The sequence below is a fragment of the Pituophis catenifer genome, unplaced genomic scaffold (assembly GCF_029215685.1).
Source record: "Pituophis catenifer annectens isolate HBS135680 unplaced genomic scaffold, rPitCat1.0.hap2 SCAF_1, whole genome shotgun sequence".
Lineage (NCBI taxonomy): Eukaryota > Metazoa > Chordata > Lepidosauria > Squamata > Colubridae > Pituophis > Pituophis catenifer.
The window spans coordinates 177,139,879-177,264,843 of record NW_027256881.1 but is presented as its reverse complement, the minus strand read 5'-3'; the positions used below and the strand labels follow the sequence as shown (position 1 = coordinate 177,264,843).

General features: G+C 39.6%; 1 protein-coding gene across 2 annotated transcripts; it reads right to left on the bottom strand.

Annotated features, from left to right (window-relative positions):
* Positions 1-12,893: 12,893 nt before the first annotated feature.
* On the bottom strand, positions 12,894-88,474 carry KLF7 (KLF transcription factor 7). Of its 2 annotated transcripts, XM_070956792.1 has the most exons (5): positions 88,449-88,474; positions 87,870-88,002; positions 51,365-51,971; positions 28,072-28,195; positions 12,894-13,036 (listed from the first exon to the last, which is right to left on the bottom strand). In XM_070956792.1, the coding sequence occupies exons 1-5, from the start codon at positions 88,463-88,465 to the stop codon at positions 12,985-12,987; spliced, it is 933 nt and encodes a 310-aa protein (XP_070812893.1). In that variant the 5' UTR covers positions 88,466-88,474; the 3' UTR covers positions 12,894-12,984. The 2 variants fall into 2 exon arrangements, with proteins under 2 accessions (XP_070812893.1, XP_070812892.1); XM_070956791.1 differs by lacking the exon at positions 88,449-88,474 and having other exon boundaries at positions 87,870-88,127.
* Positions 88,475-124,965: the final 36,491 nt, after the last annotated feature.

Sequence of the window (124,965 nt, the reverse complement as noted above, 5' to 3'; positions counted from 1 at the left end):
TTGTAGCAATTTTTTTGGCTTCTGCATGAAATGACCCCAAATAACACCAAAAACAAGAAGTAAGCAGATGTTCAGCCTATAGCACTGAGATAAAATTGTAGTAATTGCCCAAACCAAGAGGTAAACCAACAGTCACTTTGACAATTATTATTATAGCTTGAGTTGTGGAAATAGTGGTTCTGCAAATATTGTTAAATCACAACTCCTGGCATGTCTTAACATTGACTACATTGTCTTTTTCTATTTAGTGTATAGTTTTGCACCTTTAAGGATAGTTTTAATGAATAACATCCTGCTCATCATGAAATCTTCATGATGCTCATATTAACACACTGTGGGGATACACAAGCCAAAGTTGCCAGAGTTCTAAACAGCATCCCTGGCACTAGCCATTTAGTAGACATTTGACCTAATACTGGTGACTTCTGCCTCAATATCAGAACTCCAGACCCTGCCTGGGTTGCCTTTAGTCTTGGGCTACGCTGCAATATAGAGACTTACTTCACCTCTCCCCTGCTTTAATTCTATGATTTATAAGACTTATCTCTCCTGAGGATGAGACAGGTACAAATGATCATAGAAAACAATGCATACTTTAAAACCTATGATCACCTCTGCAGTACAGAGAAGAAAAACATGCAAAGGAATTCTCATTGGCAAACTGTGCATGGGCAAAAAAAAAAAAAAAAAAAAAGGCCATCATCAGCATCTTTTGTTTTCTAACTTCAAAGAGCCAATGAGGGAAACAGGATGCTCATTTGATTAATGAAGCATTGCTTTGGATAAAGCTGTTTAATTTTGTATCCCCCTTGTTCCAAAGCCAATAGCAGCTGGGGAGCAGTTTAGATTGCGAACATGACTTCTACAATCAAATAAGTAGACCTTTGAAGAAATGGCATTGGGAGGGAATGTAGCAAGATTTAATTAGAGATCCCATCACGGTTTCCTTGTCTCAAAGAGAGCAATAGTGAAAAGGTTAATAGCCATTCCAGCTGAAAATAACTTTTCAGAATGCAGCACTGTAAATAATTATTTGGTAACCAATCTCTGAGAAAAAGGAAATGGGAACATGGCAAAGGAAAATAAAAAAGACACTAAAGCTCAGAGAGGTCACTGGAGCACATGAGAGAGGGAATCACCTCATTTTCATAGGCTGTGAAAGGACTGACCTGACACATGGAGTAAATTTCCGCTGGAGTATCACTTTGGCTACTAAAACTCACTTGATCCCTTCAGGGACTGCCTGCTGCTTAAAGAAACTGTCCAAAAAGCTACCCTCTCCGTTTAATTGTAAATGAGAAACAACATAAGGAAGTCAATGCTGGGTAATTTTGGTTCCCCCCACCCTCCAAAATAAAGATATGGGCCATAGCTGCTACTGTCTCCAAAGAAATATGCTTTGGAATAAGAAGGGCACTTTGTGTTCTGGGTATGAAGGCACAGTTGGGAAAAGCTTCGTTCAAAAGGCCACCTTGTAAGTGGGAGAAAATGACTGCCACCAGAGTGTTTTAGAAAAAAGACAAATGGCATTAAAGGACCTTCTGTATACCAACATAAAATTCATCATTAGATTATAGACTTGCCTCCCTCATGAAGTGCCTGAAAGAGCTTCTCTAAGCTAAAGCTAGTTCCCATCTGCAAAAACAAAGCAAAACAGAGTAGAACTGGGCCTTTGGTTTTAAAAAAAAACACATCATTAATTGTGTGGTATGTGAGGGGGAATTCCAAACCTGAGAACATAACAATCTTTCCAATGGTACTGGATGGAAAGGAAGGAAATGAGTATACTTTTAATCACTGCCTGACTTGGTGGTGAGCTTCCTGACATCTCTTCCTGCTGGTGCTCTCCAAGAATTGCAGGAAATTAAGCATCTACTGTGGAAAGAAGAAAAAGAAACCCCACTACACTTACTGTATAAGTTGTAAACATCTCCACCCTGGAGAGGGAACACTTAGTGTTGCTGAGAAAATGACAAATGAGATTATTTTAGTAACAGTTCTCACAGCAGAAACATCTGATTCCCACACTGAAAATTCCAGTTGCTTTAGTCAAGAGAAATAAAGTAAAATAGATGTTTCAAGATGAGACAAGGTGAACATCATTGTGATGATGTATAGTGAGTAGAAACACAAGGTTCTCTTTTTTAAAATCCTATGTGAGGGATTTTGCACTAAATTACTTTTTTTTTAGCTCAGTCATTCACTTCAACCATCTACTTACATGAGAAGTGAGCCTTACTCCATGCCTATGTTCAACTACTACTACTTCTTTTTTTTTTTTGTTCAGACTATCCTATCACTTTTCAATTTTTAAAAGTCCGAAAATGCCATAATCACAATTGAGTATTTATGGAAATTGTCTAAACATCTAAAGGTGTAGAGGTATGGAGAAATCATCGAGGAAGGCTGAGGTTGACTCAGCCTTACATCATTTCTAAGGTAGGTTAAATGAGGACCCAGATTGTGGGGGCAATAAGCTGACTTTGTATAAATATACAAAAGTATGAAGGCTATTGCTTAATGCATTGTAAGCCGCCCTGAGTCTCCAGAGAAGGGCGGCATATAAATCAAATTTAAAAAAAATGTGATAGCCATTAGGAAAATATGAACTTAGTTCAGAACACAGGAAGCAGTGAGGAAGAAACCCAAGACAGGTGAGCCTGACCCTTTTTAGTGTAAGAAAAGTGGAAAGGGAAACACTGCCAGACCATCAAGATTCTCTTTATAGCATCTTATCAATAAAATTGAGCTACTATTTCTTGTTGTAGCTGTTTCTTAATCTAGTCTGTGTTGAAAGATTAGCCAAGGTTTGTGGTTCTGTAGCCCTTTAGCCACTATCTGTTTGCCCTGAGTATCTGTGAGGAGAAGGGGATCAAACAAGGTCAAGATGTCAGCTGCAACTATGTAAATCACAAGTAAGAAAAGGGGGTTAGGACATTGATTGCACAGTTATGGCTGCCGTTTTGATCCCCATTCCAGGTTTCTCTAGTTTTCCTATTCTGTCCGCTGTTTCTTGAAAATATTCTGCATAGAAAGTTGGCGCTTGTCTTTATGATTTGAAAATTAGCAAGGACCACAGAAGAGGCACGAATAATGTAAATGCCAACATCTAAATTATATAAAGTGACTATTCTAGCCAATGAAGAGGTTTAATTTAACATAGCAAGAAAAAAGGCTTCTCAAGCAACAATAACATGGAATAGAGCAAGTATTACTGTTAAGCTACACTACAGGATGAAGTGTCAGACTTGTTTTCTCTGCATTTAACTACTATTCTTTCAACAGAGTAAGCTATTTCTTTCTATGCACAACTATACTGCTCCCTGAATCATACCTCCTCCCCTCCCCCAACATTGTTAGAATAAGATTCCGCTAAGAGAAGTAGTCTAGCAGCTATAGGAGGGTGTATATTGGAAGTGCTATCATACGTGTAACTTTTCAATGGTTAATGAGCCTAGAGCTTCTCCTACAAACTATAACTCAAATTAGATGCATTAAGATGCATTCAGTTGCTAAGTTGTGTTTGGTTCTTTGCAACCCCATGGATGACAACACACCAAGCCTTCCTGTCCTCTACTGCCTCCCAGACTCTGCTCAAATTCATATCCACTGTGTCACTGACACTATCCAACCATCTCATCTCTGCCATCCCTTTCTCTTTTTGCCTTCAATCTTTCCCAACATCAGAGTCTTTTCCAATTAGTCCTCATTTGATGTCCAAACTCTTTTGAGCTTCAGCTTCAGTATCTGTCCTTCCAAAGAACAGTCAGGTTGATTCCCTTTAGGATTGATTGACTGATTTGATCTCCTTGCAGTCCAAGAGTCTCTCAAATGTCTTCTCCAACACCACAATTTGAAAGCAAGATGCATTAAGTACATTGCTGGAAAAACATTTTCCTAAAATTGGCTCTAAAACAGTAAGTGGCCTTGTAAAGCATACAGTGTGGTAGATTTTCAGGGATTAAGTGGCACAATTCATCTCTCCCACATATATAGGAACCCACTCTCCAGAACAGACCTATTACTGAAACCAAGAGTGGGATGAACCCTTGAAAATAGCAGATATCTATGTCACTGAATATATGCCACAGAAACTTTCCCCTTAAAACTGAACAGAAGAAACCCACAAGGAGCACAGGACAGGTCTGTCAGAAGGGAAGCGCTGGTTAGACAGCAAAGGCAGATCAGTCATGTTGATCAACTATTTCACTTCACCTGACAGAGGACACTGTATTGTCCAAGGTGGCTATATTTCTTGCTTTCGGGAACTCTTTGCCAAAGCTTTGTCAAGCTGTCTTGGTCTGACAAGAAACATGCCTGATTACAGAAAGGATTAAGCAAAATTCTGAAACAATTCCTTTCATATACTATACTATGTGTATATAATATGTGCCTTTGTATAGCTATAGGTGCTGTCCAAATTAAACTCCATGAATCTTCTATTCAAGAATGAGATTTTTTTTTACACCACCTGTTTTATCAATAAAATTGCTAAATTTTATTTAGAAAAGGTGTTGTACATTCATGGATACTTTCAACTAAATCAGTATCTGAAGTAAATCTGTTATGTTCCTCAAAGAAGGAATCCAAGAATTCTGAGAGAAGCTAAACATGGTTTACTGTAAACCATTAAAACTTTTCAGGAGGTTTTGGTAAATCAATCTATTTTGTGCTTGGAACTGTATTTATTTATAGGCCTATTCCCTTTCCCTCTATATTATAAGTCCATCAGTACAAAGAAGAATAGGAACTTTGCTCTAGCAGAAAACCAAATGCTATAGCATTCTATATTCTCCAATACAGATTATGGAAACTGAGCTTCCTCCTGTAATAGGAGAGTGCCTGAGCCGAAGGGGGTTTCATCACAGTATGTGCTTGAATGGAGGAGCATGTATTAATCTGATGTTCCTCTGATGTAAACAGAGGGACTTTTTACTTGTGGAGGTAACTATTGGGTGCAACCCAGAAAATTTTGCTTCCCCATTGATATGAGGTGGCACAGACATACAGCCGTTTGTCTTTATATTAGACCATTTTCCTTATGCTTCAACAAAAATAGCCAGGATGCCTTGAACCATTTTCAGGCCAAACCACATTCTACTTTTTATTACACATATTACATTCTTAAATAAAAATGCGTCACATAACTTTTTTTGCATAGATATCTTACAATATACCAATTTAAAAAAGAATTATGAAACAGACCAGTAACAAAAATAAATCTTCTTTTTCATTAATAATCTTGTAACATTAACATACCACCATCATATAATACAAATAATATTTTTAAATCTTAAGACTTTTGTACAGCCAAAAAAATGGACAAAGTAATATATTCATATATTTATATTTATATATATATTTATATATATAAAAAGCTTAAAAAAAATAAAATGCCAACCAAAAAAGGGAGAATGGAGGGCTACCATTTTGGGTACTTCTGCGATATACTAGAGCCGTGTTTTTCAACTTTAGCAGCTTTAAGATGTGTGGACTTTAACTCCCAGAATTCCCCAGACAGAAAGGAGGAATCCTGGGAGTTGAAGTCCACCCAGCTTAAAGTTAGCAAGGTTGAGAAACACCGTACTAGAAATACCTGAGAGAACGAGGCTGAAGGTTCCTCCAAATGCACTTGGCAGAAACATCTGGTGAAAGAAAAGCTGTAGTGCAAAAAGAAAGTCCTTCAAAAGTTGTTGGTGGTTACACAGGTATTGTTTTAAAAGAATGACTTGATTTTATATATATATATATATATAATTAGAATGAAAAAAAAGGATCTGGTGAATGTTACAAACACACCAATCCTTTACTTCCCTAAGCAATATTCATTGTACCCATTGTCTAAATTCTGACATGCTTTTCCCTTGATATAATTTTAGAAAGATTAAAAGGGGGTTGTTTCAAGGGAGTAATTTCTCCCACCATGCTCCTGGAACCTCGTCAAGGATTCCAGTTCTGGAGCTAATTAATGCTGCTCATATATATCATCAGTCTTTAAGTCAAGACCAGAATCACTGTAGAATCAGCTGCTTGGAGGATCTAACTGTATGATAAATGTGTGCCTCAGCAGACTGAGCACATTACATGTGAAGGAAGAAGAACCACTAATCCATGAAACCCAGTACCTCCTTATAGTATAAACTACAGCAGGAAAACTGACTGGAAATGGGGGCTCTGGATCTTTGGCCTGATGCAACAGAAGCTAATCTTGATCATGAGGCAATCTTACCAGCATTGTAACTAATATGAGGCAAAGGCAATCTTACCTGCTTTATTATTCTTTTGGATTTTTTTCTGAACTTCTTAGAATCCAAATTAATTTTGTTTGTTTGTTTGGCAGAACTGTGGAATAGGAGGGATGCGGGTTTAATGCAATGCTGCTTACTAATTCCATCCCTTCCCCAATAAAATTTAGGAAGGAGTTGGGGCTGAGAACTGCTTCTGGAAAGGATACACAAGAGACACCTAACCTCTTTATTTATTTGACTTGTATGCAACCGATCTCGCCTAGAAGGTGAGATCTTTTTAAAATGTTCTCAAATCTTATCTTTTGTTGGGATCCCAGGTTCAGTGCCTCCTAATTCAATGCATCAAGTCTGCATGTTTCCTCCCTGTCAAAAGTATATATTTCACAAGAATAACCTTGCTTTAGAAGCAGCAAATGACTTGATTGTGAAGATTGGCAATAAAGCTCAGCTTTGGTTAACCTCGAATCAGGATGAGATTCCAATTTTTCCTTCCCAATTTAAATTGATTGACTTCTGATTGTTGATTTGCAATTTTTCTCACATATCCCATAGCAGGGTGGAAAAAAGGGCGACTGCTTGACCAGCTGTTCAAGACATCTAAATATTATTGTTCACATAATCAAGTTTGTGCACAATAATTAGCAGAAGAGCTTATGTATCTTATAAGGGTCATGTGAGGAAGAGACAGACCCAGGCATGTCCATGATTCTGGATTTGGGGCAGTATTTCTCCTCACCAGGAATTAAATATTAACTTGTCCATTCTATCCCCAGAAAAGTTATTTACTTGTTATAACCATTTCATACAAGCATTTGTGCATTCAGGCTTCTAGCCTTGTCCTATTGCCCTCCAAGTGTGTGGCATCCGTGGAATTGGTAGCCATGTAAAAGGCTCCGATGCAGAATTCCTCCAGGTGCAGATGACTCCTGAAGGAACCAGACATGAGCAGAGCCCTATTATATCCCCACTGGAAGCACTACTCTAAGAGAGAAAGTGCCAAGAAAGCAACACAAGGCAAGGAAGGAGGTGGGCTGAAAACAACTCTACTGTTACCTTGTGTGATTTTTTCCCCCAAGTCTCTCTGCTCAGCCAATATTTGTGGTATTCTATCGTGTTTCAAAAAAATCCCTCAAATATTCTCTTTACACAGTGCTAATTTTGGGACAAAATACTGTTCTCAATATGATACCATTATAGTACTCTCAATTTGTTGAAGAGATCTTTACTGTGTATTTACTTACAGTGTTCATTTGCTGATGATACATGCTAGCATAACTGAAGTGCTGTTTAGTTTTTTCTTAGAACAGAGCAACTTCACACAAATTTCACTATATCTGTGTAACTAAAAAATAATAATAAATAATACAATGTCTATCAGGTAGTGAAGGATCAATAACAAATGAGTGCTTAAAAGCAGTGTTACAATTTTGGTGATCAGGGATTAGCAGATACAATGTTCAAAAATGCATAAAATACAAATAACAACGAATAACAATATACTGGATATACTGGACCAGATATATATTCTGGTCTGACCATATGGCCTTCCAGGGAACCATTTATTAGCCACAGGAATAGTAATACAATAAATGAAAATATTAAGTGACAGGCGTGTAGAAATATTACTTTCAGGAATGGCTTCCCAAATGGACCTATCAACCATGCTGATTTATTTATCCAGGTAATAATCTGTGACACAGGAATTAAAAAAAAAGATGTCCATGTATGTTATAAATTGTATGTTATATTGATAGGTGATTTTTGCACACTGCAGCCCTGATGATTGATTGATAGATAGATAGATAGATAGATAGATAGATAGATAGATAGATGGATGGATGGATGGATGGATGGATGGATGGATGGATGGATGATAGGTGCAGATAGATAGATGGATGATAGATAGATAGATAGATAGATAGATAGATAGATAGATAGATAGATAGATAGATAGATATAGATGGATAATAGATGCAGATAGATAAATAGATAGAGATAGATAGATAGATAGATAGATAGATAGATAGATAGATAGATGATAGATAGATAGATAGATGATAGATAGATGATAGATAGATAAATTTAATGTCACTTCCCTCCATGTGGCTTAAAATTCAGGGTGCTTTTGTAAACACTTTTCTTCCCCAGTTTTCATTCTGTTTTCTCATGGTATACAATAAAGATACACACAAGCAAAATTGTTCCAAATAAGCCAACATTCTTTTAAAATTCACTGTCAGTAGTAAGGGCTCTCACCAAATGAGACAGAAGTAGAGACTGTTGATTACTACATTAGGCAGAGTTGGATTTCACTTCATCTACATGGGCTTATATTTTAGATATATTCAGATATTTTAGCACATGTATAGATACACAGAACCTGGGAGTGTACACCTGCAATTCGGCGTTGTGCCCAATCAACAAATTAAAAAATAAAATAAACATAGTTCAATTTAAAAATATGAGTACACCAACTTTAACTTTCAAATCCAAGAATATTTTAGTGTGCTTTTGAAATTACAGCAGGTTAATACATTCTTGATACTTTCCCCCTATTCGAGAGCTTTTAAGAAAAATGAAGCAATTGCTGTAACCCCACTGAGAAAGAGAGATCCTTGTTGCTGAAAGGGATTTGGGGGGGGTGTCAACTCTTGCTATTTCTCTGAAGATAGCCCCTATCTTATTTTAGCAAGGAAAGGCAAAATCCTTAACACATATACATACACTCACACACATATACACACACACACACACACACACAAACACACACACACAGAGATGGCCCTCTGTTAAATGTTTAAAAGAAAACAAGTGTTTTCTTTTGAACCCAATTATCATGGGGTTTACCAGAAATGTGTAGTACAAATTAGCATGTAGAGTATGCCACACAATTAACCAATTCTAAATTTTCCAGACCATATTGTAAACTGGCATACTGAAAACAGGAGGCAGCACACTGCTGCTGCTGAAGCAACAAGAACACTGCTCAAAGGCAAGGCTGCCTGAATGCCTCATATTGCATGTTGCTTTTGCCTGTATTTTCTATCCAAGCTTCCTTATATTAAACTAGGAAATTAGTTACTCTCTCTTGCCTTGCCATTTCCTATCCTTGAGAGCATTAATAAAGACGGGTGGTAGAACCCTGTCATCATTGCTGTTATAAAATCCTTTTATAGGATGGTAAAAGCCAAGATTAGGTCTGTTAAATGATGTAATTAGATCCTTGAAATATGTACACACACTCTCCCTCAATTTTTGTTAAATTTGTAATAGAAATATAGAGCCCACTAAAAATCATTTTGGTATGGCACACAACCATCCAACACACGATTTTCTTTTGATAAGTGGTCAAAAGAAAATCCCAAGAACAAATTACCATTTGTGTTTGCATTTCCCAAGGCTCATTGTCCAGAATTGTGCCTCCTCCCCCTTCCTGCCTCCCACGCTTGTGAGACTGTCAGTATAATTAGGATTGCAGACAGATCCTATCACTGCCAGTGGATGAGATGGTTCACTGGGAAGTAAGAGGCTCCCACTGACAAGTGCTAACAGCCTTACAGACAAACATTGCAAACTAGGGGCAGAGGCAGATGGCTAAGATATGATTGATTTGCTGTACCAAGTTATAGGCTTCTGATTATTTATTATTTATTTGGTGCTGCTGGCCAGCTAACAGCCATATAATCTACAGTGGAAACATTGCAATCTTATGCATCCACTATGGATCAATCAACATATCTTGCTGGTTCATCATCTCACAGGCTGAGAGCAAATCCCTTTCACATTTACTCAGGAAGAGACTCTGTGTGATTTAGTTGGCTTCCTCCCAAGCCCCTATACTTCAAATCTACTTTGAAGAGGGAGAAAAGGAACAAGCTTTTTGCTCCCAGATTATTTCAAGTCCTGTTAACAGAAAATGTTCTGAGATTTCTAATATCAATAAGAGATAGATGAACACAGTTCCTTTTGGTTTCTCTGGCTTCCCATTCACATCTGTTCAGATTATTTAAGAAAGCAAACTTATTTTAAATTTGTCCCTAACTCTTATAGTCTCAAATTCTATTCTAGATAGAACAGAACTGAATATTTTAGGCTATGGATATTACTTAAGGACTATGTCATGACAGATACATATATATATATTTGTGTGTGCGTGCATATATACACATACACACAGATATATATACATACATACACACATCTATATACATACACACACCCACAGATACATGCATGCACATTATGTAAAACTCTACAAGAAAACAAAAAAATCTTGACAGTAGAGATTTTCCAGCTAATACGTTGTCTAGATGTTCAGTCTTCTCTCTTCTCTGATATTCTAAAACTGTCACATAATATTCCAATACCAAGTTACAGAGTTCTCAAATTCCCAGTGAACACCTCCGCAGAACAGAAAAGATGCAAACACAGTTAAAGAGAACTACAAGATTGTCAGCAAACAATGCTCCAAGATTTCTTCACCACAAATCTTTGGAATAAAACTTAGATCTTACCCTTATTCTTAAATCCTACTGTTAATTGCCTCTGTAAAGAGTATTCAGGTTTTGGTCCATATCTCATTCCATCATTAAGGGCTAGACTTTGTTATTTGCAATATGAATGGTTGCTGATAGTCACAGTATATGCAGGGATTCTGAGCCCAAGGAGGGAACTGTTTGGAACCTCAATAGCTGAATGAAATTACAGATGGAAAGAAAACCCCAAGGGATAAGTATTATGAATCAGTGTCTGTACTTACATTATATATTTGAAGATATAAAAAGTTATTTTAATGTTTCTACATCCTAAACATGAATTAGGAAATTAGTGAACAGTCAACAAGTCAAAAACAGTCCAAAGTAGGGCAGTGAGCTAGTTTAGTGAGTGGAAGAGTAGCAACCAAGAGAGTTACAGGCCATTCCGTTTCTCAGCACATCTTGCAGGGATGGTCCCAAATTAACTATACACAGCCATTCTGAATTACTATCTCTTTACCTGCATGAGAGATAGTTTGAAAAGGCAGTCTTTGGAATAGTGCCAGCTCCAACTAGCTAAAAATAAACATTATGCATATATAGAGGAAGGTGTGTGTGTGTGTGTGTCTCTCTGTGTGTGTAAGTACAGAAAAAAAATCTAATTTGACCACAACCATCAAACTATCTACAAGATCCAAGCATGAGCCTGATGCCTCCATTGTTCATTAAATAGTACAACCATTGCTTGAAGTGGACCCATGCATCTACTTTTTTTTTGTTTAAATTAGTTGTTTGGAAAGAAGTCCGTGCTTACCAAAAAGCCAATCCTTTCATTCAACTGCATTGTGTTGGACAAGTGGGAATTACACCACCTTAATAAAATGGGACAGGAGAATCTAAGTAGGCGTTTTCTTTTTTAGAAGAAAACATGTAGGAGACTAATATTAAAAGCAAGAGGTTCTCACTTTTCCACTCATAACTTACATGATTGCAAGTATTCTATGGATCTGCTTAACCCAAAATATTTCTTTTGCGGGTGCCAGACACACATATATGTTACCACGTATTTCACAAGGTAAAAGGGCTAGCAACAACAAATAACCAGAATTGCTAACCATTTTTTTGTGGGTTGCCACAAGCATGCTCCCCATGGTGCAGAAGGTAAACCTGAAGTCATGCCTGAGTGAGAGAATCCAAGACAGATATCCAGGTGTGTAAATGAGTTCTCAGAAACTTGGAGAAAAGGTTCAAAGCTTCAAATAAGCTTTCTTTCAAGTTTTCATTAGGTAATTAAATAGGAAGTCTGAACTATGGCAATATGGTGATGCCTCCAAAGATATACTGTGATCTTGCTCAGGGATTTCGTTTGTCAACCATTATGCAATCATATCATCAGTTTTCACAGTTCCTCTGTGCACGTGATGTGCAATAACCAAATACTAAAATTAAAGGAACAAAACAGTATGTCTCTCTCTCTCTCTATATATATATCTATATATCTATATCTCCTTGACAAATCCACAACAGGTGAAGCAAGAAAAGTGGTAGGTGTATCCTAGGATCGCTGCAGAGTGTACTGCCAATTAAGGCCATTGGTATTGACTTAAACAGATCTTGACAGCTCAGTTCTATGAAAAAAGAAAACGGAGCAGATCAAGAAGTTCTTGAGGAATCTTGATGAATCGTTGTATGTAAGGGTGCCTTAAAACAAAATCAGCAGAAAGGAACCAAGACAGTAATGTTTTGGCTACCAAACTGGAATTTGGTTTTTCTAGGTCATTAGTTTTCCTTCCAAAATTATCTCAAAAGAAAAGTTAGTGCTACAAATATGCAAGTCCAAAATAGGTTTCCTCCCTCCCCAGTCAAGTTGCACCAAGAAGCGAGTTACATATATGCTGCTTCTATGCTGTTCACCTGCAAGGAATCCTCTTCCATCTGCTTTGATTTCCATTGGCAATAAACAGGAGCAAAGATTTTCAAGTTCTCAAGTGCTGTAAGCAACTGTGTCTTAAAGACTTCCCCTGCATCCCTTTTCCTAATCACATGTCTTCTGCCTTTCAGATGGGCAAGGCATTGGAAACAGATTAACGTACTGCTGAGAGCATGACAGCATTTAGTGCATATTGTGTGTATAGAAGTTTACATGTGATCAAATTCTTTTCTTCTGGAAGGTAGCAAGAGACAGGCAATTGGGTTCCACCCTTCTCCCCATGACGCTATGGTCTAACTGCATCCGGGTCACACTGTATGTTCCCTATTATTTAGATGTGCCTCTTCATATGGAGAGCAAGGTGATCAGACCTTGAAAAACACCTGCAAAGTAAATACAAAAATAACATCAATATCAAAGACAATTATATCTTTTGGATTTCACTTCTCACTGTGTACAGTTTTTAGTCAACTGGAAAAGTCTCTGCTTACTCCTGCATAATAAAATTGCAGAAATTGTGAAGCACTTGATATGTACTAAACATGGTATGAGTAATAAATGAATACAAATTTAGCTGGCAATTTCAATTCTATTACATCCATTTCAGAATCTACCTTTTCAGTTCCCATGATCGTGGAAGAATCCTTAAGAAGAAAAATGGGTGAGACAATCTCATAATTTTGAAATGTATATAGATCACTGTCTCCAGTGTAATTCCTCCATGATAATTTAGTCAGTGGTTTATAACTGAAAAGGATGGCTGGAAAGAAATGCCCATCTAATCATGGTCTAGCCAGAAGAAAGCAAGATAATCATTGAGAAATAAAGACACAAACATGATCTCATATATGGAGAAGCCATTCTCAAACATTATGTAGTATTTTAAAGGACCATTGTGCGATACTGATTTACAGACAGTTCCTACTCCTCAAAAAATTGAGCTCACTGAAATATTTTAAACAATCTTCTACCAAGAGCAAAGCATTCAGAAATATGCATATGTATTCATAGTTCAAGATGTTATCACTCTTGAGAGCTTCATGTCATCAAGGATGGCCATATTTGGGCTGCAGAAATCCATATGGTCACTAAATAGAAAACAGAGATATGGAAAACTACAACTCTTTGTTGTCATTTAGCAGTCATCTGGATTTTGGTAGCTCAGCTATGGCAGCTCTATACAAAAGCACTGTGGTGATTTATGTGCTCTTCCTCACTTGCCTCTAACCACAGCACAAACTTTGCCCCAATAACTGCTTTTTTCTTTCCATGTCCTCTTGACATTAAGTCTTAACCCATATCTGAAGCAACTTAAAGTTATCCTCAGTTGTTCCAGCTTTAAATAGATTCAATAGATTTTTGCAAGTACAATCTGGCACACTTCACTGACCATTTGACTGCCGACATAGTCGGGAGCTGGGATCAATCCTGCCCCCTTTAGCCACTTTAAACTTGGATGGTCGCAGCCCTCCATTCTGGTTTCTTGGCACTGTGGTTTAACCTCAGGACAGATGGGACTTCCACCTTGTTAATACCTGGCTTGTGCTTTCCAATAGTGCTAATCAGATCTTAGGTGGACTCCTTATACAAACTTGTTTCATGCTTCTTCTGAAAAGAGCACCAAACTTACTTTTAAACACATATTTCATACTCTTCTGAAAGAGCACCAGTCCTTTATTTCACAGAAGATTGGAGAGAGTACTATGGTAGGTACTCTCAGATGCGTATTACTTCTGTCTCCATTGGGTGCATTACTGGTTTTCATTGCTTCTGCTCTCAAGAGAATTTTGTCTGATCATATTTTTTACCATTTTTTATTATCTCTGATAACTTATGCAAGAGTTCTATATCAATCCTACTAATCAGGCAAAGCTCCCAGGACCAGTCTTATGAAGCCATAGTTTCCACCACTTTTTGTCATATGACCTTTGATTTAGTGGGAATGTGATTTTCTTTACTCCATTTGGTTTTGGCAGCTCCCAGTGTCACAGTGATGGCTGCTGTTATTATCTGCATGACAAATATAGTTGAATAGATCTGCATGTCTGCTCTAAAACACTAGTTCTCCTTGGCTTTTTAGTGGCTACTTTCAGATGTTACCAAGCCAGGTCAGAACTGACTCCTTGGTCCCTTGCAGCAATAATTGGGACTTGCTATCCATCATTCCCTTTCAATTCATCCTGAAACATATCCAACCCCATTTGCCTTTTCCCTATTTTATGAAAAAAAACACCTTATACCCATGCCTTTATGATAGCGCTCATAAAGATAGTGACAGACAAGGGAGAGGCAAGAGAATTGTAAGGAATATGGAGACAGCTTCCTTATTTTCCACACTGCTTGAATGCATGCCATTTCTTTGGTTAAGTAATTTAACAGATTTACATCTACCTAAAATTTATCTCAGAGCTGCCGACATTCACCCCAAACCACTCCATTTTGAGGAGAATGAGAGGTGATTGTTTTCCTATGAGCAAGTGATGTTTGGTGGAAGTGAAGCCAAAGGAATCTACCAATCCATTTCCTTAATTCGGCTTGCCCTATGTAGATAAAGGCAGTGCCCCTCATCAATCTTGTTATTGTGGCAGAATGAAGTTTGGCAATGTGGTCAGCACATTTTTATGCTGGCATACTATTTTTGCCATCTGAAAGATGGATGGATAGTGCTTCAACACAGTTATGAGGAAAAGCTTGTCCATTATTGGTTGGCTCTCATAAAGATAGTGCATGATTGTAGAAAGGACAGGAGGCTATAACAGTCACACCAAACTGACTATACAAACAAAAAAAATTACCTTCACTTCCAGTGAATCCAAAACAAAGGAATTAGCTAGGACTTGGTTATGATACTTAGTCATGAGACAAATGATTTAGAAATGCTTATGCAAAAAAAAAAAAAAAAGGTCAAAGCATGCTGAAATGAAGAGTTAGTATGAGCAGCCAAGTATTCACTGCAGTTAAATTTAATTTTTTTCAAAAGCATCTTTAATTTTCAACAACAGTGTGTATTTACAATTTCTAAAGGAAAAACAAAACCTACTTGTGAGTTGTATACATATTTCTATTTGCTAAAATACTGTATTTCATTCAGGAGCAAGGTAGGATATAAAGTGCTCTCTCCTCCTATTTCCCACCCCTTATGAGGTAGGAGTGAGTGAGGGAATGAGCGGTTCAAAGTCATCCAAGTCAGCCAGCTCTGCAGGTTGTTCTGAGGACCAGATGGGGGAGTTCCATACTGGAGGTGGCTGCAGGATTGATGACAGACTCCACCTCCCTTCCCCTTATTTTCTGCTCTCCATCCATCTATCTTTTGTTATCAGATTGATGTATTCCCATGTTCTTTTTCACTGTTTATTTTATTGTTCTATTATTTTACTTCTGTTTGTTTACACTCCTTTCATTGCTTCCTTTTTTTATTGTTGTAAACTGCCTAGAGTAGCCCCACAGTGAGATAGGCAGCAAATAAATTTAACGAACGAACAAATAAATCCAATAATCTTTTGTGACTGACTGACCTCACTCCTAATCCAAAATGTTTAACAGTTACATTAAACTGACTTTCTATATGCTAGATATAACATACAGGTAGTCCTCAACTTACAACCACAATTGAACCCAAAATTTCTGTTGCTAAGTGAGAGAATTGTTACATGAATTTTGCTCCATTTTACGAACTTTCTCACCAGTTGTTAAGTGAATCACTGCACTTGTTCAATTAGTAACACAGTTAAGTGAATCTGGTTTCCTCATTGACTTTGTCAGAAGGTCGCAAAAGGGGATTACATGACCCCAGGACACTGCAACCGTCATAAATATGACCCAGCTGCCAAGCATTTGAATTTTGATCATGTGGCCATGGGGATGCTGCAATGGCCATTAGTGTGAAAAACCGTCATAAGTCTTTTTTTTTCAGTGCTGCTGTAATTTCGAATAGTCTTTAAATGAATTGTGTAAATTGAGAACTACCTGTAATTTTTATTGAAGAGGTGTAACTACTGCTGTAAGGACATATATCTTGCTCCTCACGCTTGAATTTTACTGGAAGAAGAAGGAAAGAAACAGGGCAAGGTACTAAGTCCTAGAATCATGGAAGAAGCACATCTCACAGTTCTGAACAAGTGGATTGTAACTCCTATTAGAAGTTCTGAATGTCCAGGCTGAGATACCATAGCATCACTTCTGTTATACAGAAAAGTTAAATGTCAGAGACACAGAAAATTACCATTACATTGAGAGTCATCCTGACACACATGGCCTATTGTTATTCCAGGGGTGAAATGCTCCCGGTTCGGACCGGCTCGGGCGAGTAGGTAACGATGGCGGCGGGCAGTTCGGAGAACCGGTAGCAAAAATCCCTCCCCGCCCCCAGCCTGCTTACCTTAGCTGCTGGTCGCAATGCCTGCCTTGCTTCGCTTGCTCTCTGCAATCCATTGCAATCCATTGCATCAGCAAACAACTGAATCCCCCTGCCTGCAATCAAGCTCATCAGTGAGCAGCTCTATCTGCCTGCTTTGCTGGCTGAGGAATTCTGGGAGTTGAAGTCCACAAGTCTTAAAGTTGCCAAGGTTGGAGACCCCTGTTCTATTGGGTAAGTTTTTTTCCCCTTTGGGAGCTTTAAAAAAATTGGGATTTTTTTTTTTTAGTTGTTCTTTTTTTAGACCTAGCCATTTAAACTTTAGGAAGTTTTAAATTTAGCTGCTTGTATATAAAAATAAAAATAAAATAAAATAAAATAATATTTGTGCAGCTTTCTGAGATTTTGTGTGTTTTTGTAGTGTTTCACTCTAACTACACAAACACACAAAATCTCACAAAGCTGTATGTGGAATTTTGTATGTGTAAAGTGTGAAAGTTGGTTTTTGGGGCTTTTTGTGGCTGTGTAAAGTTCCTGCTTATTGCAGGGGCCATTTTGGGTCTAGCACAGCTGCTTTTACATTGTGGGTGAGCCAGTTGTGTTGTGTTTTGTGTGTGTAAAGTGTGAAAGTTGGGCTTTTTCTGGCTGTGTGAGGTTCCTGCTTGTTGCAGGGCCATTTTAATTTAATTTAATTTTAATTTAATATTTAAATTTATATACCGCCATTCTCCCGAAGGACTCAGGGTGGTGAACAGCCATAGATAAAAAACATAGAATACAAAATTTAAAAACAATTTAAAAATATATTAAACAATTTGGCCCGACAGTTAAAATCCCCCATTTAAAATTCAAATTAGAATTACACCATTGGAGAGTTAGGCCAGCCCAGCTTGATGAAATAAAAAAGGTTTGAGGGCCCACAAGTTTTGGGTCTAGCACAGCTGCTTTTACATTGTGGGTGAGCCTGTTGTGTTGTGTTTTGTAGGTTAAAAGAAGGCAAAGAAGTAACATTGACTTGACCACGCCCACCCAGTCACCTTACCACCAAGCCCCACCCACTAATTAAGCCACGCCCACAGAACTAGTAGCGAAAATTTTTAGATTTCACCTCTGTGTTATTCCAATTTTAACAATCGGGATTGATTAGTGCAACTAATCAATACTTAAAGGCTTAAAGGCTAGGAGTTTTATCAGAGCATAAAAACTTCTGAAGGCAAGCTGTTCCACTGGTTCATTGTTCTCACTGTTAGGATGTTTCTCCTTAATTCCAGGTTGCTTCTCTTCTTAATTAAGTTTCCATTCATTGTTTCTTGTCTTGCCTTCTGGTGCTTTGGAAAATAAGTTGATCTTCTCTTCTTTGTGGCAGTCCATCAAATACTGGGATATTGGTACCATGTCACCCCAAACCTTTTCTCTAGACTGGCCATACCCAATTCCTGCAACAGTTCTTCACATATTTTTGTCTCCAGGTCATTAATCATCTAAGTTGCTCTTCTTTGCACTTTTTTTTCTAAAGTCTCAACATCTTTTTTGTAATGTGGTAACCAAAACTGTGTGCAGGTGTGGTCTTACTAAGGATTTATAAAGCGATACTAATCAGGGGTGAAATCTAAAATTTGTTATTACCGGTTCTGTGGGCATGGCTTGGGGGGGGGTAATGTGACTGGGTGGGCGTGGCCAACTTTTTTTTTTTAACTTTTAAAAGCATTTTTTCTACAACCTTAAGAGGCTGCAGAAAAAAATGCTTTTAGAAGCCTCTGACGATCCCAGCTGAGCCACGTGATCATCAGAGGCTTTTTTTTTTTTTTTACTTTTAAAAGCATTTTTTCAGCCGAAGAGGTTGTAGAAAAAATGCTTTTAAAAGTAAAAAACAGCCTCTGATGATCGTGCAGCTCCGCTGGGCATGGGGGAAGGGGGGCACAGGGATTTTTGCTACCGGTTCTCAGAACCACCTGCCATTGCTACCGGATCGGGCAATCCAGTCCGAACCGGGAGCATTTCACCCTTGATACTAATACTTCACATGATTTTGATTCCATGCCTCTGTTTATACAACCAAAGATTGTATTAGCTTTTATGGCTGCTGCCACACACTGCTGGCTCATATTTAAGTGATCCTCCACTAGGACTCCAAGGTCTCTCTTACAGTTACTGTTTTTGAGGTAGGTTTTGCCTAATCTGTACTTGTACCTTTGGTTTTTCCTGCCTAGATGTAAAACCTTGCTTTTCTCCACATTAAATTTCATATTGTTGGGTAGGGCCCATTGTTCAAGTCTGTCAAGATCTTTTTGGATCCTGAGCTTGTCTTCTGGGGTGTTGGCTATTCCTGCCAGCTTAGTGTCATCTGCAAATTTGATGAGTTCCCCTTCTATTCCCTCATCTAAGTCATTTGTGAAGGTATTGAAGAGTATTGGGCCTAAGATAGAACCTTGTGGTACCCCACTGCTTACTTCCCTGCATGTAGATCTAGTACCATTGAGGACTACTTGGGTACAGTTTGTCAGCCAGTTACAAATATATCTGGTGGTGATGCTGTCTATCCCACATTTTTCTAGTTTACCAAGAAATATATGACATTTTTCATGCACAAACTCCCCTCTCCCAAAGATTAAGTTTTGTATGCAAGATCTCTACCATGAAAGAAAAAGAAGCAGTCTGCTTGACTATGCTGCATTGTATATATGCAGTCATGATCATAAATTATCATCAAGCTGTTTCAGAATCCCCAGAATAAAGTGTACTAGAAGAAAACAAGAGGTTAATGAAGACTTTTTATAAACTAACTAGAAATTAAATGTATAAATAAATAAATCCCTGCAAAACAGTAGAAAATTATCCAGCAATCAACTAGTAGATCTAGATCTATCAATTGCCCATATCTGAATATGTAGCCTTCTTGGTAAGAGGAAAACCATCAAGCTTACGAGTTAGTTTACATTTATACCGAGTGCTAACTCAGATAATGGCTCAGATGTTGCAACAATACTTATAGAGCCTTCCGACTGTCCTTCGCTGATAAAATTGTACTACTGTAATTCTATTTTAATCTTATTATATTTTCTTTTTAGACTAGTAATATGTCTTTCCTCTCCTGTTTTATCCACACAGTTCCAAAAGATGGATTGGATTCAAGAAAATGTCCTAACCTTGAGTTTACCAGGTGCCTCCACTGGGGTTTGGATGGCATAAGAGATAGCAGATATGGTCAGCTGCAAAAACAGTTGTGACAGTTAACAGCAGCACTAGCAGTTGTAGTGGTAATATTTTAGATATGCTATTGACTTGACAAATATGTTGCATGTATCTAACAATAGTGTTGTGATCTAGGAAGTAATACCGCAAATAAATAAGCATATCCCTGATAAAGAGCAACTATTCTATCTGGGTACAGCACGGAAACGGCATTGGTCGCGTTGGTTGATGATCTCTGGAGGGCTCAGGACAGGGGTTGTTCCTCTGTCCTGGTCCTATTAGACCTCTCAGCGGCTTTTGATACCATCGACCATGGTATCATGCTGCACCGGCTAGAGGAGTTAGGGGTGGGGGGCACCGTCCTACGGTGGTTCTCCTCCTTTCTCTCTGACCGGTCGCCGTCTGTGTTGACAGGGGGGCAGAGGTCGACCTCGAGGCCCCTTGTATGTGGGGTGCCACAAGGGTCGGTCCTCTCGCCCCTTCTGTTCAACATTTATGTGAAGCCGCTGGGTGAGATCATCCGTGGTTTCGGGGTGAAGTACCATCAGTACGCTGATGATACTCAGCTGTACATCTCCACCCCGGACCACCCCAATGATGCCCTTGAAGTGATGTCCTGGTGCCTGGAGGCCGTGCGGATCTGGATGGGGAGAAACAGACTCAGGCTCAACCCATCCAAGACCGAGTGGCTGTGGTTTCCGACATCCCGATATAGTCAGTTGGTGCCATCACTGACTATTGGGGGCGAGTCATTGGCCCCCATGGAGAGGGTTCGCAACTTGGGTGTCCTCCTGGACTCACAGCTGTCTTTAGAAGAGCACATGACGGCCGTGGCCAGGGGGACTTTTTATCAGGTCCGCCTGATTCACCAGTTGCGTCCCTTTCTGGATCGGGACTCGTTAAATACAGTCACTCATGCTCTTGTTACTTCCCGCTTGGACTACTGCAATGGTCTCTACATGGGGCTCCCCTTGAGGAGCACCCGGAGGCTCCAGCTGGTACAGAATGCGGCTGCGCGGGTGGTTATGGAAGCGACGTGGTGCTCCCATGTGACCCCCCTCCTGCGCGAGCTGCACTGGCTCCCAATGGTCTTCCAGGGCCGATTCAAGGTGTTGGTTACCACCTTTAAAGCGCTCCATGGCTTAGGACCAGGGTATATATGAGACCGCCTTCTGCTACCAATAGCCTCTCACCGACCAGTACGCTCCCATAGAGAGGGGCTCCTCAGGGTGCCGTCGGCCAAACAGTGTCGACTGGCGGCACCCAGGGGGAGAGCCTTCTCTGTGGGGGCACCTACCATCTGGAACGACCTCCCCCCAGAGATACGGAGGATCCCGGACCTGCGCACGTTTCGCCGTGCTCTCAAAACTTTTCTATTTCAGCAAGCTGGCCTGGTCTAACTCTCCTCTTTTAAATTTTTTTAATTCGTGATTTTATAAAATGGGTGTTTTAATCTGTGTTTCGGCCAAAATATTTAATAATTTTAAGGGATTTTTAATATTTGTATTATCTGTATTTTATCTTGGCTGTTCACCGCCCTGAGTCCTTCGGGAGTAGGGCAGTATAGAAATTTGATTAATAAATAAATAAATAAATAAATAAATAAATAAATAAATAAATAAATAAATAAATAAATAAATAAATAGCAACTACAAGTTAATATATGCAGTCTGCAACAGCTGTTGCAGTTAATACAACGGCAGGGATGAAATATACCACCACAGTAAAGCAACAGCGGTTTAGAAGGCAATGGGAAACCACTGTGCCATGAAAACATGGTTGAAAACAAGTACATGAACATGAAAGGACAAAGTAGCATCGTGGTCACACACACCCATTAGGAGGCAGCATTCAAGAAGAAGAAAATAATGTGTGTCATGTTTGGATCTAGGATTCCCCAGAAAACATGTGGAACTTAATTAACATCACTATACTCCACTAAAAAAATAATGCAGGAAGATTCTGATCTAGAAAGTGAAATGAAAAAGGGAGAAAAAGATGGGATGAAGAAATCCTGAGAATAATTGCCTAGCTCATTCTAAAGCAACTGAAAAGATAGGAACACAAAGTCAACTCTCTTACCATATATTTTGGAAACTAGCCTAGTCCATTAAAAATGCAATGTATGTCAGTGGGGGAGGAAAGGATCAATCAGAATCAACTTTCTCTTATCCTCATATCAATCTGTGTATCTCTGACACTACAGTCTAAAGGGGCCACTATCCTAAGAGGAAATGTAAGAAATTTCAAATGGCAAATGTGACATACATCCATATCAAGGTGCCATGGTTTGAAATATAAATATAAATGTTTATATAAATATTCACATAGCACAAACTATTCTTCTTTAATAATACAGTTGGAATCTTCTTGGGGGTGCAGAATTAGTGTGGTTCTCCCATACTAGTTACTGTGGAATAGAGATATCAGTATTATCAACAAATCAGTTAACACTGTGATAGAAGTAATACAGCATGGATTGATTGTAGCAATGAAAAGGTTGGAATGAATTGAATTCTTGTAATGTGTGTGGATTCCTCTTAAGAATAAAGATTAACAAGAAAATTCCACTCCAAGAATACAATTTTCTGACTATTTCAAGTTATTATTATTTCCATCAACATCAATGAAATGGCAATTGTCTGAGTATTCTTCCATTGCTCCTAAACTAGAGAAAGAAAATATTTCTTTAGTTAACCAAATTAAGCAAAGCTTAATTTTTGTTAAGTTTGTTATGGGAAAACTAAGTATAGTCAAGGGTCCAGAGATAAAAAGCAAAGGAAGGCAGTGCAAGCAGATAGCAGGAGGAGGACAGTTAATTGGTAATGCAAAAGACCTCAGAAGAGAGAGGTGAAAAAAGATCAGATTTCTTTCCTGTTAAGAAACAGGAGACTTGGTTCTTTCGAATGCATCTTCTTCGTGCATGGGTTTTGGCAATCTCGTGTGCTTAGGAGGGAAATAGAGGTTTGATTGTATTATAAACATTTTCTTATTATAGCAATGGGCTTGAGGCTGTATGACAAAGGATGGGTAATTTTCTAAAATCTGCACAGAAAGCTACTTTTATAAATAGGATTTTAAAGTATGTCAAAGCCAGATGTAGCTATATTATTTGATTAGTCCCTCAATAGGACCTTGGTTTTAGACTGGGCATAGTCAGTATTTCCAATTAGGTATAGTCTATAGCTTGTTTAGCAAAGACAGACCTATTATGTTTTATTACCCAAAACTCTATTAAAGGTTTTATTTTATCAGCAATATGCCAGGATAACTAAAGTAAACAATGAAGTAAGTTTTCAATTTTAGATTTCTAAATCAGATTTCTAAAATATAAAGAACTTTAATAAGTTCTAGCATAATCTCTTACCTACATATGTGAGTTCATAAAGCTAAATAATAAGTATACAGTTGTATATTCATATAATATTAATGTGTGAGATTTACATCCTGCCTTTCATTCAGCTATTATATAGCTTTCTCACCTCTTTTTCTCTAGAAGAAATAACCCTATGAAACAGGTTGGGCTGTAAAGGAGCAACTGACCCAAAGTCACCTTGTGAGCACCTGTGCTTCACTGCTCTCATAAATAGACTAAGAGAAAGTAAGTGTGTGTGTGTTTGTGCAACATGGAGAAAAATTCATAATTATCTTCATCCCACAGGTAATGAATACAGTTTTGGGTTTTGCTTTTGTATTTTATTATTTTATTTCTTTCTAGTTTTGCTTTATACTTCATACTGGAGTTAATTGTTAAATCAGGAACATTTAACACTTTCCCTGTTATTTATTACAGCATTTCCTATTACTGCTTTGATCAAATCTGCATCTTTGTTAACTTATTCATGATATTATTTTTGTGGTTGTAGCTGTATAGTCAGCAGTTGTCATTTAGTTTTTTGAAGCTCTGCATATCCACGCTTGGTACACTGAAACAAGATTTCAGTATATGCAGAAAAGGTTCTCATTGGATCTGTGATTTTTTTACTACAATGACAGATGGACTTTAGCACATGTGTAGAATTTTTTTTTAGTTATACTATGTATGGTTTGATAATATGCAACTGCAAGGCAGAAGTGGATAATAAGGCCAACCTATAATTTGAATTCTTAACATTTCAAGATGCAGCAATTTTAAATATGGCTTTTTATTTCTTTCAGTGCCTTTCATTAAAAATACAAACCAAAACACTTGTCATTTTATGTATCTGATTTGGAGGCTGATTATTTACTTTAAGACTGGTTTGCAATTTGGCTTCATCTTTGATTAGGGATCAATTTGTTAATATGTTTTCCCCCAATTTTTCACTTTTGCAATCCTTAGCAAAAAAGTAGGCATTTTAGGGGACTAATGGACATATTTTGAAAGCACGTTATAGATGTTTCATAAGAACCTTATTAGATGAATATAAAATGGCTGACATTAGGCAGCATTCACAGAGACACACAGGGATAAAGACATCCATTTCCCAGTAACAGTATTGTGGAAGTTTGTTTTAACCACCGCCACCTCTAGTCACAGGTCACTCTCAGGAAGCTAGCATTTTGTTTTGCTATTCATGTTTTTCTTTTCAGATAATTAAGGAAATTTGAAAAGACGGCAGGGGGAGGGGGTAGAATCTGATGCAACATCCCTGGATGCGGCACTGCCTATTCTTGCTTAAATTCATTCCATCCAGTTTGCATATCCATCTATTTGTGAACATATTCAATGTTTCTATAAATACTATAAGGATTTCTCTGAATATTTTCCCTAATATCTGCATTTTTTCAATAATTGTATTTTTCCTAATAAATATCATACAAGTAGCTGTTCTTCATTAATAGATTTCCCCCCCATAAATATACATTTATATACATTCCCTATTTTATTAAATCTGCTGTATATTTGTATATCTGAGGGAAATGGGAGGTTTAGAAATAGGATAGATAGATGATAGATAGATTGGGGGGGGGCAGGGATTTTTGCTACCGGTTCTCTGAACCACCTGCCTCCATCCGAACCGGGAGCATTTCACCCGTGGTCTGTGGTGAAAAAAAAGGTTGAGAACCATTGCTATAATGCCTATAAAAAAAAGAGAGAGTGCACCAAGAAAACTAGCTATTTATTATAGCCATCCAACTCTAAGGGATTCTGGGTAGTATACAACCCCTCCCCCAATCCATAAAACAGGTAAAACATAAAACCACATAAACAGCCTAGAGTAAAATTATCCAAAAACAACACAAACCAAAAACAAAACAGTCTCCCCTGCTCAACCCAATAAACAACAATAATGCACCCATCCCAAGCTTAGGACCAAAGCTAGGTGTTAAGTGCTTCCCGCAACCCCAGGAGAAATGGCATAGTCTTTATCTCTGGGGGAATGCTGTTCCAGAGGGGTGGGGGCAATGATGGAGAGGGCATGCTTCCTTAGTTCCATAAAATGACAACATTTAATAGTGGGGACCTAGGCTCACCCATTCTGCCAAAATGTACTAGACAGGCAGAAAGGATAGGAGATAAACTGACCTTCAGGTATCCAGGCCCTATGCCATACAATGCTTTGTAGGTAATAAACAGCACCCTGAATTAGATCTGGAAGCTGAATGACAACCAATACAGTTTGTATAGCATTGGCGATCCATGGGCATGTTGACAGATGCCATTTACGCTACTGCATTTTAAACCGTGTTTCTCCAAAAAGAAGGTTGGGTCTTATTTTCTTTTGACCCCTGAAAAAACGACCAGGCCTTCTTTTTGGAGGGTTCTAATTATTGACTCACCTTGCGGCGGTGGTACAGACAGCCCCACCCAGTAGGAGCCCGCTGCTGGCCCACTTCTTCTGTGGACTGATCCGGAGCTCTGTTATTGGCTGCAGATATCTTCTGGCAGGCATCTAAAGATGAAATGGAGGCCAGAGCGATGCGTGCCCAGGGTAAGCAGCCACCAGAAGAAGCAGCCACAGAAGAAGGCGAGGCAGGTGTCGAGGTCTGCGAGGCCTGGTAAGTACCGTGTTTCCCCCAAAATAAGACAGGGTCTTATTTTCTTTTGAACCCCCAAATAAGGGCTTGGCCTTATTATCGGGGGGGGGAGGGGTGTCTTATTATTTTGGGGGTGCAGGAGGTGATGAGTGGGACTGGATGTCCCATTGCTGCCGTCGCCTCCCTTCCCCATTCTTCACGTTGGCCGCTGCCCTGATGTCTCCCGCCACCGTCACTTCCTCATAGAGCAGGACTCTGCAAGGCTTGTGCCGTTACATGCATGAACTGCAGCACTGCCACGAGCTTCATCATACTGGCACAGCTGGCGTCCTGCTGCTCGTGGCTGTGCCAGTATGTCGAACCTCGCGGCTGTGCTGCAGTTCCCGCATGCAACGGCACAAGCCTTGCAGAGTCCTGCTCTATGAGGCAGCAGCAGTGGCGTGACGAGTCTCACAAAGACTCATTTCTGGCAGGTGGGGCGGGGGAGAAGTGAGACGCGTGGAGCGAGACGTGGCTCCCCTTGCTGTCTCTTCTCCCCCACTCCCGGCCGGGCATGACAGGGCTCCTGCCCCTCACTTAGCCACCTGCCCCCACCCTCCCCCTTTAGGGTGCAATTTGGGGATGGCAGGTGGAGTGGGAGAGAAGCATCTCACTTCTCCCCCGCCCCACCTGCCACCCCTCTCAATAAAGAGACGGTGGGGAAGGGAAGCAGCCAGGCTGCTGTTGCCATTGGGCTGGGATGCGTTGGGCTGCGAGACGCGCGTCTTACCTTTCCAGCACCATCACGTTCCTCGCCTTTCTGTCCAGGGAGACACGTTGTAGAAAAAACTTTCTCACAAGTTCAAGGAGTTTGGCTGAACTTGCGAGAAAGATTTTTCTACAACGTGTCTCCCTGGACAGAACGGCAACGAACGTGATGGTGCCGGAAAGGTAAGACACGCATCTCGCGGCCCAACGCGTCCCTAGCTTATTTTTTACCTGTGTGCCTTACCCCACTTCCTGCATCCTGGGGTGGGTGGAGTCTTAATTAGAGCTAATTTTGTGGGTGGGGCTTAATTTGATCACATGCGCTCAGAGACATGATAGGGCTTCTTTTCAAGGTGGGTCATCTTTTTGGAGAAACACAGTAGCTTCCAGCTGCCTTCTTCAAAGGCAGCTCCACATATGATGTACTGCAATAACCAATTGTGAGGTGATCAGAGTATGAGTTACAGACTGAAGGAGACCACCCAACTGAAGAAAGGGTGCAACTGGTGCCCCAGATGAACCTGGGCAAAGGCCTCCTAGGCATATCTGCCACCTGCTCTTTGAGCAGTAGCTGTGAATCCAGGAGTTGCAGTATATATTATCTTTTCTTTAGAATCTGTGCAGAGAAGTGCATAAAAGTACAAACTAACTGTACATTTGAAAGAAAAAGTCAGTATGTTTTCACAAAAATAAATGCTGTATTTAAATAATAATAATGATGTCAAAAGACAGAGACAGCACATTAAAAGAAATAACCGGAGAAAGTAACAAAAAATACAAAGACCTGCGATTTAGAAGTAGAACAACTGTAGCTAAAGAAAGAGAAGATAGTACTAACGGTAAAAGGTACCTTGGGTGCAATCCCAAAACATCTGACGCACCATTTGAACATCATCAGGATTCACAAATTTACCATAAGTCAATTGCAAAAGGCAGCTTTACTTGGATCAGCTTATATCCTGCCACTTTTTAAAACACTATCAAACAACATCTGCCTTTCCGAGGTCTTTAGAAAGAACTTGATGGGTGGATAAAAATGCCAAATCCAGTCTAATCGTCTGGCTGACTGTGGGACCAATCATCATCATAATATCTTAATTGATTTGGGAGCACTTCTTGTATTAAGAAGTGGGATAAAATGTGAGAGAAAATAGTAACTGTTACCTGTCACAATGGCTGCACTTAAAGGGCTTTGCTCCCGTGTGCTTCCTGTAATGCCGTGTGAGTTCATCACTTCGTGCAAAACGCCACTCACACCCTTCCCATGAACACTTGTAAGGCTTCTCACCTGCAGAGGAGATTATAGAAGTCTTGTTAATGTTGAAAGCAAAATTTGCACAAAAGGCACACTTCTCATTCATACCAACATTCCATAACCCATTGAAAGTGGTTGTCGCATGTAATGGTTACTGTCTGAACAAGAACATCTGACATGATTCTGTCCTGAACCTGCAAATGATTATAATAATTTCCTGTGCAAAGGTAAATTGAACTTGCAATGCTATATTCTACACCAGGTATTCAGAGCACTTAATTCTCATTGTCATGGCCATCCTGTATTTGTGTTTACATATGTACTGTAGAAGTCCTTGCACACAACATTTTGTAAGCTATAATTTTTGGGACTGGAGAATTGGTAGCACCTCACACAGCAGCAAAGTCCTAAGAAAGGACTTTGAAAGTCAAATGTGTTTTGGCATTCTTCATTGTGCATTCCTAAAGCTTCTATAAGTAATATATTATTGTTTTGTTGTTGTTATTGTTGTCATCGTCATTATTATTTTCATTGATTAAATTTATTGACTACCCAACTCCAGTGGACTCATAATGCAAAGGCAGTAAACATATGCATGTACACATAATTTTCATGGCATTTTGATTATTAGACTTCTGATTTGGACAGATCAGCATCATTACTTAGAAACCTTCTAAGCATTTTTTTCTTTGCAATTTCTGCACAGTTCTGAACAAATTATTTACTATAAAGGAAACAATATTAATCCATGGGAATTGGTAAATATTCAAATAATGGTTAAAATACAAATTGTGCGATGCCCGAAAGGCACTCTTTACTTCACTTAAAACTGTGACCCTTTTACTGACCTTTTAAGCATAAACAAATAATCTACAGAATGTAGTGACTTTTAATGGAATTGGTCCAGTCAGTGACTTTGTACATTGATTACCACTCTTTTATATGTTATTTTTTCATATATTCTTTAATCAATTAATTTTTTTTAGATTCATTTTAAGCAGTTTTAAATTCACTTTTATAATTTTTAGATCTGGTTTTGGCGCCGAAACTATCCTAGTAGCCCAGAAGAATCCTTCCATTCCCCACTATCCAGTCAGAGCTGAAGAAGCTTCTTGGATGAGAAGCGAAATGTCTTCAAGGAAAAAAACCCAGAAAGTCCAGTTGCCTCTTGAAAAAGCACCTTTGGGACAACCATGATCTGGATGGCTGAGAATCTCCATAGACAATAGATGTAAACTAATCGAGGAGAAATAAAGATAAATTTCCTGCCAGTTAGAACAATTAACAATGGCTTGCCTTCAGAAGTTGTGGGTGCTCCATCACTGGAGGTTTTTAAGAAAAGATTTGACAGCCATTTGTCTGAAATGGTATAGTGCCTCCTGCTTGAGCAGGGGGTTGGACTAGAAGACCTCCAAGGTCCCTTCCAAATCTGTAATGCTGTTCTGTTCTGATTGTCTTTCTTAGGAAAGAGATACATGAAATGTACCCTGTCCATTCTCTTAGACTTCTCTGGTGCATTCAGGTATCCTTCTGAGAAAATTCTTTATATAGGTCAGGATGAACTGCTTTGTAATGGTTGACATGGCTAACTCCAAAGGTGGTCCTGGAGGATTTCTACTCAACCCATTGACATTCAAATGGGGGCGAATTCTCCAAGGTTCCCATGTTATAGAACACCCACAGGGAACAAAGGGAACAAAGGAGATCATTTGGAGATGCGGAGGAACGTGTCATCTGCACGCAGATGTTCTTACTCTTTTCTCAGGAATTCCAGGTAAGGAGGTAGAAGTGCTGAACCAGCACCTGACTGCACTGAGGGTTTGGATGAAAGCCAAGAAACTGAAGCTGAATCTAGGCAAGACAGAAGTGCTATTATTGTACTTTCATTTAGGGAGGATCAAGTTTGTAGCTTCTAATTCTATTTTTATCATTAGATACACACATCCTCTGTAGAATAATACACATTTTAGGCTGTATTGCTCTGTGTGAATAGGTCTCGTTGCAGTAATCCGTGTCCTGATAAACTTTTCTTTAGATTAATGCTACATGCTATACATATACAACTGCCCTTGAAAACAGCCTAAAATATTTCGTCCAAAAATGATGCAGCCAGAGTGCTGATTATAGTTGGATAATGAGAGTATATTTTGCAAGTTTAATAAGGTTTTTTTACCCAGTTCCAATTCAGGTTGTTGGTATTAACCTATAAAGCCAGAATAAATATGGGTTTTTTCCCCCTAGCTATTACCAACCATTCCCTAAGATCAATGTCAGCAGTCTTCCTTGGGGTGCCTTCCCTGGCTGAGATATAGGAATCAGTCACTGGAGAGGGCTATTCCAGTAGCTAACCAAATGCGATGTGAACTATCTGGCTCTTCCTTACAATTAAAGCAAACTGACTGAAGGTCTGAAAATATCTTCCTGCCAATTTACATGTTTCTTCATTCAGTGAGTGGAGTACTGCATATTCAACAAGGCTATACAAGGCATTTTAACTATATGACTTCAAGAGGATAAAAAGTTACAGGAGGGCACAAAGGAATTTATGTTTATTGATAAAGTATTTCTAAGCTGCTGTAGATCAACAGATCTCAAAGTGGAACACGCTCAATAAAACGGGGTTAAAATAAAAAATAATCTGTAATCTAATAATCAAATGAGTATGAAACTCTGCCGCTGGTGCAAAAGTTGTTAAGAATTCTAAAAGGCTTTCCCCCATGATTTACTTGGTGAGCTAGATATTTTTTATCTAGGGATGTCCTTGAAGTACATCATTCTTTGCAAACTTTATTTTGCTTTTGATATCTCTTTATATTTTTATTTCTTCTTTTAGAAAGAATCTGGGTGTGCCATATTGATGGGCCATACTTTTTGGACTAATGCTTATATTTGAATGGCATTGTCCAGTGGATAAAAATGGCATGGATCGGTCATAAAACAATCTGCTCATTCCCAGATGCTCTTACCTTCTTACTGTTTATCTGCACCCTTATTGTATTGTTTCATTCCTCCATTATTCCACTATATCCTCCTTCATTAGATGACATAATTCACAGAATCCTATAATTCTGTGTTTAGGAAACCAAAAGTAATTTATTTATTTATTTTATTTATTTTCAATTTATATACCGCCCTTCTCCCTGAGGACTCAGGGCAGTGCACAGCCAGAATTAAAAACATGAAATACAAATATTAAAAACAATTAAAATCTATATAAATTTGGCCCAAAATTTAAAAAACCACAAACCAATTAAACATTTAAAAATTTTTTAAAAAATTTCTTCCTAAGCCAGCCCGGCTTGCTAGAAAAAGTGGGTTTTAAGGGCACGGCGGAAGGCACTGAGGTCTTAGATTCTCCTTATCTCTGGGGGCAGCTGATTCCAGAGGGTAGGTGCCCCCACAGAGAAGGCTCTCCCCCTGGGGGTCACCAGCCTACATTGTTTGGCTGATGGCACCCTGAGGAGGCCCTCTCTGTGGGAGCGCACGGGTCGCTGGGAGGTCGTCGGTAGCAGCAGGCGGTCTCGAAGATAGCTAGGCCCTATGCCATGGAGCGCTTTAAAGGTGATAACCAACACCTTGAAGCGTACCCGGAAGACCACCGGGAGCCAGTGCAGCTCGCGCAGGAGAGGTGTTACATGGGAGCGCCATGCTGCTCCCATCACTACCCGCGCTGCTGCGTTCTGGACCAGCTGGAGCCTCCGGGTGCCCCTCAAGGGGAGCCCCATGTAGAGAGCATTGCAGTAGTCAAGGTGAGAGGTGACGAGGGCGTGAGTGACTGTGCACAGGGAATCCCGATCAAGAAAGGGCCGCAACTGGCGAATCAGGCGAACCTGATAAAAGGTCCCCCTGGTTACAGCTGTCAGATGTTCCTCCAAGGACAGCTGCATATCCAGGAGGACTCCCAGATTGCGAGCCCTTTCTGTGGGGGCCAAGGACTCGCCCCCAATAGTCAGTGATGGAGTCAACTGACTATATCGGGATGCCGGGAGCCACAGCCACTCAGTCTTGGAAGGATTGAGCTTGAGCCTGTTCCTCCCCATCCAGATCCGCACAGCCTCCAGGCACTGAGACATCACTTCAAGGGCATCGTTGGGGTTGCCTGGGGTGGAGATGTACAGCTGGGTGTCATCAGCGTACTGATGGTATCTCACCCCGAAGCCACGGATGATCTCGCCCAACGGCTTCACATAAATGTTGAACAGAAGGGGCGAGAGGACCGATCCCTGCGGCACTCCACAGACCAGAGGCCTCGAGGTCGACCTCTGCCCCCCTGCCAACACAAACTGCGACTGGTCGGAGAGAAAGGAGGAGAACCACCACAATACAGTGCCTCCCACTCCCAACTCTTCCAGCCGGTGCAGCATGATACCATGGTCGATGGTATCAAAAGCCGCTGAGAGGTCTAACAGGACCAGAACAGAGGAGCAACCCCTGTCCCGAGCCGTCCAGAGATCATCAACCAACGCGACCAATGCCGTTTCCGTGCTGTGCCCAGACCTGAAACCCGACTGGAACGGATCTAGATAAGATGTTTCCTCCAGAAAACAATTGTAGAGAGAATTTTATTTAATCCCCCTCCTTCATATTTTTCCCACATTCACTGTGTGTTTGATCAGCCAATGATAGTCTAATTTAATGCAACTATGCAATATACTTGTTTCTATGCCACCACAATCAACGTTCTTGGCAGCTCAAATACAGTACAAAAATGCACCCTCTACAAAAAGCACCCCCTACAAAAGCACAAAAAGCACCCCCTACAAAAGCACATAAAGCACCCCCCACAAAAATAAAAACATAGCAGCATTACAACAAGACAGATAAAAAGAAGGCAGCCACAATTCAAATCAAGGGAAAGCTTTCCAGTCTCAAAGAGCTTGCAAAAGATGCACAGAGAGGGAGCCCACAATGTTGGCACCACAATGAAAAGGCTCCTTGCTTTAGCTCCCCAAAAGTGAGATTTGTAGTAATGTCTTCCTGCAGAAAAGATTTTTTTACATGCCTTTGTGAATTCCACATAGGGCGTCTGCACTTACAAAGCCATTCCACAGCAAAGATACTGGAAAGGAGTCTCACCTGCTATGCAGCATTCCAACCCAGCAATTGAAATGACTGCAATTTCTGTCCTGGTACTGAAGTATGTCCAATCCACACAGGGAAGATTCCTGAATTGGGTAGTCAGAAATGACTACTCAAAAAGGCACAGTTGGGGGGGAGAGTTGGCTTTTCTGCACTGTGATGTTTCTTATTCGTGCATATGAGAAAGAACTATGGGACTGAAGGGCTTAAATATTAATAACTAGTGACAAACTCCATGTTGAAGTAGCTAAATACCCGGGAAGAAAGGAATTAGAAATTTCTTTTCAAAACCTACTTAAAAACAGAGCGGGAGAAATACAATGAACAAACATCTCATATTGCTGAAACTTATTAATAGTAATGTTAATACGGTAGGTGGTGGTGGTGGTGAAACAGGAGAAAGATCCAATCTGATGGACAAATGGGAAAAGAAAAAAAGACAAATATAGCAATGGCAAAAAAATAATAATAATAAGCATAGTGAAGCACCGACTCTAGTTCTGCCCCAAAAAATGTGGCTTAAAAAATACCTGACAAAATATTGTTCCAACCTATAAGGTGGGTCGATATGAGGAATACTTGCAATATATAAAACAATTCCAAAAGTCAATATGGCATAGAACCATATACAAATTTCTGTTCCAGGATAGTACCTGGAATTGGAATTAAATAACCTTTTTTTAATGGCAGATATTGTTCACACTTTTGCATAAGGTTTGACTGACAGATTCTGCCATGAATTTAGAAGCATTGACACCCGCATGCCTGACTGTATTAATTTGCTGCTTAGCAATATGAATGGCCTCATTACAAAACACATTGATGACCTCTTACTTGTCATCTGTCAGATTGCTGAAATGGGGCAAAGCTTTCACCCATAAGAAATTGCTGATATTAGTCAGACAGGGCTGGTAATTGGCTACCCTAATCCAAGTCTCCAGAAGAATTAAGCTTCTGCCCCATTGTGTTGAGTTTACAAACTGCTCTATACAGGGAGGCAAAATACTGATGGTATTTCACATAGACTGAGATACTTTCACACTGGCAGAATTAGGTTGTGGATGTCGAAACAAGGAGGAACAACCTTTGTCTTGGACTCTGTATAAATTATCAAAATGCTGTAATGTTGTATAAAAGTGGTTTCATTCAAGAGTCCCCAACCCTCTGGAAATAGAGCTGAAAGTGCAAATTTCTGAACAGGCACAGGCATAAAGGCAGGATAACACAGTAAAGACCAGTCGGTTTAATTCTAATATGAGGGAACATGCTGTAGGTAAGACTGGCTTGGTGTAGATTTAATTTTTCTCTGAAAGAGAAAACCTCTCAAATCAGATCAGCAAATGAGAGTGTTGATTATTCTGATGAAGAATCAGTTATAGGAATCTCCATCTAAAAAGTGATCTAAATGCTACGTGGGAACCATGCCCAGATCTGAAGTTTGTACTGGGCTATAAATAGTTGCCACTGCAGTGGAAATATATCAGGATACACCTGGATAGAACATCAGATTTGATGTCTAAAATGTGGGGCACATAAGATCCTGTAAAAAGCAGATAGTTGTTTTAAAGTACAGAAGACTGGTGCTATGATCACAATCTCCACATTGTCATCAAAGAATGGGAGAGTGAAGGTGAAAGTAGGATTAGTTTAGGATGGAGCTTTGTCCCACCATCTTTGCTTTTGAGACAGAGACCACTGAGTGCCTCTCTGGGAACAGACCTCAAAAGTTAGAGTTGAGAGGTTAGCAAGAGAAGGAGAAGCAACAGTTTCAAGATTGGTAGAGCAAATGAATCTTTGATACAAAGGAAGGAGACATTCAAGGGAGATTGTGTAGAAATCAACATTGTATTGGTTCCCTACCCCCTGGAATCTAACCATTGGGTGTCGATGAGCTTGAAATGGAAGCAGAAGGCTTTCAGACACACAAGATGGAAGATGCAATATCAGATGATCTGCCAGGTTCAACAGAATGGAAGACAGAAAGGAAAGCACTGGCAAATTTGGCTGTTCTTTTGAATGTTGAAAATAACGCAGTCCATTAGCTTTAGAGTGATGAGAAGATTCAGCAGGACCCAAAAAACTTGACAGTGAAAATATGATTTCACTACATGTCCTTCCCCATGACAAAATTATATAAAGAATGTCCATTTTAAGAATGCAGCTTGTTGTTATAGTTTTGACTGATACACAAAGGACCCTTAATGCCATAAACACTCTCAAAGAAAACATAAGCAACACATGCTTCAACTCTCTCTCTCTCTCTCTCTCTCTCTCTCTCTCTCCCTCTCCCTCTCCCTCCCTCTCCCCCTCCCTGGATAGCTATGTAAAACTGTATATGACAGGGTAGCTCTAGTGTATAAAGTTATTTATAATGTACATGTTTTTCAGTAGGAAACAAATGTAGAAACCAATCATTATATAAAATTCAGCTGTAAACTCATAGGCGAAGAGACTGCCCTTAGAAGGACTGAGCTAGCCATCTACATAAATGATTAAATTTATGTGTGCTCATATTGATAGACATAAAAAGCAACATTCAAAAAGCAGGTGATTTAGTTCTCAGTGCAACACTAAACACAGCACATAGTTATTATCTAAGCAGATACATTATTGGGGTAAGGATTTGTTGGAAAGAAGTCAGCGTTCCTCCTGCACTATTTTGTCTCTTTGAATTGCATCTTCACACATACCCCACATTTGATTTGAATGTAACTAGGCCAAACCTGTTTTCTAAGACACAAGTAAGTTAACTATAAATTGATTTTTTTAATGAGGATGTTCTTCCTAATTCTAGTCCAAAAGTGAAGAAACCATCCCCCTCTAGCTGTTGTTCAACCACAGTTCCCAGCAACCATTGCTTATGGTGAGAAATGCCCTCCCCACCTCACAGCCCTGCAGCTATAGATCTTCTGTGAGAGAAAATTCTTTGTTCCCTACAGCAACTTGAGTTTTTAACACTGTAGGTAAGTGATGGAGAAATTTTGCATTCTGGTTGTCATGGTAGTAATACATTCCCTTGATGCCCAATTCAAGTTAAAATCTAGCCAATAAATTCAATAACTTGAATGAACTAATTAGAAGGATTTCAATTTTGCTAACCCCAAAAAATGTATCACCCATGATTTGATATGCTGCATGGTAACCAACCATAAACACATTTTCTTTTCTCAGTTTCTGGTATACCTTTAACATCTATGATATCTGAGCTCCAGGGGCAAAATGACTTTGCCAAGCATAGAGACTAGTTTCCTGTTCAGTCCTTTTCTTTGTTAACATGAGCTGCTAGCTGCCAAATGTCAGAAAATGTCTCTGTGTTCCGGGCTCTGCAGGCTTGCTTACAGGATATTGTAGAGAGACAAAAATGTAAAGACAAAGGAAAATGTGTCCTTTAAAAGGCATTTAAAGCAATCCTTAACCCACAGATTTCAGCAAAGGCTAATTTACCCCCATCAGAGCGGTCATAACAACAAAACAAAATAAAGAGATAGAATATCTCAAAAGAAAAGGGGAGATGAGTATTTAGAGCACTACTGAGAGACAATTTGGTGTAGTGATTAAAGTACTACTGGTGGTGAGTTTCAGTCCCACCTTAGGCATGAAAGCCAGCTAGGTGACTTTGGGCCAACTCATCTCATTGGATTGTTGTTATGAGGAAATAGGAGGAGGAGGGAATATTATGTTCATTGCCTTGAGTTACTTATGAAATAAAGGCAGGATAAAAGAAATCTAATAAATAATGCATTATCTTTCTTTGATGTGTTTAAATGATTCCATTCCTACCAACTCTCTAGCCTCGTGGCCATGCCAACTGGGTGTTATGAAATTGTAATTTGATGTATCTAGAGGGCATCAGTTTGGAAGAACTACTATAATGGGTTCAAGTCATTCCAAGGAAAAGGAAAGAGGAGAAAAGAATCCAGATATAAGACTAAATATGGGGAATACTAAGGAGGATTGGTATTCTACACAGTGCATTATTCCTATTAGGTATATCTCTATCCTTATAGAGTGCTGATTTAGAAAGAATACATTTTCCCCCTTATCAGAACAAAAACCTCCACTCCTGTTTAATATCTACTACATGAAGTCACTGGGTGATATCATTCATCGCCATGGGGTGAGGTATCATCAGTATGCTGATGATATCCAGTTGTATCTCTCTTCCTGATGAGCTAACTGATACTGCCGATGTCCTTTTTCAGTGATTGGAGGCTGTGGGGGTCTGGATGAGATGGATGGCATAAAAATTTAATAAAAAAGTAAAAAAGATTAAAAACAACAAGCTTCAACAAAACATGGAAAGACTGATTATCTTTGGGCTTTAGAGCCTTCTGAATCTGGGCTTTAGCAACTGGTGCTGGATGGGGTCACCCTGCCCCAAACAGACCCAGGGCACAATCTGGGGTGGAGGTGGGGGCTTCTTGTGGAGTCATGATTCCTGCTTGAAGAGCAGGTGACAATTGTAGCCATAAGGACCTTTGCACAGCTTCATGTTGTGTGCCAGTTGTGCCCATTCTATTCTGTCACTCATGTCTAGTCGCTTCCTGGATGGACTTCTTAATATGCCATGTACATTGGACTTCCCTTGAAAAGTATCCAGAAGCTTCAGCTAATCCAAAATGCAGCAGCATGGGCTGTTGTGTATGCTTCAAAAGCTGCACACATCACACCTCTACTTTGCCAACTGCTTTTCTGCTCTAGCCCCACCCTGCAGAACATCACTCCTCCTGAGGTAAGATGGGTCCAACCCTGTTGGCCTTTCAGAAGGCCCTCAAAGCATGGTTTTAATAGTGAACTTGGGGATCTTGTGTTAAAGCAGAGCCCATTAGATAGTTGTATGATGGTTAACTAATGCACTCTCTAAATGCTTTGTGCCATTTTGTAGTTTTATTTTGTTTTTGTTTTAATTTAAGTGGTAGCCTGTATTCTATTTTATTATATATATTGGCCAGAATCACAATGGCTGGATGGCTATACCAAACTAATAGGTGACAGATGATTGTAGATAGGTAGGTAGGTAGGTAGATGATGACAGACAGACATTTCACATTATGGATTTTTAGGCCATGTTTGACAGGGAAGAAGCAGAAGCCTTAAGCATTAAGCAACAAGGAACAAATCAAAAATAATTTGTAAAATTGCTTTAATAAATTATTTTTATATAGTGATGGGATTTTTTTTTTAAAGTTAATTAGCCATATATATTTATAGAGTCACTCATCTTGTAGCACCTTACTCTGGGAAGCGAGTAGTAGTGATAAAACACAAACAAGGAAACCAAGAAAAGAAAAGAAAAAAAAGAAAAGAGGAAAAGAAAAGAAAAGAAAAGAAAAGAAAAGAAAAGAAAAGAAAAGAAAAGAAAAGAAAAGAAAAGAAAAGAAAAGAAAAGAAAAGCCTGCCACCATTGAAAGCAGTACGTTCTGAAAGTGGTGGTCGCTTTCAGGCAAAACTAAGTTTGAATGTCGCAGGATCTCTTGTGGAAATGGAATGGAATATTTTCTATTTTTTATTATTTATTTATTTATTTATTTATTTATTATTTATTATATTTCTATACCGCCTTTCTCCCGTAGGACTCAAGGCGGTGTACAGTCAAGAAAAATATAGACACACAAACATCATAAAATTGCTAATTAAAATTATTACTTAGTTTGGTCAATTAAATAAAACCCAGAATTAGATAACATTTAAAAAATCATTCACATGTTCGTATGTTTAGCCCCGCCTGTTGGAACATCAGGGTCTTGAGGGCACGGCGGAAAGCACGGAGATCAGGGATATTCTGTATCTCCGGGGGCAGTTCATTCCAAAGGGTTGGAGCCCCCACAGAGAAGGCCCTCCCCCTGGGAGTCGCCAGTCGACATAATTTGACTGACGGTACCCTGAGTAGTCCCTCCCTGTGAGAACGAACTGGTCGGTGGGAGGCTATTGGTGGCAAAAGACGGTCTCGTAGGTACCCAGGTCCTAAGCCATGGAGTGCTTTAAAGGTGATAACTAACACCTTGAATCGCACCCGGAAGACCACCGGGAGCCAGTGCAGCTCGCGTAGGAGAGGTGTTACATGGGCGTAATGAGCTGCGCCCATAATCACCCGCACGGCTACGTTCTGGACCAGTTGGAGCCTCCGGGTGCTTTTCAAGGGGAGCCCCATGTAGAGAGCATTACAGTAGTCCATACGGGAGGTAACTAGGGCATGAGTGACCGTGAGCAAGGCGTCCCAATCCAGAAAGGGACACAACTGGCGGATCAGGCAAACCTGATAAAAGGCACCCCCGGCCACGGCCGTCAAATGATCTTCTAAAGATAACCGTGAATCCAGGAGGACACCCAAGTTGCGGGCCCTCTCTGTGGGGAGCAAGATCTCATCCCCTATTGTCAGTGATGGTACTAGCTGACTATACCGGGACGCCGGAAGCCACAGCCACTCGGTCTTGGAGGGGTTGAGTCTGAGCTTGTTTCTCCCCATCCAGATCCGCACGGCCTCCAGGCAACGGGACATCACAGCAAGGGCATCATTGGGGTGGTCTGGGGTGGAGATGTATAGCTGTGTGTCATCCGCATACTGATGAACACTCACCCCAAAACCACGGATGATCTCACCTAGCGGTTTTACATAAATGTTGAATAGAAGGGGTGAGAGGACTGACCCTTGCGGCACCCCACAAATAAGGTGCCTCGAGGTCGACCTCTGCCCCCCTGCCAATACAAACTGCGAATGGTCAGAGAGGAAGGAGGAGAACCACTGAAGCACGGTGCCCCCTATTCCTAACCCCTCCAGCCGGTGCAGTAAGATACCATGGTTGATGGTATCAAAAGCCACTGAGAGATCTAATAGGACCAGGATAGAGGAGCAACCTCTGTCCCGAGCCCTCCAGAGATCATCCACCAATGCGACCAATGCCGTTTCTGTGCTATATCATGACCTGAAGCCCGACTGGAACGGATCCAGATAGACAACTTCATCCAGGTATCGGGGTAGTTGTCGTGCCACCACACTCTCAACAACCTTCGCAACAAAGCGAAGATTGGAGACTGAATGATAATTTGATAATATAGCCGGGTCCAGGGAAGGCTTCTTGAGGAGGGGCTTCACAACTGCCTCTTTCAAGGCGGCGGGAAAGACACCCTCACTCAGAGAAGCATTTATAATCCCCTGGAGCCAGCCTTGTGTAACCTCCCAGGAGGCCAGTACCAACCAGGAGGGACACGGGTCCAATAAACATGTGGCAGCGTTAAGCTTGCCCAGAATCCTGTCCACGTCCTCAGGAGCCACAGAGTCAAACTCTTCCCAGATAACGCTCTCAAGACCTGCCCCCATCTCCTCCCCTGGATCTACCCAATCGGAGTCCAGGCCTTCCCGAATCTGAGCGACTTTATCATGCAGGAATTGTACAAAATCCTCAGCTCGACCCTTTAAGGGAACTTCCCATACCCCACCTGAAGTAGGGAGCGGGTCACCCTAAACAGCGCAGCTGGGCGGTTCTCTGCAGATGCAATAAGAGCGGAGAAGTAGCTAGACTTCGCTGCTCTTATCGCCACTAGGTAGGTCTTAATATAAGATCTCACCTGTGTTCGGTCAGATTCAGATCGGCTTGTCCTCCAATCGCTCTCCAGGCATCTTTTCCGACGTTTCATCTCTCTCAGCTCCTTGGAAAACCAAGGAGCTAGACGAGATCGGCATTGAGTCAGAGGCCGCAAAGGCACAACGCGGTCCAAGGCCCCAGTAGCTGCCCTGTCCCAGGCGACCACCAGGTCCTCAGTCAAGTTGTGAGCCAGAGTCTCAGAAAATGGCCCAAGCTCCATCAGGAACCTTTCGGGGTCCATCAGGCGCCTGGGACGGAACCATTTGGTTGGTTCCGTCTCCCTGCGGTGGGTGGAAGTGACTTGAAAGTCCATGTGAAGGAGAGAATGATCAGACCATGACAAGGGCTTGATGTCTATATCCCCTATTCTTAGATCATTCAGCCACTGATCAGAGACAAAAATCAAGTCCAGAGTGTGATTCCCCAAGTGGGTGAGGCCTTGAACTACCTGGGTCAGGTCCATGGCCGTCATGGAAGCCATGAACTCCCGAGCCATCTCCGACATCTCACCAGCAGATGGCAGGTTAAAATCCCCCATAACAATAAGTCTGGGGGTTTCCACCACCACCCCGGCTATAATGTCGAGCAGCTCAGGCAGGACCGCTGTTACGTGGCAGGGAGCCAGGTACGCAATCAGTAGGCCCATCTGAATCCCCCGACCCCACTTCACAAGGAGGGACTCACATCCGGCTATCTGAGGAACAGTGGCCTCCCTCGGGCAAAGACTTTCTCTAATGATTGCTGCCACTCCCCCACCCCTTCCCTGAGTCCTTGGCTGATGGAATGCACAGAAACCTGACGGGCACATTTCCACAAGGGGAACTCCTCCCTCCTGGCCTAACCAGGTCTCCGTAATCCCTGCCAGGTCAGCAGGGATTATTTACCTTGTTTCTTTGCACATCTATTTTTCTAAGACTGTACCAGGTTGTTGCAAAGTTTACTAGCTCATACTACAAAATTAGTAAGCTTGAAAAAAACAAGCCACCTTCAAAATCATTTTGCATAAAAATATTGTTTATAATTTATGAATGCTTTCATTTGAAGGAGTGCTTGTGACATTGACACCTCAAGAATTTTTTAAGGGACATCCACCATTAATTCCATCCTACCCAGTACAGGTGAGCCCAACATTTCCGTTGACAGTTTTTAAGTGAGTTTGGCCCCATTTTATGACCTTTCTTGCCATAGTTGTTAACTGAATCACTGCAGTTGTTAAACTAGCAACATGGTTGTTCAGTGACTTTGTTTGTCAGAAGGCCACAAAAACTGATCACGTGACCACGAGAATGCTGCAAGAGTTGTAAGGGTGAAAAGGGGTCATAAGTCACTTTTTTCATTGTAACTTCTAATGGATACTAAACAAATGATTGTAAATCAAGGACTACCTCTATGTAAATCCAACTCATACTCTGCACACCTATTGATTCCTGCAAAGGAACAGTCACATGGATGTAGGGGGAGAGAGAGGAAAGGCATAACTGATGAATACATTTCACACTTAAAAATCAAAAACAGAGCCTCAGCATGGGAAAATATGATTATTGAACCAATTATATAGAAATTAATTTTAAAAAATCTATTTCAGTTTTCTTTTAAGATCCTTTCATTTTTATATGTGCCTCCAATTCATTTCAATTTTAAAAAAATCCTGGGATGTCTTAATAAAATAACAGATGCAAAGTAATGAGTTATTGTACAACTCTTATTTTCTAACTGCAAGAGAATTTTAGCGTTATTGCTTGAAACAGTTTACTATTTTAAAAAAAGAATTGTTCTTTATTGATACAAAAAAAGAATTCATTTTCTTTATTTTCTATTGTCTTTTATATTTTTGTTCCAAGCCAAAAAAAAAAAAATGTAATCATTGGTCATAGGCACCTAAGTAAGAAAATAATTCAGAATCGGACACTCAAATGTTAAAATAAATTTAAGGCAGTTTCTTTTGTCCTTTGAAAGCTTTTGAGGAGTAGGCAAGCAGAATTTACACAAGGAGATGACTGACTTCAATACATATGTCAATCTTCACCCAGCCTCAAGCTCTAATTTGCATGTTGTAAACAAGCAATTAAAAGTCAGACAGATTTTTTTCTATCACATTATGCTACCTCAAATGCAGTGTCACTGGAGTTTGAGTGCACATTTAGTTGTTCACATCAAAAGATATACCTCTTTCCATTTGGGATGACTGACAAATTACTTTTTTTAAAAAAATCTGATGAGTTACAGTAACAATATCCTCCTTTGCTACCTAATCAGAACAACATTTCAACAGTACCAGTAGAATGTCTGATTGCAATGGCTTGAACTGCCGTTAATCCAATGGTCACATCTCACAACTATTATGATACTCTTCTATTTTGAACATTGACAATATAAGGAACAATGTAGGAATATACATTCTGAGGAAAAGCATTGTCAAGACGACCTTGGTTTGCTTTTCATCTGCGCATGTATCTTGTTTTTCTTTTTCAGCCTGTCTTAATAGTCCAATTAGTTGTACTTTCAATAGTTTTTCACAGAGCTGTATTTTAAAACATTATTTTCTCCCTCATCCCTGCCAAGTAGGCATGCAGAAAGCAATGAATAGCAACATGAAGACAAGTGACAAAAAGTGTCCTGAGAAAAGGGATATTATCTTTCAATTGTCCCTGCAAGTCCTCATTTAAAGGAACAAAGGTTTCTCAATTCCAATATATTTTTTAAAAATATGTCCTTATGGGCTTAGCAAAAACTGAAGCTGGAGGCACCTGATGTATGCTCAGAACAGAAGGATTTTTGAGGGTGGAGAGAGATTAGGGGACACAGGTGCCAGCCTTCTGTAGAATGTGCACTTCTGCTCCATTAATTGCTGACATATCCTCTACCACCCCCCACTTCCATCTCCGACCCCTAGGGAGAACAGCAGAGCGGCAGGCCCAGACTGGTACCCAGCAGCAACACCAGCAGCAAAAGTAGACAATTAGGTGCCAGAAGCAAAGGGAGGGAGGGAAAGAGGGGGTAGAGGATGTAGTTGCTTAGCAACCAGGCAGCAGAAACAGCTGTGTAGCAGGCCCGGGCTGGTACCCAGGCCCTGCAAGCTAGCCAATTAGCACACTGTATTTAATGCTGATGTTTCCTAGCAACAGGATACACAAGTCTGCCTGCCATACACTCTCTCTTCACATTCCTCCCCCACCAGCATTCAAACCATTACTTGTTCCCCTTTTGACTCAATGACTCTATTTTTTTGTCCCAGGAGAGATCAGGAAACTTAAAAATCTGTAGAGCATTTAGCTTCCAGTTCACTTAGCATTAAGAACTCCATATGTATGACATGATAACAACTGCAAAACCCACTGAGGAGTATGAGAATACCACAATTTGAATTCAGTAAGATTTTCTTAGATTACAGGAAAATTGTTGCATTTCATTTGTGTATGTAGAAAGGGTTATTTTTCTAATTCTAAGTGCTAGGCATAAAATAAAACATCAACATTTTGTGCATTTGCATCTAAAAAAGATATTACCCATTCTTGCACATCAAAACTAAAGCCATATTAATATTTCTCTGGATAACAAAAAAACCCACCTAACTATTGCTAAATTGAAAGCATTAGCAGCATGGAAAACCTAGCTCTACAGTATGTTCTTACAATAGAAGGTGATATTTGTACACATCGTATCCATGCATTAGATTGGGCATGTCCATGTGGTACCATAAGATCATAATCTTTTAACATTATTACATGATTTATATACATTATATTATATATTTTATATGTGGCCCAAGACAATTCCTCTTCACTCAAGGCAGCCCAGGCAAGCCAAAATGTCGGACACGCATGTGTTAGATGGTTCACCATTGAGCCTCTTGATGGTAATGCTATATATTCTTAACACAGACTGCCACTTGTCATGGATTGATTACAGTCACATGAATGCTTTAAATCAGATCCAAAATTCTTGTTTATTTACCTAATATTCTTGATGAGATTATGTTCCACCTAGTTTGACACTGTTTACTTCAGCAGTGGTACAGTAGCGCTCATGACTGAAACCAATGCATAACATTCCCACATGTTAAGGGGACAGATAACATGGTCCTGGCATTGAAACATACATTATGTACTAGCATAAAACTCCTTATTTTTTAACTTATTATAAAAACAATTGTACCTCATCATCACTTAGCTACACTTTAAAGTGCAAAGACCTTGCATCAATGCTTGGTTTGTTTAGAATTCAAAACCATGTTTACAGCTTTAATGGAAAATATGGGTTTCAGGCAGTGGTGGGTTGCCCTTGGTTCGCACCGGTTCTATAGAACCGGTAGTAAAACTGGTTGGAGGCTCCACCCACCGATCCCGACATTGTAACATTTCTGCGCATGCGCGCTGCCATGTTGCAAACCGATAGTAAAGGTAAGTAGAACCCACCCCTGGTTTCAGGGAATAATTCAGCACTAGATCGGATACACTGGAACCCTTACTTTGATACTACTGTAGTCAATTAGATTTTTCTCACCTCATTAATGCTCTTAGGAAGTAGAGTTGAGAAGAAATAAAATATACCTTCTTCTTTTCATGAGGCAACATGGCATTTTATTCTGTGTGAATAACACTGAAAGAGAACTACTCTTAACATTAGAAAATGTGCTTCAGAAACATGCTTTTTATTTAGATAGTAAAAAGCCAAGTTAAAACTGTGGAATAGATCCACATGTTATCACTTAATGCAATTTCCTTCCATTCCCATCTTCAGTTGAAGAGTTTTAGAACATTATCTTGTTAGAGATCCCAAGCCTATCATTTTGTGAATAGCCACATATTTACTGGATAAATTCTGTAGGATTTCCCATAGTTGTTTGACTGCTTTCTTTGCTATCCTCCATCTTCCCTCTGAAATGACCAGCACTCCTTCCAGATGGTCAGAGGGAGAGCCCACTACTTCTATCTATTAATAGAATAACAGAATAACCCCTCTCCCTTAGGCAGGAAACCCTGTATCATTTAAGACAATTTATCTTAGTTATTATATCAGTCTCTTCAATTTCCTACTACATTCTGAATACATTCTGATTCTGAATAAGAGAAGCCTACGCCCTAATCTGGATTTCTTTTCTATCAAATTCTGCAATAAAAAAATTTGCTCCCTACAAGTTTTTGCTTAATGATTACATTAAGACTGGAGTCAGACTAATACTTCCACAGAAAAGTCAGATTTAATTTCTAATATAATTTTTTTTCCTTTAAAGCATCTGCTTCCAATCTTGGATAATGACAAATTTATACACTTCCTCCTCCCGTTGTTCAATCTAAATTAATTCTCCTTCTGTCACTTAACTCACTGGCATTTGCTGAGATAGGTCTGGAAAAAAAAATCCCGTTTCCCTTTCCAGAAGTGAAAGTGTCATCCCTTCAGAAATATTTGCCATGCAAATGTGTTAAGGCTGAGTTTATTTTCTCACATCATTAAGTATATATTTTATAACAGATCCTTCACATAATTTATGAAATAGGTAATCTTTTTCCCAACTGCACATCTTACCTTTTTATAGTGCTCTCTTTCACACATATCTTTCCACATACCAAGTGACTTCTCCATTTTACTTTAGGCCAAAATCTGAATCTATCTTTTTACACATTTGTTTTTAGCAGTAGGACTTTGGTGCAACATCAATTAGCACCAGTTCATTAAAAATCTTTCAGCTTATGAAGAAGAAAACTAGCTTCTTGTTATTTCTGATTTAAATTCCTTTCTGTACCAAGGGGTTCACTCTACCAGACAAATTTCAGTTTTTTATATGATAAAAATCACATTAGCCACGGTGGTGCAGTGTTTAGAATGCAGTACTGCAGGCTACTTATGCTGACTGCATGCTGCCTGCAATTTGGCAGTTCAAACCTCACCAGGCTCAAGGTTGACTCAGCCTTCCATCCTTCCAAGGTGAGTAAACTGAGCATACAAATTACTGAGGGCAATATGCTGACTCTGTAAACCGCATAGAGAGGGCTGTAAAGCATTGTAAAGCAGTATATAAGCCTAAGTGCTATTGCTATTAATCATGGGAAGCTATTGGAATACATCTACAAAGAAGTGCCCCAAATGAGTTTCAAAGAGGAGTCTTCCTCAACCATAAATGGAGATGTGTTCTGGGTTAAGGCTGCCACTTTCTACATGCAAAACACGTACTCTTTAGCATAGATGTCTCTGTCTCCCAAATAGTCTATGCATCCTTTTACTTTATGCCATTCCAGAGATTCCCAAATCATTGTGTCTTCTTTCAATTTTGCCTATGAAGTTCTGTGGCTTTTTCCTTGAGATTTTTCCACAGACTTTTTCCAGCACTTTTTCCACAGGCTATCGTGCATGGAAATACAAGTGTTGGCAAAACAGGACTAGTCCTGGTATTACTAGTGGTCAACCCATGATTTTGTTAAATCTAATCGAGTTTCGCTACCTTGTCACCTCACGTTTGAATTACTGCATCTAGCTCTACAAGCTACAAGCAGCTAATGGGAAAAATTAAATATCAGAAACTTTTTAGACCTTCAGCTCAGCAGTCAAGAGTGCCAAATGGCTGGTAGCCATTAGCATTGTGAAGCTTGTTCACAATTGATGGTGTCTTACAGGGACAGTTCCAAGAAACCAGGCCTATGTTCAAAGACAAAAGATCCAACAAAATGACTGCTTCATGCCTATAATCTTGGCCTTGGGACTCTTACAATACACACCAAAACTTCCAAATCCCACCCCTTTAGTATTTTTCCTTTTGGGGTTTTGGAGCCAGTTCAAATGTCTGCTTGCATAAATAAAGCAACATTATTATTTAGAGAGATAAGGCAGCATGAACTGAAAGAAGCAAGCTATGTAAACATAAGCGCAGCTGTTTGGGTTAAGAATCTGAATCCACCCAACTCAGTATCTAGTCTCCAACAGTGATCAGTTTTAACTGCAGAAGGAAATAATAGCTCATTTGGAGATACCAAGTATATTCTAATGGGTAGTATAGTTTTATGCGAAAAGACTCAATGTGTCTCCATTTAGAAGTATCTCTGGTTCCAGATGTTGGTCATAAGCTCCTAGCAAAAAACAAAGTAGATATTTATGCCCAGCATTCTATTGTCAATTGATCATTGGTAGTCTAGATTTGATCTGAACTAGGTTTGAATTAGAGAGCCAATACTGACACCAAATGCAAACATTTTAAGACTCCTTCATAGTTCAATCTATTCAGAGAGTAATTCAGACCAAAGATACCTCAATTTCAGAACTGCATCACATGAAAGTATTGGTAGATGAACCCTCCCTTGAAATCCATTATGAATAAATGTAAGAACACCTATTTAATTTATTAATATTTTCCTGATATAAATAACTATTTTTAAAAAGACAAACAGGATAATTATCAAATAAATAAGAAACCTTAAAAAGTTGTGAAATTTGGGCAATTTAAACGTTTTGTTTACAATTCTATGGTTTACTAGGCCTAATTGGTGACTCCTATGTTATACTATATATATTCAGTAATCCTTCCAGTTATCTTTTAATATTTGAAATAATAAAATACTTTGCAACAGTTTAGCCAAACAAAAATCAGAAACCATGACTTCAACTTTTGCAAAGTACAGTATAATTTGATGTCTAAACTGACAAGTCATATTTTTGATTTTGATATTCTTCTTATTTAGTTATTTCTTATTACTATTTGGTTTTGTTTCTATTTGATATTGTATACTTCCAAGACTCTTTGGAGGTTGGGTTTAAGTACTACAAAACACATTCATTCATATACTTACCTGCAAGAAAGATACTTTTGAATTTAAGATGATACCCTTCTTCTCAGAGGAATAGTAGATGATTCCCCCAAATCACAAAAACTGCCCCACCACCCCAAAAATGTGTCCATGTGATGTATGTGCCTTTGTGCAAAAAAAAGTTGCCCACAAAGAAGTATATTCACTGAAATGGAAAAAGAGTAGAAAAGGAAAGATGAGAAAACAAAACTGAGTAGAGAAAAGACAACTGGAGAGGTAAGGAAAATAAAGAGAAGGCCAATCAACAGTTATCGAAAGTTCATAACCCTAAAGTTTACCAACCTCGGCCCCAAACTATCTTCTCTTAAATAGGCTATGACCCCTGTAACCATTTTTAGTTCCATCTACTTCAATAATGAATTCTTCTGCAACAGTTTCCTAAGCACATCCTGCCAATTCATTATTTTTGAGTAAAGAAATATGATGGCAAAATTGGGAAACTGACTCAGCAGTTTTAATGGAAGTAAAAAATAGCATAGCATTCAGGAAGCCATATCATCCGAGCGAGAAGTTGACTAGATAGCCCATGCGCCATTAGGTCATTGTTTCGGAGATATTTCATACCTAAAGAGGGAAACAGATAACCACTGCCAGAAAACATGCATCAAGTTCCTTCTTCCCTTGTTCCTTCTATTTCCTTGTTCCTCCTTCCCTTCTCTACCAGTAGGTAGGTAAGTATCTGTATTGGCTTTGAGAAGGGAAGAAGATATTGCAAGATTGCCTAGGAAACTATCACAGAATACTGAAAATGAAGATCACATAAGTGTAGTAGCAGCCCAGCAGTATCCAGTAGCACTGAAAAAGCCATAACTTCCCCAAATTTCATTCCCTCAAGAGTCATGCTCCTGGATTTTGAATATATTTTTTGTAAATTAACCCATTTGAGATACCTCTATTCTAAAACTGTTGCCCTGTGATTTAATGTTTCACCCAGGCCATAACAAGAGTTTTAGCATAGGTATTAGCTAATTACTAATAATTTTTCAGAAAGAAGTATTTCACAGCATAGCTCTATATATCCAGTCAAGAATATAGGTTTTTTTACCAGGTTTTTGATTCTGATTATAAATGAAGGAATGGTTAATTAATTTTGGTTCACTGATGTTAACCAGAATTAATCAAACTTTCTTCTATCAAAATACACAGCTATCACCATGTTAAGCATATAGAAAGATTCTGAATTTCTAGATATGTCTATATAGGAAGATATTTCAAACAGGCAGCCCCTTTGTGCTTACTAAGGATTTCTTGAGGATCTTACATGTTTATGTGGACATCAGAAATTGGTTCAAATGTGATACATATATAATGTAAAGGGAATACAGTGGAAAGAACACTCAGTTTTGACTAGAATACCTAGTTTCAAAAATCTGTTCAGCTGAGGTAACTTTAATCAAAACATTCTTTCTCTGTGATATATGAAAATAGCAAGAACAGTGATTTATCCTACAAAGCTGTCTCTAAATAAAACTGATTGAAGTTGAATATGTTTCACACATATTAGATTTATTTATTTTGATTTGTTATGGCCACCCACTCAATTTGACTGTCAGTGGAATAAAATGAAACTGACAGCGTAGAACAAAAACAATAAAGCTGTAACAATAACAATAAAATGGGACAGAGCCCCCACAAACATATTAACTCTAGGGCTGGGAACAGAGCCAGGATTTAAAAGGGCCTTCCAGAACCCCGGGAGTATAAGCATCTGGGAACTATTCCAGAGGGCAGGAGCTGCAATGGAGAAGGCGTGCTTCCTCGGTCCCACAAGATGATATTCAATTGAGGTGATCGGGTGGCAGAAAAAAATAGGCTGACCCTAACATAACCAGGTCCTAAGTCATGATCAGTAATAATCAGTAAAATCAGTAATAGTAATGTAAAATTAACAGTAATAGTTTACCTTTTGGTATGAATAAATATAAATGAAGGATTTTTTTTCCACAAGTAGGGAGAACTGAAATACTTATGTGCTAAAATTATGACCCATTTGAAGGCCAGAAGCAGACTCTCATGAATGTGGCTTGATCTACAGTGAATCATAATTCTTTGAACAGGCTGCTGGGTAGCAATCAACAAAACTAATAAAAATCTGGTCTTCATTTCTAAACATAATTGCATCCTGCAAAATAACCAATAGAATTATAAAGCAGCTGTGACATAAAGACCATCACCCCTCATTGATAGGATGTCTAGGAGCGTTAATCTTAATCTGTATAAAAGGAGAGAATTATACTAGAGGTGCTTCTATGCCCAAGGAATGTAATTTAACTTCCTCAAATAGCCAGACACAATCCCCCTAATGAAAACTTTCCATGTCAAGTATTATTACTATTATTATTATTAAATTTATTTGCCGCCTATCTCGCTATGGGGTTACTTTAAGCAGCTCATAGCCATAAAAAAACCATAAAAAAAGAAACAAAAAGGAAGTTTAAACAAAATTAAAATAATAGAACAATAAAACAAAGTATGCTGTATGATTAATTGTATTCTCAGTAATCTGCAAAATTCTGAGAAAAATGTTACTAATATAGGAATTATAGAGCCATATGATTAGCATTTTCATTCTGCAATAGCGAATTCTCAAACTCCTTGACATAATATGGAACACAATGTTCCAACCCAACTTTTTATACCAAGCCTGTAACTCTTATCCTCTAAAGCTTCATTTCTGAACAAGACAAATATTAAATAAAAGGCATAAATTTGGTTAAAGACAGCCAAGCATCTAACACAAGTACCTGTGTGAGTCCTCTGGTGCGCTTTTAAGTGTGAGCTCTTTGTATATACTTTACGGCACCCATTAAACTGACAACGATGAACCCTCTTCTTGTTTTCCGGGGATGTGTCAGCCCCTAACCCTCCTTGTTCACTGTCACTGAGTGCACACTTTGTTGTGTTAGCTGGTGCTATTACACCAACCTTTACTGAGCTGAGGGTGGATTTCTTTGTCACTAATTTCAGTGTAACTGTGCCATCAACTGCAGAGATAGTTTGTGAGGTTTTTCCAAGATGGCGACTGAGTTCAGGAGAGGAAGGAGGTGTTAGTGAGGTCACTGCGTTGAGTTGGGCCTGGTTAACAGCAGCATAGCCCTCTGTAGAGGAGCTGGTAGGTTGCAGGCTGAGACAAGTCTCAGACAATAGTTTGTCCCTTGAGAGAATAATGTCCATGTTGGCATTTTTGTCACAGGTACTCATATCTACAGGTAATAAGAGTGGATCCAATGGCTGAATGCTATCTTCTGTGCCTTGAGCAGAAGCATGAAGAAAACAGTCCAGGTCCTCCACAAAGCTTTCTGAGTTCTTCCTGGGCTCTGTCTGAAGGTAGCGTTCCAGCTCAAGGCATGTCTGTAGAAACAAAAGGAGAAAGAAGCCATCATTGGACAGTCAAACCCAATTGCAACCACTGCCAAGAAGAAAAGAGTATCTGAATATAGCAAGCTGCCACAGTCGGAGATAATAGAAAAGCAAATCAAAGAAGCCATAAGACAAAAGAGGAAGAAAGTGTCTGCAAAAATGAATTCTTCCATAGAATAAGAATACAATGGCTATTCAGCTCTGGTCTGTAGAATCTAGAAATCCAGGTACAAATCTATTATCCAAAAATACTCAAATTGCAAAAAAGGAAAACAACTGAAAGCACAGGTTGCTAGTTGCCTAGCAACTATAAGAACAATCAATTGCAAATCAAGTGATTCACAAATGTTACACAAGCACTACTTGACCAGTTCTGAAGAAATTCTCAACTCTATTTTGTTAACTACTTTGGGTATTCATACTAGACAGAAATGTTATAGATATTTCAAATGAATCAATAAATATAAACTGAGAAACAAATATATAATAAAATTTCTACACTTTCTTTACAGATTAATTCAGACTACAACGCAAAACTGAAACATGACCATGGCACTGATAAAATCTGTTCCTAGACCTCTAAGGAATTAATTTATGATTGAGTCTATACATACAAAACATGACATGTAATTCAATGACCTTGTATCAGCCATTTAAATCCAGGGCAGTGTAAAAGTTTACAATAGGATGTAATTCACTCATTTCCTTTTCTCTTCCCAAAGTTGTCCTCCTGAGCTTATCTTCTATACACAAGGAAAATGATACAGCAATGACTTAACATATACATGAAATGAACTGCATTTAAACAAATGACTCAAATACTTCTGCATGAATATGACATTGCAAACAAAAGTCCCACTTGCTAAATCATCAACAATCAATCTAGCTTTTAGACAGACAGACAGACAGACAGACAGACAGAATATATAAAATTTCATACCAAAGTAGAAGATTAAAAAAACCTTTTACATAACTAGTCATGTGTGTTGCAGGCAAAAATAAAATGGAAAAACTTCCAAATGTACCAAAGAACAGTATTGTTGATTTTCTCACACATACCATAGATCATCTATGCAACTATATCACTGAGAAATATAGGCTGCTTGCAATTCTTTCAAATGGATAGAATCAGAAGACAATGAAATGCAGTGATATTTGAGGTGCTGGCTAAAGGGCTGCAAATGTTAAGATTAGCGCAGGCAAGTAGGAGATTTAAAACCTTGTAACTATCCATTTACATAGATTAGTTTTTCACACATATTTAGTAAACCAAATTATATATAATAGAAAATTCAGTCAAATCATAGGATTTGTCATCTCCTAAACAGCCAGTGAATAAATAATAAGCATAATGTTATTGTTTTCTCCAAGCTTAAGAATACTTTCACAGAATTTCTCCTTGTCACAATAGAAATAACAATCACTCTGTATCTTGATTTAGGCTCCTTAGAAGAGAAACTGTGAGGCTCACACTCTAAATACAAAGCCCATGGTTAGCAAGAGTTAGATGGAAAAAAGATTTTCAAAGAACACTAAAACCAGCACAGGCCTTGTGAAGTGTCCAGATGATACAAGTCTGTGCTGGGTCAGCTAATATCCTGTGGAGAAGACAGGAGGGAGCTGTCCCTGTAAGGCATTACTCCTTCTCTGATGACCACAGTGATCCTGACAGGCTTTAAGCCTTGTCATTAATTTTCCATAAAGAACCATTTCCGCAAGCCCCCTTTTGGGCAAGGCCCGATGCTTTGAGAAACATGCAATTATTCTTGGATCCCACCCCCTGCAGTCTTTGCACCTGTGTCAGTTCAAGATACCAGCTGGTCAAGGCCTGCCTTCTGCCTCAGAAATAGAAAGGCACCTCATCAAACTCACCTCCTCTTAGAAGGGAAAGGGAAGGGAAAGGCGGCCCCAATCATGAAAAAGTGTAAGTAAGTAAGCAAGCTTCCAACAGAGAAAAACTTCCTTCCCTGCCCCCCATCCCCCGCTGCCCAATCCCAAACTAGCAAGATTTCAATCTGAACAACAGGGGTGATGATGTCTAGCTTGAACAAACCACAAATTGCTCCCACTAGCCTCTTGGCTACTGGCAGGATACAAAGAATGCTAGGTTTTTTTTTTAAAGAAATAATAAATTAAAAGTTACATATGTTCAAATATGAGACACCAGAATGCTAATTAAGAGAAAAGAAAATATCAATGTCTTTTTAATCTTATAATTTCAAAGTCTAAATTTCAGGTTGCTAACAAAAATTTATTACCGGGTAATAAACACTCTTGGACATCCTTAGCATACAGGAATATATTGTAAGTAGGAAGCTATCAAGTTCTTAAAAATCATGTTAGTAATACAAAAATATGCAATTATGTTTTTTTCTGCACAACACTTTGAATTTTATATTTCCCCATCTTGACAGAGAGGAATCCAAACAAAATATCTGTAATGCAGAAAAAGTATCAGAGACGTTTAAGATGTCTTAAATTGACCATCTTTAGGATAATAAAGCAGGATTCTTTCCAAACTGATCATAACCAAAGTCTTTGAAGAATTACTCTTGAAGTCCATAGAAAACAGTGGAACATTGTGTGGATTACCCATTCTAGTCAATTGGGAGATAAAACAATTCTGAATTAGTTGAATCCAGCTGTCTTCCATATCACTGAGCTGACTGGCACATTCTGAAATTGACTCTAGGTAGTTACAATGAGAACATCTAAAGAAAACCAAACTGAAATGAAGAGTGGAAGGATATGTGTGTGAGAGAGTTTCACATTTCTAAAGTCACCCAATTTCTCAATAATTCTGGGCAAAATATAAACTGAAAACTTAGGGAAGAAACTACCGAAGATAGGCCGTTATTCAGATAACAAGGCCCTATGTCAAGGACCCTAACCAGCACTTTGAATTGTACCTGGAAACCTACTGGTAATTGGGCAGTTTACAAAGCAGAAATATTTTGCAGACATACCACAGCATGCCCATAATTTCTTGTGCCCCTGAATTCTGGATCAGTTGACATTTCTGAATGGTCTTCAAGGGTAACCCCAAATAGAGCACACAATAGTACACATGCAGAGTAATCATATGTAATGGATCTTCCTCTTTGTGTTAAATCAGTGCGACGAACTATGATACAACTTTTATAAAGTATCATCTAACCTTTTTTTATACTGCAGAGTTCCAATGTGCCTATTCAAAATCTCAGCTGGTCAATAAGAAATGTTGCTGATCTATTTACCGCAGCTGATAGATCTAGTTGCTCGATTTAGCTTCCTTCAGATGTTAATAGCCTACATTTTCTAACATACTTCACTAGGCCAACTGAAGCTATTGGGAGTAGCAATTTAACAATATCCGAGGTGCAATGCCTAAATTATTCTTGTATTAAATTATGGTTGCAGTGTGATGGAAAATTGCCTCTGTATCCATACAGAGACTAAAATGTTAATTATTACACTAGTTCATTCAAAGTGAACTGGTGGTTATCTGTTACTTTTTCCAGATAATCTCTACTGTCTTCAATCTTATCTTTACTTGGTTTATAGCAGCATCAAACATCATTAATATGCTTCTGTTTTTGAGAATTGGTTTTATGCCGTCAGATACTCAGTTTAGTGGTTCAGTGCTTTAGACCCAACCTTATTAAATCAAAGTTGATTCTTAAAGAGTAGGGGGAGAGAAGTTCATATTAAATGCTATTGTATTCTCACAACAAAGGCACATATCACAGCAGGAAACAGACACATACAAACCTAAGGAGAAGGAAAAGAAGAGCTGTTATTAATACGAAAGCCAGTACTGAACAAAAGATCCCTTAAGATAAATAATGCAGCACAGCTGCTACAGTATAAAGAGAAATTGATAAATGTTATTCATTGCCAGTCACTATTTGAAGAGATGGAGAAGCTGGTCCAATAAACAGAAATGATAATTGGGCTTCTTAATTTCCTAGTTTTTTAAAAAAAGGTTCTTAGCTATTCTGAAGTATATTACAAATCTCTCCAATTCATCTTCTCCATCAGGGATGCAGTATTGGAAGGATAATCTATTCCCACTCTCGGCTGAAGTAGGAAATCCACTTTTACTGTATTCAGTAGGTAAGCTATACAACCTCTACTTAAAAACAGTTAATGAGGGGAAATCCACCACCTTCCAGAACATTGTATTCCTCTATTTAAAAAAATGTGTACCATCAGAAAATTCTTGGTTCCAATTCTTTTTACTGTAATTTGAATCTTTCAACTGAGATTTTTCTTCCTTTTAGATTACAAAAAAAAAAAAATCAACACAAATTTATTCTCTATGCAGAAGCCTTTCAAATATTTTAAAGTAGTGCTTATTTCATCTCTTAATCATCTCTCCTCCAAGCTCTTTCAAGAAAGCTCTTCTAAAGCTTTCTTGATTATATTAGAGCATCAGGCTTTCACATATTTGTAACTCTCCCCTAGACGAATATGTTGTATTATGCTAGAACTAGACACAATACTCCAGCTGAGCAGATACCTAAAGCTGAGTAGTATAACAGCTTCTCAACACCATACTACTTGATGTAGCCTAGGATACTTTAGTCTTTTTAGCTGCTGGATCAGCCATTAATTCATATTTAGTTCTTAAAACCTCTGGGTCAGATTTGTATACACCGCTGTCAAGTCATCTTGTATTTGCACATTGATTTTTCCTAGATCAATCTAGACCTGAATTATCTCTGTGAAATTTGTTTTGCAAATTTTGCCCAATTCTCAGTATCAAGATAATCTTGAATCTCACTTTCCCCCCCACAAAGGTAACCTTCTTTTCAATTTGGTTCACCAGGGTATTTAATGACAGTTTTCTTCTTTCTTAAGAAACCCAATCCACGGTTGCTCTTTGTAATTATTCTCTGACCCTGACTGGCATTGAACTGTAGAGGCTGGAGTCATTAAAAGATGGTAGCTGATGGATCAAAGCCTGAAGCCTAATATATCATATAATGTGTTAAAAGTACAGGTAGTCTTCATCTGATGACTGCCTCATACAGTAGCTGTTTGTATTTAGAGTAGTGATGGAAAAAATAACTTTGGACCAATCCTTGCATTTATGACCTTTGCTAGTCTGTAAAGCAAAGGACAGCTGGTCAGATTGTAGGTATAGTCATGGTTTCACTTATCAAGTTGCCAGACCTAATTGTGGTCACTAAATGAGGTCTACCTGTACCTGAAAAGGGAAAAGAATGACAATATGCCCAATTAAGGGAAGAATCTTTCTGAGATGTTCTTAAGATAAAGCTCAAGCTTCAGGATGGAGGAAAAGCAGATGACAAAATTAACATTGAACAGAATATACTCAGATTTTACAACATTTACAGAAACTAATAATATCTATTAAGATTATCCATTGCATCTATAATAAACATTAAAGACAACAGCAGAAAGAAAAACAATGCAGCAGAAATCAGTACTAAAAAAAGAAAGAGTACAAATTCATCTCTCATCTCCTCCATGAATCACGGCGGGGAGGGGGGGGTGACTAGATCCACAAGTGGGAAGAAGTAAATGGCATTGGTCATCTTTCTCGTAAGTAGCCATATATTCTTCCTCAACACATGTTCAACTTTTGCCAGTGTGACTGGGAAACAGATGCAGAAAACTGAAAAAAATCTAAGGCTCTTTTGCTCTCATATCCAGCAGGAGGGTGCAGACCGTAAGCACTTTGGACAGCTACAAATCTATAGTCTTAATTTTATATTGTGTCCTTACCTTTGGGGTGACCAACAGGTGTCATGGTTTCAAATGCTTAAAGATTTTCACATGGAGAAAATAGATTGCAGATATCTAACTACTGCAAACAAATTTAAAAACTGCCAATGACCTGGAATTCTCAGCTTGTCAAGAATTTTATGTATCTCAAGACTGTTCCCACACCCTCATTTCTGCACCCCTGAAAATTCCATCTAAAAAGTTATGGAAAAGTTTATTGTTTCTAAAGGACTTGTGGAGTATGGTGTTATCCCTAAAACTCTGTAAGAGCAGAGAATGGAGGATTAACCATTCCTTTTTAACATACAAAAGTGCAAACGGGACAACAATTGTTCCAGAAAATAAACAAAATCCTTGGATTTTCTCAATTTTTAAAAGTTCATTGCAAATGTAACATGTTGGAATGAACTCCTTTCTAAAGTTGATCCAAATATATTTCTCTTTCTAAAACCAAAATGGAAGTCAAAATTCCTTCAAATAAATCTAAGGCTTTCTGATTTGAGGCTTATGTTGTTGATGATGTCTACATCACCAAAAAAAGGGGTATCTAGTTATTTGGGTGGGGTGTGTGGAATTAAACCAACCAGCCAACCAATTCCCCCATAAAAGCAGTTTTCTGTAATTATGTGGCTTTGCTTTAACATAACCACCCAAATGGCTTTTGGGGTAATAAAATATTCAGCAATCTTCCTTCTCTTTATTTAAACACCATTACCATAATGTAGAAACCCAAATATGTCTTCATGGAGACAAGCAAAAGACAAAATACATCAACAAGCATTCTCAACAACTGTCTTACCCATTTACCCAACTACTCCCATTTTTCTGTTTTACATTTCAGAGCCTAATAGTCCATTTAAGGCAATAGCTTTTGTCAATTAATAATGGCATAAACATTTGTTCTTATGAGAAATGCTACAGAACACATTAATTATGCAGGTAGAATATATGGAATCTCTATCTGCAAATTCTCAGATCCTCTGCACAGGAATATGACAAAAACCTGCTTTAATTTCTAATGAATTGAATACAGCTGTTGTTGCATGTGATCCACATCCCCAGGCTTGTTTATCCAACCCATGGTAGCAATTATTACAGCTTACCACAGCAACCTTGGGGCTGGTAGCCATACTTACCTTTTTTTGGTGAATGAAGCCTACAACTAGTGGATGAAGCCAAGGCATTCAAATGGGTATGGTAGAGATTTCCAAAATGTTTTCTCCTTTGATTTTAGGAGAAGCTGAGGTTTGTTTGTTTTTTAAAAAAATCCAAGCAATCTCACTTTGGAGTTTACACTAAAGTAAATTTTGGTTACTACACTGTTGAAATATGAGTGACAGTTCTGGAGGCATTAAAAGGAGCAGTGGGGTCTCATGCAAATCTGAAGTCCTAATGCACTCCAGTCTTAAACTGTTGTAGGAAGCGGGCCTGAATTATAACTAAACTAGCTTCAAAATTGGTTTAAATATAACAAATCTGCAAAAGGAACAGTATAGCATTAAAAGATTTGCCCATAATCTTTTTTTCCTTCAATCTTGCAGATAAAGTGATCTGCTAAACAAGGTTATGCTCAACAGATTTAAAATAAAAGTATACTGTACATTCTCTTTCCCAGTTTTGCTACTGTTTTTCTTGTCTTTATAAGAAGCCCAGTATGTCCTCTGCAAGGCTATATTGGTTCATATTCTGGGATCAGAAAGCACCTTCATGAGAAACTGCCTTCATGAGAAACTTCATAAGAATGCAAATCATCTTATAAATTTTAGAAGATAAACACCAATGAAATAGAGACAGTTAGGAGTCTTTGTTCTACAGTTCTTCCATCCAGATCCTCAAGTTCCTCTCCACTGGCATAAGCAAACAGCTCGGTCTATTAGTATTATAAAAATACAGATAATGTATAATATGATATTTAAGCAAAACAAATCTAGCAACAGTTGTATAAATGGAACATTAAAGTTATTACAATGTAGGAAACAATAAAAAGCAATGACAATATAACAAAAAGCAAACTAAAATTAAGCCTTAAAAGTCTGGGCAACATAAGACACCATGTTGCCTGCCAGGCACCAACAGGACATCTGATCGGGTTCCAGAAAGACTACCCCAGGAAACTTTCTCCAATTGGGATGTGTCCATATTAAACATCCCCTCCTTTTCTCCTGCCTTGTCTCTCTCATATGATGGAATTTATCTGCAGAAGACCATCTACTGAAGATATGAAGCTATTGGATATGCTGAGAAACAGGTGGTCCCCCATTCCTTACATCATAAATGGCACTTAAGGTCACAAACAGTACTTCAATTGAACTTGGAGCCAGTCCACTGGAACCCAACTGAATGTGATGGGAATGTTTAGTTCCAGCTAGCAATCTATGGTAGCAACTACACTCTAAATTAATTGCATTCCAAGCTATTGATTAGGTACTATTTTATTTTGTAGAAAAAAGAAGGATTCAGATGTAATTGCGCTGCGAGATGCCCCCCTCTCGCGGCGATGGCCTTCCACCCTATCGAAGGCCTACCTTAAGGACGGGCTTTGGAGTCCCGAGAGGTGGCATGTTTTAAAGCGGGGATTGAGGGTTTTTTTAATTAGGGTTTTTAATGATTTTTTAAGGGGAACCGGGAGGAAGATCAATGGGGTTGAGGGGGGTAACCCACTAAGGTCGGAGCCGAGCCCGGCACAGGGGAATGGTTTGGAGGGTGCAGGTCGAGGGATTGGGGAAGGGTTGGTGGGCTATCCGAAGGAGGAATTTACCATCAGCACGGTGAATGGGAGGAGCAGATATGGCGGGAGTAGGAGGCCACATCATGTGCTGGGGGCACGCACTCACTGTTTGAGAGCAATTGCGCGCCCCGGTCCCCAAGACTCCACTCAGATACTAGGTGGCTTAGATACTCAGGACCTGGGCCTCTGGCTGATGTTATGCAATGCCAGGTCCGTGGTTAATAAGGCCCCCCTCATCTATGATCTTATACAGGAGGGGGGAGCGGACCTGGCAGCTATTAGTGAGACTTGGTTGGGCCCGGAGGGAGGGGTCCCCCTGGCTGAGATGTGCCCACCGGGCTTCAGAGCGCTTCATCAGCTGAGGGCCCAGGGGAAGGGCGGGGGGATGGCGGTTATTATTAAAGAAGGTCTTGGTCCGAGGGAGACCACTGTGCCACAGATTGCCGGATGTGAAACCCTCTTTGTGAGATGGGGTCATGGGGCTCAGATGGGCCTGTTGCTCACGTACCTGGCTCCCTGCCCGAGCTACTCGATGTGATAGCCACGGTGGCAGTTGATACACCCAGCCTTATGGTCATGGGTGATTTCAACCTGCCATCCGCTGGTGAGACGTCTGAGATGGCCCGGGAGTTCATGGCTTCCATGACGGCCATGGACCTGACCCATTTAGTTCATGGCCCCACCCACAGGGGGGGTCACACTCTGGACTTGATTTTTGTCTCTGGCCAGTGGTTGAGTGGCCTTGTTATAGGGGATATAGACATGGAACCCTTGTCATGGTCTGACCACTCACTCCTTTGCCTAGATCTTTGAACCGCTACACCCCGCCGCAGGGAGGCGGAGCCTACAAGATGGGTCCGCCCCAGGCGCCTGATGGATTCTGATAGATTCCAGATGGAGCTTGGGCCATTTCCTGAGGTTCTAGCACATGACTCGGTCGGGGACCTGGTGGCGGCCTGGGATCGGGCTGCTAGCGGAGCCTTAGATCGAGTTGTGCCTTTGCAGCCTCTGACCCGGTGTCGATCCCTCGTGGCTCCTTGGTTCACTGAGGAGCTGAGGGAGATGAAGCGCTGGAAAAGATGCCTAGAGAGCGGTTGGAGGGCCAGTCTCACCAAATCTGATCGAACACTGGTAAGGTCCAATATTAAGACCTACCTAGTGGCGATAAAAGCGGCGAAGTCTAATTACTTTTCTGCTCTTATTGCGTCATCAGAGAATCGTCCGGCAGCCCTGTTCAGAGTGACCCACTCCCTGCTTCAACCGGGAGTGCAGGAGGACCCCTTGGAGGGCAGGGCTGAGGATTTCGGATGATATCTGTATGACAAAATCGCTCAGATCCGGCGGGATTTGGACTCTGACTGGGTAGATCCGGGCAGGATGGCGAGGAATAGTCTTGAGAATGTTATCTGGGAAGAGTTTGACCCTGTGACTCCGGATGACGTGGACAGGATTTTGGGGAAATTTAATGCGACCACATGTTTACTGGACCCGTGTCCCTCCTGGTTAGTACTGGCTTCCCGGGAGGTCACACGAGGCTGGCTCCAGGGAATTATCAATGCTTCGTTGAGTGAGGGTCACTTCCCCGCTGCCTTGAAAGAGGCGGTGGTGAGGCCTCTCCTCAAGAAGCCCTCCCTGGATCCGGCAGTATTGGCTAACTACCGTCCTGTCTCCAACCTTCGCTTCGTGGCGAAGGTTGTTGAGAGTGTGGTCGCACGACAGTTTCCACAATTCCTGGAGGAAACGTCCTATCTAGATCCATTCCAGTCGGGTTTCAGGCCTGGGCACAGCATGGAAACGGCATTGGTCGCGTTGGTTGATGATCTCTGGAGGGCTTGGGACAGGGGTTGCTCCTCTGTTCTGGTCCTATTAGATCTCTCAGCAGCTTTTGATACCATCGACCATGGTATCATGCTGCACCGGCTGGAAGAGTTGGGGATGGGGGGCACCGTGTTATGGTCCTCCTTTCTCTCCGACCGGTCGCAGTTTGTGTTGACAGGGGGGCAGAGGTCGACCTCGAGGCCTCTCATCTGTGGAGTGCCGCAAGGGTCGGTCCTCTCGCCCCTTCTGTTCAACATTTATGTGAAGCCGCTGGGCGAGATCATCTGTGGCTTTGGGGTGAGATACCACCAGTACGCTGATGACACCCAGCTGTACATCTCCACCCCAGGCCTCCCCAGCGATGCCCTTGAAGTGATGGCCCAGTGCCTGGAGGCTGTACGGATCTGGATGGGGAGGAACAGGCTCAAACTCAACCCTTCCAAGACCGAGTGGCTGTGGTTCCCGGCATCCCGATATAGTCAGCTGACTCCATCGCTGACTATCGGGGGCGAGTCTTTGGCCCCCGTGGAGAGGGCGCGCAATCTGGGTGTCCTCCTGGATACACAGCTGTCCTTGGAGGAACATCTGACGGCTGTTGCCAGGGGGACCTTTTGTCAGGTTCGCCTGATTCGCCAGTTGCGCCCCTTTCTTGATCGGGATTCCATGTGCACAGTCACTCATGCCCTCGTCACCTCTCGCCTGGACTACTGCAACGCTCTCTACATGGGGCTCCCCTTGAGGAGCACCCGGAGGCTCCAACTGGTTCAGAATGCGGCCGCGCGAGTAATTATGGGAGCTGCATGGCGCTCCCGCATAACACTGCTCCTGCGCGAGCTGCACTGGCTCCCAGTGGTCTTCCAGGTGCGCTTCAAGGTGTTGGTTACCACCTTTAAAGTGCTCCATGGCATAGGACCTAGTTATCTTCGAGACCGCCTTCTGCCACCGACGACCTCCCATCGACCCGTGCGCTCCCACAGAGAGGGCCTCCTCGGGGTGCCATCAGCCAAGCAATGCAGGCTGGTGACCCCCAGGGGGAGGGCCTTCTCCGTGGGGGCTCCCACCCTCTGGAATCAACTGCCCCCAGAGATAAGGAGAATCCAAGACCTTCGTGCCTTCCGCCGTTCCCTTAACAAATCCTTTTAAGTGATTTTAAATGATTTTAAATTCGTTTGTCTTTTTAAATTTTGGGCCAAATTGAGATATTTCCTTTTAATCTGTTCTTAATCTATGTATTATGTATTTATGTGTTTTTACTTGGCTGTACACCGCCCTGAGTCCCTAGGGAGAAGGGCGGTATATAAATTTGAAGTAAAATAAAATAAAAAAATAAATTTATAACTTCACTTTCAACTAACTTCTATCTATGGTTTATGTTCTAAATCAGGGATCTCCAAACTTGGCAACTCCAAGCATGGCTGGCTGAGGAATCCTGGAAGCTGAAGTTCACAGGTCTTAAAGTTGCCAGTTTGGAGAGCCTGTTCTAAATTAATTAAATATTGAAGCAAATATGTCATATCACTGTAGCCCTTAGGGTATATAAATCATATACAATATACAAAGGCATCGTTCTCTCACATATTAATTGCTCAATATGCTGCAGTTGCTAAATATTTTTTCCTTAATGCTTTTATATAGGTACTTCTGAAATATTTAGCTCAAAGTAAAGAAAAAAACAGTAACCAAGGGATTTTATGAAGAAGCATTGAGAATATCAGAAAAATTACTAATTCATGTAATTTTGCACTCCAGCTCCCCCAAAATCCATGCAGTCAAATAATTGTTTAAAAATCAAAGCTTCTAACTGGAACCACCTGTTAAGAATCCTTTCAGACACTATTAGTCCAACCTCCCACATCATCAGTTTTTTCATTATCATTAAAAAAGCATGTTAATTATTAGGATAGTGGTAAAGATAAACCCCAGATGAAAGCAAGAGTCTTCTTATGCCATCAGATATGGCTACCTCTAAGACAGCAATCCCCAAAGAACATGTGCCCCATAGAGAAAATGCTCTAGTGCTAGTTATGGGTAATTAGATTCTAGGAATGTGAGCAGCAATCAATAGAATTACAGAAAGGGCAGCAGCTTCCATAGTAACCATTTTTAGCTTCCCTATGTGGCTCCTGCAGACACCTCCTCTGGTGACCCTCAGACTCCATTTTTTAAAGCATTCTTTAAATCAAAAGATAAAATAAATGGAAAATTAACAAAACAAAGGGATATCTTTTAGCATTACTCTTATTTCAAGGATTTATCTGGAACTACGGAACTCTAGAGGATAGCCCAATGTTTCATTTGGTAGCTTAGCCACTTGTCCAAAAAAATCAAAAAAGGAAAACTGAAGGTGAAGGAAGTATATTCTGGGGGCAAACAGGATGGCAAGGACAATTTATGAAAAATGGATATTTTGTGACTAGCCTTAGTCTCTATGGCAGCCATTCTTTGACAGCAGCTAAATGTCTTCATAATATTTTAAATGTATGCATTGGTCAAAAAGACTGGGAAGTCTTGGTCTAACCTTGCACTAAAATCAAAGGGGAAACTGTTGACAAATAAGATAACTAAAGAAAGAAATAGCATATATTAAAGATTACTTCAGTGACCTGTACCAATTTCAGTATATAGATTTAAAATCAAATCCTGTATTTACTTACCTACAATTTAGTGAGGCATACTTTAAGTTTATTATGTTTATGCGTATATTGCTTTTAGCTTGTCATTTTCAATGGTGTTATAACTTGTTGTTAGTAGCCCACAGTCATTATGGCGATATAGGAGGACATACGGATCTAAATAAATAAACAGGATTGCACAATGAAAACTACACCTACTTTTTTCCAAAAGAAGGGGGCCATTGGGTATTGGAAGGGTATAAATCCAATTGCCAATAATATCTGTTGAATATAATTGTAAATATATAAAGTAAGGAGTTTCGGTGGCAATATAGTCAGCTGGGTCAATCGTAGAGAAAAATGTTGGTCTACATGTCATTGTGGTATCTATCATACCAAGCATATTTTGATTAGAGAAAGTTCTTTTATCTTTCTCAGAAATCCATCTGAGACATTATACAATGAATTAAGGAAAATAAAGATTAGATCTATTATGGGAGATAAGATAATAGATAAAATACAGTGTGCTAAAGCAGCAAGCTAAAGTAAAGGAAACACAATGCTTAATATTTTTCCCTAAAGTCTCACATGTTGCGAAAGATAAATCTTTTTCCTCCCCTCCCCAAAAAAGGTAATTGTAGGGTTTATTAGAGAATTTTATAGTATCTTAAAAGCTTTTTCCCTACTGCTGATACTGCTGATTTTGTGGAAAGCACAAGAGAATGTGTATGCATCTTTTGGTGCAATGCCAGACAGTGGTTGGTATTTAGAAGCATCTTGTAGATTTTATTTGAGTAGTCTTTATTAATAGACTATGACTTTATATTTAAAGAACAATTCTAATAGAATTTTCCAATATGGATTCTTTGACAAACTGCAAGGAGGCCTTCATCATTCAAACCACATTGATTATGAAATGAATGCTGTGACATAACTGGAAGGAAGGGTGTAATTATATAAGCCCGGATAATTAGATGCAGCTTGTGGACTTGATAGTAAACTAAAGAAATAAGGAAAAATAATGAATTAGAATAAAATCCAGTCTGCATTTCTGTATTATGTTGTTTCCCATAGTGAAATGGAAAATGTTAGGTCTTTTTACCATTTCTGCCACAATTTAATGCTGTATTTCAGTATGAATATCTTTGACTTGAGTCTCTGAATTTTATATAATTATGTAAGCCTTAAAAGACTTCAATTAAAATTATGTTAAAATATTCATAGAGTAGCTAAATCTATTTTTAGTAACTTTAAATATGTACATTTTTCCATAAACTAATAATAATTATCAGATGAACTAGGTAAATTTATTTTCCTATATCTTTCAACGAATAAAAGATTTCTATTAGGGTAAACTAAATAATATTCACTATGATCATTTTTACTATTTGGCTAGTTGAAACATCTCAGCTTCCAGCAGAAATAGTATAAGTAAACTTTTATAATTTTTCAGTTATTTGAATTATTTATCATACATTTCCTCATGATGATGAGAGAGAGGATCACTTGGGTATTTTGTCTGATATACCTTGGACAAACTTTGATATCACCAGATATTCTAGAGAGTGGCATTGGCCATCTTAGGCTGACAACTGTATGTTTCCAAATTATAATGAAGTGTGTCTTTGAGCATCCACCATTTTCCAGGGTTCATTATGCTAATTCTACTAATTATATTGCTATAATAATTAGTATTTTGTCATAAAACTATCTCCATCCCACCCAGTTCAAAATTCAACCTTCAAATTTGAAGCATAAAGCTTCCTCTACTTAAAATAGATTTCAAAACTGCTAAAGGTGAAGACCTCTCTTTCCTCTTTCTTGCGAGCTAGGCATCTCAGCAGCAGGGAATTTAACAGAAAAGGATGCAGTTAAACTTATAAAAATAATTATTCACAATTGTATTTCACATTATGTTTGGATATCCTTTTCTGATCATTAACTGCTAGCGATTTTACAGTTATTTACAATCCCTTTGGGCTCTCAACTGCTCGAGCTAGATATTAAATGGGAATCAATGTGTAACAGGGAATGGATATCATTATCATTATCATGAGCAGAGTCCTATGCTGTTCTTGTACATTCTGCACTTGCTTAGTTTATCTATTCTGGAGTACCGTTTGTCTGGCAGTTAAATTTGCATGAGTGGGCTAGACATTGACAGCATCTTCATCACTAACTGGTAGTTCATATGGATAGGCAATTTAAAACATCAAACAATATCTACAAATAATTTATATGAGCTATATTTAAGGAGACATTATCCCAATAATGTCTTGGCCTAAACAATGCCAGATCATTGGTAGGTCTTATTTTTACACTCCAGCATGGAAAACTAAGATCACCATGTTCTTTTCATTGCCTTTAATAGCTAACAAGTAAAATCTCTGTTTTTGGCTCATTGAGCAGCTCTGAGAAAGCAGAATGGAAAGCCATGGCAACGATCAAGGAACAGGTAAGTAGAGTAGTTCCTTGGAACCTCTATGGATAAGGTGAGGATAGGGCACAAGATCACTCACAAGTGTTTCAGATGCTGCCCTTCATGAATAGACCAAAGACCAAGAATTGGAAAGAAATCAAATACTGTGACAATATTTGACTGAATGAAAGATTAAGTCCATTAGAAGTATAGGAAAGAAAGGAATATAAAGTTGGTTTATGTGATCAAAGTTAGAATAAGATATGTTGTGTTGTTGCAAATCTAACAAATCTTTATGGACTTTTTGCTGATATCTGGACTGAAAGGTTGATGCTTTATGTAGTTGTCTATAGATAAGGGAAGGGATATGGGACAAAGAGATTTTTGTTTGTAACCTTACAGGGGGTGGAGATCTCCTAAATATGTTTACAGTAGTTGTGATGAAGGTTGAAAATTTCTTCTTTATCTATTTTTATTATAGTTTGTGTTAATTTTTACCATTATAATAAAAAAAATTCTATGAATGAATGAAAATATAATAAAAATATTCCAAAAGAGAAAGAAAGGCATGAATTCTATTATCATTAGCTGGCAAGTCCAGTTTGTACAATAATATACTCTATACAGTCTTAGCTAACATAATCTAGTTACAGTCATAAAATAACACTGTGTAAATGGTTTTGCTTTTTACTTGTCCTTGTCTACAATACTATAATCAGAATTGTGCACATCATTGCAGAGTAAAGATTTTGACAGGCTGGCAATCATCCAGGGAAGATCAATAGAAATTGCTGAGGTTGGGAAAACAGCTATTTCTAGAGAAATTGTAAAGCATTTTATAGTTACCTTGTGACGATGCCTAGATATCTCATTGCAGTTCATTTCCTGACCACATTAAAATATTGGTCCAAAATCTGACAGCCCAACAAAACTCATGTATTCATGTAAGTCATATTCTTCAGGTTAGGTTTTATAACAGAAATCCATAAATTTAAAACAAGGCCACCTAAGTGAATAAGAGTCTATGTCTCAAAATGGTTACTGGATTAAAGCCAGAGAGAAACATCCCCATAGAATCCAACTTAAATTCTAGAGATCACTTGGGCATGACTGTGTTGTTTTCTTGACAGAAATCGGGAAGTGATTTGCCCCTGCCTCGTTCTGGAATATTTTTCTACTTTGCAGTCTAAGTCACACCCTCAAATTTATTTTCCTTAGCTCCCCACCATGACCTTCATTACCAGATCAAGCAAAGTCTTTAAGAGCTACATCTTGCTGTGTGAAGATCAGAAAGACTTCCATTCAAATACCAGTCATGAAATTCAAAGGGGGACTCTAAGCCTATCACTGTTTTTCACTACAGCTTACTCCCTTGCTTTGTTATTAAAACAGGTAAAGAACACTTTGCATGATGAATAAACATGAATAGAATACATAAACAAAACCTTGGACATCATTCCCATAAGTCTTTTGAGTATAAATGCTACAACCTGGTATTTTTGTAACAGTGGCAATCTACTTTACACAGTCTTTTCCGTTTATTTGAAATCCGGTTTCTTTATAGATTAAATAGCAATACTTTGGAAATGAATCTGGATGACATTAAACAGACATTTGCCTATCATTTTTTAATTCAGTAGATACAGAAAGAGGGAAGAAAGATATGAATCAATTTTTGTAACAGTTCTCCCAGATTGTTGTCACAGCAATTTGTTTCCCAAATATAATTTCCTATCATATTATTAATTATAGCACATCTGATCATTAGTATGCATTCTTGTTAAAATAAGCAGAAACCCCTATACAGTAAAATTCAGAACAAAGGAAAGTAAATATAGAAGCAACAAAGAAAGAGTGTGAAAATTGCATATCCTTAACTTTAGGCCAACAGCTTTACAAATCTTAACTAATGCAGACAATACAGATTTATTAGCATGAGTTTCTTCTTCATCATTCACCTTCAGAATGCAACATATAATTTAAAGAGTTGTGCACATCACAAGGGGGGGAGGAGCATTTCTTAAAATCAAGAAGCCAGATTTATTTAAATCTCTTGCCAAATAATGTTTGATGAAAACCTACAGAGTGAAAAAACCAGTAAAAATGTTAATGTGTGGTATTTAGTCAAGAACATTTTTCTACTCTTCTTAAAATCACAATTCCGAAATACAACAATTCAGCAGTGTAACAGATTCTAGTTTTTAATACATAGCAATTTAGTACAGTAACAACCATGAAATTTCAAAACATTATTTTATGTTTTGAAATTTATTTTAATAAGACTACTTTTGCCAGATGTCCTTTCCTTGTAAGAGGAAGATTGTTGTTATGTATCAATTGTACATTAGTTAATCTTTGATTAGCTGACCCAATTTACACATTCTACAAAAGCAAAATTCAATTATGGCAGGTTATGCCAACGTTAGTGCTATCCTGTTGTGAATAATCATATTCAAAATGATTTAGCTTCTGGGACAGAAGTGCTTTCAACCCGACTGTGCTTCATGATAAAAAGTGCTTATATCAGCCCTCTAAAGCTCACCTCATTAAGCTCTTCTGGGCAAACACCGACTTACGTAGCACGGGAGTCATTCAGCATATCTTTCATAAAAGCAGACCACCAATATTTAGAAAGACTAAAAACCTAATGGATAGGAAATAATGGTTTTGTAATTATATTAGCCTCTGATACCCCAATGACCTGAAGATGATGATGCTTTAAAATCTCTGGAAAAGTCAGTTTGTTTTTATAGGCAGATTTACAATCCAAATTCATTCAAAAGATAATGCAGTTCAACCAGCAACATTCTCGGTAAATGATCTTGCAGATCAAGGATGTTAGTGAAATTAAAAAATTCTACAATGTCATTTTGAAGGTTAAAACGTGATTTCTGTATCTGAAATAGCTAGAAGCTTTCCAAGATTAATTGTTCACAAAGTATGCAATTAGGAGCCAAAAATTCTTATCTTTTCAGTTTTTTAGTTATCAATGTACAGTAAGGCACCTTAAAGACACATCTTTAGGGCTGTCAGCTTTCTCACAGGAATCTCCTAATTCAAAGAAAGTAAATATCAAGAGCATCCTCAAATGTATTAAAGGCAGAATCAATCTAGATAATTTACTCATGGCTTTCGAAGCACATGGGACTAAATGTCCGTAAATGCACCTTCTTAAGAAGGCTTCACTGCGTCAATTGCAAAGGACTCACAAAAGTATTTTCCTTTTATCTAAGCAGCACAATAGCTATTAAAAAGCCACATGCCATACCAACAACCGCAGAATCACTGTTCACAGGTGCTCAAAATGCCAGTTTGTACTATTTAAGCCTGCATGCACACATTTATACGGCCATCTAATTCAAACTATGTGGGCAACATACAAAAGAGAGAAAAAAACCCAAAACCAAATGATTTGTATAAAATAACAGCACATTAAAGCATACAAAGCAATAAAATGGGAAACAGAACTGAAAACTCACCCATTGGGGACTCCACTCAACCTGACTCAAAGTCCCAATATGAATTGCTCTGTGCTGTCTGAGTCTTGTGTGCCTGCCCTTACATGTCACCACCTGAGATGCAGATCCCCAACCATGCTAAAGTATGACCTGAGCTGCAGACAAAGAACGCATAATCCAGACGTATCATTCTCAATTGTAGCTACTGACCTGAAATCCAATTATACTATGTCACTAGGAATTCCAACATTTATTTCACTCATAAATTATCTATAAGAATTCACGTTTTGGTTGTGAACAACAGTTTTGCCTGGTATAGTATGGCCTCCAAAAAAAAAAAACAAAAAAAAAAAAAAAACATCCCGATATCAAGATTGTCTGTAACTTTGGCAGAGAAGTCCGAGCTATAACAACCAGCACTGCAGATAATCAAATGCAGAAGTCACAATACTGCCTCTGGTAAGTGAGACATTTGTACTCCCTATATTCAGAGATATATGCTTATTGTGAATTAGTAACCATTTTGATCTCAGATTAAAACTATTACGATGGCATCTTGGAAGCTAATAACATAATCCTAGACATATTTAGAAGTTTAAAAATTGGTGACCAAATTTGCTTCTTTTCCTTTTCCATGCCAATCCTTTTTCCTGCTTTTCTCACATCTTGTTAAACTGTAAAATTAGAATACAGGATTTATATAGATTTTCTTTGAGAGCCTTTCCAGTTGAATAGCACAATATAAAAGCTTCAGATAATAGCTAATATTCTTACAATTCCCATTTTACTCAAGTGGACTTAGGTTTGAGTTAACATGATCTGAAACAGATCCATAGATCTTTAAATAGCCACTAACTACCTATGTGGGGTGAAAATTGCAAACCATCAGCCAGGTGGCATGCAGTATTTCATCCAGGCACACCGTTTCTGTCTCACACTCTATTCTTTCTTTTTAGCATATGATAACTAGCTATGCCTGAAAGCAAGCAAAAATGTTTTGAAGCTAGCAACCCTGGAGTATCAGCACAGCTGGTTGAACTATTAAGCCCTAACCCATTAACTGTGGCTATGTGAACAATCCAACCATACTACATTTACATGTATTCACTACCTGCATATTTCAGACAGTTTTCCTTTCACTGTCTCATAGCAGCTCCATCTTAGGAAATTTCACATTTTCATGTTTCAGCACCAATCACTGGTACGTTTTAGAAAGATTATCAAATAGTTTCAGCCACTTTTGCCCAGCCCTGAAAAAAGCATTTCTTTTGAATAGTTCTGACCAGATTTGATAATTGTCTTGAAGCAAATTACAATTTAAGGGTATTGTATGCACCCAGAGTTTGCAGTTATTTAATTTTTAAATGCAGCTTTTTTTCCAAAAGGAATTTACATCAGATTTTCACTGCCAGATCAATCTGTTCAGTAACGTGCAAAATTTGTCCTAGGTGGCACTCCTCCAGGTTTCCATTAGACAGCACCACTTTTCTACGTCAAAGATAAAGCATTATTTGGAGGATGCTTTTTAATGCATCCAATGTTTCTTTGCTCTCTTTCTTCCCTTCTCGCCCTTAGCATGGAAGCTTTTTCTTTTCCACAGTAATTATAACATTGGATGACAATAAACACAAATTTCAAAGTATTATTTCAAAGTAATTCTTCGATTAAAATATTTCAAGATATTCAAGGCTCTGCTTGAATACCACAAAGGAATACCCACCATACAATCATAGCTAAAGCACAAACAATGTTGACATAAGAACTCTTGATGAACAAGTGCACATGGGAAACATGCACAATGCTGAGCCAACTATGGAAAAACAGATTTCAAATACAATTAGAAAGCCAAGGCAAGCAAGAGAAATGGCCTTGTCGTTAAGGCTGCCAGATGTTCCAGGGGTCCAATTTCCATATTACTGAAATTGGTGACTAATCTGCCATTGAGTCTAATGCTTATGGATTGCACCACATATATATAGAGAGAGAATTGTTCCTAACCGCTATACTGCTGCATAGCAAGCATCATACTTTTATTGTGATTATAAAGCCAGGGAAACCCCACTGAGACAACAATTCACAATAAAGTGGCCGTTCACAACTATATTTACCATTGTGTTCACTATACTGAACATTAAATCTTTCTTGACAATTACACAAGTGAGATTTAGAATCATAAACAAAACTGTACTCATAAAGTACATGCATTAGAACAACTAAACTATGAATGATTGATACTTAAAATCCAATCTTTTAGGCTTTGCAGTCCTTTTTGTAATAAATATAAAAAATATATAGAAAAAAAGTTTTATTTATATTTATACAAAAGCATTCAACATTCAACATATCTTTACTTTATATATCATGACAAGACTACAAACTATGGTGAACATAGTCCTATGTGTAGGACACTGTTCTCTACGTGTATGTGTGTGTTTTAAAATCTACTTAAAATCTGTGTTATATAAAACAAAGAAAATAGCTAAATACATCAGGAAAGTGGCAATACCTAATTGCTTTAAATATATTCCTACTTTGCAAAGCTTTTGTTTCCATTCCTATTTCATAAGACTGAATCTGAGTTGAGTATGTTTTCAGGATAACTGGAGAATCTTACAAAAATCTCATGTGTTCCAACCAAATAAAGGGGGTTTAAATAATCGTATCGCATCTTTAATACATATCAATAGAAATATAGCAACATCAGAAAGTAATCCAGTCTCTGGGTGAGGGCGAACAAAATTACTCAAATTGGGTCAAAGGGCTGTGCTGGGGAGGTTTTGCTTCCTAAAAGGTATCCATAGAAAAGACACTCAGTGGGGGGTGGGGGTGAGGGAGGGGGTACATTTCATTTGTGTTAATGACCAGGCTGAATCAGCCATTCTCCGATTCTTCAAGCTTATGAAGAAGAGGTGTGATGCCACTTTCTCTGTATCACACCTAATTCAACAATTCTCACTAGCATCTTCTCATAAACCTATGAATAACAATTAAAAGATGGGTGCTTATGCACCTGAACACTGAAAGAGAAGATATCAGAATGCAGTGTTCTCATTTTCTAGCATCTGAAAAGGTAGTCTTCCATTATCCACTTCCAGCATGGTCTCAGCTTAAGGCGTTATCTATTTTATGTAGTGGTCTTCAGGAAAATATTTGTCAACTGAACTCTTTTTCATGGAGTTTCATCCAAGCAAGGGTTAAACCTTGAACCCAGTTTTAAATGCAGATAAACAGCCCTAGGATGAGACTGCCTTTCTCCAGTTGTTCATAAAAACTTATTTCATCACCATGGTTCTGAAATGAAAAGTGGAAACACTTCTGAAAAGGCAAAGTATCTGAATTCTCATTCTTCTCATTTTAGAAGTAATGTATTTTTAACACAAAACTTCACTGAATAATATGGGGCTACTCAATGGATCAAGATCAGCCCTCCCCAACCTAGAACCCTCCACATGTGTAAGACTATAGCATCTACCATGTTCTGTCAACAGAGTTAAATGTCTACGGTCAGCGGAATAATAAGTACCGAAGCCTCGTATAGTCAAGGAATATTCAATTGGGATTTGACAGGCAATTCAAAAACAAACAAACAAACAAAAAGAAATCACAGCTGCAGGACTTCCTTTATTTGATGATAAAGAGGAGACAAAAAAGTAGAAAATGTTATCTCTCGCAATGATTTCCAATAGCATAAATACAAAGGAAGCAGGTTCAGGAAAGGGGCTGTTACTATGACACAGGCCCCTCACAACAGCCTGCACTGCAATCAGTGCTGAAGAAGATAAAGGATTAGGCACAAGGTCCTGCTTGCCACTGTGACACAACTGCTCCTGTCCAACATCATCTGCTCTAGCAGCTTTTTGATCTGAGCTGCCTGGGTATGGCATTACAGTCTATCTTACATTTTATTTCTGGCCAAGTGGCATTAACAACTTTATAGCCGCCCCTTTATGCTACATTTGGCTTCTAAGTTGGATTCACAGTTGGAAAACAAACACCAGCACTGAACAAACCAGGGTTTTGTATTTATGAATATCCTTTCAATCCTCCATGGTTTTGAGAGAACAAAGTCTGCACCATAGGGCTGTTAATGCACTCCTGCATTTTTCGGGCAGTCATTAGCTTTCTGCCATATGGCTCCTGGATTCACCTCTATAAAGATCTCTGAAGCAGTTTAATCAAAAATAATAACAAGTCTCTTTACGCCCCAGAATGTACTCAACTCTTTGCTACATTTGGAATCAGGCCTAGTTCCTATAGAGATTTTATATGGGTTTGACCATCCTAAAATCTATACTAAACTGATTTTCACAGAGGAATCTTTGGCTGCTGTAAATCTCCCAAATGGTTTTTATGCAGCTTGAAAAAAAAGGCATTGAACATAAGACAACATGGCCTCTTGCTTCAATATCTGATTTCACTAGAGCCTGGGGGAGCCCATCAGAAATGGAAACATCTTGCTTTTGATCCATCTTCATAGTGACCATGGTACTATTATCCCCCTCTGCCTGGATAGAAGCCTTTTATTCCAACAAATCACCTAGCAAACATTCTGAGGGTATCACACCAAAAAGCTTTAACAGAATGTAACTGCCTGACTCTTGTGCTACCAGAAAGGAGCTGGAATCCTCAATCCAAGTTGGACTATGTTCTTGCCAACTAGGGAATATGGGGTCTGTTGCCCATATTTTATTGCACTGTCGTTCTTTTATACAGCTTGGCATACAGACTTAATAGCCCCCCAGTGTCAAATTGTTCTGGCTGGTTCAATGAGAAGTAAATTCAATTCTGGCTGATGGTTTTCTGAAACATCCAACTATCCAAGGTAGCCAAGCACAATTGCCGTTAGGAGGCTAATAGTTTAGATTTTTCAATGATTATACAGCAAACATCTGAAATGCTTATTTTCCCCATTCCACGGATAACATTAATCAGAAGCTACTTTCCTAGTTTATCTAGTTTTTCATTTAGTTTTGTCTTTATTTTATTTCATTTTACCTAATGAAATACTGGTGTTTTTTTTTTGTTAACGGATTTTTTGTTGTTGAAATATATAATTACATTGTTATTTGGTCTTAATCCATAAGGAAGTTGTTGGTATTAACCATGCAATCATTAGGGTGAGACACAAAGGGAGCGAGTCAAGAAGATGGCATATCTACATCTGAAATTTCTTCCTGTTTCAGGTAAAAGCTTTTAGCAGCGATTACAAATGCTGGGCAGGAGCTGTCCCTCAATTTCAGGAATGCAAGCAGAGAAAGGTTGGAAGGGAACATAACCTTGTTTTATAATAATAGAAACAAAGAGATGTTCTATATTTAAGTGATGATCTGGAGAGCAAAAGTGAAAGTGCTACAACTATGCCATAATCCTTACACTTGTCAAATTCTCAACAGTCCTTTCGGAGCCCCAGGTAAAGAATCACATTTTCATAATGTCAGAATAACTGAGGACTGAATGCTAGGGGAAAGCCATCGGCATTTTTTTGTTTTTTTAAAAAAACTGGAAATCAAGTATAATTCCTTCTATGGAAGAATAGCAAATTAGGCTTTAGGAGTATGCATCAGTCTCAAAAATATCCTCATGTTTAAAAAAACAAGTTTGATAAAGAATTTAATTCAACATGGAAACTATTTATGGATTATAATACTGCATACATTCTTGTACCACATCCAAATCTTGGGTTTTTCTTTCATAACTAAGCTTTTGTTTGATTTATCAGATGTCTTAAATTAGATCATTTTAATGTATTCTTCATTCTGACTTATGATTTACATTGTATTTGCTATTGTTGTTACTTATTGACTTCTGAAGGTTTAAATTAGTACAGGGTACTTTCAACCACTAATGTGATGTTACGTCAATTTTTACCTTATCCTGCTTGAAAATCTCTTTTATTTTCTTTTATTTTTCTGCTTTTCTTAACAATGCTTTAAACATATATTCAACCATTGCATGGTTATCAGTTTAATTCCAGGCCTGGGTAATGCCTGAGTTCTTTTAATATATAATGGGACTTGCCTACATACAGATAATCCTTGACTCAGAACCACAACTGAGACCAAAATTTCTGTGGTTAAGCGACACAGTTGTTAAGTAAGTCACATCCAATTTTACAATCTTCTTTGATATGGTTATTAAGCAAATCACTGAATTGTTAAGTGAATCATGCAGATATTAAATGAATCCAACTTCCCCCATTGACTTTACTTATTGGAAGCAGGCTGGGCAGCAGTGGTGGGTTTCTACCGGTTCGCCCTGGCTCCCACAAACCAGTAGCAGCAGTGTCGGAAGGCTCCACCCACCCACCCAGACGTCATCACGGACAGTCTGTGGATGCGCAGAAGCACTGCACACGCGGTCACAATTGCAAACCGGTAGCGAAGGTAAGTGGAACCCATCACTGCTGGGCAGGTTGCAAATGGTGATCACGTAATCTCAGGATGCTGCAACCGGTTGCATACATGCCTGTTGCCAAGTGCCTGAATTTCAATCATGTGACGATGGGGATGCTGCAACATTTGTAAATGCAAAGACCTGTTGTTTTCAGTGCTGTTGTAAGTTTGAATGATCACTAAATGAATTATTGTAAGTTGACGACTAGCTGTACTGAGATACTGCTAAGACTGAGATTGAAGCCAACAAAAGGCAGAGCCTTATTGGTAGCAGCCCCAAAATAGAAGATCTTCTTTCCTTTTAACTTGCCCTTTGAAACCTTAATAGGTTTCTCAATACAATTGTTATATACCCTATTTTTCGAACTATAAGATGCAGCAGTGTATAAGACGCACCAAGATTTTGAAGAGGTAAGTAAGAAAAAAAAGGTTTTTGTCCTCCCCGGCCCCCAGGAGCACTCTGCAGGCCTCCCAAACTCTCTGCGTGCCCCATTTTTCATGAAAATGGGCCAGTTTTTCACTCATTTTTGCGTAAAATGGGGCGAGCAGAGGGTTTGGGAGGCCTGCACAGTGTTCCTGGGGGCTGGGGTAGGGCAAAAACGGCATTTTTGCAAAAAACAGGTGAAAAATGGGCCCGTTTTTCACAAAAATGGGCCAAGCGGGATGGGGCTTCAGGAGGACAAAAATGGCTGTATTCCGTATATAAGATGCACCAACATTTGCACCCTCTTTTAGGGAGGGGAAAGTGCGTCTTATACTCCGAAAAATACGGTATTTATATCTTGTCTTTGTTCATATGCAGTTTTGTAAAGCCATTGCTCTAAAAAAAAAACCCAATGCATGTAGGATATTGTTATATTTAATAGATAGGCTACATAAAATATTTTATTTTTTTGTAATCAGCAAAGCTAAAAATGAAATATAGCAATAATATATACTTACTAATTTCTCAGCTATACATATCTGAGAAAATAATACATATTTTGCTGGTTAACAATTCTGGTAGGACCTCCACTTCTGATGAGGTTTGCTCTGAGCATCAGCAGATTTCATTTTTCAAGTAAAAAACAGCTGTCTTTTGGGGAAGTGAGGGAACGGTTCATGGTTCAAGGCAAGGATAAAAATTTTAACTGAATCTACCAAACCCTCATTCTCTGCTCATTAAAACAGTTTCTATAAATTTCAAATGTCTCCAGACTCTGGCTCAAAAATGCATATAAATAGTACAGGGGGGAAAAAAAGAGTGTGTGCGCATAAATCATTTAAAAGCCCATTTAAAAGTCATATGAAAGATATTTCTGGCTGAACATACACAAAACTGAAAGACCAGAAACAGAGCGATTTTCCTTCCCCCTTATTTTGAGGAAGCTCGCGTGGAGAGACACTTTGGATTTCCCAGCACTAGCCAAAATTTCAGCAAATCAATTCTACTTGTAGTGTACGTCGCAAAGACATTTGCAGTGCAGAAAAATATACTGCATTAAAGTATCTGTAATTTAAAGATTTAGTGGGTTACTTCTACTTTATACCATTTGTGAAAGAAAGCTTTTTTACTTACTTAGTCATTCTTTCCCACTGTATTATACAAATGGCAGTTTCTGGAAGTTGATTCTTCCTGGAAGCTATCTACTACCAAGGCATGATGTACAATGAGCACTTAGAAATGTGTTTTGCTGTGACTGGAACTAAGATGAAATAGCAACATTCGAAGAGATGAGTTTCATTTATGAAGGAGCCAAGTATCCCATTATTCTAGAACAATGGGAGATTGCAAAGAGAAAGCAATGCCCTACAGTGTGATTTATTCCTTTCCAGTTGCAGTAGAACATTTCTGACAGACCAGCAAAACAGCCCCATTTGCCAAAGTCTGGGTAAAAGTTAACGCTGTTCTGCTGGATTAGTTGTATCACAGTAATACCGTATTTTCTGGCGTATAAGACGACTTTTTAACACATGAAAATCTTCTCAAAAGTCAGGGGTCGTCTTATACGCTGGGTGTCGTTCTCCTGTAACCAGGCAGACCAGCCTGAAAGGCTCTGACGAGCCTTAAATGGCTCTGGCGATCCAAGCTCTGACGATCCCAGCTTTGCCTGCTAATCAGGCAACGCAGCTGGGATCGCCAGAGCCATGTAAAAGGAAAAAATTGTTTTTTCCTTTTACATGGCTCTGGCGATCCAAGCTCTGACGATCCCAGCTGAGTTGCCTGCTAATCAGGCAACGCAGCTGGGATTGCCAGAGCCATGTAAAAGGAAAAAACTTTTCCCCTCCAGCTTGCTTACCTTAGTTGCTAGTCGCAACGCTTGCCTTGCTTCGCTTGCCTGAATCCATTCCATCAGCAAGCACTCCCTGCCTGCAATCAAGCAGGCAGGGAGTTGTGGACTTCAACTCCCAGAATTCCTCAGCCAGCAAAACAAAGCTGGCTGAGGAATTCTGGGAGTTGAAGTCTACAAGTCTTAAAGTTGCCAAGGTTGGAGATCCCTGTTCTATTGGGTAAGTTTTTTTCCCCTTTGGGAGCTTTAAAAAAAATAGTTAATTGGGGTTTTTTTTAGTTGTTCTTTTTTAGACCTAGCCATTTAAAGTTTAGGAAGTTTTAAATTTAGTTTTCATATAAAAATAAAATAAAATAAAATAATATTTGTGCAGCTTTCTGAGATTTAGTGTGTTTCTGTAGTGTTTCACTCTAATTACACAAACACACAAAATCTCACAAAGCTGTATGTGGAATTTTGTGTGTGTAAAATGTAAAAGTTGTTTTTTTGGGCTTTTTGTGGCTGTGTGAGGTTCCTGCTTGTTGCAGGGGCCATTTTGGGTCTAGCACAGCTGCTTTTACATTGTGGGTGAGCCAGTTGTGTTGTGTTGTGTGTGTGTAAAGTGTGAAAGTTGTTTTTTTTTTTTTGCGGCTTTTTGTGGCTGTGTGAGGTTCCTGCTTGTTGCAGGGGCCATTTTGAGTCTAGCACAGCTGCTTTTACATTGCGGGTGAGCCAATTGATGTTTTTTAATTTTTATTTGGTGTGCGTTGGAAGAGGGGTAGTCTTATACGGCGAGTATAGCCCAAACTCTATATTTTAACAGGAAAAGTCGGGGGTCATCTTATACGCCCAGTCGTTTTATACGCCGGAAAATACCGTACTTCTGCAGCACCAAGATTTCAGAATACTTCATAAGCACTACCATCCTTTTAGTAACATCTCTGAGGCATAAAGAATGCCTCCAAAGTGAACGCTCCATATCAGGAAGCCTGGCAGAACAAATTTATCCTAATGTGACAATCTGAGCAGACATCTATACCTCCAACCCTGCAAAGCCTTTACAGTACTATATTTTTCAGAAGTTATAGCAGGTAACTTGGGCTGACCTTAAGAAAAAGTAAGCAGGGGAGGACTTGGCTATTATTTGGATAAACTTCTAGAGAATCTCAAGACTTTAGTCTAGATTGAGAATTCAAAGTATGTCCAAGTAGTCATCGGTAGAACTCCCCTTCAAGGAAATGTGACTACTTTAGATACACTACTACCACACATGAGATTTATAAGCCCAATTTAAATAAAGAATCCAGGCTCAAGAGTTGCCCTTCTAGAAGACAGACCTTTGTTTCCAGAGTTTTCATTTTGTCTACTAAAGAAATATACAGGGCCAGATATATGCCTCAGGGGAGAGAATCATTGCACATACTTGGCAAAAAATTAAATTAAGTCCAATATCTAATCAGAATGTATATTGAAAACCCAGTAGAGAGAAAACAGGAAAGGGTCAGTTGCAGGTTTAAATAAAACATATCATGGTCTTTACTAAGGAAAACAGGCCAGACTAGGTAAATTAGAATTAACCAGGACCTTAAACCTTGTTCTTACTGGGCAATTCCATGAGACTCCACAACAAAACTTGTTTCTACTTTCTACCAACCTCTTGAAAGCAAGTAAGTGGAGTATATTTCAGGAAAGGAAACTCTGACCAAACAGTATCTTGGATGATCTGATGTTCACTACTAATTGCTCCAAAGTCAGTTTGGCAGCACTAGATAGCAGACATTTGTCCATATATAGGCTGGGATTGGGCCCAACTCAACAGCACTTAACTAAATATAGATTTTTAGACAACTAGAACAAGGCTCTAGGTAGATTTTCTTCTCCCCTCTGAGCTACATGTGAGAACAAGACCGAATTTTGTGAAAACTAAGTTTACATATGCAATGAACTGAGAAAACTGTAGTATCACTGAAATGAGAGGAACATGGCTGAAAGTAGGGACTGCTTTTCCCAGGGCCAGCCAGCAAAGGGAGATTCCATGCATGCAATTATCACAAAGAACATGATCACAAAAGATTGGCAACCAAAGTATACAACAGATGTCCCTTTTCTCTACATCATCATTCTAAGAGAAACACTTTGTGCAGTAGAATTTTTCATCAGTTAGATCTTTCTTTTCTTTTTTCCATATACAGGCTGCACATGTGGTCTTATTTTCATCACCACCACCATTGATAGTCAATCCAACTCCAATTCAAGGTAACACAACAGGCAAGCTGTTGGATGTAACTTGCATTCACAAGTACTGGTCAGGCCAAAAGAGTTTTCCCACCCATTTATTTGTTTGTTTGTTTGTTTGTTTATGTAGCCACCTATTCGCTCACAGCAACTCTAGGTGGCTTACAAACAATAAAAACTCAATGTAAAAAAATAAAAAACATTATTTGGGAATCATGGAGACACATCACAGTAGAAGGATAATTTACATATTATTGCTGTCAAGATGGTTTCAGTAAATGGGAGCATTAAGAATGTCTACCACTGGGGGGGGGGAGGGGGGGCAGGAACCTAAATATGAGAGAAAACACATTCTTCTTTCCAGAAATGACAAAAACATGTAACTCCCATGGTTCTTTTAAAAAGGCAACTGCAGTTATACCCAGAATCTTCATTTCAACCTGGTCTCCATAATCTGAAGAGAAAAAGAAAAATCAGTGTGCGCTAGATGATTTGCCAGATCCAAACCAGGGGTGAAATGTTTCCAGTTCGGACCGGATCGGGCAATCCGGTAGCGAATGTGGCAGGTGGTTTGGAGAACCGGTAGCGATGGCAGCGTGAGGCTCCGCCCACCCACCCAGGTGTCATTACTTCCTGGTTTTAACCAGGAAGTAATGTGTTTTTTACCATTTGCGCATGCGCAGGTTTTGCACAGGCGCAGAGGGTCTGCACGCACACGGCGTGTGCACTTCCAAACTGGTAAGAAAGGTAAGCAGATTTCACCCCTGATCCAAACCCAACAGGTTTTTCATACATACAACAGGAATTTTTAGATATATCTGCTTCTCCCCATAAGGTAGAAAGTATATTCAATTTTTCTGGGTTTAGCCATGTGTACATATTACAGAGATGCATAACTAGCTTTGCATATTCTTTATTATATTCATGCAGGGCAAACTAGATAAAACATACAATATAAACAATTAGGCAGCTACATAAACACTATAGGCAAGTGTAATATCCAATGAGATTTCAAACCATGAAAAGCTGCGTCTATCTCACTCACTAACCCAGGACAACTTATTCAAAAATGTTAAAGCTCTTAATTATATTTTAAGGGTTACCTAAATCCTGTGCTCAATTCAGCAACTATTAAGGAACTGTCTGCAGTAAGCAAATGTATAGTTAACAAATCTGAATGTATTGTCTTGTTTCATTTAATTTATTCTGTTTTTAAACAGCCAGGTGAGAGGGAGAAGTCAACTATGGATGCTGTTTGCTACTAGAACACATGCTTTGCAAGCAAAAGGCCTGAAGGTCAGAACCAATGCCTGGGATCACCAGTTTAAGAAGACCAGAGGTGACAAGGAACTGACCCTATCTGGGATGACTAGGCTGAATTCTTGCTGCATTATTGTTTGCCTCTCAGCAAGTTATCTTCCTATATGTCTTGTGAAGTTTCCTTCTAACAGCTCTTAGCAAACTTTTACCAAAACACACCATGGTAGTCAAGTCATCTCCAAGAACCTCTCCAAGATCCACAGACAGAGAGTGTAAGCAATGTGTGCAAAGGAAAGTAATTTCTGTTTGAACAATGCCAAGTATCCAAGAGAAGGGGACAGCATTTTGACTGGAAAATGTATGTGAAAACTATGCTTGTTTATTACAGAGATAGCAGACAGACAGCATAACTATGTATGCTCAACTCTAAACATGCATAGGTTCAATAAATAACATTGTAAGCCAAACTACCTCATGGGGTTCATAAGATTTGCCCCGAGTCCAGATGGTAACGATATGTAAATGGACAAGATAAAATTATTTCTTCTACCTCTTAAGCCATTGCAAGCAATAACCTCAGATTCCAGTCATCATTTCTAGTCATTTCCGGCTTTTGCTTAGGTATATTCTAAGCCTGAATCTTGATTTTTCCAGTCATGAAGGACATAGCCAAGCTGTGTGGTAAGCCTAAAGTAATGTAACAAACAGTTGCCAAAAAAAAAGTAAGCCCCTCCAGTCTATTAACTATTTTTCCACACAGGTTCATTTTAAATCCTAGTAGTCTCTCCATCCAAATAACATCTGGGTTGAATATTCCAGCCAGTGATAACCCCCCTCCCTGCCTCACTTATGTCCCTGTTGTAAAACCACACTAAAATTTTGCACAATACTATAGCATAACACTGAGAAAAGCTGTATGAAGAGCTCTTTTCCAGCTACCCAGAGGTGTTACGTGGAGGCAGAATTATTTGCCTTGGGCTATCAAATTTATGTCTATGGGAAGATTACTTATATGGTACAGGTAGTCCTCAATATGTGACCACAATCAATCCCAAAATGCTAAGCAAGACAGTTGTTGAGTTTTGCCCCATTTTATGACCTTTCTTGCCACAGTTGTTAAGTAAATCAGGCTTTCCCATTGACTTAGCTTGTGAGAAGATCACAAAAGGTGATCACATGACGGGGACCCTGCAACCATCATAAATACATGCCAGTCTTCTGAATGAAGATGCAGCAATGGTCATAAGTGTGAAAAATGTCCTAAGTCACTTTTTTCAGTGCCATTGTAATTTCAAACAGTCACTAAATGGATGGTTGTAAAGCAAGGACTACCTGTATTTTATTGGTGCACACATACATGAGTTTTCAAGCATGGGAAGGTGGGAACAACAGACACTTTGGCTATCACCAAAACAGCTTAAAATGGCACATATATCGAGAGTTACCTTGCTCACTTTAATGCCAAGAATGCTTTACTCCAAAAGGATTTCTAACTGTATAGTTTCATTTCTAGGAGCCTCTAAAGTTTTAATTAAGCATTTCTAGCCATATACCTATTAACACTGAAAACAAAGGATGCAGACATGCTACAATGGTGCTTGCCATATTTCTTTGGCCTAAGAGTAACATGGTCTTTTCTCTAAAAACTCTGAGCAGTTTAGGAACTTCCTTGTAACTTTCCACGTAGCTAATTCTCAGGACTTAACAACTTCCTCTTCCTACAGCACCAGGGAAGGAGGAGGACAACAAGGAGAATGAATGGCAGCTAGTGTTTATTTAGCAACTGACATGAGTTACTGCTGCAGTCAGTATAGTAGGTTTTCTGTTTATGACACTTGCCAACAACATGCAACTTTTCCTGTTCTGAATTCATCAGTCACAAAACCATAGACTAAGATAAAGGCAGGAAGGAAGGCTACTAAAGCAACACCATGTTACTATATTAGTTTTCTACAGCTGTCGCTCACATCAAAATACATGCAGGGACATTAAAAAGTCTTCCATTGAAAGCAATAAGACCTATTTCCACATAATATTACCAATGGACATGAAGGACCATGAAATCCCACTGAATTCAATGGGAGATGTTTAAGTAACTTTATCCCGTAACTAAAATGCCCAACTTGGTTGAAGAGTATGCCATTAGTGCTTTCACAATGCTGTTCCTTGGAAGTCTCAGGGCATCTCAGCATATGAGTAATATCAGTTATTGTATAACATCTGTGTAAATCTGGGTTTCCTAGTCGATCGTTATTGTGATAAAAAAATATTATACTATTCTATCTTAAGGATTTCATCTGAGCGAGAAGTTCCAAATTGCTGAAGTCATCAATGTAAGTGGTCTGTTCAACAGAGCTGTATCTTTACCTTGTTTAGGAATTCAGAGGAAAAGCAGACAGAATGGGGGATGGGGAAATGAGAAAGAACTGTGCTTTGAACAAAATGTATCTGGAATCCTTTGCCAATGCTACTTACTCAGCCTCTGGAGCAGATTTCTCAAATGTTGCTGTGATCGGACAAAGGGGAAGGGAAAGCAAGTCGAACCTTCTTGCTCTTCTTTCATTTGCAATGTCTCCCAGATGTTTTGCTAATATTTTGCTAGATGGCAATTTAATAAAACCTAACACATATTTTTTTAAAAAAGTGAATGGGGTCTAAGATTCCTGGGGTTATTCTGCTGCTTCACAAAGCTAGCAAACCCATTTTTAGAAGCAAATATTGAGTGTACGATAGTGCTTCCTCAACAAAATTATAATATATGAAACTTAATTGTCTTTATAATCATAAGTGTATTTCCAGAAATCACAATGTCTGGAGTAGAGTGAAAAAGCAAAATGTATCCTCTGAAAAATTAATTTAATGTAAGTGAATTCATGCTCATTGTTTCAAGACACTTTCCGTTCACTCTCTTCCTTGTCCCATTTAAGCAGAGTTTGACTGAGGTTTATACCCTTATACTTGGAACAAGGCTCTATGGGATGGGATGCAATTGGAATTTCTTCTGAGGAGACATGTATACATTCAGTATATTGGGGATAATTTTTATTCATTTGCTTTTAAGATTTATAAGCCACCTTAAAGCAGCAGCCTTAAGAAACACTGGCCTACAAAGATACAAGAAAAATATCCATTAAAACAATTTAAGTTTCAGCCACCTCACCAGGAGGCTTTAAGGGTACGATGTTTCTATTCAGCTCCTCCCCCAACACACACAATAGGAAGATAAAGCTGGTTATCTTACATGGACTATTTTTTAAAAAAATATAGGGACATGTGAACAGAGTGCTCTACACACTGACTACATTAATGTCAAGTTTCTTGAATGTGACTTGTTCACATGGCAACCAAGATTTAACCAAAAAAAAGAGCCCCCCCCAAAGCTAAAATTGGTATTTAAAAAATCCTTCCCATTTTGATTTCCAGGCAGAATGCTTTTATATTGAAAAAATTACAAGCAGTTTCCTTTTTCTATAGTAAAATAATCTCCCAAAATATAGCAGACAAAATCAGTGTTAGATTTGCTGGATGTGCCAACAGATTATTTTGCCTAGAAGGGTCTAGATTGTTATTAATATGCAACTGATGCAACAGCAAGACCACTGCTGGGAAGCAACTGGAAGAATTGTTAAGGCAAGAATTATTAGTCACTCCAACTGGATCAGCTGCCGAAAGGAGAACCATAAAGAAAACCAGATGTGACTCTTTAACCAATGTTTGTAACAAGCAAGCCAAACACAGGCTTCTGCCTTTCACAACCAAGAGGACTTGAAGTGTTTCCACCATGTATTTTTCTTTTTTTAAAAAAATACATTCAAAAAGAAACCTGGGGCTAAATATTATACATTAAATTTTAGTGTTATTCCAGAGCAGTAAGATCCAAGGCACTCCAATGCCCCCTTCCAGAACTGAATTAATAATGTTTGGACCGCAAGAGAATAAAATATAGGGTGAACAGGATAATGACTTGCTGTATCAGTCATGGGCATGGAAGTTACATGACTACCACATGGTGCGTGTCCCTTGTCTTGTTAACTCCACAGGCCAGAGTTCATCTGCCCCCTCACACTCTCTCTCTGAAGACAGGAGTTTTCAGAATACCAAGAAATCATTAATCAAGCCCAGCCATAAAACTCACACTACTACCTTAGGTGTCATCTTGCCCCTAACCAAGGAGTCTCTTGGAAGGGCTGTCCTCTCCAGCTACATTTCATTTTGCCAGCTGATAGTTAGACCGCTAAGCATTCCCTTTCCCCATCTCAATAGTTGGGCTAATCAAAGGTTTGATAAAAGTCTCTGATTTCTCTCTAGATTCCCATTTCTCCTGACAGTATTGTCTACCAGCACAGTTTTAACCTCATTACCCAATTTCCCTTTTTGGTAATATTTCTTAACTCTTCTAGTGTCTAAGTTCCCTCTGTTGGATGTGCAGAAATAAACTTGGATGGCATTGTTCTAAACCAGTATCACTCATGCAAGTTTTAAAAATAAATAAATAAAAATAAGTAGAAACTCAGATTACTGTTAATACAGCATGTTCCTAGAGACTACTTTCAGTAAAAACTGTCTTATACTTATGCACCAATTACTTTGTAAAAGAGGGAAAACACATTATTCCATTTCTATCCCGTTGTCAGTTGTCAACACCAGTTAAAAGTGATCACTCCTTATTCACAAAGAAAAAGGGGGGAGGGAAATACTTTATTCCTTTTTAAAATGAACTCAAAATATAATGCTAAAAGACCTCCAAATAACTTCCACCAGACCTAAGGATGTTCCCTGATTTATTATTATTCTTTTGATCTCGGTTTTAATGCAAGCAGTTTGCAACTACATCGCTTTGTTAATGAAACTGTAACAGTGTAGCTTATTTTAAAAGAAGGGGGAAACAAAGATGAGAGAAAATGAGAAATAAAAGAGAAAAGAGAGGCTTTGATTCATCAATGCCCGCATTTAAGAGGTTTACAGGAGTAAGGTAAATGGTTCACCTGCTGCCAGTTCTCCTCCAAGGATGGCAAAGCTGAGAAGTACCCGGTGTCGTGGACAAGCTGCAGTTCCTGGAATATACTATAACTAGCCAACACATCCATGTTGTTGTTGCTGCTGCTGCTGCTGTTGCTGCTGAGCAAAAAAACAAACCACAACCTTTTCCTTTTAGATTTGTGTTTGAAATTTCGTGACGGGGTTTTAGTTCTGTTCATTAAAAAGGAGGGGGGGAAAGAGTCTTAGGCGCAATCAATCCAGATGTCCTTTTTCTCTCGTTTTGCTTTTGTTTGAGAGAGAGAGAGAGAGAGACCAGAGAATATTTGTAGTCACACTTTCAAAGATAGGGGGAAAAAATCAAGGCAGGAACAAGAGTGGAGGAAGGAAGGGGAAAAAAAGGAAAAGAGCCCCATCAACAACCCAATAAGAAAGGAAAAATGCACCCAAACATGTACAAGGCGAGCCGTCAGCCAGGCAACCAAGAGGGGGGAACTTCTCCACTTGTAGTAAAAAGCAATTGCCTTCAAGGGCTCTGTTGCTGACTCCAGCGCTTGGACCAGAGAAGGGGGGGAATGCAAACTCACTGACACGAGACTGCCATCTATTTCTGCATTGCTGCTCGCTGCTGAATGCAATCTTTGCTCTTTATTGTGGGGGGGTTGCATTTTCTCCCTTGTGCGCGCTCTCCGGGCGCGTTCCCACTCTCTCCCCCCCTCCCCGTCCCTTCTCCGCGCAGTCGTGAGCTCTTCAGAGGAAACCGTCCATTAAGGCAGCGCGTGACCATGTAAGGTAAACAGGGGGAGGGAAGAAAGGGCCGCTCATGAAGTCACTGAGGCCCAATCGCGGCCTTCCTGGAGGAAGAGGGGACGGGCCAGAGCACGGAAGAGCCGGAGGGATTGGAGGAGGGTTTCATCCGACTGCCGCCTTATAAGGCAGTGTAAGGGGAGCTATTTTTAGAGAACTATATAAGCGGGCAGGGCTCGGTGCTGTGCGCCGAGGCTTGGGAGAGGGCTAGATGGCGCGGTAGCCGAGCTCTGGAACATGCAAATTTCCAGGGGATGTCTTTGCAGTGCAGCCAGCCTGCCTGCCTGCCTGTCTTTTGAATGACAAGGAGAATAAACGGCCGCAAGCTGGAGAATGGGGATAAACCAGGATACCTGGCCCGCAAGGAGGGCTGCGGACTTAGGGACGGACAGGGAAGATGATGATGAGCAACTGGGGCGCTTTTCTTCCTTAGTTGGTCGTGGCTCTCTTTATTTCACTGTCAAATGCAGGTCCTCCTTGGCATCTGTAGATAGATCTGTATAGCTGAAAAGGCAGCGGGAGCTCCACGCAGCAATCGGGGGAGATGGGCGAGGGCGGGGAGGGAGAAACCCCAGCGAGTCCGTGAAAGAAGTTAAGCATCCCCGCGGCTTGGCGTTCTTACTGGCTACAAACTAGCAATTTAGCGGGAAGTGCGCGATAGTCCCCGTTACGTGGGATTAAGATTCACTGAACTCATCCGGACTTCCTTCTAAGTAAAGTCTGCCCAGGATGGAGTCGCATCCCTCTGCTGTGTAGTTGACCTTGTAGCGCCAAGTAGTTCGGAGTTCGGACGCGCTTCCTTGTAGCAGAGAAGTGTAGGCGGATTCCGCTCCGCTCTGTTGCAGAGCCAGCTTGGCTCCCAGAAAGAAAATAACGGGAAATGCTAAAAGTGTAGCGAAGATCTCAAGTGAGAATTAGGTGCAAGAATGTTATGATTGGAATAGTGGACAACCCAGCGATGGATGGGAGAGGAGCGAAAAGGAGAGCAAAACCTTGGGAACATAAATGAAATCCTGATTAAGGTGTTTGAAAATGTTGCAGTATAGAGCCTGAATCCATTTGCTATCATAAAAAAAAAAAAAAAACACAAACTACTGGCCTCTTTGTGTATTGCATTTTACATAAACATCTTAACAGTTTTTCCATAAATGGTTAGCCTGGATGACATTGACTTTCCCAAAGTTTTTCTGGAAGGGGGTGGGTGGGAAGTGAGCTTTTGCCCAGTAAATACAGAGAGATTTAAGTAGGATGTAATTACTTCTCCATACTTTACAATACTATGTTTTTGCGCACCCAATCTCCTTTCCAATTTTAAAAATGTAACATTTAGTAAAAACTTTTACTAAAAAGATTTGCTTATCAACCCAAGTGCCTGGTCAACTGTCTTTGTAATGCTGTGGCTGGGTTTATATACATTCAGCTGAAAGAAGCTGTCTAGTTTTGTGGTTCAGTGAATTGTGCAAGCTCAGCCGGTGTGGTTAGTTTATGGTTCAGTGTGTTATGCAAACTCAGGCAATTTGATTAATTCAGTAAGCCATGGTTCAGTAACCATAAGTTTAGAGTGAGGTGTGAACACACTTTCAAAAGATCATATTCCTGCCATTATCTGTTTCAAAAAGCAGTTCTCCATAAAATTTGGAGTATATTTGTCAAAATGGTGATCAACTGATCAACCTAATAACCACTGGAGGGGAGCAAAGGATTTATTCCTCCTGGCTACAGCACAGAGGTGATGCTGGCAGATCACACAATAGAAGCTGATGTAGTTGTGTTGTTAGGTATTTCACTGGATTTATATGCTACTCCCGTTCAAGCTGATCTGGACTGACATCAGGGCCGGATTTTCCTATAGGCTAACTAGGCTTCAGCCTAGGGCCTCAAGATCAAGAGGGGCCTACACAGTGGTGGGATTCTGGGGGTTCTAGGGGGTTCGGCCAAACCCTTTGTTAAATTGCTGGCTCGCCCGCCCCTCGCCTCCCACCCGCGCGGCGCCAGCCTACCATAGCCAGGGGTAGGCAATTGTGGCTCTTTTACAACCTGTGGACTTCAACTTCCAGAATTCCTGAGACAGCTTGGCTGTCTCAGGAATTCTGGGAGTTGAAGGCCACAGGTTGTAAAAGAGCCACAATTGCCCACCCCTTCCCTAGCCTGAGTTCCGCTGCCTGGGATCCACGTGGGGCTCCGGAGCAGGATGGAGAAAGCAGCTTCCACGCCTTCACTCACCCTCCCTCTCTGCCATTCTCTTACCCCGCCCACTCCCAATCAATTGCTGCCTCCGATGGCTAGAGGGAAAAAATCTTCAAATTCTTGCCGCGGGGCTTCAAAGGGCCGCCCTAGAGCCAGTGGTGCAGCTGAACCCTTTGTTAAATTGCTGGCTTGCCCCGCCCCTCCGCACCACTATTTATTGCCAATCAATAGTGGTGGGCGAGGGGCGGGGGAGCCAGCAATTTAACAAAGGGTTTGGTGTTTTTTTTGTAATTTTATTGCCCCCCCCCCCCCAGCTTCAGCATAGGCTAATTGGCCTCCCGGCTCTCAGCTGATTTGTCTCAGCTGTTTTGCTCAGGGCTCTTCTGCTTCCTTGCAAAGAGTCCTGGAGCAAAAAATTTTTCCCTTAGCTCTGCTGAAACACGAAACTGAAACTGCTTTGCTGTTGCTGCAAGGTTGGAAAATTAGGCAGGCAGAATTCTTTTCTTTTTCCTCACCAAAAAAGGTAGGTGCAAACAATGGGAAATTTAGGGAAAAAGAGGAGAGTTCAGGATTTTAAAACACAAAAGAAAAAAAGCTCTATTTAACTAGGGAATTGTAATAATTGAGATACTATTAATTGTATATTTCTGAAAGCAGAAATGGTTAAGTTGTGGTTTGGAGGAATATATGGGGGAAATTATTTGGTTTATTATTATTGGTAAATATAATTAATTGATTTGTAAGAAATTGGATTGCATGGAAATAATTGGAATATTCATGTTCATATTGATTAATATACAAAAAAGGTAGTTATATAACTAATTGATTTATATTAAAATGTTGAATTTATATTAAACAACTAATATTACATAATTAACCAATGTGAGGATGGATATAAAAATAGATGACAATGGGAAGGGGTATAATATAGAATAGAAGGGAAAAATTGAATTTGATTAAGATTAGAGATGAGGATGAAGGGTAATATTGGTTTTTTACAAAAATAGATGAGGAATAAATATGGCAAAAAGGAAATATAGAAATTGTAAATTTAATTGAAATGACTAAACACTGTTTAAATTTGTGAACCGGCCAAATACTCTGTTCAAAGAAAATACATTGTATGTTTGTATGTGTGTTTCTAATTATTGTTAGTTATTCATATTTGTTCTCTTTTATTCTTTAAAGTTTAACAATTCATTCTTTATCTTAATATCTTTATATTTGTTTGGGGTTGGCTTTGTTCCCTTTCATCTTTTTTATTGTACAGCAATCTTTCTCCTCAAACCTACCACCTCTCTCTTTTCTTTCCTTCTTACTTTCTCTTCCTCCCCCTCTTCTTCTCCTCCCTACTTCCTCTTCCTTTCTCCTTCTCCTCCTCTCTTCCTCCCTCTCTTACCCTCCCTCCTACTCTAATTTCCCTTCCCTTCCTTCATCCCTCTCTATTGCTGTATCCTTTTATGCATATGGACTACTCAGAGGCCTGAAAAAGTTATTTCTGACTGGTCCTCGCACTTTTGACCAGTCTTCGAACTTACGACTGTCCTCACATTTTACGTTTTTGCCCTATCTTGTCACCATGGTGAAGAGAAGCAGTTGTGAAATGAGTGACATGGTTGTTAAGAAAGCTGCACGGGCATAAATGTGAAGATGGTCATAAGTGTGAGGACCGGTCAAAAGTGCGAGGCCCAGTCAGAAATGACTTTTTTCAGCCCTCTGGGTAGTCCTTTTGTGCACAGGGACTACTCAGAGGGCTGAAAAAGTTATTTTTGACTGGTCCTCGCACTTTTGACCAGTCCTCGAACTTACGACTGTCCTCACATTTTACGTTTTTGCCCTATCTTGTCACCATGGTGAAGAGAAGCAGTTGTGAAATGAGTGACATGGTTGTTAAGAAAGCTGCACGGGCATAAATGTGAGGATGGTCAGAAGTGTGAGGACCGGTCAAAAGTGCGAGGCCCAGTCAGAAATGACTTTTTTCAGCCCTCTGAAAAAAGTCTATGCACATAGCCACGCCCACCCAGTCACATGACGAGCTACCCACGCCTACACAGTCACGTGACCAGCTAGCCACGCCCACCCAGTCACATGATTGCCAAGCCACATCCCCAACTAAGCCACGCCCACAGAACCTGTTGTTAAAAAAATTGAATCCCACCACTGTTGAAAGGGCCTCATAAGTGGAATAGCCTAGGGCCTCTTTTCATCTAAATCCGGCCCTGACTGACATACATTCGAAACATAACAAATGCAGCTAAAAACATAATGCACATTGAAGTAAAATAAATAACAATGTATACCAATATACAGTGCAAGGAATCATTCAACAGCCATCACCAAGCAAAGGAAAACTTCCACTACTAGGAAAACAGTTCATACCATTTCAGTTCTGAAGTCCTTATAAAATAGCCAGTGCTAAAAACCAGGAGGGAGGGGTCAATATGGATGTTCAGGGAGAGAATGACTGAGTAGGCTTGCCTCCAGGATCTCTGAAGATAGGACACCCTGAGCAAAAGGACATACAATGAGTCCACCCTAACCTGATGTCATTGAACAGGAAAATAATATCGAGAGAGGTGGTCTTGCAGATAATTGTGGTTCTGAACCATGGGAGGCTTTAAAGATTATCACCTACATCTTGAATTGCTCCAGGTCAGATGCAGGCAACTCACAACCAGCACAGCTCTCAATATGGTGGTGTTATCCAGACGAATTGGAAAGCACCCATAACTTCTCAAGCCACTGAATTCCAGAATAAATATGGTTGCCAAATAGTCTTCACTGGACATTGCAATAGTCCAATAAAGATGACTAAGTCATAAGTGACTATTTGAAGAGGCTCTGATTCCAGAAGCACTTGTAACTACCAACTAGGTCAAGTAATTAAGGTCATTGGCGAGCAAGTACAAAGATAGCCAGGGAAATTATTGAAGCCTGGGAAACGTGCCCCTTGACTGTCAACAGGAGTTCTGATTTATCATCAGCGTGTCAGGTACTTAGGAGCCAAGGATTTGGCAACACATGGAAACAACAGCCAATGACTTAATAGCCAGCCATCAACATCCCAATCAACCAATAAGCCACACACAACCAGGCACCACATAAATTATGATGTCTAGAATAGCCCAAAGCACACATTCTGGTACAAGTTCCCTGAGGATGGAGTCCAGCACGAGTCCAAAAGCTCAGAAGATTAAACCAGTGATCCCAGTGATCAATTGGGTTCTGCAACGTTATCCTGGGACCCATATATTTGCTTTCATTCATGAAAGTAACTACCAACCAGGTAAAGCAAGGTTTTGGTGTGGGAGTGAGATGTGTTAAGACGTGTGACTTACATCCCCCAAAACGTTTCCAAGATTATAATTTTGCCCAATAGACAATTTTTACTTGCAAAGAGTTAGGTTTTTGTATATCTTGGTTGTCATTTAATCATCCAGAATTGTATAATTATGATGTACCTACTGGCATTAGTGTTGTTAAGGAGCTGGAGTAATTACTCTCCTGTCAAAACTTGTATTGATATTTCTGTATCATTTTTAATTTTTAACTGCAAGCATCAACATGGTTTACAATAAGATGACAAAATAGAATAAAAGCAACCAGTTAAAAAGAATGATAAAATATTGGTAAGTTTCACTGGGCAGCTAACAATACTGAATTCTAGTCCCGTTTTAGGCCCAAAAGCCAACAGGATGACTTTGAGTCAGTCCTACTTTCACAGTCACATTCTCTCCGCTCTAGGAAGAAGCCAATGATGAAATGCCTCTGAAAATACTGTGCAGAGAACTGACCATGTAGTTGCCATGACACTTGAAGGCACCACCTCCCAAAAAGGGAGGGCAGCTAATATATCCCTTTGAGCATGTGAGTTATGTGCAGTAGGAGTATCCATGGCACATAGCTACCATACTTGGTGGCAGCTCACAAAGATTTCTCATCCATGCAGTGCATTACTGTAGTTCAGTCTGATTATGAATCCATGGGTCGTCATGGTCTGGTGACCTCTATCCAGGACAGATCAGAGTTCTAGCAAAAGTTGTTAATTACTGCTTAGAACTAGGGCCTATATTAGCAACAATAACTACCAAGAACTGCCCAGATTAAGAATATGTTCCTGCTGATGAAGTGAAGTAGTTGATAAATTGCCCAACTCCCAGACTTGGAAGCCACTTACCCACTGAATTTCAGTCTCAGCGCTGTATCTTAACCACTGAAATATTTTTTTATCTATTGTATTTTGTATATGCTGTCTCTTGTATACACTGTAAACTATATGTTTCTGAATCCCAAATAAAGGGGGCAAACAGAAAACATTCTCCAATGCTGCACACTTTTTGTTAAACATGTTTTGGATAAAGTAATATTTAACAAAGCAAATACAGTATAGTAAGTAAATAAGTAAGTAAACACTGGCATATAATTCAAGGAGAAAGCAAAACTACTTAACCAAAAAGTTTTCAGAATATCTCCTGAATTTTCTTAACATAAAACGTGCAATCTAATGATTTGTCTGGTATTTTGCCATCTTTTATGCCTTAAAGCAGGGGTGTCAAACTCTATTCCATTGAGGGCAGCATTGTGTTTGACCTCAGGGCTGGGGATGGGTGTGGCTATGGCCATGGTGGGCGTGACATGGGACTCATGTCGGGGGGCACCTGTGGTGGCTAAGTGCTAAGGCAGGACTTCCCTTCACTCTCATCACAGTCTTCCTTCCTTCCTTTTCTCCTTCCCTCTTCATTCTAATTTCTTTTTCCTTCCCAGCTTTCCTTATTTTTCCTTCCTTGCCCTCTTTCCATCTTTTTTTCTTTTTCTTTGCCTTTTCTCTTTCCCTTTCTCCTTTCCTGTACTTTCTTGCATGTTCAAATGCAAAAGGGGAAACATTTCTCCTTTTGTTTTTAGTTTTGATAGCCCTCTGCCAGCCAAAATAGGGTGCGGGGGAGCTGCTGTCAGAGGGCTGCAGGAGGCTATCCAGGCCAAAAATGGGGCATGGGGGCTGCACATGCGCCCACACCCTGTTTTTGCTAGCAGATCTTTTGCTATTTCCAGGCCAGCCACGCAGGCCAGATCTAAGCACCCTGTGGGCCAGATGTGGCTCGTGGGCCTTGAGTTTGACACCCCTGCCCTAAAGAAAAGGACTGGAATATAGGTTAGGATCTGATCAGATTTTTAAAGGAAGTAAGGGGTACAGAATTAAGGTTAGGGGAAAAAATTCCTTCAATAATTGATAAGTCACTACTTTGAATTTGAAAATTGAAGCTAATAAAACAGTTCAAATAAGCCATTTTTGGCTTTGAGGTATGGGACTTGCCACCTTTCTAAATCAATTATTTTGTATTGTTTTTATATCCAGAAATAGCCAAGAAATACGGGTAGTCCTTGACTTATGACCATAATTGAGCCCAACATTTATATTGCTTAAGCAAGACATTTGTTAGGTGAGTTTTGCCCCATTTTACAATGTTTCTTACTATAGTTGTTAAATGAATCACTGTGGTTAAGTTAGTCAAATGGTTGTTAAATGAATCTGGCTCCTCCATTGACTTAGTTTGTCAAAAGGTCATAAAAGGTAATCAATCACATGACCCTGGGACAGTGCAATTGTAAAAAATAGGAATAAGTTGTCAAGCGTCTGAATTCATGATCAAGACCATGGTGATGTTGCAAAGGTCATAAGTGTGAAAAAGGTTGTAAGTCTTTCAGTGCCATTGTAACTTTGAACAGTCACTAAATGAACTGTTGTAAATCAAGGATTACAGGAAATACATCCTTCTGTGAAGTTTTGCCAACCTAAGTCTCTCCATACGGGTTAGGTTTCAATTTCCATTAACACTGGGCAATTTAAAAGGGGATAAGTTGGCACAGGATGATTTAGATATTTTTATAAATCAAAATAATATATAGTACTAAAATTGTGTATGAAAGCTCTTTAAGCAACTCAGACTGGGGCTGTGTATTTTCAGAGGCTTTGCATATTCAAAAAAACTTCTCTTGAAATTTTGGAACAGCCAAGCCGTATACTAAGCTCAAGTTCAAACAGAGTGACCATTTAATGCCAGGGCTTCCACCTGTATGGCAGAATACTTAAAGAGGTTCAGGGTAAAACAGTGTGCGTTTTCATAATGATGGTTGGGAGATACAGATATTTCATATCCCTAGATTTGGTATGAAATTTGTAAGAAGAGAACATTAAATTAACTTGACAGTTTGTCTTAAGACAAAACAAATGACAAAAGTAATTAAACAAATACTGCTTATCTATCTATCCCCTGTTTCATTACAGCAAAATAATAGGAGAGCCAGGCTTTATAAATTATTGCCTTTAATTTGTTTCCTTATTCAATGAGAGAGTAAGTCCAGCTCCTTGTATTTGAGTAGGAAACTAAAATCTCAATAAACACTATAATGCAATAAAGGCATTATCCTTTCCTGGAATCCCCCCTCCTTTTTTTTAGGCTCTTAAAGTCTAATTTCCTTGCGTATTTTGATTGCTTCCTCTTCGACTTCTCACCACCTTGTCAAACTTCCCTCCCTTCCCTAAATGACATTCTTATTGAAGTGAAGTATTTTATTTCTCTTAACACTGAGACATTTTTGTGAAATACAGCACACTTTTGTGTCAGGTACTTTAAAATACACTCCTAAAGCTCTTTGTAATATCTGCAAATGCACTACAAAGCTTAACAGGCGGAGAGAGGGGAAAAACAGTAATAAGCTCTGCCATCTCATTACCTGGGTTGTAAAAATGGGGGAGGGAAAAAGGCCTCATTTTCTAGGGCAAGAAAATCCTTGTCAGACCCTATTTTTAACTTCCTGGTTTTTAATTGAAAGCTTATCTCTAGGGTATTTTTCTTTTCATGCATGTTTGCACCACTGTAAACATTTCTCTCCTTACACCAATCTACCGGGTGAGAAGTTCATCATTCTGAAAGGGGCTAATAAGTAAGGGAGGGTCTGCTAACTAAAAAGTTTCAGTTCGCTTCTTTGTTCTGCTTGGGAATACTCCAAAAGTCTTAGATAAGATGAATGACTGGAACTGACATATCACAAAAGAGCTACTTTCTTTTTATTATTCCGGCTTGGGCCAGTTATTATGACTTCCAATCTTTGCAGAAATTGTGCCCCATTATATTTCGATTCCTTGGGTATTTTATTATCTCTTTTCGCCATCTCTCTATGAGCACAGTCCAGGAACAATCATTGGAAAGGAATGCAATGACATCTGGATGTGTTGCTGAGATTTTGACTCTCCCAAGGTCAGTTCCCATGTTGCTCTGGGATCTCAGCATGCATGATAAAATTATGAAAATCTTTCTCTCTCCCCCCAACCTTTGAGTTAGTCTTGACTCCTGGCCTGAATGAGCCCCTGTAATTTTCTTGGCAACTGCAAGGCTTACCATTGACTTCTTCCTAAAGCTGAGAGAGAGTGACTGCCTTCTCAATTGCCTAGCACTGAACATAGGGCAAGGAATAAACAGCTCTCTATAGCCATGTGTTCTAGGAAGGAAAAAGATAGAGGCTCTCCCACCAAGCTTGCAATCCCCCACATGGCTGAAATATGCCTGTCTTTGATGGCAGTTAACTAGCCCTGCTGTAGCTATCTTGCTGCCATATGTCCTTTACTCATCCTCCGTTTAATTGCCCCTTTGTTTCATTTCTACAGCTTTGGTTGCAGTGCTTATCTATAATCGTTTATGAATCCCTTGCCAGCTGACTGATATCTTAAGGCAGCGACAGTGGCCACCTTAGGAAGTTGCTGGCAGAATTTGTTTATTCTTCCTTTTGGACTACAACTACTGCAGCTTGAATGTTAGGGACCCCAGTTCTACTGCTCAAGAGATGGTGAACTGATATTGACAAGGGCTCCAGAACAGAGGTGAGTTTCAGCAGGTTCTGACCAGTTCTGGAGAACCGGTAGCGGACATTTTGAGTAGTTCAGAGAACCGGTAGTAAAAATTCTGACTGACCCTGCCCCCATCTATTCTCTGCCTTCCAAGTCCCAGCTGATCAGGAGGAAATGGGGATTTTGCAGTATTCTTTCCCTGAAGTGGGGAGGGAATGGAGATTTTGCAGTATCCTTCCCCTGCCACATCCACCAAGCCACGCCCACAGAACCGGTAGTAAATATTTTTGAAACCCACCACTGCTCCAGAAGGAGGGCAAGGAAATGTAACATTCACTAAGTGGCCTTGCGAATAGTCTCATCTTGGTGACCATCTTGGAAGTCCTTTTCTATTTCAGAATTCCTGCCATTAATTCTCTGGATTTTTTTCTGGGCAGAAAGACGTGTGTTAAGCACTTTTCTCACTTCTGGCCAATACAGCCAGTATGCAAGACAGATGCAGTTGGATAACTAGGCTTGTTTGTGATTCTAGCACACAGGTTGTTTGCTGGCTCAACTTGGCAAGAATGTCCTGATTAAAAAAAAAAAACCCACCATCTAGAATTATCCCATCCTGCTCAGCTAGGATAATAGAACAGTTAAGAGAAAGGCAGGACATCTATGGAGCTTGCTCAAAGACAGCATCTCTTTCTAACCTAAAAAGCATGCGGTGCTTGAAAATGTTGTTTAATTCTTAAGTCTCAAGTGTGTATAATGCACAAGGGACCCGGGTGGTGGGGATGTCCAAGCCACTGCTCCAAGTGTGCAGAACAAGAAAGTGGCTTTCTTGTCTTCAACTTCTCCCCCACCCCCCACCCCATGTTTTAGAAACTCTTTTTGACCCTATGCTGCTGTGTTTAATGAAAGTTAAAGGACCATTTCACCCAGCATTGGTGTCTGCTTCTTTATTGTCATTACAATTGCCTTATTGCTGGAGTCTGTGAGAGACTGCTACCAATCTGTCTCCATATCCTTCAGCATTTCCCCCCTCTTCTCTTTCTTCGTGATAAGTTGTTGAAGCACTGACTCTGAAATTAAAGAAAATGCTCTGAGAACAATGGAGGCAGGAAGTTTCCCATCCTAGATCTCCCCCCTCCCCAAAGAGGCAGCCTGTAATGACAAGAAAAGGCTCAGTCTGGCTCTCTGCTGCCTAGAAATCAGCCTAGTTTTTGCTGCTAAGCATTTTGCAGGCTTCTCATTGCAGAAGCCATGCCGTTTTTTCTTATGTGGGAAACTGCCCTGTCATCTGCCATTTAATAGATTCTCCTTTCCTTAGTCTTCTTCAATACAGCAGATTGCTGGGGTCCCTGCCTCTCAACTTCTCACAGGGAAAGCTGTGTGCAGCTCAGAAGGTGTGCGAATAAAGAAGGTTGGTTTTAAAAATGGCAACTTGAAATTTTGACTCTTGGGACAAATGTGTCCCTTACCCTTCATTTCTTTTTATTTCTTCTGGAGTTTTTAATATGTAAACTCTGGATCCTGCAATATCAAATAATCAAACTCGGTGCACCAGCAGTAATCCAAATTCTGCACAGGCTCTACAATCTGCATACATTATGCATGTATAAATGAAATTGTGTGCTACTTTGCATTATTTATTCTGCTCCTGTTAGCCATAGCAAATGGCAACAAAGGGCATTATTGAAGCCTTATGGGGTTGCCTGGGTTTTTGGGTCCTCGGGAGAGACATAAACACAAAACAAGTCTTTTCAGTAGCCGATCTGAGATTCTGGGATTTCCTGCCATCTCTCTAGTTCTTTCATTAGCAGGCAAATTATTTCTACTCAGGCAGGCCTTTGACTTTAAAAATGACTTGTTGCTGAAGCATGTATTATTCTGGTACATGCAGTTATTTATTTCCTAATTATGTATTTTTATTTGATGGGCTTTGATGTTTTAAATGTAATGGAAACTCAAAAGCATACTTATAAGTGTATTTTTTTTTACTCATTGTCAATGTGGATTTGGAGTTATAGTAGTGATTTTATCTGTATTTAATTTTAGCCATTATGAACACTATTTTTATGGAAATGAGACATAAATTAAAGAAATACATCTTTATTCAACATTATTTTAAATGAAAGTAGCTACATTTAACAAATTGTTCTTAACTGTTCTACAGAAGAAAATGTGTCCTTATTAGCAGATAAATCTGCAGAAATCTCAATAACTACCGCAAAATATTGCTCAGCCATGATGGCTATAAAGAAACTTGGGGTGTAAATAAAATTTGACAGATTAATTTTCATGTTATAAGGCAATTAGCCACATATTTCACCTTTTAATAATTTGTCTGTCTGTCTGTTGTGCTCTGTGAAATTTTTGATCTATGATTCTGGATCAAATGTACTCTGGAAACAAAATTCAGTATTCATTGCCAATAACCACACTAGCCCAATGCATCACGAGATGCTCTAATTCTGTCTCTTCATTTTGCTAGGTAACCAAGACTATTTTTATAGAGTTCTTTTTTCCATCAGCTGTTGCTCTACATGCTTTCCTTAGGAGAAATGCAAATAATTAGAGGAATGAAAGACTACGTTTTACACACTCCTTTGGTTCCTCGCCTACGGGTTCCACAGACATGCTACTGCAGAATTCTGTGGGATGAAAGCTAGATTTTTTTACATTACATTTCTATACACAAAACTCATGTCTGGGAGCTTTCCAAAATAAACAAAAACTCACAAAGACGGCAATCTGAAACAAGGATTAATGTCAGTCAGATTTGTTAATTTGGAGGATCTAGCCCAATAACTCTCAATACAAAGTAGTGGTTATTGCAGCTTATTTATTTGTAGGCATAAATATATCATAGGCCTAAGTATACACTTGTAACCAGTGGTGGGATTCTGTGGGTTCTAGGGGGTTCGGCTGAACCCTTTGTTAAATTGCTAGCTCGCCCCGCCCCTTGCACTACTATTTATTCCCAATAAATGGGGCAAGCGAGCCAGCAATTTAACAAACGGTTCGGTGTTTTTTTGTAATTTATTGGCCCCGCAGCACACCGAACTGTTTGTTAAATTGCTGGCTCGCCCGCCCCTCGCCCCGCCCCGCCTCCCACCCGCGCGGCACCAGCCTACCGTAGCCAGGGGTAGGCAATTGTGGCTCTTTTATAACGTTTGGACTTCAACTTCCAGAATTCCTGAGACAGCTTGGCTGTGTCAGGAATTCTGGGAGTTGAAGGCCACAGGTTGTAAAAGAGCCACAATTGCCCACCCCTTCCCTAGCCTGAGTTCCGCTGCCTGGGATCCACGTGGGCTGCCACGTGGTTCCCCACCGGCTCCGGACGCAAGAGAGCAGGATGGAGAAAGCAGCTTCCACGCCTTCACTCACCCTCACTCTCTGCTCTGTTGGATCACTGGCCGTTCGCTTATCCCATCCACTCCCAATCTATTGCTGCCTCCGGAGACAAAAAAACTTCAAATTCTTGCCGTGGGGCTTCAAAGGGCCACCCTATAGCCAGTGGTGCAGCCAAACCCTTTGTTAAATTGTTGGCTTGCCCCACCCCTCTGCACCACTATTTATTGCCAATAAATAGTGGTGGGCGAGGGGCGGGGGAGCCAGCAATTTAACAAAGGGTTCGGTGTTTTTTTTGTAATTTTATTGGCCCACGGAGCTTCAGCATAGGCTAATTGGCCTCCCGGCTCTCAGCTGATTTGTCTCAGCTGTTTTGCTCAGGGCTCTTCTGCTTCCTTGCAAAGAGTCCTGGAGCAAATTTTTTTTTCCCTTAGCTCTGCTGAAACACGAAACTGAAACTGCTTTGCTGTTGCTGCAAGGTTGGAAAATTAGGCAGGCAGAATTCTTTTCTTTTTCCTCACCAAAAAAGGTAGGTGCAAACAATGGGAAATTTAGGGAAAAAGAGGAGAGTTCAGGATTTTAAAACACAAAAGAAAAAAAGCTCTATTTAACTAGGGAATTGTAATAATTGAGATACTATTAATTGTATATTTCTGAAAGCAGAAATGGTTAAGTTGTGGTTTGGAGGAATATATGGGGGAAATTATTTGGTTTATTATTATTGGTAAATATAATTAATTGATTTGTAAGAAATTGGATTGCATGGAAATAATTGGAATATTCATGTTCATATTGATTAATATACAAAAAAGGTAGTTATATAACTAATTGATTTATATTAAAATGTTGAATTTATATTAAACAACTAATATTACATAATTAACCAATGTGAGGATGGATATAAAAATAGATGACAATGGGAAGGGGTATAATATAGAATAGAAGGGAAAAATTGAATTTGATTAAGATTAGAGATGAGGATGAAGGGTAATATTGGTTTTTTACAAAAATAGATGAGGAATAAATATGGCAAAAAGGAAATATAGAAATTGTAAATTTAATTGAAATGACTAAACACTGTTTAAATTTGTGAACCGGCCAAATACTCTGTTCAAAGGAAATACATTGTATGTTTGTATGTGTGTTTCTAATTATTGTTATTTATTCATATTTGTTCTCTTTTATTCTTTAAAGTTTAACGATTCATTCTTTATCTTAATATCTTTATATTTGTTTGGGGTTGGCTTTCTTCCCTTTCATCTTTTTTATTGTACAGCAATCTTTCTCCTCAAACCTACCACCTCTCTCTTTTCTTTCCTTCTTACTTTCTCTTCCTCCCCCTCTTCTTCTCCTCCCTACTTCCTCTTCCTTTCTCCTTCTCCTCCTCTCTTCCTCCCTCTCTTACCCTCCCTCCTACTCTAATTTCCCTTCCCTTCCTTCATCCCTCTCTAATGCTGTATCCTTTTATGCATATGGACTACTCAGAGGCCTGAAAAAGTTATTTCTGACTGGTCCTCGCACTTTTGACCAGTCCTCGAACTTACGACTGTCCTCACATTTTACGTTTTTGCCCTATCTTGTCACCATGGTGAAGAGAAGCAGTTGTGAAATGAGTGACATGGTTGTTAAGAATGCTACAATGGGCATAAATGATGACCAGTCATAAGTGCGAAGACTGGTCAAAAGTGCGAGGCCCAGTCAGAAATGACTTTTTTCAGCCCTCTGAGTAGTCCTTTTGTGCATATGGACTACTCAGAGGGCTGAAAAAGTTATTTTTGACTGGTCCTCGCACTTTTGACCAGTCCTCGAACTTACGACTGTCCTCACATTTTACGTTTTTGCCCTATCTTGTCACCATGGTGAAGAGAAGCAGTTGTGAAATGAGTGACATGGTTGTTAAGAAAGCTGCACGGGCATAAATGTGAGGATGGTCATAAGTGTGAGGACCGGTCAAAAGTGCGAGGTCCAGTCAGAAATGACTTTTTTCAGCCCTCTGAGTAGTCCCTATGCACATAGCCACGCCCACCCGGTCACATGATGAGCTAGCCACACCTACACAGTCACGTGATCAGCTAGCCATGCCCACCCAGTCACATGATTGCCAAGCCACACCCCCAACTAAGCCACGTCCACAGAACCTGTTGTTAAAAAAATTGAATCCCACCACTGCTTGTAACTGACCTTTGTCTTCTCTTCGCAGGTATGTAGTTGGAACTGGCTTGGTACCCATGTGGACGGTCTTTTGTACCCAGGGGGAGGAGTCAAGGTAAGGTGGGATTGTGGGAGTGATGGGTTGTGTAGTAGTGTTAACCCTTGCTAGACCATAGGGAAATAGGAGCATATGTAAGTTAGACATTTTACGTGACAAAACCCCCTCTAAATGTCTAACTGGTGGTGAGTATATGGCTTCTGTATATATGATTTACATGTATACACATAATTTTGACATAAGGTATGCGTGTTGTTTGTGTTGTAATGGCTTGGTGAGTATGTCTGCTGTTTGCTCCTCGGTGTTGCAATGTACGGCCTTGATGAAATCGATCTCTGAGAGTTGCCTGACGTGTTTGCATTTTATATCTATGTGGCGTGATCTTTGACCAACGGCATCGGCTTTTGATATTTCGATGGTGGCTTTGTTGTCCTCGTGGATGACTATGGGATACAACGGTTCTGTCCAAATGTCATTGAGTAAGTCATCGAACCAGGTTAGGTTGTTGGCGGCCTTGGACATGCAGACAAACTCTGCCTCGGTGGTGGAGGTAGCCACTAGTTTTTGTTTACCTGTATACCGGTGTATGGGACTGTTGTTGAGGAAGAAAACATACCCAGAAGTGCTTTTCCTGCTTTTGATGTCTCCTGCCCAATCGGCATCAGCGTAGCATGATAGTTTTGGTTCCGTGGATATGTCGGGTTCAAGGCATAAGCAGGCATCAGCACTGTATTTTAAATATTTGAATATTTTCTTGATGGCATCCCAGTGGTAGATTGTGGGTTGGCTGACATGTCTGGATAATAGGTTGACTGCTAATGCAATATCGGGCCTTGCCCAGTTAGCTATGTATAGCAGTGAGCCTATGGTGGACCTGTATAATTTGTTATCTGTGAATGGCTCCGCTTCATTGTACATATTCTTTAGGAAGTCCGGTTGCATGGGAATTTCGCTGGGTTTGGCTCCTGACATGTTACATTTGTGTAACAGCTCTACGATTTTCTCCTTTTGGGAGAGTCGGAAACCCTTATCTGTTTTGATTATGTGGACCCCTAAGTACTTATCTACCGTCCCCAAGGATTTGAGTGAGAAATGTTTTCTTAGTTCAGCAGCAAAATTATCGCATTTGGATTTCTGTTTCCCTATATATAATATGTCGTCTACGTAAACAAGGACATTTTCGATTGAGCCTTTTTCCTTTTTTATGAAGAAACATTTATCTGCTGAGGTGGCTGTGAAACCCATTGATTTGAGGGCCCTGGCTAGGCAGTCATACCATCTTTTGCCGGACTGCCTGAGACCGTATAGGCTTTTGTTTAGGAGCCATGTGCTACCTTTCCCATTGTCAATTCCCGGTGGGGCCTTGACATAAATTTTCTTGTCTAAATCGGCATGCAGGTATGCTGTTTGTACATCGAACTGGTATACCCCTAGTCCTAGGATGGAAGCTATTACTAGGGCGCTCTTGACACTCTCGGCCCTGACTGTGGGGGAGTAGGTGTCTTTGTAGTCATCTGGGTATTTTTGAGCAAAACCTTGGGCAACTAGTCTTGCTTTGTATAATACCTTATTATCTTCTAGGGGTTTAATCTTGTATACCCACTTAGTCCCAATTGGTTTTTTATCTTCCGGTACTCTGGATGGTGTATATACTTGTAGGTCCTTGCCATGGCTTGTTCCCATTTTTCTTTTTCTTCTTGGGGAAGCTTGAGTATTTCCTCATATGAGTTGGGAGTAATGTTGTTCGTCTGTATGGAGATGATATAATCCTCGAGGCTTTTTGGTGTTTTGTTTCTGTTTGCTCTGACTGGTCTGTCTGGTGGTGTGTCTGTCTCATGTAGACATTTGGCTTCTTTATCTGTGAGTTTGTCAAAACTTAGTGTGGGGTGTCCTTCCTTCCATTCTCAATCTTGAGTCCATGGTGTTTGGGTTTGTGGGTTCTGAGTTCTCTTGTTTTGTCTGTGTCCTGCTCCCTTTCTCTCTGCTTGTATTTGGATATGTCTCCCCCCAAGAAGATGTCATTGGAGTGCAATTTTGACCAGTTGGAGTGTTCATGAAAGTCTGCTGATCTTGACACCACGAATTTGTTGTTGCTGTCTATGAATCTGAAGCCTTTTGTCCCTGGTTCATATCCCATGAACCTTAGTCTCTTGGAGACCCTGCTCCTTTTCTTCTTAACTGTTTGGATATATGGACATCTGCTGGGACACCAAACACATGCAGATGTGCCAGGTTGGGCTTCCTTTTGTGCATCATTTCATACAGTGTTTTGTCAATTACGCTGGACCATAGTCTGTTTAATGTGTAATTTGAATAATGGAGAGCTTCTTACCAGAAGGCTTAGCCCATCCCTGCATCTTCTAAAACACATCTCATCATGGTTTGGAGGTCGCCATTTTTGCATTCTACCACACCGTTCTGGAAGGCCGAAAATGGGGAGGAGGTGAAATGTAGTATGCTGCGTTCCTTCAACCATTTTGAAAAGTCCCTGGACATGAACTCCGAACCATGGTCTGTCATTATCTGTCTGACCCTGTTATTGTGTTGAACCTTATAGACTTCTTATAGAACTCTTATAGAATTCTTTGAATCTCTGGAACGCCTCGTTTTTGTGTTTAAGTGTGTTTAAGTGTGTATTCAAAACCATAGCGGCTAAAGTCATCCACAATGGTTAAGAAAAACCTCTCCTTGTACCTGATAGATAGTTTCAGTGGCCCTACCAGGTCCATGTGTATTAATTAAAAAGTGGAGTCAGTGGTTCGCCCCGATTTCTTTGGTCTCGGCCTAGCCCTGATTTTTGAGCATTTACAGACAGAGCACTCAAGGTAATTTTCACAACTCTTTACTTTCAAACCTTCAGTACATTCAAACATTTTTTTTGACAACCGGAAACCCAATGTGGCCTAGTCTCCTATGGAGGAGGTGGGTGCAATTGTCGTGGACGGGCTTCCCCATGGAAATTGTGTCACCTCCGGATAACTTACAACTGGTGGTCTTCTGATTGACCCCCTCTGTTTCTCCATTCTCTCTTCCCTCACTGGTCATGTTTACATTTACACACTGTTGATTGCCCTCGTTCGGTGTGAAGTATGATAGGCCATCATGTACTGTTACTTCCCCGATGTTTTCTCCATTACTGGACATGTACACCCTACCTTCCCTGAATACCACCTCAATGTTAGTGTCCTGACTTAACTTTATGGTGGCCAGTACGTTGTATGGTATTTCAGGTACGAACAACATCCCCTCTATTTTTCCTATCCCTGGGATGTATACGCTCCCTTTTCCAATTATTCTGGCGTCGCTCTGGTTGGATACCTTTATCTCGAAGTTCACCTCAGTAAGAGTGGTGAATAATTTGGCATTGTATGCCGTGTGGTTGGTGGCTCCTGAATCTATGAGCCAGATATTCTCTTTCTCTTCCTGACTGAGAGTTGGTCCCCCGTACCTGAAACCATATACAGAGCCCGTGTTGCTGTCTCGGGAGCTGTGCCTGTGCTCTCTACCTCGTCTGGGGTTGGGAGACCATCGGCATCCTCGTTCCTTTGTGGGTGGATACCAAAGGAGAGTGTCTTTGGTATCTTCGTCTGGATTCAGGCCTTTCCCTGCGTTCATTGTACCCCCTGTCCCTGGTATTTCTGGGGCAGTCCCTTTTGAAATGGTTCCTGGAACCACATGAGAAACATTTAGGGATGCTATTTATTCTGTCCTGAAACTCAACCCTTTTGGGTGGTCTGAGGTCTTTTCTGGACAGGTGGCGGTCCCTTCTTAAACTATCCTCAGCAATCAACCGGTTGGTGAGGCTATCTAATGATATGTGCCCTATGCTCAGGCTGTCTAACTGTGTGACAAAATTGTCCCAGCTGGGATCTAGCGAGTTTATGATTATACTCATCATGCTTTCTTCGGTGATGGTCTCACCTCTCTGTAGTAATTCAGCCCTGGTGGCATTGAATTTTAGTAAATGTTCACTCATGGACACCCCTGGCCTGAGTCTGGCAGAGTGAAAATCTCTTGATATTCTTGTAGTGTAGCCTTGCTCCTACTGTAGAATAAGCTATAGAGTTTCTGCATAACCTCATATACAGTCAGGTGATTGCCTATGCTGGGATACATGGTGGGTGAGATACTTGCTAACAACAAACAAAACGCTTTGTGGTGTAGACAGTCAGTTTCAAAAGACCATGGCTTCTTGGGTGGTTTAGATATCAGAAAAAGTACATTCTCCCTCATAAATATTATTTGGAGTTGTTGGCTCCACTCCAGGAGATTTTTCCCATCTAATTGAAGTTTGGGGAACCCATTGGGTAAAGTCCCAGAATTGTAAGAACTGCTACTTACAAAAGGCAGCTGTCCATGGTCCTGAATGTGTGGAAACTCACAGTAAGGAATTGGTATACTTGCTGACAGGTTAAAAAAACAGGCAGTCATTTTTTTTCTTCACTTTCAACAGGGGGAAACTGAGCATGCATGAAGCTCATTCTCTGCTGGGAGCCGTCGGGTGAGGAGCTCGCGGCCGCGGCTCCTGAAGCTAGGCCCAGCCTGCCAGGGGAAGGTCGGACTCACCCCTGGGAACTCGGAGCTGGGCAGTGGAGGTCCGGAACTGGTCCTGGGCTATGGGATCATCGTCAAGCGTCGGCGGGAGGCCCAGGAGACTCGCATTCGCCGGGTGGGGCCTCCAGAAGATCGGCTGGTCGATGGTTGCGGCGATTGGCTCCGGTCTGTAGACGCTGGTCGTGGGACGGGACGGGAAGCCCGGCGGAGGCTTCGGTGCTGGTGAGTGGTCTGCTTGGCCCCTGGGCCTCGGGTCTTGTGTCGGTAGTGAGATGTTTGGTTGGTTCGCAGCACGCCATGGGACTGGTGTATTGATGGCGGGTGGTTGAGATTTGTTGGTGGCTGGTGTCATGTTCCTCTGGTGTGTTGCGGTCGGTGTCTTGGCGTCGGTGGGCATTTGGGTATTTCTTTGGACCTCGGGGGTCATTTCATGGTTCGGAGGAAGCGTTGGCAGCTTGTAAGCGGGGCCGAATGCTGCCGTGAGAGTCTTGATGGCCTTTTCTATTTCGAGCTCGGTAGATGAGCTCTTGGTGACTTGATTCCATTTTTCTTCATTATTTTTAGATGGCCCATTATTTGTTTTGAGTTCGGGGCTAGTTCGCGCCAAGAGGTTTGAATCCAGGCCTCCCATTGGCTGCTGGTCGTTCAAAGATGGTCGCCGCAAAAAGGGCACGAAAATAGACTTGGCTGCTTCTGGTGTGCCAGGTTGAGATGGCTCCTCTCTTACCAGGGTGGTGACTTCTTGGGTTGATTCCGGTCCTTCAATCGCTGCTCCACGGCTTTTGAGTAGGCTCTGGAGATTCGCGACGAGGTCCTCGTTAGTGGCAGGCATTTCCATTATTTTCAGTATGGCTTGCCTGAGGTCATCATTCTTTCGTGATGTGTCTCTGTGGTCATCATTTTCTTCTTCCCGCTGTTTCTCACTCTTGGATGGTGTGCTCAGGTCGATGGTCCGCACGTTTCCAGTCGGAGTGGCCTTTGGTATGGCTCCAGTGAGTGTTAGTTGCGCTGCCATCTGTCTGGTAAAAGCTCTGGTATTTATTCTGTTCTTCTTCGTTGAGTATGCAACTTGCTCAGACATGGTTTGGAGTTATGGGCAACCATCCTCTGCTACCATTTTGTTAATTTGGAGGATCTAGCCCAATAACTCTCAATACAAAGTAGTGGTTGTTGCAGCTTATTTATTTGTAGGCATAAATATATCATAGGCCTAAGTATACACTTGTAACTGACCTTTGTCTTCTCTTCGCAGGTATGTAGTTGGAACTGGCTTGGTACCCATGTGGACGGTCTTTTGTACCCAGGGGGAGGAGTCAAGGTAAGGTGGGATTGTGGGAGTGATGGGTTGTGTAGTAGTGTTAACCCTTGCTAGACCATAGGGAAATAGGAGCATATGTAAGTTAGACATTTTACATGACAAGATTTATGTGTAGGATAGCACTGAAAGTATTGTGGAAAGGAAAAGCCATATAATCTTTAAGAAACAATTGTAGATATGAAGACATATTGAACTATTCAGCTTGTATACAGACCTCTTATTTCCAATCAGTGGATATTTTCAGAGAGGAGACCAGTTACTTTCCTGTAATCATAATTCCAACAGCTTTTTTTGTTAAAACAATAAGATTCTAAAGCTTCCAGGATCTGAGAGATGAGGCAGTTAGAAAGCCCCAGTACTCCTGATGGGGAGTGCAAAATGTTGGCCTAGCAATGCCTTGTTTCAAGCTCAAAACCATCCCACCATGTCTGGAATGAACCATTTGGGCTTGAAATAATTGAGGTAGTCTCAACTTGAAATGTTTCAAGTCTGAAACATTTTTCATATACTTCTAATTCCTGCTTTTTTATATCCATTGCTAACTTATAATATACAGAATAATAGAGCGGAAGGGACCTTGGAGGTCTTCTAGTCCAATCCCCTGCTCAAGCAGGAGACCATATACCACTTCAGACAAAGGGTCGTCCAATATCTTCTTAAAAGCCTCCAGTGAGGGAGCACCCACAACTTCTGAAGACATGCCGTTCCACTGGTTAATTGTTGTCACTGTTGGGGAATTTTTCCTTAGTTCTAGGTTGGCACCCCCCTTGGTTAATTTCCATCAATTGTTTTTTGTCTTGCCTTTTGGTACTTTGGAAAATAGCACCTAACTAATTCATAATAATAACCAAACTAATTAATTAATCATACAAACTACAAAAGAAAGTTCCTGGTTTGTCTTTCCGTTGTGGTAAGCAATTGTAGACATATTTTTTAAAAACTGGAAATCCAGGTTCCATACCAAAATAAACAATTGGAGGAGAGATAACACTCTCGGCGGTGACGTAGAGTTGAGGCAGCATGGGAAAAGAAGCTCTCTGTTCCCAGTGCCGAATTTCTAAGTTTTTGGTGCCCTTTCGGGCAAAGATCGGTCCTGGAGGGACCGGTAATAAGGAGGGGAATCTTCGGAGGAGGCGAGGAGAGGTGCGATCTCCAGCCACACCAAGAAGGACCCTCAGTTCAAGCTTAGAAGAAGCCAGCTGGCGCGGCTGACTCAGAGGCCCAACGACCTGAATGAGACCAACAGGAAGCAGAAGAGTGAGTACGGTGTGAAGAACAGAGGTGTGAGCAACCGAAAACCGAAGGGGGAGAAAGTGATTTTTGGAGGGGCAGCGAGTAAGAGAAAGACTCAGAGCGTAAATGGGCGGCAAACAACGAGGAGAGTAAAACGGAAGAGGACGAACTCCAGACCAGCGGAGAAATATCAAAGGACTGAAACATTAAAATACAAGAATATTGAACGTGGAGAGAGGTTGATCTCCAGCCTCATGGCCAGTAAATGCTCAGCTCCATCCAGTCGCCCGACTCTGCCATAAATTAAGGGACTATAGCAGTGGTGAAATGCTCCCTGTTCGGACCAGATCATCCGATCTGGTAGCAATGGCGGAGGGTGGTTCGGAGAACTGGTAACAAAAATCCTTGCCCACCCCCCATGCCCAGCTGAGCTGCGCGATCATCAGAGTTTTTTTTTTTACTTTTAAAAGCATTTTTTCGGCCAAAGAAAAAATGCTTTTAAAAGTAAAAAAAAAAGCCTCTGATAATCACACAGCTCAGCTGGGATCGTCAGAGCCTTTTAAAAGCATTAATGCTATTAAAAGGCTCTGACGATCCCATCTGAGTTGCCTGATCATCAGAGCCTTTTTAAAGCAGGTCGAAGAGGTTGTAAAAAATGCTTTTAAAAGTAAAAAAAAAGTTGGCCACACCCACCCAGTCACATTACCCCACACACATCAAGCCACGCCCACTGTTAGTAATAAATTTTACATTTCACCACTGGACTATAGGGTTGTAAAAAAATGTAGATGAAGTTCTTTGTTTTTACACACTGTGCAGATATCTGACTTGAAGGAAAGTATGATTCATGGAGTGCAGCTGAGTACACATAATACCTGTAAGCAAATACATAAACCAAACAGGTCTAGAACATGTGACAAATGTGGAGGGCAGCTGGAAAAAGTTGTTGCTGAATAATGCTGTTCCCAACAGATGTTATGTGTTTGCCCAGAAAGGCAAGGAAATGGAGAAAACCAGGGGTGATGGGAAGGAGAAGCTGAGTGCACATGGTCCTTGCATTAAAGACTTATTGTCAGCCCTAGAGACCATCTTTTCTTTTAGATCTTCAGGGCTGCCACACTTAGTTTGTGGGAAACTGGGAGGGGAGTTTGCATGGAGTTAGTAGAAATATTTAGCCATAACAACATTCTTTTCTCTGAGAGTCAAGGACGTTCAGCCTGCACCTGGAGTGGCGTGACTGGGAGGCATCTCCAATTGGGACAGTGGATTGATTGGACCATGTGATGGACATGTGGATGCAGAGGAAGGAACTTCAACTTTCCTTTGGGTGGGGAAAACCCGGGAGCTTTCAGATTTGGGTTTTCCCAGATGTGCCAATATGACATCTCTAATAAAATGGAACTTTGAGGAACTATTGGCCTGGGAGTCTTCATTGGTTGGGGATGTTACTTGGAACCCTGACACCTATTATAAATAACTGAACTTTTATTTTTTCCATCCAATAGAAGGGGCTCATAACTCTCATGATCCATCCATCAACAAGATCATTTTTGAAAACAGAATAAAACCGGACCCAAGTGGTAAATTGGAAGAAGCCATCAAAAGGAAGATTTAGTCCGAAATGGGTTAGATCTAGGTGGAATCCATGGATAAAATAAAAATCCGGACAAAATCCCCAAATGAGTACTAAAACGGAATAAATATAATCCCAAGGTATGCCCCAAAATACCTTTATTGGCTTCAACACAAGAAGCATTTTACAGGTAGTCTTCAACTTGCAACAGTTCATTTAGTGACTGTTCAAATTTACAACGGCACTGAAAAAAGTTATTTATGACTGTTTTTCACACTTACAACCATTGCACCATCCCCATGGTCATGTGATTAAAAATTGGATGCTTGGCAGCTGGTTTGTATTTATGATGGTTGCATTGTCCTTGGGGTCATGTGATCCCCTTTTGCGACCTTCTGACAAGCAAAGTCAATGGGGAAACCAGATTCACTTAACAACCATGTTACTAACTTAAGAAAGAAAGATCATAAAATGGAGCAAAACTCAATAAATGTTTCACTTAGCAACATAAATTTTGGCTCAATTAAGTCGAGGACTACTTATATAGCCAAAAAAAACCCACTGAACATTAAGGTATCAAGATTTGTTAGTACAGGAACATGGAAAACTTAAGATGAAGTCAAAAGAACAATCTACCCTGAGGTAAGCTGGGCAACCAATCAATTTTATAAATAAATGAACTGCAGCAGGATTTATTTTTCAACAATTCTTTTTTACTTATGCACAATTAAGAGAGATTCAGTATAGATTAAAAAGTAATCAGAATTGAACAACAAGACAAAATTTGAAAATGAATAATGTACAAGAGATGAACATGAGATTGCTAAAGTGTATAAATGTCTGTTGAGATTTGAAAAAGAAGAACAAATCAAACACTGCATGATGATACCGGCTAAGGTTTTTGGTAATGATATACAAATGGATCAATGGGAAAGAATGTGGCTAAAAAGATCTGGAATTCATATTGCATTATGATTTTAAGAAAGAATTATTAAATAATACACTGTTGGTATATGACATCAGAGAAATTAAGGTGTATAAAGATATTTCTAATCAATGTTGGAAATGTGTAAAACCTGAAGGAACATTTTACCATAAATAGCAGTCTTGTGAAAAAGCCCCCCCCCCAAAATGGATACAAATAACATGATGATGCAAATAATTTTAAAAATATTCAGATGAAACTAGAATCATTTTTGTTGAAACTTATGGATAGCCAATTAGAAAAGACGTATGAAAGATTGGTTTTATATATGGTAACTGCAATTAAATTATTATATGCACAAAGATGGAAAAACACTGAAATATCTACAATCCATCCTTTCGAGGTAGGTAAAATGAGGACCCGGTTTGTGGGGACAATAAGCTGACTTTGTGTAAAAAAGAACACCGCTTTGGGCGGGGGGCGAAAGCCCTACTAAGCAGGTATATACAAAAGTATGAAGGCTATTGCTTAACGCATTGTAAGCCACCCTGAGTCTCCGGAGAAGGGCAGCATATAAATCGAACCAATCAATCAATCAATCAATCAGTCAATCAATCAATAAATAAATGGAGGATTGGATTGTGAAGATGGTGGAATTCTCAGAAATGGCAAAATTGACTTCTTTGATTAGAGATAAAGCAATAAATATTTTTGTAAAACACTGGATATTTGTTATGTACTTCTTGCTGTAAATGGGGAAAAAAGAATTGGTGATTTCTGGATTTTCTCATTAAAAGGAGTTGAATATGGAAATAATGTAACATAATCTTAGAGAGGAGAGATAATATGGGGTTGGGTTTTTTGGTATCTGATTACAGTCTGATTTACTCAATAATTGATAAACTGCAACCAAATATATTAACTCCTCTCATAGAAAAGTACTAAACATTTTTTTTTTGTATTTAGTATGATGGATGACATACATGAATTGATGATGTCCATGAGTGAATCTCTTTTTGATCTAGGATTGTTTGATACAGGTGCACAAACAAATCCTAGGTGCATAAAGACTGTTGTTTGTACACATTAGTGTTGTGCAAAATGTTATTAAAGTCTAAATATCACAAAAATCCATGCCACCCAAATCTCAGGTCAGATCCTTTTAATTCCAAACCTTCTATTTTTCAGCAACACCCAATCATTCATCCAAGCCAAACAGCAAGTTCCACAGTACAATTTCAAGTCTAGTAATCCCAATCCTCCCTTTTCATTTGCATCTTGTATAGTAACACCTTACATTTACCTCATGTTTATTTCCCCGCCACATACATTTGTATATATCCTTCTGCCATTATTTAAATGGTGCATCAGTTGTCAAAACAGGTATTGTCTGAAACCAATACACCATTCTAGGCAAGACGTTTTTTATTACAGAAATTCTCTCCAGGAATGATAGTTGTAATTTCTTCCATTTTAGCATATCGTTATAACTTCATTCCATGTCTTAATATAGTTGTTTTGAAATAACATTGTTATTCCATATATTCAGATAGTTTACCTTCTTAATCTTAAAACCTGTTCTCTTTATCAATACTGTTTGATCTGCTGTTTTCATATTTTTGCTAATATCTTCATCTTCTATTCATTAATCTTGAAACCTGCTAATGCACCAATTCTTTTGCCAATTAATATTTCAATTTTCTTCAAAAGATTTTCCAGAACTAGCATCAAGTCATTTGCAAAAGCCCTTAACTTAAAAGTTTTTCTTTTAAATCTTTACTCTCTCATCTTGTCTTATATCTATACTCAGTATTTCAAGAACCTAAATAAACAAGACAATATATAATATAGCATATCTACATTAAAGTAGATATGCTATATTGAGAATATGGAATACATACAAACACAGATTGTACCCAAAAACACATTTCTGGAGCTCAGCATAAGAAACATTTTATAGACAAAAACATGATCAACATGTTTTGTGCTAACTTAGCACAAAATACTAGAATTTTGTCAAGGATAATATAATATAAAATAAAATAAAAAGAACTAGTGCCTAGTGATATAGTTGTCAATTATTCTCTTATTTACAATATTAGAAAGATCTAAAATAGCCCCCAAAATATGACTTTGATCTTTGCAAGATTGAATTTGAAATAAAACTCAATCTTGTACAAATTGAGTTCATGTAATGATAAACATGTAATTGTTAAAATGTATAAACTTTTATGGAAATTTGAAACAGAAGAATAAGAGAACATGATAAAGTGGGCTAAAAATTTTGGTTATACGGTTGGAATAGTGAGAAAACTAAATGGCTGAAAGGATTGCCATTTACATTACAATATGCCTTACTCTTTAAAAAGATATTTTTATAAAAGTATGTACCACTGATATATGTTACCAGTAAAATTGTCTAAAATCTAGGCATTTCAATTTTTATTGGAAAAGTAAACAAGAAGGGATATTTTATTGTGTTTGATGGATCTGTAAAAAACTAGAAAATTCTGGATTCAAATACATTCACTGATTTTAAAAATTAATATGGCAAAACATGGTTGATTTCAGAATAGGGAATAGTTTATTTTATCTATATATCTAAAGTAGGCTACAATATATAATCCCTTTGCTGTGTATGGCTTCACTATAATTAGTGAAGTGAAAACATTATTGATTTCATAATGAAGACCAAAAATTTTCCACTTGATGCTGAATTTTTCCTGTAACCATCCTGATGATTCATTGTATGCCATCACATGGTGTTGTGATAGCAGCTCTTATATGTTACAGATTGCAGATGCCTTTTATTGGCTTAATGTGAATATTATTGCCACAGTTTATTACCAAGACCTATCTTATAGTAATTGAAATACAATATGGTACCATTAATCACTCTGAATACAAAATGTTAACTTTAGAGCATTCACAGAGTGCATTATTAAATGCTGCTTGAAACATAAAACAATTTGATTTGCAACAGAACAGTTTAGAAAACTGCATGGTGATTTACAATGAAATCCTATAGGCAAATGCAATGGATATGACACTTTGTATTTAAATTGCCATAAAATTTTACAAATCACCTAAATTTTATATTTTTCACTGTAGCTGAATGCTAATATCTTTCAGGAAAAAAATGAATTAGTAAATAGTAAAAATATTAAAGTGTATATAAATGTAGAACACCTGATATGATTGGCTCATTGCCTTAAAAACAGTAGTCCTCCTTTAGCAACCAACTACAACTCAGTCATTAAGCAAAGTGGTTGCTAAGTGAAACTGCAACTGTGCTTATTATCCTTTGTTTTACAGATTTGCAAAGGTTATAAATGTAGTCATAAAGTTCCTTTTTCATCACTATCGTAATTGCAAATGGTTGTTAAATGAAGCAGTTGCTAAACAAAGAATACCTTTAAACCCTGCAATAATCAAACAATAATATCTCACTACATATTTCAGTAGGCTTCCTTTCAGTATGACAAGATCTACTCCTTTAGAGCCAATCAGTGTTCTTTATGCTGCTAATCAATAGGAATGCATTTAAAATATTATTCAAACAAGACCTTACCCAAGGCAGTTTCACCTCTCTACAGAAAAAGAACAAAAATGACTATTTTTTGGCTATTTCCATATTTTAACTAGATTATTGGTACAATTGATACAATAATGTTCAATTGTTTGTAAAGCAAATAAACAATGAGTATTTCCACTAGAACAGGGCTGTCAAACTCCCAGTCCATGGGACAGATGCGTCACATGCTGGCCATGCCCACCCCCGTTTTAGCAAAGGGGGTGGGGGAAATACTGATACATCACATGACGACGACATGACGACGTGAGTTTGACACCCCTGCACTAGAAGGAAGCTATTGCTGATTGAACCATGGTTTGTTTGGAATTAAAAAATCCCATTCAGAGTTGTGAAGGTGTCACATAATAATTTGTAGCTCAGGGTCGGACTATGGTATGCTTGGTGTTTTCTGAGCTTCGTTGTTTTCTTGCAGACATTTCATTATCCAGTTTGGTAACATCATTAAGGCTAGAAAGGAACAGATTTTGCTCTCTGTTTATATATAAGCCCTGCATATATGCTTGCCCTGTCAGTGTTGATGGGAGTGTTCTTGGTAGTTCCTTGATTAGGTAATAGAAACTATCTACTGAAATAAACAATTAAACAGCCTGTAATGTCTGCAAAAAAACAACCAACCTCAGAGAGCACTAAGGACCTCACATGTCATAAAATGCCAGCAATTTTGTCACCAGGTGTTTCCCCAATATCTCTAATATCCCCACAGTTAGCTCTAGCAGTATCTAAAGTGCAGAAGAGAGAGAAGAGGGACAGAGTCTGTCCAATTGGAGCAATATATAAATATCATTAAATATATAAATTTAAATGATTTTTTTTAAGGATGTGGAAACTGAAATATTGTACATTGTAAGGAAATGTCGGCAGGATCTTTGCTCTTTTGCCAAATGAAAAGTGCAGTGTCACACTGCAAGCTGGACCCCTTTCACACGTGAATACAATGCCATGACATATGTACAAATAATGCTGCTTTTGCCATTCTTCCTTTCTTCACAAATACTACTTGGGATTTCAGTATCATCACCATTTTCACCCAGTTGGAATAACCAATGTTCCTTAACTACTCCCCTCCCTCCCTCCATTCAGAAGGGAGAAAAAAGAACCTTTAATGCTACCCACGCTGGTATATTGCATGGCACTTGTCAGCTTGCCCATTGCTAAATTAAGGCATTCTCCCTGAAGTGCCTGATAGGATGTCTGAAGCTAAAAAACTGGAATCACAAGAGGCAGGGCTGCTTCCAGTGGAGAACTGAATCCTCCCTCCCTCCGCACAAGCCCTGCAGAGAATCAGTACTGCAGATAGAAAGACCACTTTTGCTCAGCAATTTGGGCATTACTCTGGTGAGGAATAAATCGTCTCAGCTGACATGTGGGATCACAAAGGTCCATAGTTGTTTTTGAGCAACAGAGTTATCGAGTGGAAGCCTGCAAAGAGGCTGTGAAAGCCAATTCTGTTCTTTTACATCATTGAAACAATATCATTTAATTCAGATAACAGGTTAAGCATACGCTTAAATCATTCTCAACAGATTGAAGGGATTTTAAAACAGTTTAATTTTAGTTTGTTGATCAAGGTGGTAATACAAAACAACATGTAACAGTAAGGCCCACTATACACATGATGGAGGAAATCTTATTTTGATATTCTCTCTGGAAAAAAAGCAAGCTACACACATTTTTTTATAGGCAAATATGAGTGCATGTGATATATTATAAAATGACACTCCATGGGATGTATTCACCTGTTGCTCTTAATGGCAGGCATGAAAGAAGGGATAGCCATACAACCCCCAATTATTCTGGAGTGCTTTCTGTGTGTCCACCTTAACAACAGCCTGCTTTGAGTTATTTTGATGAGCCTCAGTGATGTTTATTTTTCTGAACTCTGTTGTGAGTTTTGATACAACTCAGTAGCTTAGCAAATACATGTGCCAAGAAATCTAATAGAAAACAGATTTGTCCTAAGGAACCATCTTTAACTCAGTTTCAATCACACTCACCCATCTATAATATTAAGACATGTTTATTTTTTATCAAGTGCTTTCATGCAATTCAAGTGCTTTCATGCAACTTTGACCATGCAATTCTAAGTGGTATATTGCAACATCATAATACAATAAATGTACTACTAGAAAAATCAGTAAAATAACATCCAAAGAATCTAAAATCAATGCCATAATCCATATTAGTAGTGCCCTCTCTCATTTATTTCAAGCACAATCTCATTTCACCATCTGGAACGCTCTTTGGGCAGACACATTTTTAACCAACTTCCTAAATGATCTTACAACTGGTGGCAGAATTCTCTACAAGAATGGAGCTTCTGAAGAAAATGCTCATTTCTAAATCCTCTTTCAACATACCTCATGAAGGATAAGGGTTCCTAGGAAGTATTTTTTGCAGGTATGTCTTGGGTGGGCTGATTCTATTTGGAGTAAGTGCTCTTGCAGTAATCAGACTCCAAACTATATAAGACTTTAAAGTGATAATCAACACCTTGAAACTGTACCTGTAAACAAAATGGTAACCAATGCAGCTCAAGAGCATTCTGTAATCGCTTCAGTTTCAAGATGTACTACAAAGGCAGTGCTACACACAGCACATTGTAGCACTTCAAATGTGAAATTATGAGGCCATGAATTGCTGTTACCAGAGCTTTCTGTTCCAGGAACAGCTATAATCACACCAGCCATAATTGGGCAATGACCCTCCAATTATGGCTTTCACCTACTATTTCAGCAGTACCTGGGAATCTAGGATAACTCTCAAATTGCATACTGGCTCTTTCCTAGGGAACAGAACACACAGTTGTCCAAGATGTAATTGGCTTCTGTACCAGCAGTGCCTCTGTCTTCCAGGGTTAAGCTTCAGCTGGTTCCTCTCCAACCAGACACTTAACCAAATCATGGGATAAGAATTGTACCTCATCTTCCAAGAGATGATCTGGAGCAGAGATGCATAGCTGAGTATTGTCACCATACTAATGCTACCATGCTCCAAACCTCTGAATGTCTTCTCTCAGCAGCTTGATGTAAATGTTAAAAGGGATGAGAGATTCATACCCTGAGATACCCTGCACTGAAACGCCCTAAGATTTTACTTTTCCTCCTCCCCATTTCACATGCTGGAACCAGCTGCTCAGGAAACAGCACAGAAGAGCCATATCCCAAGGAAGTTTTAGATGAATCTTCATTAGAGGTGCTTTTGTAAATCAAATGTGACAGTGATCGATTCAATTATTTTTATAATGTGGTTTATTATTGCTTGGTATTCTTAGCATGGAATACATATTTATCACTATTCAGTATCAAACATCAACATTGGTGGTGATATATACTGCTTCTTTGACTTACTAGAATAGCAAAAAAAAAAAAATGACTGAACCGCTTGCCTTTTGGGGAACATCAGCAAAGCCAACTGTGAAATTTTGGAAGTTGTTACAGCATATGCACAAGACGTCAGTGGTTAGTTTGACTTGGGATATTGATGAGGCTGGGTCCCCAAACAAAAACATTAAGGCTTGACAATTTTAGTACAGAAGGAGGAAAAAGGATTTGGAATTATGTCTGATTGACATATTGCTTTCACTTATGGAACAGTTTGCATAGCTTTCAATTGGCATTCATTCATTTCTTTGTGTTTTGACTTGCCAGGAGAGATTGCACTTTATTGCAATGGCTGCCCTTGGAAAGAAAATCTTCTGTCTGAAGGCAGGATGCTGTATTATTGATGGGAGGGGGGAACAAAAAAGTCTAAATCAAATAGCATAAAATGATTAATTTGCTTCATTATTGCATGTTGCTATTTTACTCCATGTTCCACTCCCTTAGGGGTCTACTGAATCCTGCCTTTATCCTCCACCAAGCATAAAGAGCAAGTATGCCTGGGACACATATATTTCACACGACACATTTTTAATAAATTACACAATAAAGGCCAGGAGTCATCTCAGAAAGCATCCCACTTTTTCTAAATGCACCTTTTTTATGTGCAGCTGCCATATTGTTTACACATTTGTTTTCTATAGCCAAAAGCAAGGAGATGAATATATATGGGAAATGCCAGGAGGAAAGGAATTGTAAATGTGAAAGGCAGCTTGCTTGTTTTTTTGATGTACTGTAGCTTGGTGGACAAAGATCATTGGTCTACAGTGGCATTGTTGGCTGAAGCTGGCTGATGTGGGATGTGAATGGTCTTCAAAGAGGCTGTGTTTAAAGAGTGAAACACTTACACCAGTCTAGAATGGTGGTTCAATGATTTTGACATTAAGATTCAAGATTCAAGATTGCCTTGCAGTCATTCATTGCCTCAAGAATAACCACTGCACCATTATTGTTAACAATGCAGTCCTACATGTCTAGTCAGAAGTAAGCTCCATTAAGATTAGTGGGGTTTACTCCTAGGTAGATCAATATGATTGCCACCTAAAATATTTATTCCCTTAAAAGACATCCTATTTAGATACTTTAATATTCATTCATATCTGTGTGCATTGGGGGGAAGGTATTTCGAAACAACATGAGATTCCTAATGGGAAAACCTCTGGGCAAAATTCTGCTGTCAGCGTTTTAAAATAGGATTTCTCTAAATTATTGATCGTATCAATAAATAAAGTCTTGGAGGAAACAGAAGAGAATTCATAGGACTCTTGGTGGAAGGAATATACCGATGTATTATTACTGTGGGATAAATTAAACGTTTGGTGGTGATGGCTGGCACATTAAATATACACTTTCCAATATATACTTTCTCATCTGGTTTTGTCTCTATTTTTTCAATAAAAACTCACAGCTCAGGCACTTTTGTTCCCAGTGGAGCTTCAGGAATTATTTGCCTTCCCTTTCCCCGCTCCTGCTCAGAAACAGCTGTCCATTGCTTATCATCTCAGGAGGACAACTGACATGACTCTCACAGCTACCATACACACAATTCATGTTGCATCATATTCAGTTCCATTATGGGATCAAAGATATATTAATGGAATCTGGAGCAGATATTCATCTTCTGCTTCCCCAGTTTTCTTCTTGTAGACATATCTACTTTGCAGGGCTGTTGTGGAGGTCAGATCAGATAATCGATATACTTGTTGCTCTGAACTCCTCGAGAAAGGCAGAATCCATCTGACAAATTCATGGGAGACAATTTCAAAAGAATCTGGAGTTTATCTTTTGAAAATAGGAAGTAAGACCAGGGCACTGTGTATCCCTGGCTGCCCCTCATAATATCCACATTAAAATGTTCCACTAAGTTAGAAGTGCTTATGACCACTGTGCTCCTTTTCATGCCAAGGAGTGAGCCGAGGTGGCATTCTTCATGTAATGAAGAACATGAACAGAACCCAGCAACATCTACTTGTGATTCTGAAGGGTAGCAAGCAAAGTCCATGTGAATAATTGGGGCAGGGGAGAGAGAAAAGGTAAGTTCTCCAGAGATTTGCCATCTCAAGGGAGGATGTGACGTTAAAGGCCGTTGTTGCCATGTGCCTTTCCGTAACCCATAGCAACAGCCATCCCCATAGCAGCTGTTAAGTATTGATTTGAAGGAATAATGTAGGTACTTGCCTTTAAAAATAGCCCCAACAGATATTTGAACACTTGAATGCCAGGGATCCCTTTCCATCCTGAATCTGAGACCTCCGAAGCACGGCTTTGGAAATTGCAAATATTTTCCCTAAATAAACACAGGAAAGCAATTTTGAAATGGTGATAGTATAATTGACTGCTCCCAGGAGACAAAAACTGCTTTTTTCCTGCATGCTGCTAATTAGGAATGCATAATTGGAGACAGTAATACTTTTTAAAAGGAAATAGAATGTTTGTAAATAATTGTAGGAAAAGCCCTCTTAAAAAGTGTTTGAGTGCTCACCAGGAAAACTCAAAATAAACAATGACTGGATTCAGACATCATGGAAAGCCATACACATCGTATTTGTTGAAAAAGCCCAAAGGTTGGGTTAATAGCACACACTCAAATAAAACCAATCACATAATGGTTGAATAGGAAATTTGAACTCAAAATCTGATGATACGGAATCCTCATCCTCTCAACTGGAATCCTTCCCTTCCTAAGCAGGACACTTTACTTGAGATAAATAAGGAAGGAAGAGTAAGAAAGTTACTCCTGAACTTCAGGATCACCTTGGGCAGTTTTAAGAATTATATTTTTCTGTATTATTCTGTCTTCTACTATGATCACTTTGGTTTTGGTTTTTTATTTTATTTTAAAAAATGAGTCCATGTGAAATGTGATGGTATAATAAACAAAAAGAAATGAGCAACATCAAGGAGTCTGGCTGGCATGGTGCTGCTGGGGATATTACAAGGCAATCTGTGACCTGCATAATCGTGTTTTAATGGTGGGCTTAAATTCAAAGGGGATTGGCTTCTTGTGGAATAGGGCAAAGCTGATTGAACGATAGGAATATGTTTTCAAATCCTCAAATGTCAACACTTCCCCAAGTTTTCACTAAGTTGTTACAGTGTTGTTGGGGGGAGGGGGGGGAGAGAGAGATCTTACATATGTCTTCTTGCATTGCAAGTTCTACAGGGACATCAGATCAACCTACATTCTCCATCTATTAGAGGTTTTTCTAGGAAGACTAGATAATTTCTGTGAACCATCTTCTTCAGGACTCAAATCCAGCTGCCACGTATGCAGTAGTCATTTTGTGCTGTTGCAATGATAATAAGGCAAAAACAATTAAAGAAGTAAAGGCTTATTTTATTTTAAGGGGAAGCAACCAGCTTTCTAACATCTAGCTCAGAGACAATTTAACATTTTCCCTGAAGGCTACTGAGTCTCAGTCCAGCATCGCCTCCTTCACCTCCATACTCCAGAAAACTCTATGACCTCTGCATTGATCTGAAGTTCCACTCTGCTCTTCAGACCTGGGCTGTTCTCCACCTTCCTAGAGCCTTTGGGGTCTATCAGGGTTTCTAGGAATCCCCTCTTTGGGTATGTGTTATCAGCCATGTTTTACTCCAAACACAAAAAGTTACTTCCAGGCATATTTGTATATTGGATTTTGGTGAGCCTCCCATCCTTCCCACTTTGCCTACATGCAATACATTGTGGAATGAATGGGGCTTTGCCCATTTCCTACACAATTTCTCTGTGTGGAGTGCTTTTGGTCAGAGGTGATGATATCATCCCATCCCCAGCTTGCTCCTTCTCTTAGTGGTAGCTGTTAATGTGCATTAGTGACGGGAGCAGCATGGCGCTCCCATGTAACACCGCTCCTACGCGAGCTGCACTGGCTCCCAGTGGTCTTCCGGGTGCGCTTCAAGGTGTTGGTCATCACCTTTAAAGTGCTCCATGGCATAGGGCCTAGCTATCTTTGGGACCGCCTGCTGCTACTGACGACCTCCCATCGACCTGTGCACTCCCACAGAGAGGGCCTCCTCAGGGTGCCATCAGCCAAACAATGTAGGCTGGTGACCCCCAGTGGGAGGGCCTTCTCTGTGGGGGCACCTACCCTCTGGAATCAGTTGCCCCCAGAGATAAGGAGAATCCAAGACCTCAGTGCCT

Coding starts and splice junctions, on each gene's coding strand:
- KLF7 (XM_070956791.1), bottom strand. CDS start 88,082: ATGAACAGAACTAAAACCCCGTCACGAAATTTCAAACACAAATCTAAA. Junction 51,972..87,869: donor TGGAGGAGAACTGGCAGCAG/GTGAACCATTTA, acceptor TTGTTTCTACAG/ACATGCCTTGAGCTGGAACG. Junction 28,196..51,364: donor GCACCAGAGGACTCACACAG/GTACTTGTGTTA, acceptor TCTCCTCTGCAG/GTGAGAAGCCTTACAAGTGT.